Source organism: Paroedura picta, chromosome 1 (assembly GCF_049243985.1).
Source record: "Paroedura picta isolate Pp20150507F chromosome 1, Ppicta_v3.0, whole genome shotgun sequence".
Classification (NCBI taxonomy): Eukaryota; Metazoa; Chordata; class Lepidosauria; order Squamata; family Gekkonidae; genus Paroedura; species Paroedura picta.
This window is the reverse complement of record NC_135369.1, coordinates 12,693,872-12,822,987: the sequence shown is the minus strand read 5'-3', so window position 1 is coordinate 12,822,987 and position 129,116 is coordinate 12,693,872. Positions and strand designations below refer to the sequence as shown.

The following is a 129,116-nucleotide window of genomic DNA, read 5'->3' as shown; positions in this document are numbered from 1 at the left end:
GAAGACTCAAGCCTGGTAGCACCGAACAGACCAACAAGATTTTGGGGATACGAACTTTCGAGAGTCTGACCAAGGGAATTCAGCCTCTCGAAAGATCTTACCCCGAAAATCTTGTTGGTCTCTAAAGGGCTACAGGGCTCGAATCCATTGAGTCTGATTATGACTGATATTTTCGGGAAAAGACACCCACAGAGTTTTAGCCGCTAGGTCAGTGGTTCTCAACCTGGGGGTCGGGACCCCTTTAGGGGTCGAACAACCCTTTCACAGGGGTCGCGGCAAGGCAAGCAGCTTGGCCAGGGGGGCGCAATCCACACAACAGCCTTGCGGGGTAGATTGAGATAGAGCTTTCATCTGTCTGGAGCAGCAGAAAAGAGCAAAATTGGCATGGTTGGGCAAGAGACAGAACTGAACTGAGAAAGCCCGGAGAAAAACCAATTTATATACCATCATGAACAATGGATCTTCATACCATTGGTCAGTTTTGGTGTAATTTCTGTGAAAGAACACGAGCATAATTTTATGGTTAAGCCACAACATGAGGAACTGGATTAAAGGGTCGCGGCATTAGGAAGGTTGAGAATCACTGCGCTAAGTGTATTTATGTCAATCCGCCAGGTGGAAGGCACTCCCAGGAAATCAACGCAGGGCCGATAAAATGGAGCTCTTCCAACAGGCCTAAAAGAACATCCACCAAGAAAGGTTGGGCCTCCCTGCCGGGGGGTGGGTGGGAAAGAGAGTTGGAAGATCAGCTCCTTGCCAAAAAACACCTGTCTGGGAATTCTGGCATAGGTAGACATTCGCAATAATTGTCAACATTTTAACTTTGTACATTGCTTTTACTGCTGCACCCCACCCTGAGCTATGTGGAAGGGGAGTATAGAAACACTGCTGTTATTGTTATTATTATTATCATCATCATTATTATTATTATGAGTCCAAAGGCAGATTCCTGCAGGGAAATCACAGCGTTACACCCTTCTCCGTATGTCGAAATCCAAGGGTTTCGAAGGGCGTGACGCTGCTTAGAAGGAAAACGTTTTGTCTGCTAACTCCTCCTCCACCGGCAGCGTCTCAACTCACAAATATAGTAGTAGTCCCGTCCAGGCTGGAATTCGAAACCCAGCGAGAAGGGGGTGAACCGCTGGATCTTCTCCGAGAAGCGGACGGGTCCGTAGAGGGCGTAGGGGCGGTTGCACTCCCAACGTTTGAACGCTCCGGGGGTCTCATAGCAGCCCCCTCGCCGTCGACCATGAGGAGAGTGAAGGTCTCGGGACCACCGGAAGCCAAGGGCTGGTCGTAGTGCGGGCAGTAAATGTCCAGATAATCATTGATGGAGACTTGGACGGCATAGTCCTCATCGATGAATCTGCCATTGCAAAAAAAAACAGATGGGTCAAGATCGGATTTTATGTCCACAGAAGCAATATAGAATCATAGGATCATAGAGTTGGAAGGGACCTCCTGGGTCATCTAGTCCAACCCCCTGCACTATGCAGGATACCCACAACCCTATCGCTCATCCACTGTTACCTGCCACCCCCTTGAGCCTTCACAGAATCAGCCTCTCCGTCAGATGGCTATCCAGCCTCTGTTTAAAAATCTCCAAAGATGGAGAACCCACCACCTCCTGAGGAAGTCTGTTCCACTGAGGAACCACTCTAACTGTCAGGAACTTCTTCCGGATGTTTAGACGGAATTTCGTTTGAATTAATTTCATCCCATTGGTTCTGGTCCAACCCTCCGGGGCAAGAGAGAACAACTCTGCTCCATCCTCCATGTGGCAGCCTTTTAAATACTTGAAGATGGTTATCAGATCCCCTCAGTCGTCTCATCTCCAGGCTAAACAGACCAAGCTCCCCCCAACCTTTCTTCATACGTCTTGGTCTCCAAACCCCTCACCATCTTTGTTGCCTTCCTCTGGCCACACTCCAGTTTGTCTACATCCCTCTTCAACTGTGGGGCCCAAAACTGAACACAGGACTCCAAGTGAGGCCGAAACAGAGCCAAGTGCATAATGTGGTGGCAATTAAGAGCATTATATGCAGAATGTGGTGGCATTTAAGAGCAGAAATTAGTGTTCTCTGTATTCTCAAATTAAGAAAACCGTTCTGGTCAGGTTTCTAACATTGCCGTATTTCAAAGCCAGTGAAGAACAGGCCAGTATGGGGTAAGTGGACACAGGAAAAAAAGATCCTACATCAAGTAAGGAAGAGGGGAGCCAGGGAGGTAAGCTATGTTATGCCTGTGTTTTTGTGTCTCTGTTCATCTGTAGAATTCTGGAGGGGCTAAGTTTGATTCAAGGGCCTCAATCCCCTTTGACATCTTGCAAATACTTGGCCTTTGCATCTCTTCTCTGAGATGTTTCTCTTAGCGATACAGGGTCGTCACAACAACCCTGCAAGGGAAGCTGTATTGAGACAGCCTAAGTACTCCCAAGTTGCCCAGTAAGTTTCATAACCAAGTGGGCAATAGAAACCAAATCTCCTCAGTCAGTCACAATAACCAGTATACTTCCTCCCTCACCCGTCTCCTTTTGGGTGAATTCTTTTGTCAGTTAACCCTGCCTTTCCAAAGACAGAAGCACGCTTTTTTTGTGAACTGCAATTTAGAGCATGCTTCTCTTGGTACCATAAAACTGGAAGGAGGAAAGTGCAGAGATGATACTCGCACAGAGATGCAACAGGCAGCCTCCTCTGAAAGCACATAGCGTGGCTGCATTTCCGTAATCGGAATGGACCAGTCAAGCAAACTAACAGTGATTTCCCCCATGAAGGCTGATTGGCAAATGGAATGGCCAGGGCAGTGACTCACACAGAGATCCAACAGATAAAGCTCTCTGCGTGGGCGGGTCCCTTTGGGCTGGGAGCCTTTAATTGTTTCATTACCTCCTTTCTCACGGTGTGCTACCAGTTCTCTCACCGCGCACGAATGTGCCCAGCCCAGAGCTTGGAAATTATGGGTTTATCCCATTTAAAGCTCCTAATATTCTCGTCGGGCTCGCCGATATGCTTTCATAATCCCAATTCACTTTGAGGTTCTTTCTCGCCGACAGAAAGCCAGCCGGTACATCCCGGGCACAAGACATGAGCAAGCAACATCGGTCCGCACCAAACACAGGGGTCGGTTCCCAAGTCTCTTTCTTCAGCATTGTGCAAAATCCGAGTTTGGAAAGGTCTCTCTGCAGCACCCCCTGAATGTGACGGGGCCGGGGGAACGCAACGGGGCCTCCGCGGCTTCCCACCCGCAGCCCAGGCCCAGCTGCTCAGGGCCAGGAAACCAGTGGCCGTCAGCTCCGATTAATTCAAGTGGCTGGAAGCGAAAAGGGTCAGGGGGAGCCCCTGGGGTGATGGGCTGCCAGCCCAGCCTAAAGACAAAAGCCCTCACGCCTGAAGGCACCGCCTGGCCCCCCAAGGGGGGGTGATGCATCGGCTGGGAATGCGGCCACCAGCGACTGGGCATCCCAAAATCTGTCCACGAAGCACAACGAGCCCACCAGGGCTGGAGGGCAGAGTCCAGGGAGCTCACGAGCCAGGAAAGTGCCACCTTCCGTTCCCCGATGCAAGGAGAGTCTAGGGTTGCCTGCTCCGGGTTGCGAAATATTTGGAAATTTGGGGAGGAGGGGTGGGGTAGAGATGCCAGGCTCCGGGTGGGACCTGGAGGCTCCCTAGCATTACAACTCCTCTCCGGACGACAGAAATGAGTTCCCGTAAGGGAAATGGATGCTTTGGAAGGGGCTTGTATCCTACTGAGGTCCTTGCACACCCTGAGCTCCATCACCAAATATCCCCGGACCTGGAGCTGGAAGCCTAACCCCCTTCCTCTGACCTGGCAACCTCAGAATGGAATCGGAATCGCTCCAGACAAGGAAAACTGTGATGGCACAAATAAAGTCTGAACAGATAATTTCTCAGTCTCTAGAGCCGGGGTAGTCAAACTGTGGCCCTCCAGATGTCTGTGGACTACAATTCCCATGAGCTCCGGCCAGCATTCCCATGAGCCTCTGCCAGCATTGACTACCTCTGCTCTAGACCCTAATACAAACCCTAGTTCGGACGTGGCTAAATTGAGCCTCTCCAGATGTCCACGGACTACAATTCCCATGAGGCCCTGCTAGCACATTGAGGCTCATGGGAATTGTAGTCCATGGCCATCTGGAGAGCCACAGGTCAGCTACTCTTGCCCTAGTTGGTAGTCAGAAGGCCTCTTTGCCTGTAAAAACTCCAAGTCCAAAATGGCGCGGCCATCTGTTTGTCTTGTTTTTTCCTCCCTTGGGTGATTTTCCTTTACTTATATGGTTTTGCCCCCTTGATAACCATCGATGCTATGAACTTTAATGCAGATGTCTTGTGGCAACGGAGAAGATGATCGAAAGTTCAAGTCAAAATGAGATTGGGAAATTTAATTGAGCCATTTTCCCTTGTATGCTGTGCTATTAGAAGAAGAAGAAGAAGAAGAAGAGTTGGTTCTTATATGCCGCTTTTCTTTTATGCTGAGAGAGTGGGTGGGTGGGTGAGGCTGAGAGAGCCCTGAGATTACTGAAGAAGAAGAGTTGGTTCTTATATGCCGCTTTTCCCTACCCGAAGGAGGCTCAAAGCAGCTTACATTCACCTTCCTCTTCCTCTCCCCACAACAGACACCCTGTGAGGTGGGTGAGGCTGAGAGAGCCCTGATATCACTGCTCGGTCAGAACGGTTTTATCAGTGCCCCAAAGTCACCCAGCTGGCTGCAGATAGGGGAGTGCACACTTGAACCCGGCTTGCCAGATTAGAAGTCCGCAGTCCTAACCACTACACCAAACTGTGATCCTCTTTCTTTGAAACCCTAGAATGGAGTCTGGGGGTGGCAGGTTTGTGGAGGGAAGGTAGGTATAATTCCACAGAGCACGGCTGGCCAATCTCTGGCTCTCCAGTTGCCGATGGACTACAATTCCCACGAGCCCCTGCCAGCATGGGAATTGTAGTCTATAGACATCATGGACAATATGGCCACCCCTCCCACAAAGGTATAATGCCATACAATCCGCCCTCTGAAGCAGTCATTTTCTCCAGGGGAACTGATCTCTGTGCTCTGGGGATTGGGTGTGATTCTGGGAGATCTCCTGGGAGTTGGCAATGCTAGCCTTCACCTCAAGCTCTGTCCTGAAGTTCCAAGGGAACCACAGTGCCAAGATTCGAATCCACGGCTAGGAGCCTAAAGAGACTTAGCCTATGCAGGTATACTCTGTCCAAAGCGACAGATGACCGTTAAGGAGGCTGCTTAACTCCAATTGGACCAGGCAGATCATGTGATACCCCTCACAGGGGTGGGCAAACGGTGGCTCTCCCGAGGTCCACGGACTACAATTCCCATGAGCCCCTGCCAGCAGGGCCTCATGGGAATTGTAGTCCCTGGAGCTCGGGGGAGCCACCGTTTGCCCACCCCTGCACGTCCAGGTCAGGCTCAGTTACTGTTCAGTGTGACTGAGTGCCTTTTGCCAAAACTACAGTCCTTGATGTGATTTAGTGGTTAGTGCTGGCTTCGGATCAAAGAGAACCAGATTCGAATCCCCACCCTGCTATGGAAGCTTGCTGGGAAGTTTTGGGCCACTCACAGACTCTCAACCTAACCTGACCCCCGCAGGGCTGTTGTGAGGATAGAGCAGGGAAGAATTATGCTCTTGTTGGAGAGAAAAATGGGACAGAAGGGGAGTAAAGATGTCAGATCTGCTTTAGCAAATATTCTGTGGTATGCCCTTAACTCAAGAGGACCTCGATCTGACGCAATGGCCGTCCAGCCTAGTGACTTCCATACTGTGTCCCAGGGTAGACTAAGGATAGTCAACCTGTGGTCCTCCAGATGTTCATGGCCTACAATTCCCATGAGGCCCTGCCAGCGTTTGCTGGCAGGGACTCATGGGAATTGTAGGCCATGAACATCTGGAGGACCACAGGTTGACTACCCCTGCTCTAGACGCACCTTGACAAGAAGACCAGTACGGGCATGGGACTGGGGTCTGTGTGCTTGGGCAGGCAATTGTGAATGTCCTGCATTCTGCAGGAGAGTTGGACTAGATGACCTCAGAGGGCCCTTCCAACTCTACGATTCTAGGATTCTAGTGGAAAATTCCTTGAGACATAAAACGCTCTGCAATGGGAGCAAATGCCCACACCACAATCCTGTAAGAAGTGTGGTCAGGCGCGGTACGCAATAAGGCAATGCAAGAGTTAAGATTGCCAGCTAAGTTAAAGGAGACCAGGGAAAAAAGGGAAAGATTTGAAGAACAGCTAGTTTTCTGGACCAGGCTTTGTACTGCCCAAAGGAGTCTCAAAGCAGCTGACAATCGCCTTCCCTTCCTCTCCCCACAACAGAATCCCTGGGAGAAAGGTTAGGGCTCTGAGAGAACTGGGACTGGCTCAAGGTCACACAACTGGCTGCAGGTGGAGGAGCAGTGAGGAATCAAACCCGGTTCTCCAGATTAGAGGCTGATGCTCTTAACCACAACATCATGCTGGCTCCCAACATTTGGGGGAATGTTTGACAATAGGATACCCAGCAGGCCCAGGCGTGACACAAAGAGAGGGCAGGCTGCAAACAGCGCTCATCTGAGCAAACCACAACGCTGCCCTAAGTGGAGTTATACATGCTGAGTTCTCAGAACAGTGTAACGCTGCTTAAAACGTCGCTAGAAGAAGATGAGCTGGTTTTCATACCCTGCTTTTATCTACCCAAAGGAGTCTCAAAGACCATTTCCGTCCCTTCCTCTCCCCACAATAGGCACCCTGTGAGGGAGGTGGGGCTGAGAGAGCCCAGACTGGGTGGCTCTGAGAGAACAGCTCTAACAGAGCTGTGACTAGCTGGCTGCATATGGAGGAGCAGGGAATCCAACCCGGCTTGCCAGGTTAGAAGCCTCCAGTGTGAACCACAACACCAAGCTGGCTAGAAGCCACCCTGGCAGAATCATAGAATCATAGAGTTGGAAGGGGCCATACAGGCCATCTAGTCCAACCCCCTGCTCAACGCAGGATCATAGAATCATAGAGTTGGAAGGGGCCATACAGGCCATCTAGTCCAACCCCCTGCTCAACGCAGGATCATAGAATCATAGAGTTGGAAGGGGCCATACAGGCCATCTAGTCCAACCCCCTGCTCAACGCAGGAACAGCCCAAAGCATCCTAAAGCAAAGAGAAGGGGCCATTTCCTCCCACCAATGAGGGTGGCGTGGATACCGAGGGACGGGGAAGGCCAACTCTTTCCCTGATGCCATAATTCTCACCACCAAAAAGGCAGTTCCTCCCAAGGCCCTGGGGCATCAGCAGCTGCTGCCGACGCACAAGCCAAAGCTGGAGAGGCTTTTTCATCGGTTGGGCTGACTCAAGATTTACTGGTTGAATTTAGTCACTTGCACCAAGTAACGCACTTCGGATGCACTCGGCAACTGGATTTCCCTGTGAGAAATGGTAAAATGCCCTTGCAAACAGTCACTGAAGTGGAGTGAAACTTCAGTATTTAGCATTTGCGAAAGCACCAAGATATTCCTTTGCTGCTCACCGTTTCAAGACAGAGTCAAGCGGGTAGCTGTGTTGGTCTGAAGCAGCACAACGAAACGAAATCAGAGTCCAGCGGCACCTTTAAGACCAACAAAGATTTATTCAGGGTGTGAGCTTTCGAGTGCAAGCACTCTTCCTCAGACTGTCTGCACTCGAAAGCTCAAGCCTTGAATAAATCTCTGTTGGTCTTAAAGTGCCACTGGACGCGGGTTTTGTTTTGTTGAACCATTTCAAGGTTATTCAGACAACAACTGAAGCCTGGAACGCAGCAGGGAAAGATGGGAAAGAAGGAGTCTCAAAGCAGCTTACAAACAACTACCTTTCCTCCCCACAACAGACAGCCTGTGAGGCAGCTGAGGCTGAGAGAGCTCCCATAGAACTGGCCCTGGCCCAAGGTCATCCAGCTGCCGGCATGTGGAGCGGGGGGGGGGAATCGAACCTGGTTCTCCATATTAAAAGCCACTGCTCTTAAGCACAACACCAAGAGGCAGGAGAACGGATTGTATCAGGCTGGAGGTTAGGCTGGCTCATATCTCTGAACGCTTCCAGCTATGAGCAAGTCACCTCACAAGCAGAGAGCTAGCTGGACAGGGATCAGGCTTGGCACCAGAGATTCCCCCCAATGGAATAATGTTGAAAACCATTTTGAACAATCATTCCAAACTGGGACACCTCCCTCCCCCTGGTTCAAAGCAGAACAGTGTGGCAGATTGTCAAGGCAGGATAATAGATCGCATTGTTTCAAACCAGTCAGACAGCAGTACAGAAATCACATTCCTGAAATCCCCTCTGTGAAAGATCTCTTCAAAGCACAACTACAGCTTGGGACAGAAAGGGCTGGCTGGAAGGTTTCTTTAATGCGTTACATGCGTTAGAGAGCCAGCTTGGTGTAGTGGTTAGGAGTGCTGATTTCTAATCTGGGGAGCTGGGTTTGTTTCCCGCTCCTCCTTCACATGCAGCCAGCTGGGTGACCTTGGGCTGGTCACAGCACTGATAAAGCTGCTCTGACCAAGCAGTGATCTCAGGGCTCTCTCAGCCTCACCCACCTCACAGGGTGTCTGTTGTGGGGAGAGGAAAGGGAAGGCGATTGTAAGCCGCCTTGAGACTCCTTCTGGTAGAGAAAAGTGGCATATAAGAACCAACTCTTCTTCTTCTTCTTCAGTAACCTCAGGGCTCTCTCAGCCTCACCTCCCTCTCAGGGTGTCTGTTGTGGGGAGAGGAAAGGGAAGGCGATTGTAAGCCACTTTGAGCCTCCTTCAGGTAGAGAAAAGCGGCATATAAGAACCAACTGATGAGCCTCTTGTGGCGCAGAGTGGTAAGGCAGCCGTCTGACAGCTCTGCCCATGAGGCTGGGAGTTCAATCCCAGCAGCCGGCTCAAGGTTGACTCAGCCTTCCATCCTTCCGAGGTCGGTAAAATGAGTACCCAGCTTGCTGGGGGGTAAACGGTAATGACTGGGGAAGGCACTGGCAAACCACCCCATATTGAGTCTGTCATGAAAACGCTGGAGGGCGTCACCCCAAGGGTCAGACATGACTCGGTGCTTGCACGGGGGATACCTTTACCTTTACCTTAAGAACCAACTCTTCTTCAGTAATCTCAGGGCTCTCTCAGCCTCCCCTCCCTCACAGGGTGTCTGTTGTGGGGAGAGGAAAGGGAAGGCGATTGTAAGCCGCTTTGAGCCTCCTTCGGGTAGAGAAAAGAGGCATATAAGAACCAACTCTTCTTCTTCTTCTTCAGTAATCTCAGCACTCTCTCAGCCTCACCTCCCTCTCAGGGTGTCTGTTGTGGGGAGAGGAAAGGGAAGGCGATTGTAAGCCACTTTGAGCCTCCTTCAGGTAGAGAAAAGCGGCATATAAGAACCAACTGATGAGCCTCTTGTGGCGCAGAGTGGTAAGGCAGCCGTCTGACAGCTCTGCCCATGAGGCTGGGAGTTCAATCCCAGCAGCCGGCTCAAGGTTGACTCAGCCTTCCATCCTTCCGAGGTCGGTAAAATGAGTACCCAGCTTGCTGGGGGGTAAACGGTAATGACTGGGGAAGGCACTGGCAAACCACCCCATATTGAGTCTGTCATGAAAACGCTGGAGGGCGTCACCCCAAGGGTCAGACATGACTCGGTGCTTGCACGGGGGATACCTTTACCTTTACCTTAAGAACCAACTCTTCTTCAGTAATCTCAGGGCTCTCTCAGCCTCCCCTCCCTCACAGGGTGTCTGTTGTGGGGAGAGGAAAGGGAAGGCGATTGTAAGCCGCTTTGAGCCTCCTTCGGGTAGAGAAAAGAGGCATATAAGAACCAACTATTCTTCAAAAAAAAATTAGTAAATAATAACTGGACAGGATTGTTGTAGAAGATAGATCAAGATGGGTGGCTGAGTGTCCTCAGCAGTAGAAAAGGGCCAGAGTGCAGGAGCACCGGAAAGACTAGCCAAATTTGTAGAACAAAGTTAAGAGTCCAGGAGCACCTTTTAAGACCAACAAAGTTTTATTCACGGTATATAAGCTTTCAATTCCTCAGGCATAATGTCACTGTATCATGGTAACGGTGGTCCGTGGGCATCTGGAGAGCCACTGTTCTGGCCACCCCTGGTCTAGACGAGGCCTACCCCCATCCCAAGCAGTTACCTAAAGCAGAACTACAAACACAAACTCGTCCCAGGCCTTGGCACAGGTTTCAAAAACAGCCAAGCCGGGTGACCCTGTGCACAAGCAAAGCGCACAAAGGTGGCCCAGCGTCCCCGGGAATGCAAAAGGATCCTGTGGCCAATGTGGACTCTGACAGTGGCGGGAGGTTCCGGCATTTGCCTCCCGCCGTCTCTCAGGTGTGACGTCCCCAGAACTTGGGAAGACTAAGAGTTTCGGCAGCGGAAACCAGGAGAGGTCTGAAGCGGACGGTGAACCTCTGCTACTTTGTGGCTGCCGGGACCAACCGCCTCTGATATTTTACACAGCAGACCCGTACCTGTCCAGGTCCTTACTGCCATTGGGGACCCCAAAGGGAGAAGAAGAGGCAGCCAGGTGGCCTTCCATCCTGGCTGGAATTCCTTTACCGGCCTCTCATTTATTATATCAGATTTGCTGCCCGACGCTTTGTGGAGCAAGCCGTCGGCCGAGGAGCCAGGCAGAAAAAGAGACGCGCGATAAACAGATCATTAAATGATCTCTCTCTCTGCCAGCTGGGGATAACACTTTGCACAAAGAGGGCTCTGGCCCACGGCAGCTTCTGCCACAACAAATCTGTTCGCCCCCAAGGTGTCACCAGACTCTTGGCTGACTCGGAAGCGCACGGCGGGGTCCGCCCGCTGTCTGGAACCGGCGTCCGCGGCGCGAGAGGGAGGCGGCGGGAGGGAGCCGTTTCCCATCCTACGCGGAGAACCTGAAATTGGATCACGGCGCAGGAAGGAACACATGTGTCATCCTAAGTCACTTAGAAACGTCAAGACCCTCGGTAATGAAAACAGAGGATGGTCAGGATTCTCTCTTTTCAACGGCCCCGATCTGAGCGATGCATTTCTCCACTCCCTCCCCCCCCAAAAAATAGCTTACGCTCATCGCTCTGACCTTCAGAAAATTGAACTTCTGTTAGCAAATTCCAACGAAGGGGGTGACGCCAAGTATCAACCTTTGCTCTTGCACAGGCCGCAGCCTGCCGTAAATTTCTGCAAACGCACGCTATCGATTGTCATTCGGATTGATCTGTTTGGCAACGTTATTACATTTGACATTGGGGCTGGGTTCCCCTCCCCTTCCTTTCCCCCCTTCCTACAGGGACGGTTTTATTTTTATTTATGACTGCCATTTTGGGTTTGTAACAGGTTGGGTTTTACCATCCTGCCATAAAAGCGCACTCTGCTATGATGGCCTCCGACTGAAAACGATAAACGGTCCTGAATCGAATAAATCTCTGTCGGGAAACGCAGGAGTGCGAGAGTATTATGGTAGAAAGGGAGAAAAAAAAAATAAAGAGCTTGCCAATCATCCATCCCACGGCTCTTGAGTTGATTAGTCAAAACACGGGAACGGTGTTGTTTTGTCGAGCAATTGGGTAGAGGAGAATCGGTAGGCTTTTTGCTTTACCACCCCCATTAATAAAAGCAGATTTTTCCTATTCACCTATGGCGAATCATAATCAGTTCCAGACTGTTAATTCCTTTTTTGGATGCAAGCAGTGACCCCTTGGTGATGGAACAGCGTGATTTCTTTATTTACCCCTTGCTCTTCTCCCCAAAGGGGCTCATACCGTCATTTTCCCTCACCTCAATTTTATCCTCACAACAACCCTTCGAGGTAGGCTAGGCTGTAAGTGACTGGCTCAAGACCACGCAAGTGAGAGTTGGGCTTTGAACCATGGTCTCCCAAATCCTTGTCTGATCCTCTTAACTGCTAAACCACACCAGCTTAGGTCAGTACGCATGAGTAAGATGGTGAATTTTTTCTCCTGGGTTAATATTTTAGGTGGTTAGCCCTGGTTAGTATCTGGATGGGAGACCGTCAGGGCAAGAATCCTCAACCTGTGGTCCTCCAGATGTTCATGGACTATAATTCCCATGAGCCTCTGCCAGCAAATGCTGGCAGGGGCTCATGGGAATTGTAGTCCATGAACATCTGGAGGACCACAGGTTGACTACCCCTGCGTCAGGGAATTCCAGGACTGATTTGCAGAGGTGAGCAGAGGTTAGGCCCTTGCCTTGTAAAGCTGACGGTGGGGACAAAAGATGGGTGAGACTTTGTGGAGCCTTACACACACAATACCTTTGGTGGAATTATTTGTAAGACGCAGCAGTTAGGAAGGGGGGGAAAGAGAAAACAAAATTAAAAGGGGACAGGGATGCCTGGGACCGGCCTACCTACGGGACCACCTTTTCCCTTATATCTCCCAAAACGTGTTAAGAGCAGCAGGCCATAATCTGCTTAGGATCCCTGGCCCCAAATTGGCCTCGATGAGGGGCAGGATCTTTTGGGCCTTGGCCTCAGCTTACTGGAATGCTTTGCCAAAAGAGATCCTTAAGAAGAAGAGTTGGTTTCTATACTCTGCTTTTCACTACCGAAAGGAGTCTCAAAGCGGCTGACAATCACCTTTCCTTCTTCTCCCCACAACAGACACCCTGGGAGGCAGGTGGGGCTCAGAGAGCTCTGACAGAACTGCTCTGTGGGAACAGTAGTATCAGGACTGTGACGAGCCCAAGGTCACCCAGTTGGCTGCATGTGGAGGAGCAGAGAACCAAACCCAGCTCTCCAGATTAGAGGCCACCAATCTTAATCACTACACCCAAGTTGTTCTACCAGGCATACGGTTGGGACCCAGAGAGACCATCAAGATGTGCTGGCTTCGCTGCAGGGACCTGAGGAAGACCTGTTCCAAGAACTCCGAAATCCTCCCCCCTCCATTTGGTGTGTTAATTTGCTTGGGGGTAATTGAGACGACTGATTTTAGGATTTTATATACTGTATACCATCGTGTGGCACCTCGACCTGAGCTCCACAGGAAGAAGAAGAAGAGTTGGTTCTTATATGCTGCTTTCCTCTACCCGAAGGAGTCTCAAAGTGGCTTACAATCGCCTTCCCTTTCCTCTCCCCACAACAGACACCCTGTGAGGTGGGTGAGGCCGAGAGAGCCCTGAGATTCCTGCTCGGTCAGAACAGTTTTATCAGTGCTGTGGCGAGCCCAAGGTCACCCAGCTGGCTGCATGTGGAGGAGCGCAGAATCGAACCTGGCATGCCAGATTAGAAGTCTGCACTCCTAACCACTACACCAAACTGGCGGGGAATAATACAAAATCTTATCCTTTATTATTATTTAAAGAGTTCCGATCGGAATCCCTGCCGTTGGCTGCGTGGGAGGGAGAAGCGTATCCCCTGGCCAATGTAAAAACTTAGCTCGGTGCTAGGAGAACTGGGAGGCACCTGGATCCATACACGGATACTCTACGCTGGTTGCACAAAAACCGGCTTGAGCAGAAAGGCCGATGGCCGAGGCAGAGAGAGGCTGGGAGTCCTCAGGGGAAGGCCTGCTGTTTGCATCGCCCCAACCAGGAACGTGATTGCTGACCTATTTTGAAAGATCGATCCGATTAGCTCTCGCTTCCTGTCCTGAGGCGGAGGAAGGAATCAGGAGCCAATTTGGTGGCGACATGGAAGACTCACAGGGCGTCTCCCAACGAGTTGTCTTCCTACTGTAAGGTGGATGGGGAGGGATCTCAATGGGTTCAGAGCAATGGGGCAAAAGCAAGCAGGCGCTGAATGATTCCTCCTCAAGTAGGGCTTGCCAACTTCCAGGTGGTGGCTGGGGATCTCCTGGAATGAGAGCTCATTTCCAGATGACAGAAATGAGTTCCCCTGGAGGGAGGACCCCAGGACTCCATCGCCAAATCTGCAGGAATTGCCAGCCCTCACCTGCCATCACTATCCCAGGGGGTCCCCACCACTTGCTTGCTCTATTGAGATGTGGAAGAAACGTAAAAGGGGATGAGCCGGATCAAGGGAGGATCGGTCTATCTAAGGCTGCCAGCTGTAGTGACTTAAGGGAACCTCCACATTCAGAGGTGGTCAAACAACAGGAGAAGGCCTCAGTCTCTGTGCCGTTCCAGAGGGACTGGCTGGCCCCATGTGAGATGGGATGCTGGACTGGAGGGACCTCCCTGGTCTGACCCAGCAGGGCTCTCCTGTGTCCTTATGAGGGGAAGGCCTCGGCCTCCCTGCCCTGTGGCTGGCCCTGCAGAGGGACTGGCTGGCCCCTGGGTGAGGCAGGAGGCTGGACTGGAGGGACCCTCCCTGGCCCCTGGGTGGCCCCTGGGTGAGGCAGGAGGCTGGACTGGAGGGACCCTCCCTGGCCTGACCCAGCAGGGCTCTCCTGTGTCCTTATGAGGGGAAGGCCTCGGCCTCCCTGCCCTGTTGCTGGCCCTGCAGAGGGACCGGCTGGCCCCTGTGTGAGGCAGGAGGCTGGACTGGAGGGACCCTCCCTGGTCTGACCCAGCAGGGCTCTCCTGTGTCCTTATGAGGGGAAGGCCTCGGCCTCCCTGCCCTGTTGCTGGCCCTGCAGAGGGACTGGCTGGCCCCTGGGTGAGGCAGGAGGCTGGACTGGAGGGACCCTCCCTGGTCTGACCCAGCAGGGCTCTCCTGTGTCCTTGTGAGGGGAAGGCCTCGGCCTCCCTGCCCTGTTGCTGGCCCTGCAGAGGGACCGGCTGGCCCCTGTGTGAGGCAGGAGGCTGGACTGGATGGACCCTCCCTGGTCTGACTCAGCAGGGCTCTCCTGTGTCCTTATGAGGGGAAGGCCTCGGCCTCCCTGCCCTGCTGCTGGCCCTGCAGAGGGACTGGCTGGCCCCTGGGTGAGGCAGGAGGCTGGATTGGAGGGACCCTCCCTGGTCTGACCCAGCAGGGCTCTCCTGTGTCCTTATGAGGGGAAGGCCTCGGCCTCCCTGCCCTGTTGCGGGCCCTGCAGAGGGACTGGCTGGCCCCTGGGTGAGGCAGGAGGCTGGATTGGAGGGACCCTCCCTGGTCTGACCCAGCAGGGCTCTCCTGTGTCCTTATGAGGGGAAGGCCTCGACCTCCCTGCCCTGTGGCTGGCCCTGCAGAGGGACTGGCTGGCCCCTGTGTGAGGCAGGAGGCTGGACTGGAGGGACCCTCCCTGGTCTGACCCAGCAGGGCTCTCCTGTGTCCTTATGAGGGGAAGGCCTCGGCCTCCCTGCCCTGTGGCTGGCCCTGCAGAGGGACTGGCTGGCCCCTGTGTGAGGCAGGAGGCTGGACTGGAGGGACCCTCCCTGGTCTGACCCAGCAGGGCTCTCCTGTGTCCTTATGAGGGGAAGGCCTCGGCCTCCCTGCCCTGTGGCTGGCCCTGCAGAGGGACTGGCTGGCCCCTGGGTGAGGCAGGAGGCTGGACTGGATGGACCCTCACAAGTCTGATCCAAAAGAGCTCTTCTTCTGTTTTTGAATGCAACCAGGGACCCATTTTGATCTGGAAAACTGTCCCTAGAAATGGCTTATGCATCAGGTTGCCACCTCCAGGCTGAGAAATAACTGGAGATTTGAGAGTGTAGCTTGGGGATGGTGGGGGTTGGGGAGGTGTGGGATCCTGCACGAAGAAAAATATCAAAGTCCACTTCCCAAAGCAGCCATTTTCTCCGATGGGGGGGGGGATGTCTGTCACCTGGAGACCAGCTGCAATCCCAGGCAATCTCCAGCCAGCAGCTGTTGGTTGGCAACCCTGATTAGGCACCACTGCCCTGCCTAGCTCATTCAGTGCCACTTTGAGCAACCGAAAAAGGTTCAGGCGGCGCTTCTGGCATTTTCCCCGTCTCCTCCAGGTGAGCGAGACTCTTAAGCAAGCAGGGTCTGGAGAGGACAAACTTTACACAGTCAAATATTGATAGACCCGAGTGAGATTTGAAAGTCAACACGCCTTGTTTTGAAAAGATTAGCCAGCCGGGGAAAAGAAGAGCACCTACAGACATTCGAATCGGAGCAGGGGCAAATGAGCACGGCCACTTTCGGTCATCTGAACAGCTGCGAGCTGCTCTCCTTCGCCCTGCCTGGTCCGGTGTGTGTTTACTCCGGGCCTAACTGCGTGCTACATGTTCTCCAGGGACCTGGAGAGGCCAGGTAGAGAGGAACGTTCCAAGTTTCGTACTTCCCAACTGTGCGCAAGGCTGATTCGGACAATGATGTGCAGGGAGCCAGTTTGGTGCAGTGGTTAGGAGTGCGGACTTCTAATCTGGCAAGCCGGGTTTGATTCCCCGCTCCCTCGCATGCAGCCAGCTGGGTGACCTTGGGCTCGCCACAACACTGATAAAGCTGCTCCGACCAAGCAGGAATCTCAGGGCTCTCTCAGCCTCACCCACCCCACAGGGTGTCTGTTGTGGGGAGAGGAAAGGGAAAGCGATTGGAAGCCGCTTTGAGCCTCCTTCAGGTAGAGAAAAGCGGCATATAAGAACCAACTCTTCTTGGGAGGTGAGGCTGAGAGAGCTCTGATGTTACTGCTCTGTGAGAACAGCACTGTCAGGGCTGTGACAGGCCGCACGTGGATGAGCAGAAAATCAAACCCGGCTTGCCAGATCGGAAGTCGCTTCTCTTAACCATAACACCACGCTGGAAGGAAAGGGACCTCTGCGGAATATCACACAACAGAGTCTGCCTTTCAAAGGAACTGTTTTCTCAATGAGAACTGAGCTCCGTAGCCTGGATATAATTCCAGAGCTCCACGCCCTACTGCAGCCTTTCTTATCCTTTTTACTGTCGAGAAACCCCTGAAACATTCTTCAGGCTTCTAGAAACCCCAGAAGTCATGTCAGCAGGCCCCACCTCCCTGCCACGCCCTAGGAAGTCATTTTTATGACCGGGGCCCCTCCCCTTTCCGCCCCCTCCAGGTGTATTATTAGCCATTTTGGGGAGGGAGGTGTCAACCATATATGGTCATATTTCCTGATAATTTTTTAAAATTTGAAAAATATATTAAAAAATTAATCAGCTTGTACACAATCTATGAAAGAAGATGAGTTGGTTTTTATATGCCGCTTTTCTCTACCAGAAGGAGTCTCGAAATGCCTTTTCCCACAACAGATACCCTGTGAGAGAGTTGGGGCTGAGAGAGCTCTGACAGAACTGCTTTGTGAGAAGAGCTCTATGAGAACTGAGATGAGGACAAGATCGCCCAGCTGGCTGCATGTGGAGCGGCAGGGACTCAAACCCGGCTCACCAGACTAGAAGCTGCTGCTTTTAACCGCTACACCAAGCTGGTTCTTAACAACTACACCAAACCCTTCCAGGGCCGTCAAGAAATCCCAGGGTTTCTCGAAACCCCTGTTGAGAAAGCCTGCCCTACTGGGACAATTTCAAATTCAGAAAAGGCACAGGGGGACAGGTGCCAATCCCATGTCCTCAGGCACAGGTATGTTTATCTATGAAAGCATACATCTATGCAGCCTTTTCACCTGATCCGGGTCCCCCAGGCAAAACACGTGAAGACATTTCAGCAATTAAAAACAGTTCTTAAAATTAAAAAAGGATTCAGTCCCAAGTAATAAACACAACACTGCTAGAATCAGAGCCAGGGGCCTTATGTCGCCTATGCCAAACGAAAAGGATTGTTGGCATTCAGAGAGCCGTGACTTATTTTATTTACTGAACTTACTGTAGTGGTTAGGAGAAAAGACTTCTAATCTGGTGAGATGGGGTTGATTCCCTGCTCCCCCACATGCAGCCAGCTCGGTGACCTTGGGCTTGCCACAGCCCTGATAAAGCTGTTCTGACCGAGCAGGAATCTCAGGGCTCTCTCAGCCTCACCTCCCTCAAAGGGGGTCTGTTGTGGGGAGAGGAAAGGGAAGGCGAATTGTAAACCGCTTTGAGCCTCCTTCGGGTAGAGAAAAGCAGCATATAAGAACCGACTCTTGGTTCTTTTTCTTCGAAGTGGCCATTTTCTGCAGGGCATCTGAGCTCTCTCCTGGAAATCAGCTGCAACAGTGGGGGAATGTCCAGCTACCCCCAGGTGGCTAGCAGGCCTGCCCTGCACCCAGCCCAAGACGCAATCTGGCAGTGCTCGCTCACGGCCTCCCCCATCTCACTGGCGGCTTTAAAGAGAAAAACATATCCCTCCTCTGGGGGAGCAGGCAAGAGGCTTCTGCCAGCTGCTAGACATTAGAATGAGATTTACGGTTCTCTCAATTGACCTTGTTGGAGGACCTACAGTGACAGCACCAAAATGACGCAGAGGGGGTTTGTGGCACAATGAGAGGCTTGCCTTCGTCTGGGCAGAGGGTAGGGCTGCCAGCTCCAGGCCAAGAGATTCCTGGAGATTTGAGAGTGGAACCCGGGGAGGACAGGGACCTCTATGGCAGCGGTTTTTAACCTTTTCTTCGCCGGGACCCCAACTTTGGCACCAAAGCCCAGCGGGGACCCAGCTGGAGGAGCTGCCAGCTAGTGCTGCCAGCTAGTGCTGCAGAAAGCGCTTCCCCCAGCTGTGGCCATGGACCTCCCCCTCCCTGCAGGAGGTGACTGGAGGGGGGTGAGGGCCCTGTCTGGGGGAGGGGGCTTCTGCTGCCGCTGCCACCGCATCCACATTGCTCACTGAGACCCCAGAGGGGTACAGTGCCAGAGTCCACCTTCAAAGCTGCCATTTTCTCCATGGAAACTGATCTCTGTAGTCTGGAGAGGAGCTGTAATTCCGGGGGGATGCCCAGGCCCCCCCAGGAGGCTGGCATCCAACTTTGTGGGCACCCAAGTGGCATCCATGACTAACTCACAGGGGGCCAAACTGTGGTTCTCCCGATGTCCATGCATTACAATTCCCATGAGCCCCTGCCAGCAAGGCTCATGGGAATTGTAGTCCATGGACATCTGGAGAGCCACAGTTTGGCCACTTTTGTCCTAGAGCAGAGGTAGTCAACCTGTGGTCCTCCATATGTTCATGGACTACAATTCCCATGAACCTCTGCCAGCAAATGCTGGCAGGGGCTCATGGGAATTGTAATGCATGGACATCTGGAGGACCACAGGTTGACTACCCCTGTCCCAAAGCATACTTGACCAGCCATAGTAGGCACACCATCTACCTATCGGATTTTCATCCCTACAATCCTCCGCAGATGGGTGGATTGTAGGGATGGTGTATGGCAGGGGTAGTCAAACCGCGGCCCTCCAGATGTCCATGGACTACAATTCCCAGGAGCCCCTGCCAGCGAATGCTGGCAGGGGTTCCTGGTAATTGTAGTCCATGGGCATCTGGAGGGCCGCGGTTTGACTACCCCTGGTGTATGGTTTCCCCCTCCTCAACCAGAATCACAGAAACCCTGTCAGGAGGTTGGACTCAGCCAGGCCTTGCTATTTCCTCAGCGCTGAAGCCATTTTTCCTTCACAAGCACACCCTTCAGGCCTGCCTCATAAAAAAAAAATGTAAGGAGACTTTCACTCATGCTTTCTCACTGGAAATAATCAACCCTGAGCCACCTTTACTCCTGCTGAGGAAAACCTGCAGGTCTCCATAATCCCCCCCCCTCCAAGTGGTGGAAAAGGAGGATGAGGGGACTTTTTTCTTGTGATAAAATGGCAAAGATGGGAAGCTGGAAATCCAGGAGGTCCCCAAACTTGTTGGGCCTGTGAGCACTCTTGGAAATTGGTGGGTATCGCCACAAAATGGCTGCCATGAGACAGTGGGACCCACCATAGAATGGTTGCCACAGGGAGATGGGACCAATCATAAGTTGGTTGCCAAGGTGATGCCGCAAATCATCGGCAGACTCCAAGCCAAGCACGCTTCTGTGACACAGGCAATTATGTCCAAATGGCTGCCCCTCGCTGACCCAAAGGCGATCCCGCTTCTGTAGCACCTCCTGCCCCAATGAAGTGGAAGGAAGCCATTTTTATTTATTCATGCCCTGCTTTTCTCCCCAATCGGGACCAAAAGTGGGCTAAATCATTCTCCTCTAGTTTACCTTCACAACAACCGTCCTGTGAGGCGGGTTAGGCTGAGCGTGGATGACCACCCCAAGGTCACTCCACAGCAGAATGGGAGATTTGAATCCGGGCCTCTCAGATCACAGTCCAGCATTTTGCTTTGGGGAAGAGGTATCTTCAGCAAGAAGATTGTGGGGCACAGAAAGCTTTTCCATGGGCTTTAAGGCACCCATGGGGGGAATTGCTGGTTTTGGCGGAAATAGGCGGAACCCCATCTATCATTTGTCACCAATCATTAACCCATACTGCACGGATGACCAAACTGCGGCTCTCCAGATGTCCATGGCAGGGGCTCATGGGAATTGTAGTCCATGGACACCTGGAGAGCCACTATTTGGCCGCTGCTGCACACTGCCTCTCTAGCCCTTGCCTCTACTAGAAAACCAGCAGACCAAGAGAAAATGTATGGGCAGCACCCAGGTCAATCTACACCAGGGGTAGTCAAACTGCGGCCCTCCAGATGTCCATGGACTACAATTCCCATGAGCCCCTGCCAGCATTCTCTGGCAGGGGCTCATGTGAATTGTAGTCCATGGACATCTGGAGGGCCGCAGTTTGACTACCCCTGATCTACACGTTCCCCAAACTGCTGCCTTTGACAAACATTCAGGAACATCAACCGACTCAAAACACACGTGGTTGTTTGCATCAAAGTTATAACAAGCTTATTTTTGCCCTTCCTGCTCCTAAACAATTTGGCTTTGCTGTACCAAATACTCAATGTTCTGAGATCTCTGAAGGGCCACCCGTTTGCACAAAAACAAACCCCCTGCACTGAGAGAATCTGAGAAGGGCACAGGCACTGTCCGAAATCAGCTGGCCCGTTATTGGCAACAGAGCCTTCCATGCGGTGGCACCCCAGTTAAGCCACAGGTCCCTGATGAGACTGGCCTCCTGCCTACTTACTAGTCTCTTCAGGCACCAAGGAGAAAAGCTGTCCTTGTCTCCCAAGCTTCCGGAAGGACACAATTAATGAACCCATTCATGGCTTTAAAGCTTGTTCATGACTTTTATTGTTGGTTTAATCCAATCGATTTTTGTATCTCACATAGTTTTGCTTTCTTTTCTTTTTTTTTCCCTTTTCTTTGAACGCTGGCCCATCTTCAAGTCCGCTCCTGAAATGCAGGCTATTAATCTTTTAAACAAATATTTTTATCCCAAGGTTGCTTCATTTAAGAAGCCAGCTGGATCAGACCAAAAGATCAAATCTAGTCTAACAACTTGTTAATTGAAGTTCCGGGAAGTCCAAGTGAAAGTATATGAAGAGAGGAGCTCTCTCATGCTAGTACCCCAGAGGAAGGGATGTTCAAAGGTACACTGGGCTTGAAGATGGAGGTTCCATTTAGCTATCATGGCTATTCAATTAACCTTAACTCCTGTAAAGATTTAAACATTTGAAGGAAGGGAGAAAGAGAGCCACAATTTAGGTGCCAAAGTTCAGGACTCTCTATAATTGAGCCTTAGCTGCAGTCGCTTTCCCCAAACTCCCTGATAACTTGGGGCTAGTGGTAGCTGCTTTTCTGCACATGCTCAGAGGACAACATTCTTGAGCCTGCATTCCACCATGGGGCACTGACATCAAACTCTATCTAGAGCTGGGTTTTGGCCGGGAGCAAGAGCGCTTGATCATTAAAATGACTTGGGAAAGAGAAATGTTTTCAGCGATTTAAAAAAGAACACACAACCCCAACCCGCAATGACTCAACAGTGAAACAGCCGACACGATTAAGCCGAGCCGAGATTGCAGATTTTGCAAGACGGTACAAAGTCCAAAAGCAAATAAATAAAACGAAGGCTCTGTTTAAAGGGCTGTGAGAACTTCTTTTGCAAAAGAAGCACTCCCGTGGACCCAAATACTAGCGGCCCGGTGACCACCAGCGTCCTGGCTGCACATGGCCAGACAACCACCCAGAGTAAAGGCTGGTGTTTATGCGCTGTACCAGCAACACCAATGTGCCCGAGATGGGCGTCACGTCAAACAAGCAGACCATTCTCACAGGCGTTCCACCTCCCTCCTTCCGTGCTCTGTGATTGGTTGCTCCTAATTTCACACCAACCGCAGTTTCTGCCTGAACATAGCAAACCCTGGTTGGCACATCCCCTGCAGAATCAAAGGAGATTCCAACGGCCCAATTTCCAACCCTGGCTTGGGAAACAAAGCACACGGAGCTCAGAATGCCAGTCTGAGTGCTATGGAAAGGGAACATCGGTGTGAAAACAGAAGCTACCAGCTTGTTGTGGCCAATGGCGTGGCTAGTAGCTGTGAATTTCCTGCAATCTACAGGGGGTTGGACTGGATGACCCCAAGGGTCCCTTCCAAACCTATGATTCTATGTCTCTGGGCGCTGTACTTGGTGAGGGGCTTTGTCAAGCCCCAGTAGGTGGTGGAAGTAGTGAGCCCTGACCAGCCCATGTTCCTAACCCCTGCTCGATAGTCCACGGACACTGTGGACCTGGGCGCAGAAGCCTGCCTCCTGCCAGAAATCCCCCATGGCCTTCCCTCTGGCATGGGCCAGTGTTGGAAGGGGCTGATGGGAGTTGTAGTCCTCAGACAACTGGAGAGCTGTCCTGTTGCCTGTGCGTTTTTTTGAAGATAAGCGAAAGTCAGGGCTGGTTTGCCACTCCCTTCCTCTGCGTAGGGACCTTGAGCTTCCTTGTTGGTCTTCTATCCAAATGCTGACCAGGTTCTACCCTGCCTAGCTTCCAAGATCTGATGAGACCATGCTAGCCTGAATCACCCAGGTCATGGGATCTGCGGGAAGGGGGGTAATTTGGGGTTTCCTTTCCTACGTTTCAAACAGCGCTGGCTTCCAAATCTGCAGGTTTTTGTTGTGATTTGTAAGCACCCTCGAGTCACCAGGAAAGCCAGGACATAAACATTTCAATAAATGGAATTGAGAGAATAATATACCAAGGATATAAAAATAAATGGAGTTTTCTCGAGTTGAACTGAATGGGAGGTCGGGGCGGGAAAGAACTGGAACCGTGTTGAAGCTGCTTTTCAAATTACAGTTTTATGTCCTATATATTCAACAATATATGTTCCTTATTATATAGATAATTTTAGTACTATTATCAGTCATGGCTGCTTACGCATTTAGGACTGGGAGTCCTTTGTTCACTCCCTGCAAATTCCAGAGGAACCCGACTGCATGTGGCTGGGTGGGTTATTTCAACATTACTATTATTATTATTATATTTGGTTTGAAGTGAAATCCCATCTTTCATTTGTACCTCAAAAGCAGTTCGGAATACCTACACTGCAGACTACAGCCCCACAGTCCTGATCCCATGTATGCTTACTCAGAGGTAAGTTTCAGGTAGGTAGCAGTGTTAGAATCATAGAATCATAGAGTGGGAAGGGGCCACACAGGCTATCTAGTCCAACCCCCTGCTCAACGCAGGATCAGCCCAGAGCATCCTAAAGCATCCAAGAAAAGTGTGTCTCCAACCTTTGCTTGAAGACTGCCAGTGAGGGGGAGCTCACCACCTCCTTAGGCAGCCTATTCCACTGCTGAACTACTCTGACTGTGAAATTTTTCCCCTGATATCTAGCCTATATCGTTGTACTTGTAGTTTAAACCCATTACTGCGTGTCCTCTCCTCTGCAGCCAACGGAAACAGCATCCTGCCCTCCTCCAAGTGACAACCTTTCAAATCCTTAAAGAGGGCTATCATGTCCCCTCTCAACCTCCTTTTCTCCAGGCTGAACATTCCCAAGTCCCTCAACCTATCTTCATAGGGCTTGGTCCCTTGGCCCCAGATCATCTTCGTCGCTCTCCTCTGTACCCTTTCAATTTTATCTACGTCCTTCTTGAAGTGAGGCCTCCAGAACTGCACACAGGACTCCAGGTATGGTCTGACCAGTGCCGTATTCAATGGGACTAAGACATTGGTCTGAAGCAGAACAAGGCTTTGAGTCCGGTGGCACATTTAAGTATAATTCGGGGCAGAAGCATACACCCGAAAGTCAGCGCAGTTAACAGTGGCCTCTAGTCTGGAGAACTGGGTTTGACTCCCCACTCCTTCTCCACATGCAGCTGGCTGGAAGAGTTTCGGCCAGTCCCAGTTCTTTCAGAGCTCTCTCAGCCTCATCTACCTCATGGGGTCTGTTGTGGGGAGAGGAAAGGAAGGTGACTGTAAGCTGTTGAGACTCCTTCGGGTAGTGAAAGCAGGGTATAAAATCCAACTCTTTTTGTACCTAGAATTAAACTTTGTCGCTTTTAAAGGTGCCCCTCAACTCAGACCTTGTTCAGAAGCAACTGCTGCTGTATGCAGACAGGCTTAGGCCTAGAATTATAGCGTTGGAAGGGATCTCGTGGGTCATCTAGTCAGCGGCCCATCAACCCCCGGGACGTGGCCCGATACCAGGCCGTGAAAGCCTCAGCACCGGGCCAGTGGCAGCCATGCCTGCTTCTTCCCCCCTCCCACAGCGAGAAGCTCGCCAGAAGCTTGGTGAGCTTCTCACTGCGGGGTGGGGGGGGGAGGTAGGCGCAGCCGGCGGCATGCCAGCAGGCACAAACGCGCATGCGCGGAGCTGCTGCACACGCACGTTTGCACACCCGCCAGCGGGTGCAAACGCGCAAGCACGGTGGTGCACAAAGGCGCATGTGCGAAGCTGCCATGCGTGTTTGTTTGCACCCTGCCGGAATGTTAACGCGCATGTGCAGCAGCTCCCACACATGCGTGGTGGCGCCACCCTCTCCCTCCACCTCCGCAGGCGGTCCCCAGCCTTATAAAGGTTGGGGGCTGCTGATCTAGTCCAACCCCCTGCACTATGCAGGACACTCACAACCCTATCACTCATCCACTGTAACCTGCCACCCCCTTGAGCCTTCACAGAATCAGCCTCTCCGTCAGATGGCTCTCCAGCATCTGTTTAAACATTTCCAAAGATTATTTCCTAAGTATTACAAAGGTAAAGTAAAACACTGAAAGTAGGACTGAGTCTTTCCAAAGCAAAATTTAAAAACTACAAATGGAACATGGATAAATTAGCATGTCTTACTAAATTCATGTGCCGGGAGGGAAGGGGAGAGGAATCAGTTCTCTTTCCTCATTTTTGGATTAGTAAGAGCATGAGGAAAGCTCTGCTGGATCTAACGGAAGGGCCATTTAGGCCTGCATTCTGTTTGCAGCCAGATTTTATTTATTTATTTGATTAATATACCACCTTATCCAGTGAACCAGCTTATGTTATTTATAATCTGCCTTTCTCAATGCCGATTACACAGCGGAAGTCAAATACAAGCATCGAAACACGACATCCAGTAAACCATGCAATACGGTTCGGTAGTCTTTAGAAACGGGCATCCAATGGTATGCTTCCTCTGAACATGGAGGTTCCATTTTGCTATCAGGGTTAAAGGCTCTTCCAGTTAACTTCATCAATGGCTCCAGGACACTCACTTGGAAGGCTAATTTGCATTTTCTTCAGGGAAAACTATATCAGCAGTTATAATTTCAGCAGATTTCTAGGCCCCAACCCTATCCATACGGAAACATCAGTGAGAAACCACTTTCCCTTAAAACATTAGTTTTAGAGAGCCAGTTTGGTGTAGTGGTTAGGAGTGCGGACTTCTAATCTGGCATGCCGGGTTCGATTCTGCACTCCTCTACATGCAACCAGCTGGGTGACCTTCGGCTCACCACGGCACTGATAAAACTGTTCTGACCGAGCAGTGATATCAGGGCTCTCTCAGCCTCACCCACCCCACAGGATGTCTGTTGTGGGGCGAGGAAGGGAAGGTGAATGTAAGCCGCTTTGAGCCTCCTTCGGGGAGAGAAAAGTGGCATATAAGAACCAACTCTTCTTCTTCTTCTAGTTCTCCTCTACGTGCATCCAGCTGGATGACCTTGGTCCAGTCCCAGTTCCCTCACTCAGCCTCACCTACCTCAAAAGGTGCCCGTTGTGGGGAGAGGAAAGAAAGGCAGCTGTAGGCCGCTTTGAGACACATGAGGTCTGCTGGATGACCTTTAGCCAGTCCCAGTTCTCTCTGAGCTCTCTCAGCCCCACCTGACTCACAGGGTGTCTGTTGTGGGGAGGGGAAGGGGAGGCGATTGTAAGCCGCTTTGAGACTCCTTTGAGAAGCAAAAAAGCATGGTACAAAAAACTAGCTCTGTTTTCTTCTCCTCTTCATACAGGGAATATTTACATATAAGTGGAGGGGCCCTGAGTCACATAAGTCCCCACCTGCCACCTGAATAAGGATGCCAACCTCCAGGTGAGTCCTTGGGATTCCCCCAGAACGACAGTTCTTCTCCAGACGAGAGAGATCAGTTCTCCCAGTGAAAATGGCTGCTTGGGAGGGTAAACTCTGTGACAACATACTCCTGAGTTCTCTGTCCTCTCCAGGATTCACCCCCAAATCTCCCAGAGCTTCCCCGCCTGGACCTGGCAGCCCTCCCCCCTCATCCCCATGCCAATAGCCAGGAGGGCCTGGCAACCCAAACTCTGCAGAGAAAGCGAGAGGCCCAAAGGAAGTCGGAGCAAAGAGAGCTGACCGGCCTCTGCAGTCACAGCAGCCTGGCACGATGCAGAATTCCCTCGCCCGCCCAAGCCAGGCCCTCCTCCGAGGCTGCCACCCTTCCCTGGGATTTATAGCGCTCCTCGGGCCTCGCGCCAGCTCCCTCCGTGGCACTCCCCAAACATCGCTTGGCGAGGCCCAAGCGCCAGCAGACCCAACGGCTCCCACGCTGAGCGCAGCGAAAAAAAAACGAAAAAAAAACTAACTAAGCCGGAATTCTCCCCCCACCGCTTTCCCTTCAGCCTTCCCTCCCAGACTTGCACTAGCTTTTGCTCTCCCCACTGCTGCCCGGGTGGGCCCAGTTCAAGAGGAAAAGAGGCTAAGATTACAGAAACAAAGACAACAGATTAATCGGAATTCCAGATTCTCCCTCCCCCCCAACACATTCGCACACCTGGGGATCTCCCTCGACACAGTGCCACAAGGTTTGTGCCAACCCTCTGGGGGGTGGGGGTGTTATATACGCACAGGAGAGGGGTCATCAGAACTGAACTCCAGTTTTTCGCTGGACTCTGAGCAGGAGGAACGGAAAGAATAAAACAAATAAGTCAACTGCCTGGCGTGTTTTTAATCCATTCTGTTAATCTGGCACGTTTTTTTGGCCGCCTTGAACTGGGCCAGTCACGGCCTCCACCTTTGGACGAAATGAAAAACCTTGTCACCAGGCCAATCCAGGGCCAAAAATACGGTGGATCAATGTACTCTTCTTGCAAGGAGTTGAGCGCAACCTGCGTGTCTCTCCTACCCCGTTTTCCCCTCACAATAATCCTGCAAGGTAGACCAGGATGACCAAGAGCGCCTGTCTCCACGGTCTCTTAGTGAGTTTCACAAAGGAGCAGCAATTTACACTTGGGTCTCCCTGCTAGAGAGATGGAAGCCCGGAAGAAAACAGGCTTTTCCCATCTCTGGAAATTTTCCATCCCTTCTTCCAGGTTCTAGCCTGACTCCACTACCCTTAGCACCGGGTTTCAGCACCTATGCTGAGCTCAAGAGCTTTTGGAAGACAAACAGAAGTGCTCCTGAGCAGAGTTGGGAGTCCACCAGAACCTTTAAGACCAAACAAACTTTTAATCAGGGTATGAGCTTTCGTCAGACAAAGTGGGCATGCACACAAAAGCTCATACTTTGAATAAAACTGTGTTGGTGTTCAAGGTGATGTTGAGCTCCAACTACTGCTGCTTCAGACAGACACGATGACCCATACGAATTTACCTTACTAGACGTGCCCCTGTGCAAATCCAGCAGGAGAGCTCTGCTGGGTCAGACCAGGGAGGGTCCCTCCAGTCCAGCCTCCTGCCTCACCCAGGGGCCAGCCAGTCCCTCTGCAGGGCCAGCAACAGGGCAGGGAGGCCGAGGCCTTCCCCTCATAAGGACAAAGGAGAGCCCTGCTGGGTCAGACCAGGGAGGGTCCCTCCAGTCCAGCCTCCTGCCTCACCCAGGGGCCAGCCAGTCCCTCTGCAGGGCCAGCAACGGGGCAGGGAGGCCGAGGCCTTCCCCTCATAAGGACACAGGAGAGCCCTGCTGGGTCAGACCAGGGAGGGTCCCTCCAGTCCAGCCTCCTGCCTCACCCAGGGGCCAGCCAGTCCCTCTGCAGGGCCAGCAACAGGGCAGGGAGGCCGAGGCCTTCCCCTCATAAGGACACAGGAGAGCCCTGCTGGGTCAGACCAGGGAGGGTCCCTCCAGTCCAGCCTCCTGCCTCACCCAGGGGCCAGCCAGTCCCTCTGCAGGGCCAGCAACAGGGCAGGGAGGCCGAGGCCTTCCCCTCATAAGGACACAGGAGAGCCCTGCTGGGTGAGACCAGGGAGGGTCCCTCCAGTCCAGCCTCCTGCCTCACACAGGGGCCAGCCAGTCCCTCTGCAGGGCCAGCAACAGGGCAGGGAGGCCGAGGCCTTCCCCTCATAAGGACACAGGAGAGCCCTGCTGGGTCAGACCAGGGAGGGTCCCTCCAGTCCAGCCTCCTGCCTCACCCAGGGGCCAGCCAGTCCCTCTGCAGGGCCAGCAACAGGGCAGGGAGGCCGAGGCCTTCCCCTCATAAGGACACAGGAGAGCCCTGCTGGGTGAGACCAGGGAGGGTCCCTCCAGTCCAGCCTCCTGCCTCACACAGGGGCCAGCCAGTCCCTCTGCAGGGCCAGCAACAGGGCAGGGAGGCCGAGGCCTTCCCCTCATAAGAAGAGCCCTGCTGGGTTAGACCAGTGAAGGTCCATCTATAAAAATCCATAAATAAATCTGTTTTACTGTGCATCGGAGAGAATAAATTCCATATGGGTGGCTACATTATTCCGTCGCAGGATTCCACAGGTATCCAGCGGCATTTTAAAGACCAACAAAATGTATTCCATCATAAACTTTGGTGAGTCAACACCAAATGTATCCGATGCTTTGGCGAAGAGGCGTCGGAGGCCCGGAGGCCTGACTCACAAATCCCACCACCGGCAGAATAAATCCTGTTAGTCTTTCCAAATACCATGGGACTCCTGTTTAGTTATGCACCACGGAGTAGAGGAATGCTCTTTCAAAAAAGCAGGGGAGGGGGGGGGGTCACACAATGGATCCAGGATCAAATTCTCTGGTTCATGCCTCGCTGCTGCCGTCAGCTCGAAGCGAACGCCAGCCTACCTAATTCTTATATTTTAAAAAACGTTTCTATCCCGGACTTATCTCCTTGGAGTCAAGGCTGGGAACAATGCGACAAGGGAGCGTCAAGGCCATAAATAATAATCCAGTTAACAAAATTAAAACGGATGAAGGCACGTAATTTGCCCCTTTGAAAGCTCGCAAGATTAAAACACAAAAGAGTGATTTTATGCCCAGGATCAGCTAGCTCAAAGCCAAAGCTGTGAAGACAATTCATGCTCCGTGCAGCACCCATGGGAAAAGGACTGCCTTATATGCTTTCCTAAAAGTAGCTCTGGAAAGGAAACTCCTCAAAGCCTGGCAGGCCGGTCCAAAGGATCGGGCCCACCACCAAAAAGGCCCATGATCTCACTGGGGCCGGACAGCCAGTACATTGCGTAGGAAGCTGCCTTCACTTAGTTGCTAAATTATGGGGTTCATTGCCAGGGGATGCAATAATAGCCACAAGTGCAGAAGAGCTAGACTGCAACTTAGTAGTACCTTGGGAGCATCAGAAGAGCCCTGCTGGGTCAGACCAGGGAGGGTCCCTCCAGTCCAGCCTCCTGCCTCACCCAGGGGCCAGCCAGTCCCTCTGCAGGGCCAGCAACAGGGCAGGGAGGCCGAGGCCTTCCCCTCATAAGGACACGGGAGAGCCCTGCTGGGTCAGACCAGGGAGGGTCCCTCCAGTTGCCATTTCCAATTTGGGGATGGACCTAACTGGGGTATAATGCCATAGAGTCCCCCTTCAGAGCAACCATTTTATCCTGCTCTCTTGTGTAGAATGAAGATTTTTTAAAATATATAACCATTACAGTACATGTATGTTGGAATGCGTTCCACTGGAGAAAATGGCCGCTCAGAAGGGGGACTGTAGACCCCATTGAAGCCCCTCCCCTCCCCAAACCCCACCCCCTGCAGGCTCCGTCCCCAAAGTCTTCTTAGGGCTAATCCTGCGTTGAGCTGGGAGTCGGACTAGATGGCCTGTGTGGCCCCTTCCAACTCTATGATTCTATGATCCTGCGTTGAGCAGGGAGTCGGACTAGATGGCCTGTATGGCCCCTTCCAACTCTATGATTCTATGATCCTGCGCTGAGCAGGGAGTCGGACTAGATGGCCTGTATGGCCCCTTCCAACTCTATGATTCTATGATTCTATGTTTCCCCCCACCGTAGACTCTAGGATTGATCTAGCAGGGCTTTTCTTATGCCCAAACGACTTGACTGGGGCAAGAGACCATACTGGGGGTGCAGAAGACCACTGACTAGGAAGGGCCTCGCTTTGAAGGCTGGCCACCGGGACAGCAGGACGATTTGCGCACCGAACACCAGAAGTGCTCCCCAAGCACTGAGTATCCTTATGACATCATCCAGCAATTGACCCTTTGGAGAGGAATTAAGCACAGCGCTCCCAAAGGATTTGCTCCGAAACATGTGATGATCCCCACACGTTTCCAGCCAAACCAGTAGCAGCGGCTCAAGGGAAGGCCAAATTCATTCCTCCGAAACATGATCTGCCAGAGGAAGAATTCCATTTGGCCAGTAAGATTATCGCTTCCCGAAGCAGGAGAAAGGCATATATAATGTATATAAAAAAGCAACTTTCGATCCTAAAACTGTAAACCCTTGGCTGCTACATGGGCTAAGTTAAATCGTCAAGTTATTACCGGAGACAGCTGGGAGGAACGGCCAGCGGTGTACTATTTTGCTTTTTGTGTGTGTGTATCAGTGTCACAATCGGCACCCGACCACACACCCTTTTCCTCCTGCCGCCTGGAGAATCCATATTATGTCACCAACAAGCCTCGGCGTCCATAAATCTGCCCGTCTTTAAGTCGCCACACGACTCTGGTTTTTTTTTCTCCCAGAGACGGACAATCAGCCGCGCATAAATCAATGTTTATTTAGGCAGATGTCTCATTGTGTAATGGTGCCTTTCCTCGAGCATTACAGGCGCCTGCCTCCTTCTTTCTGACAAATGTGTATGTTGGGTTTAATTTCAACCGCACGCGTATGCAAACCGTCTGGAGCCTCTTGTGGCGCAGAGTGGTAAGGCAGCTGTCTGAAAGCTTTGCCCATGAGGCTGGGAGTTCAATCCCAGCAGCCGGCTCAAGGTTGACTCAGCCTTCCATCCTTCCGAGGTCGGTAAAATGAGTACCCAGCTTGCTGCTGGGGGGTAAACGGTAATGACTGGGGAAGGCACTGGCAAACCACCCCGTATTGAGTCTGCCATGAAAACGCTAGAGGGCGTCACCCCAAGGGTCAGACATGACTCGGTGCTTGCACAGGGGATACCTTTACCTTTACCTTTATGCAAACCGTCTAGAGTAAAAAACAAGCCTTGGTCACTGGGTTTTAATTACTCGTGCCTCTCCTCTAGCACAAGCACAGTTTTTAGGGTGGTGCCCTTCCAGAAGTGGACTAGGTGTTGCTTTGTGTCATGTCTTTGGTAGCGTGGACACCCACCCACACACACACACATACACACCCCTTCTGGGCTTTCCTGGTGCCAAAGAACTAGCACACCAGGAAACCTGGACCCAGGAAGCCCCCGTAAGGCTTCGGGACCCGGGCAGATTCTCATCCGGGCCAAGGGGACTCCTTAGTGCCCCATCATGACCCACATCTGCAGGCACAAGGGGTGGTGCGGGAGAGAGCAGGCATTGGCATGCCACCTTCCTGTGCCAGCGCTGCGGGCACAAGCCAGGGCATGGCTCTTTGGGAGCGTTTGTGGACGGGAAGGCCAAGGCAACCAGGCAGGGGAGGAAGGAGCCATGCCAAGCCCAGCCACCACGGGCAGGGGGGGGGTGCAGCCTAAATCGACGGGCAGCGCGATCTTGGTCCATCCCCGCAGGCCCAGGGCCGTGCCAAGCAAGCAGGGCCAAGGGGCGGCCTCAGAGGGCACGTCCCCCTCCCCAAAAAAGGCCCAGGCGCCCGGGTTTCCAGGGTGGATCGGGGAAGGGGGGCACCTGGGAAGGCCTCCAGACAAAGGAGATGCTGAGCGCGCAACATGGAGCCCGGCTGGGAAGAGGCAGAGGGGAAGGGGGGGAGGAGGGAAGGAGAGAGACGGAGGGGAAGGGGCGCCCCCCTTTACTCCCCCCACCCCAACCCGGCTGGTTTCCCCAGATCTTACCCGGGGGCCTCCTTCGGCGGCGGGGGCGGGGGAGGCGCGGGCGGGGGAGTGGCGACGCGATCCCAAAAGGGGTCCGCAGGAACAAAGAGCGAGCCCCGCGGCCGGGCCGTCCCAAAAAGCCGCGCGCCGAGATGCGAGGGGGATCCTTGGGGGGGCAGCGGGCGGGTGGGTGGCGGGGTGGGGGATCGCGGGGAGGTGGGGCGGCGGGTCGGGCCCCCCAGGGGCGCAGGGGCCTGGAGGTGGAGCGGGAACGCGCCTTCCCCGCAGGAGGGCAGAGGTTAGGCCAAGGAAGGCGCGCAGGAGGGCCCCGCCGCGAAGGATCCCGGAGAGATCCGCCCGCCCAGGGCAAGATCCCTGCTCCCCCCTTGCCTACCTGGCGTTGCTGGCGTTCCAGTAGACGCTGTGGCGGAGGCCGCGCACCTGCCTCCAGGCCAGGGCCCCCCAGAGCATCAGCAGCCCCCCGAGGAGAGCCCCGGCCGGGCGCATCGCTCCGCCGGCTCCCCCCGCACGAAGCCCCGCTCGGGCGCTCCCCACCCAGCCGCTGGCGAACTCGGGCCGGCCGGCCGCAGGGGGACCCGCCGAGGGGGAAAGTGGCCCGCCGGCCACGCCCCCGCCTCCAACTTTGGGCCAATCGGCGGCCGCCGCCGCGCCAAGAACTCCGAAAGTTCGGCCTTAACCCCTGCAGGCCCGCCCGCCCGGCCGCTCGCTCGCTCCGACGGCTCGTGCTTTCGGCGGCCCCGGGGGGCGGTCTGGGCGGGGGGCCAACTTCGCCTCCCGCCCCGGCTCCTGCGCCTTCCGTTCGCGACCACCCCGGAGCAAGGCTTGCGCTTCGATGCTCGGGACCCTTGCAGATGGGTTGGGGAAGCGGGGCATGGGGGTTTGGGCAGGATCCTTGGTCAGTTGGCAATCCCAACCGGGGGTCAGAGGAGGCGAAGGCCAATCCTTCCCCCTCCCCAAATTTCAGGGCTGACCCGTGAAGAAGCGCCTCGTGGAGCCTCCCTCCGGGGCAGTGCTGGGCCAGGCCTGATCCTGAGCACAACATATTGAAGCGTTTAGCGTGATTAATGTTTTGTTTCCCTTTTACGGGCCAAACCTCTGAGCAATAATAAAGTCCGGGTCCCCCCCCCCCCGCGCCCCACCCCACTTCCCTTCCTCCCCAGGAATGAATGTCGCTCTTGTTTCCCCTTCTTTGGCTCGCATTGAAGGCGAAGCCGCTCCTGTTTGTGGGGTGGGCTGCTCGTGGCTCTCTGGGGTCCTTTCTTTCTAGGGTTTCTTTTAAAAACCCGACCCTTTGCGGTCCACCGAGCTATTTTTGCATTTCCTGGTCCGGAGCTGTACGGAATAAGGCCCAGCTGCTGTCAGAACTGGGCCGGGCTGGAGGGAGGTAAGAACTTGTGAGAGTCTCCGGATTAGCCTTCCAAATTCCTTGGGATACATTTTGAAAGCCCTGCCCTTCTCTCGAGGAACGTCCCTGCTAGAGTTGCCGTTCTCCAGGGGAGGCCTGGAGATCGTCCGGAATGACCGCTAATCTCCAGGCTACAACTGGAGGAAATGGCAGTTTAAGATCTAGGCCAGGGGAGGCCAGGCTGTTGCTATCCAGATGTCAATGGGCTACAATTCCCATGTTTGGCTCCAGTTTGGCCACTCCTGCTCCAGGCCATCCTGCATCGTGCAGGGGGTTGGACTAGATGACCCTGGAGGCCCCTTCCAACTCTATGGTTCCATGATTCTACCTCTGCAGAGCTGCCTTTCTCCCCAAACTCCATCTTCACCATCTTCCATCCCCAAACTGCCAGGGAGTTCCCAAGATGGAAAGCAACCCTGTGAGGTAGACTAAGGAAGCGAACGTGAGTGGCACAGGGTTGCTGGTGTCCCCCGCCCCCAGCCACCTGGATGTGTCTAACAGGTTCGGGGGTTAGGATTGCCAGTTCCAGGTTGTGCAGCTCCTGGGGATTGGGAGATGGAGCCCGCAAAGGGCAGGGACTTCAGTGGGGAACAGTGCCACAGGGGGGTAAAGGTATCCCCTGTGCAAGCACCGGGTCATGTCTGACCCTTGGGGTGACGCCCTCTAGCGTTTTCATGGCAGACTCAATACGGGGTGGTTTGCCAGTGCTTTCCCCAGTTATTACCGTTTACCCCCCAACAAGCTGGGTCCTCATTTTACCGACCTCGGAAGGATGGAAGGCTGAGTCAACCTTGAGCCGGCTGCTGGGATCGAACTCCCAGCCTCATGGGCAGAGCTTTCAGACTGCATGTCTGCTGCCTTACCACTCTGCACCACAAGAGGCTCTTCCACAGGGGGGTACAGTGCCACAAAGCTGTCATTTCCTCCAGGGGAGCTGATCTCTATTGTCTGGAGATAATCTGACATTCCAGGGGATCCCCAGACCCTGCCTGGAGGCTGGCATCCCTACGAGATCTCCGATAGCTGGCTGTTTGATCCATTGCTCCTTGCAGATATGCCCCCCCCATTTCTGTTAGAAACATGCTGGAGCTTGAAAGGAAACAGGGAAGGGGGAGGGAATGCTAGGGTTTCACAGGCTGTTTGTTGTGGGAAGAGGAAAGGGAAAAGGTGTTTGTAAGCTGCTTTGGGGCTCCTTCAGGAAGTGAAAAGCAGAGGTGTAACAAAAAGAATAACCTGCTCTTATAGGAGGGTGGCCAACCTCCAGGTGGGACCTGGGGATCTCCTGCTTTTATCCTTGATCTCCGGAAGACAGACACCAGCTCCCTTGGAGATAATGGCTGTTTTGGAAGGGGGAAATCTCTCGCATGGTGCCCCACTGAGGCCCGTCCCCTCCCTAAACCCCACCCCTCCCTGGTTCCACCTGCAAAATCTCACAGCCCAGAGCTGGCAATTCTCCTGTGCTAAATGACTCAAGTCTAAACACACAGAAATCAATGAGCCGAGACTTGAGCAGCTCTATGTTGCCCATTTCCTGTGGATGACAGAGAATTAGAAACTTGTTTGCTTTATTGACGGACATGGAAGCGGAGTAGATCGGCGTTCTCCTCATCAGATCCCCAGAGAGAGATCCAGTGTCCCACATTCCTACAGGTTCAGCCAACTCACAGCTTGCATGACTCTCCGGCAGACGGTCCCTCTCACCGTTCCGGGCCCAAACCCTCGCCAAATTATGATAGAGGGAATCAGCTAAGCCTCAAGACGCCACAGGTCTCTTCTTCGGCTTTAGCTCTCCTGTAGAATGCAGCATGGTACCCCATTGAAATTTCTGGCCCTCTTGTGACAAGGCCAGGCCTTTCATTATGAATCACATTTTTATGGCTCTCCAGATGTCCATGGACTACAATTACCATGTGCCCCGAGCTGGCAGGGGCCCATGGTAATTGTAGTCCATGGACATCTGGAGAGCCACAGTTTGGCCACTCCTGCCCTAGGACAAAGTTTGAGTCCTGTGGCACCTTGATGACCAACGAAGTTCAATTCTGGGTACAAACTTTCATGTGCATGCACATTTCTTCAGATATCAGATACATGGAACTTAGAGACACAGGCTGTAAAACCGGGGGATTTCCCAGGTCCCACCTGGAGGCTGGCATCCCTACCAGCAAGGTACAAGGCCCTAGAATCCACCCTCCCAAGCAGCCATTTTCTCCAGGGGAACTGATCTCTGTCACCTAGAGATGAGCTGTAAAACCAGGGGCTTCCCCGGGTCCCACCTGGGGACTAGCATCTGTAAACACCACCTTCCCAATCTACTTTCTTCCTTCTGCCTTCTCCATTGTCCAACTTTCACACTGGTGCAATGGCTGGAATGATCTTGATCTTGGTACAGTGGCTTGAATTATCCTGATCTGGAATCACCAGGGTCACACCCTTCCTCTTAGGAAACTTTTCTTGCCCTTTCACGGCTGATCCTGCCATCTCTTGGGTGTCATCTCTCTTTTTGTTTGAGGATGGTTGCATTCAAAAGGGGGGGGAGGAATCAAACAAACAAATGGGGGCAGAGAAGCTTTTGCATAGCTATTTGCCACAATGGAGCCTCCATGGATGGAGCCAGTCTACCTCTAAAAGTTGGTTGCCGGCAGGGCAAAAAGCAAGGGTCCAGCCTGTGGGCACCCAGCATCACCACATTGGCTGCTGTGGGGAACGGACCGAAGGACCCAGCTGAGTTTATCTTCTGTGCTTAACAAATCTGACTGCCCTCGGATGGATCATTTTTTTGGAAACCAGCAGAAATTGGCTCATTTGTTCGGATGGCAAGCTACCGAGAGTAGGAGGAAGGCCGCAAAGCTCTGGGAGATGACGCGGGACTCATCCGGGTTGACAGCAGCAGAACATTCACATAAAGGAAAAATATCCCTCCCTCCCTCCCCTGCATTCTTAAATTTTATAATGATTGGGGCGGGGGGGGGGGAAGCTCAGTTCATCATCCCACTTTCAGGTCAGAGGCCTTTAACATTTTTATGACTTGATTTATACCCTGACTTTCACCCCTAAGGCTTCCGTTGTTTTCCTTTCCTACATTTGGCCTTCACAACTACCCTGGGAGGTAGGCTCGGTGGAGGGGGTGTGCCTGGCCCCCGTCCCTTGGTAAGATTCCATGGCATGATTCAAACTTGGCTCTTGCAGACTCTTCTTTGATACTCTTAATCGGTATAGCACACTGGCTTTCGAAATCCCAGCCTTGAAATCTGAACGCTCCGAAATCCAGGAGAGGAAACCTGGGTTTCAGATTCGGAGCACGCGTGCCCGGGTTAGATGGTGCTGACGCTGTTTTTGGCAGACCTGTGTATTTCGTTCTGACGGAACTCTCCTTTGAGCCTTCAAAGCTCAGCCACCACAAGAAAAATATGTACGATCCTGGATAAGAAGGACATCAGAAGAGCCCTGTGGGAAGAGACCAGTGGGGGTCCATCTAGGCCAGGGACCACCACGACACCAAGCTGGCTCTAACTCAGGGGTAGTCAACCTGTGGCCCTCCAGATGTCCATGGACTACAATCCCCATGAGCCCCTGCCAGCGAATGCTGGCAGGGGCTCATGGGAATTGTAGTCCATGGACATCTGGAGGACCACAGGTTGACTACCCCTGCTCTAACTGAACTCTGTAACTGAGAGACCAAATTCTAGATCGCAGGACACCCCCCCCAGAGACTGGCAACCCCGTCAAATCTATCCTCATAAGAACCCTGTGAGATAGGTCAGGCACAAAGGTCGGGAATGGCCCAAGTGACGTAGTGAAGTTCAAGGCCAAGCATGGTGTAGTGGTTAAGAACAACCGCTTCTAATCTGGCCAGCCAGGTTTGATTCCTGGCTCCTCTACATGCAGCCACCTTGGGCTTGTCACAGCCCTCATAATACTGTTCTCACAGTGAGAGCCAGTTTGGTGTGGTGGTTAGTAATGCGGACTTCTAATCTGGCATGCCAGGTTCGATTCTGCGCTCCCCCACATGCAGCCAGCTGGATGACCTTGGGCTAGTCACAGCACTGATAAAACTGTTCTGACCGAGCACTGATATCAGGGCTCTCTCAGCCTCACCCACCCCACATGGTGTCTGTTGAGGGGAGAGGAAAGGGAAAGCGACTGTAAGCCGCTTTGAGACTCCTTTGGGTAGAGAAAAGCGGCATATAATAACCAACTCTTCTTCTTCAGTAATATCAGGGCTCTCTCAGCCTCACCCACCCCACAGGGTGTCTGTTGAGGGGAGAGGAAAGGGAAGGCAACTGTAAGCCGCTTTGAGACTCCTTTGGGTAGAGAAAAGCGGCATATAAGAACCAACCCTTCTTCTTCAGTAATATCAGGGCTCTCTCAGCCTCACCCACCTCACAGGGGGTCTGTTGTGGGGAGAGGAAAGGGAAGGCGACTGTAAGCCGCTTTGAGCCTCCTTCGGGTAGAGAAAAGCGGCATATAAGAACCAACTCTTCTTCTTCTTCAGTAATATCAGGGCTCTCTCAGCCTCACCCACCTCACAGGGGGTCTGTTGTGGGGAGAGGAAAGGGAAGGCGACTGTAAGCCGCTTTGAGCCTCCTTCGGGTAGACAAAAGCGGCATATAAGAACCAACTCTTCTTCTTCTTCAGTAATCTCAGGGCTCTCTCAGCCTCACCCACCTCTCAGGGTGTCTGTTGTGGGGAGAGGAAAGGGAAGGCGACTGTAAGCCGCTTTGAGCCTCCTTCGGGTAGGGAAAAGCGGCATATAAGAACCAACTCTTCTTCTTCTTCTTCTTCTTCTTCTTCTTCTTCTTCTTCTTCTTCTTCTTCTTCTTCTTCTTCTTCTTCTTCTTCTTCTTCTTCTTCTTCTTCTTCTTCTCACACAGCAGTTCTGTCAGAGCTCTCTCAGCCCCACCTACCTCACAGTGTGACTGTGGTGGAGAGAAGAAGAGCGAAGTGATTTTAAGCCGCTTTGGGACTTCTTCGGGCAGCCCAAAGCAGGGTATAAAACCCAACTCTTCTTCTTCAAGGGGGGATCCGAACCCAGTTCCAAGCCTTGTCCAAAGTCCTAAGCAGGACGCCTTGTCAGCTCTCCTTGAGGGGGGGCAGGGCTCATTTTGGGCACCCCCTCCCATTTTCTCCTCAAAGCCCTGCCTAATCTTTGTGGCATCGATTACTCAGCAGCGTCAAAGGAAGAGCGCCCAGCCCACATCCCAGGACCATGAGCGTCACTTTGCACGGTCGAATTCTGCGCCTTGAAATCAGGCCAAGGCCTGGCGGTCCCCGGGTCAGATGAAACCCCAGATTGTTCGAGGGTGGAGGGAGAACGCTGTCGAAACAGGTCCGGTGGAAATCCAAATTAATTAAGACTGCATCCACAAAGGACTTGGACGCTGGGGAAGAAGCAGATCAAAGCGGAACGTAAAACTGGAATGGAGAGATTCCTGCGGAGAGTTCATGCTTTCCCAGCCCTCCCCGGCTGCACTGCGACGCACAATACTAAAGCAGACTCTCGCCAGAGGGAAATGCTTCTCTCGTGACAATTTCTTGACCCGGATAGAGCATCACTGGCACATGCACAGCATTATGCACGAAGAACGCACCAGATTTCTCTCTTGGATGTATTTATCGCATGGCATGTGTGTCGTTTGGCCGGGAAATCTGAGGATTGTCCATCAGCCAAGCAAGGGATGTTCGGAGGTGGTTTGCCATTTCCTTCCTCTGCAGAATGCTCCATCAAAATCTTTGGAGGTCTCCCAACCAAGTACTGGCCAGGGTTGGCCCTGTTTACCTGCTGAGATCGGACTTGCCTGGGGGATAGGTCAGGCCTAACGTCATCTTAGGTAAAGGGAAAGGTATCCCCTGTGCAAGCACCGGGTCATGTCTGACCCTTGGGGTGACACCCTCCAGCGTTTTCATGGCAGACTCAATACGGGGTGGTTTGCCAGTGCCTTCCCCAGTCATTACAGTTTTATCACCCAGCAGCAAGCTGGGTACTCGTTTTACCGACCTCGGAAGGATGGAAGGCTGAGTCAACCTTGAGCCGGCTGCTGGGATCGAACTCCCAGCCTCATGGTCAGAGCTTCAGGCAGCATGTCAGCTGCCTTACCACTCTGCGCCATCTTAGAACGCCAGTATTAGGTTGCCGGTTCAGGGCTGGGCTCATTCCAAAAGACCCGTCCCCCTTTTAAAATCCTTTTAGTCAGTCCACAAAAGCCCCCTTTCCCTGCAGTTCTGGGTTCCACTCCCCCACCCCTCTTCCTTACACAGACTCCTGCCTTTTTGGTGGTGGCCCCATTCGGCTGCTAATTCAGGGGCTGGCCAGTTTAACCTTCGCTACGGTGAAGACGAAACAATTTTCCTCTGAACACCAAGGCAGCAATGGAGGTGGGAGGGGTGTACAGTTGCCAGCCTCCAGATGCGAGCTGGAGGTCTCCTAGAATGACATTCGATCTCCAGACTGCAGGAGTAAGATCCCCTGGAGAAAACTGATGTTTTGGACTCAGCCCCTAAATCTCCAGATCTTTCCCAATGCAGTTGGCATCCCTTCTTTGGCTCTCTGTGCCCCTGCTGTGGGTCAGCTTGGGGGGGCTACCTGGCCGCCGGATGGAGGGACCTGTAAATCGATGCGGCAGGGATCTTCTTGTGTTCTTGTAAGATTTCATTCACTCTTTCAGGCTGTCACAAAAAATGAAAATAAAAAAAGGCAGCGGGGAGGGGGGGGAGCAGTCGGTCTAGCCAGGCCTTGGAAGGACGGTCTCAGCTGTCAGGGGCTGTCTGGGAAAGATTTGGGGGCTTTGCAGTGATGAAAAAGGTTACAAACTCAGTTAAGCGGAGGGAAGCCGGAATGAATGCCAATCCTTTTAGTGTCAAGAGGTGTTCTGCAATAGAATTGGGGGAGAACCCCGGTCGAATTTGTGGTTTCCCCCCCAAAATACTGCAGCACAAGTTGACAAAGTGCTTCTGGCTGCGGGTGAATCACTCTAGTTGCTCAGTGTGTTTCTCCGTGGTGTCAATTGGAGAAGTGGAACAGAAGGGCAGGATCCGGCCACAGGTCTGGCTCATCTGCACTCTTACCGCAACCGGAGAGATGCTGCCACTGAAGCCGGCTGAAAAAGACCCAGGAAGCATCAGTTCCTTTGTTGTTTTCTCCCATTGCAGCCGGCATTCTGAGGTAGACTGCCTCTAACGAGGGGCGCTCAAAGGTGTATAGGATTGGCAGCTCTGGGCCGGGAAAGCCCTGGTGATTTTGGGGTTGAGCCAGGGGAGGTGGGGTTTACAGGAGGGAAAGGACTTCAGGGGGGTATAATGCCTTAAAGTCCATTCTGCCAAAGTTGCCGTTTTCTCCCGGGGATCTAGAAATTAATGGTAATTCTGGGGACTCTCTGTTCCAGTAAAACCCATCCAAAAGTATAGCAGGCAGAGTGTCAGACTAGAATCTGGGAGACCCAGGTCCCAATTAGGAAGCCTGCCCGGTAACTATGGGCCAGTCCCACACTTTACGCCTCTCCCGCCTCGCAGGGCTGTTGTGAAGACAAAACAGGAGAACAACGGATGGCACTTTGGGTCCCCGTTTGGAAGTAATGCCAGGTCTAAAGGAAGGAAATACAGCAGATTGTTTGGCTCAGGGGGATGGGCAGAGGCCCTCTGCCCTCTGTCTCACTGGCTAACCCACCTCACAGGGTTGGCGTGAGTCAGGATGTGAACCAGTTTGCAATAACACACCGTCCGTCAGTAGAATCTCAGATTTCAAGATGCTTCCTCGCTGCCCGGCCTCAAGCAGCAGATATCTGTTTTCTGCACGACCGAGGAAAATTTGATATGTTACCGTTAACATTGAAGCTTTTCTCGGGGTCGATCGCATACAAAGAGTGTAAAACTGGTGTGGAAAATCCCTAAATGAAACCAATGGGAGTGCGTGAAACGAAAATACTCAGTGGCAGCACAACAAGATACGAGGAAGGGCAGGTCCCAAGACCTCTGTCAGGAGGAATTAGTGTGTGTGTGTGGGGGGGGGGAGCACCCCTGTGTACATCTCCTTGAGCTGACTGGAAACACAGCAGGCTGTAAGTGGGACCGACAGGCCAGGATTCGGGGGAGAAACTGAACCACAGTGGCTTGGCACACACAAGGTGCCAGGTTCAATCCCTGGCATCCCCAGGTGAAGGATCTTAATGAGAAGATAAGCCTGTCTCTGGTTGACATCCGAGGGCAGGGGTCCCCAACAGGGCACCTGCGGATACCTTTCCCTGTGCTGAAGTGGGTGGGGCCAGGTGTGACATTTGCCCAGCAAAACATCAGATTGGCCACTGGAGATTTGATTGGCTGTGTCGCTTGGGCAGCAGCTGCCCACAGTATGAGAATCTTCCTCATGAGACTTGAACGTAAACCGCGGCAGCCATTTTGTGGCTGGCTCGATCTCCTCCAGCGGCCATTTGGGGGCAGCCACATTGTGCCCGCCCCCCACCACGCAGCGTCAGAAGGCCTACGGTGCCCACGCGACAGATTAATAAACGTCAGGGGGCTCCTGCCCTCGGGAGCTGCTGCCAGTCGGAGCAGGCAATACAGAACTAGATGAGCCCAACTCAGCCGGCAGCAGCTGTGCATGCCTGAGGAGGGAAAGGAAGTTCCGCAGTGAGACATCCGCACAGCTCAGGCCAAGATGGAGGGGCGGTGGGTTCCAGGGAGGCAGGACAGAGCCCCACCTGTCCTCTGGGCATCCCAGGTCCGCTCGGAGTCTGAAAATGAAGTTATCACTGCTCCATGCAGGCCCGCCCACTGCACTCTTTCCCCTCGCCAATCCACCCCGGAGTCCAAGGCCCGCCTGGGTCCACCCCACCTTCCCCAGCCTGTTTGCACACGGAGGGCTCCTGTTGAGAGTCACGTACTTGAAGAAATTACAGGGTGCGAAGGCCAATAAACCCTGGATCCGCGTGGCCGGGCAGCACAAGGGAACCTTTGTTCTTACAGAGAGGGAGGGGGCAGGTGGGGGGGGCGTGGGAGATCCTTGGCAGCTCCTGCCAAGATGCGGGGCAAGGGGCAGAGGGGCGGAGGGCGGGCAGGGCTGGTGTCCTGCCGGGTGGATCAGCTGTGCCTCCGAATTGGAGCCCAGGTTGGGAGAAGATGGAGGAAGCACATCCCAATCGGGGGAGAATTCCTCCTCGTCCTTTGCTGCCTCTTTACTCCCTTCCCGGTTTAGCCCATGTTTCGCTCTAAAGAAGCTCAGCTGGGCTCACGGGAGTCGGGGGCTTATGGGGGTCGGCCAGGGTCAGTACTTGGACGGGAGGCCATCAAAGGAGGATCAGGTTGTTAGGCGAGGGCAGACTAACTCTGGGGCTCTCTGCCCTGCCCTGCCTGTCCCGGGGGTAGCCTGATTTCGGAAGCTAAGCGGGGTTAATCCTAGGATGGGAGGCCACCAAAGGAAGTCCGGGGTCGATGCACAGAGGCAGGAAACATGGCAAAGCACCTCAGCTCCTCCCTCGCCATGCTTGCCCTACAGCTGAGGTCACCGCGAGGCAGTTCATTTTGTGAACTGGGTGGGTTGTGAATGGGTGGGTGCTTGGCTCTTGTGGCCCTTTCTTGCATGCCCAGGGAAATGGCAATTGCCATTTTGGGGTCAGGAGGTGAATCTCCTCCAGGCCAGACTTGGGGTCCCTGTGGGTGGGCAGGTAGTTGTGAGTTTCCTGCATAGTGCAGGGGGTTGGACTAGATGACCCTGGAGGTCCCTTCCAACTCTGCGATTCTAGGATTCCCGTATTCAAGAAGACACTTGTGAGAAGATCGGTGTCGTGTGTTTCCAGATATCTGACGAAGGAGAAGGGCTTTCACTTGAAGGCTAATATCGTAAATAAAACTTGGTTGGTCTTTGGACACAGTTCTTCTTCTTTCTTCCCAGATGGGCACCTGACAGCCCTCTTCTCCGCCTGGGCCTGCCCTCCATTCCATCCTCTCAACAAACCTGCCAGGTAAGTTAGACTGAGGGGGACAGGGCTGGCCCAAAGTTGCCCAGAGAGCTGCAGCAGCAGAGCGAAGACTCAAACCTCGGTTTGCAAAAGACTGGGTCACTACTCAAATCACCAGTTCTGTTCTCCCAGGGAGGAATCCTGGGCTAAGAGATGATCTCACAGAAGCATCCAGTGAGAAGAGAAGATGATGACAAAGAGGAAGAAGAGCTGGGTTTTGTACCCTGCTTTTCATGACCCAAAGTAGTCCCAAAGCAGCATACAAACCCCTTTCCCTTACTCTCCCCACAACAGACACCCAGAGGTAGGTGGGTCTGAGAGAGCTCCAAGGGAACTGCTCTTGGCGAACAGCTCTTGGAGAACTGTGAGTGTCCCAAAGTCACTCCAGCTGGCTGCATGTGGAGGAGGAGTGAGGAATCAAACCCGGTCCTCCAGCTTAGAGTCTGCGGCTCTTTAGCCATTAGAAGAATTGGTTTTATACTCTGCTTTTCACTGCCAGAAGGAGTCACAAAGCGCCTTACAATTGTTTTCCCTTCCTCTTCCCACAACAGACACCCTGTGAGGTAGGCGGGGCCAAGAGAGCTCTAAGAGAACTGCTCTGTGAGAAGAGCTCTCAGAGAACTGTGATGGGCCCAGCTGGCTGCAGGTGAGGCCACCCAGTTATTCAAGACCCCACCCCCCTGAACTGCCACCCCCTCCTCCTTCTGACTCAAAACCCTGCTTTTCTGCCTCACCTGGGAACTTATTGCAAGCGCACACCCCCCCTCCCTGCCCTGCTGTTGTTCTCGCTGGAAGCAGAAGTCCTTGGAGTGTGAATCCCGGCTGTAAACTCTTATTGCCGAGTTTTATCGAAGGCCTTGGCTGAGAAGCCAAGAAGGCGTCTTGGGTTCTTTCCAAAGCTTGGAGGGGAAGCCCAGAGTGTTGGTGGTGGGTCCCTTGGACGGACCTTAAAGGGTTGCCAGCTCTGGGTTAGAAAATTCCAGGAGATTTAAGGGGCCGCAACGGGGAGGGTCAAGGAGGGGCGGGACCCCAGCAGGCTGCAGAGTTCACCCTCCAAAGCAGCCATGTTCTCCAAGAGGCCAGCTACAATTCTGGGGGAGCTCCAGGACTGAACTGGAGGTTGGCAACCCTAGCCCAGCTCCTGAAATGGCTTCAGTGAGGCAGGAAGGTTGGAGGGGGGGGAGGAACCTGACAGAGGGGGCCGTCTTAGGAGGCCAGCGATGCCCTGCGGGGCTGCAGCTGGAAGGAGCTGAGATGGGGGATTGCTGAAAGAGGCCCTTGTGTCTACTGAGATTAGCATCCAGAGGGGAGCGGGAATCCGAAATGGAATTCCAGGGGGCCGGGGGCAGGCTGGTTCCCTTATCTTCTGTCAAGCACGCCCTCCCCTCTTCAGGTCCTGTTTTTGGAAAGCTATGAAGAAGAAAAGTCGGTATTTATACCCCACTTTTCACTACCCGAAGGCGTCTCAAAGCGGCTTACAATCGCCTTCCTTTCCCCACAACAGGCACCCTGTGAGGCAGATGGGGCAGAGAGAGTCCTGAGAGAACTGGGACTGACCCAAGGTCATTCAGCAGGCCTTGCGTCTCAAAAGGGCTTATGAACACCTTTCCTTCCTCTCCCCACAACAGGTGCCCTGGGAGGGAGGTGAGGCTGAGTGAGCTCTGAGAGAACGGAGAAATAGCCCAAGGTCACGCAGCAGGCCTCGTGTCTCAAAGGGCCTTCCCTTCCTCTCCCCACAACCGGTACCCTTTGAGGTAGGTGAGGCTGAGTGAGAGAACTGTGACTGGTCAAAGCTCTCCCAGCCATCTGCACGTGGAGGAGGAGCGGGGAATCGAACCCAGTTCTCCATATTTGAGGCCACTGCTCTTAACCACGATACCAAACTGGCTCTCAGAGAGTAGGATCACACCACACAAGCTATCCGTCATCTTGGCTCTTTGTTTCTTCCCAAGAGTACATTTTCTGTTTCCTGTTTTAAACATTGTCCATTTTGCTATGCTGCTTGCAGTTCGGTTGTGTAGACCCAGCATACGTTATGCAAAATAAAATCCACACACACACACAAAAATGTGGAAAACAAAGAAAGGAGGCCACGGGGAGGAACGTGCCCATGAGTACCCATGGGCCAAGAGATCACCGCAACAATGAAGGAAGTCCAAAAACAAAGACAAAAATGACAACACGCAGAACCAAAACGGATCTAAAATGGCCGTCACAGCTCGTCCTGTGACAGGAACTGTTGATTCTCGCCTTAGGAGCAAGCACAAGGCAAAACTGCAAATTTTTGATTTCTTCAAAACTTTTGAACCCCCTCCCCCTGATTCACTGGATGTTTCCGGTATGGGGAGGGAGGGGGACTTTGAAACCCCCTTCACTGTGGGCAGAACAAGACAGTCCAACCGAAGATGTGAGTCGCGCACACAGCGCATTACACTTTCCTGACTTGGTCGCCATTCCTCAAAACCGGGGGTAGTCAAACTGCGGCCCTCCAGATGTCCATGGACTACAATTCCCATGAGCCCCTGCCAGCAAATGCTGGCAGGGGCTCATGGGAATTGTAGTCCGTGGACATCTGGAGGGCCACAGTTTGACTACCCCTGATCGAAACCCACTAGATGCTTTGTGCAAGTGCAGAAGAAGAAGAAGAAGAGTTGGTTCTTATATGCCGCTTTTCCCTACCCGTAGGAGTCTCAAAGCGGCTTACAGTCGCCTTCCCTTTCCTCTCCCCACAACAGACACCCTGTGAGGGAGGGGAGGCTGAGAGAGCCCTGATATCACTGCCCGGTCAGAACAGAAGTTGAAACACTCTGATCCACCCCCCAAAAAAAATAAATTCGGTGTCGTCGGCAAAGATTAATCTCTGCCTGAGTCCGCAGTCCCTTTCTTCCCTCTGTTTGAAGTCGGGGAAATTTTCAAATACGGTGCCTGAAACGCGATCGGTGGGAATTTCGCATCACTCTTTCAGGGAGTCGGCCGCGTTCTGCCGAGCCAAGCGTGTCACTTCAAAGTTGGGAGCCTGTTCATGCGGCTAACAGGAATTGTTCCAGTAAAGAACAGGATTTTCACCTATTGTATGATAGCTCTTGGACACAGCCTGGCAAAAAGATATTGTGCCTAATGCACAGTGGGAATGGTAACTCGTGCTGGGGTGCCACCTAGTGACTCCACGGAGGAATGCCCAGTCGTGGCTTTGGAGCGTGGAGGATTGACCTATCAAGAGGAATCAAGATATACAACGCGGGATCAGATATTGAGGATCTCTGCCCCAGCATCCCTCACAAAGACGAACGACAAGCTATCAGAACTGTTATCCCCAACGACGCGGAAGCACACCTGGCCACCAGCAATTGTTATCGATTTGGAGACGGCTTCCATCTTTCCTTCCGCCTCGAAGAGATGAAGCGGCCTTAATACCAAGTCAGCCCATCCGTCTTCCGGCTCAGCCTCTGAGTGGCAGCTGTTTATTTTAGGGGGAGCTCAGGCAGGGAAGGGGGTTTCCCGTTGCAGGGGTCTCTGGAGCTGGAGAAGCTGGGGATGTCACGTCGCTCTAGGAATTGCCGGAAAGTCCGTGGTTTTTACAAGAGAGTTTCTGGGAATTCCTAGAGTGATGAACCTGGGACCTTCCAGACACATCAACGCATACGGCCTCAGTGGTTAATTAACAGCAATAGCAGGCAATTAAGACCGTAAAATGGCCATAAGGAAAACAGGGTGGGTGGGGTAGATAAACAAATTAATCGAAGGCAACCTGAATTTTTAAGAAACGACCCCAAGACTGACCTACTTCACAGGGGTGTTGTGAAGATGAAACAAGGCAAGAATGATGTAAGGTGGGGTAGGAAGAAATTTTTGGGGTGTCCGTCTGCCCCTTTTGTTTCCCAAGGCCAGCCTATCTCAACTTTTTTACCGTCGAGAAACCCCTGAAACATTCTTCAGGCTTGGAGGAGCCTCAGAAGTGGCACAATGGTGAAGAATATGGTTGGGAAGCCGAGCTGCAGATAGGCCCACCCGGGGCCCCTTCCCACCCCCTCCAGGCCCATCATTGGCCATTTGGGGGCAACAGGTTGACATGGCCATATGTGGTCATCTCACCCAATAAATGTTAGACAAATTAAATATATAAAATTAACTCCCCCCCTTCCAGGGCGGTCATGAACCCCCGGGGTTAAGCAAGGGTGTCCTAGGGCTAGGGAAAAATGATCCTTTTTCTGCTGGTCCTTGGAATCTGTTTTTTTTTTCCCCTTTAACAAAAGGCTTAAGAAGAATAATTCTGATCCATTTCATATAAAGGTGGTTAAACAAGCAAATCCCTTTGCATTTATTGCTGGGATTCTTTTCTTTCATATTAGGTTGCAAGCCCTCCTGGAAACAGTTGAAGGCAGTAAGCAGGGTAAGAACTTGGCAAAACTAAAGGGAGCGTACCTGGCGTGATTACCCAGCATGCCAAGGGGCGGCAGGTACATCTCGGGCAAGGAAGAGCCCGTCGGACGGGTGGTTTCTTCATTGGTGGGAGGCAATGAAGAATTCTGCTCGACCTTCTGAAGCTCCCACCCCTCTAGTGACGGGAGCCAGGATCTGGCCGCGGCAACTTTCTGGCTCCCACCACACAACTATGGGCCGGGCGCGTAACCACAGACCAAAACACAAACCCAACTTATCCCTTTCATTAGGACCAACCAAAACAGCACAACAAGATTGTACACGCTCGTAGTTCTCCCGAACGCATCATTGGGAACAAAGAGTTCTGAAGAATTCCAGAGGCTTGTACGGGCTGTGCTGTTCAGGTCAAGAGCCAGCGTGGCGAGGTGGTGAAAATCTGGAGAACCAGGTTGGATTCCCAGGTCCTCCACATGAAGCCCACTGGGTGACCTTGAGCCAGTCCCAGTTCTCTCAGAGCTGTTCTCGCAAGCAGTTCTCTTAGGGCTCTCCCAGCCCCACCTATCTCACAGGGTGTCTGTTGCAGCGATAGGCAGGGAAGGGTGTTTGTAAGCCACTTTGGGACTCCGTCGGGTAGTGAAAAGTGGGAAATGAAAATCCAACTCCTCCTCCTCGGTGTGGTAGAGATTTTGTTTGGGGATTCTGCTAGAGATTCACACAGCGATCCACTTTTTGGGGTCTAATACCAGTAACCCACTGATTGCTTCATGTAGCTACGGACTTCCAAAGCACATTACATCCATCATTCTTCAAGGGCAGAGGCCGTGGCTCAGTGGCAGAGCATCTGCTTGGCATGTAGAAAGTCCCAGGTTCGATCCCCGGCATCTCCAACTGAAGGACCTGGGGATGTAAAAGACCTTTGCTGAGACCCTGGAGAGCTGCTGCCGGTCTGAGTAGACTATACTGAGGTTGATGGACTAGGCATCTAATTCACTATAAAGATGGGCCACAGCTCAGTGCTAGAGCTGTGCTCAGTGCTAGGCACCCAGAAGGTCCCAAGTTCAATCCCTGGAATCTCCAGCTTAAAGGACCAGGTAGGTGATGATGTGAAAGAGCCAGGACAGCCGCTACCTCGACAGACCAAGGATCTGATTCAGTATGAAGGGGCTTCTGGTATGTCCATGCCCCATCCACCCCCTCCCCTAGAAATCATCTGGGAGTCTCGCCCTGGAACACCCTTCTGTCTCCTTGAATAAGGAATTCCAGGGTGTATTGGTCACGCCCTTTGGGGACATTACCCAGCTGGCTGCATGACGCTGGGGTGGAGTGCAGGGAACTCCTGAATGTGCTCCCCAGCAGTCAGGCAGATACTAGACGGGTGAAGCTGACTGCTTATTGATCTTTTTCCAGTTCAGTTCTGTGATGTCAGGCCCAGGGGCAGGAAGAGGGTGTGTGTATGGGAAGAAAGATGGGCTGAATCTGCATGGAGCTTTTATTCCAATCCCAGGTCGATTCGGTTCCTGCTGTCTCCACTGAAAGCGATTTCCATTGTGACATTGGGCGATTAAAATTTTTCCTCTGCAACGAGCATGATTGATCCGGATTGACCTTACCTTTCCCCCGTGATATCCTGGAGTGGATATAACCCTTGATATTTGAAAAATCGGCATGAGAAAGAGTGCAGCTGTCTGCTTGTCCCGAACTTACTTGCTCCCGAATCTCCAATGCTATAGAAAAGCCCTGATTGGCCAGGGCATCAGTTCAAAGGCTTACTTGTTCCCAGGGGAAGCCCTAACATCTCTTAGCAGAAGCTCCAGGAGTCCTAACTTCTCTTTGCAAAGATTTGCCTCTTGGATTTATTACCCCTTCTCTGCTGTCTCCAGTCCTCTCCCCCCCACCCAAGAAAAAGGCTCCTGCTGTACTTGGCTCCCCCCCTTCTTCTGAGCTTCCCTAATCATGTGCAAAACACTGAAAAGATAAGAGTAATCCAGTCTGTTTTTATTGAAATGGCTGCAGATAATTAAGAAGAAAGCTGCCCTGGACTTTAGGGCAAACTCCTGTTTAGGATTGAAGCGTGCAGGGAACACCGGACGTGGAACTCGCACTCAGAACTCCCTAAGGACACACACCAGTGCACACATCCACTCTCTCTCTCACACACACCCACACACAGAGCTTTGTCGAGGGTTCTTGCCCCCCCTCCCTGTTCCTAGTGCAAAGACTTTTCCCTCTTCCCCGCGGCTCCTCGCTCCCAGCTCCTGAGACCACAGCAGGGTGGAGGCCCTCAGTTAAACAGCAGCAATTGGGCCGAGTCTGCGGCATGACTCCCTCGGCATTGCAGAAAGGCTGGCCTCAGTCCTTGGCGAGGCGGCCAATGGTCCTCTCTGGAGCCCTCCGCCAGAGCCAGGAGAGCAAGCACCGAGGATGAGCTGATGCCAGCATGCCCCGCGGCCCGTTCCGGCAGAAGTGGGACAGGCGAGTCCAAGCCAAGTCACATCCTCAGGGCTGCGGGGGCTGGCTCAGGCTTCTTGGACGTGTCCTGGGAGACCAGCTGACGTGGGGGGAGGTGGCGGTGGCGGCCTGCGAGAAGCAAAGAAAAGAGGAGACAGCGTTACCCAAGAAGGTGTACGTGCTGGGAATGGCCTGGGTCTCCCTTGCCTCGAGAGAAACCTAAAAAACGAAAGAACTGAGAAGGAGACACAACATCTGGACTCGCCGTGTCCTACCACAGAGGTCGCAACATGGTGCCCATGGGCACCAAAATAAAAAATAAATTATCTAATTAAATTTTTATACCCCACCCTTCCCGTGGAGCTCGGGGTGGGCAACGACATCATAATATAAGGTAAAGGTAAAGGTATCCCCTGTGCAAGCACCGAGTCATGTCTGACCCTTGGGGTGACGCCCTCTAGCGTTTTCATGGCAGACTCAATACGGGGTGGTTTGCCAGTGCCTTCCCCAGTCATTACCGTTTACCCCCCAGCAAGCTGGGTACTCATTTTACCGACCTCGGAAGGATGGAAAGCTGAGTCAGCCTTGAGCCGGCTGCTGGGATTGAACTCCCAGCCTCATGGGCAAAGCTTTCAGACGGCTGCCTTACCACTCTGCGTCACAAGAGGCTCAATAAAATCATGAAAACCCAAAGAAACAGCCATCTCAATTGCCCCCAAACAGATTCACACGGTGCCCATTAACACCCTTCTTGGTGTCCATCAGCTGGGCCAGGGTTCCCAACTGGTTGGGCAGATGAAACTCACCCAGTGTTGGCTTTACGTTCCCTCACTCTAGTTTCCCAGTGCAGTTTCCCATTTCCCCTCTTCTCCCCTGAACTTGGGCTTCCTATGGGTGTCTCGCTCCGCTTCTGAACGCAGCCGTTTTGTGGCTGGCTTTGCCTCCCCCAACAGCCATTTTGCAGTTGTTCCCACTGCTCTGTATCAGAACTCCAACTCAAAAAGGCTGGGAACCCCTGCTCTGCCCCCTCTTTAGTCTTCCTGCCCCACAGATCCTCAATTCACCAAGTTCTCTCACTTGCTCGCTCCTTCAGAATTGCATACGTACAATCCCTCTGTCTCAAGACACCTTAATCTATGGTGGCCTCTTACCAGTGCCCTGCTCACAGCAGGAGTCCCTGAGCTTATTTGCAGCAAGGGCTGCCTCAAAATGGCTGCCGCAGAAGGCGGAGACAAATGCTACGTGGTTTTACAGAAACAACAACCAAAACAAACCCACACAAGAACAATAAAAAGAAAGGACGGAAAACCCGAGGGAAGAGAGGGAGAAAGAGAGGGCAGAATAGAAAGAAGGGGAAATTTCTTTATTTAAATAAATTTATTTAAATTTATTTAAATGGAGCCACAGGCTGAGGAAGGAAAATACAGGGGTGTACGGGTCCTCCAGGCATCCCCACCCCAAAAAAGGCCTCATCAATAGGGTCACCAAGGCTCCACTGGGGATGGGGGCAGGGGTGGTGATTCCCTGCTATGCCCCCCTCCTATTTATGCATTTATTTCCCTGTAATTCTGGAGAATTAAGCAAATGCTGGCAGGGGCTCATGGGAATTGTAGTTCATGGACATCTGGAGGGCTGCAGTATGACTATCACAGCTGTCGATCATCTGTTATTCAGGTGTCCATTCCATATGACAGCTAGAGGTCATCTTTCTCCCCTTTTCTCGGTAAGACCGGTGCTACTTCAGAAAAAGGAAAACTTAAGTTCCTCCTGTGGCAAAGGACTTTCAGGCAGGTTGCTAAATTTTGTGCCTTTGCATACAGAGCACGCCCACAGAGAATTAGCGGCCAAAAATGGGATTCCATTATTGAAAACTAACTCTAATGCATTTATACTGTTTTCATACTTTTTATTTTTCTTAAACGTCATTAATAATCTATGCATGTAAATTATATTCGGCCTCAGTGCTGTCTTAAATAAATTCTCTTGATTTAGTCATTACATTTCTATGCCGCCCTCTCAGCAAGCCAGCTCGGGATGGTGTGCATCATTTTAACATAAAATATTTCATAATTAGTTAACATTTCTTTAAAAAAATTAGCATTTAAAATTAAATTGAAGCAGCAATTCAAGTTGGTGTTAGCCACAGTGCCGGCATCAACAGTCCCTGGTTGAGTCGCTGTCAGATCTCCTGTACCTAGACTACAGTCAAGGAGCAATTTTAATGTGTGTGTGTGGGGAGGGGTCCAGGAGATCATAGACTTGGGTCCTCTGGAGTCATCCAATCCAACTCCCTGCAGAATGCAAGAAATTCACAACTATGTCTCCTCCCACAGTGACCCCAATTCCATATCCAGATGATTCCCTCCCCCCCAAATAAAACCAGAATCCCTGGCCAGTCTGGTCTGGAAGACATTTGGTGATTGGCATTTCCCTGGGCATGCCAGAAAGGGCCATAAGAGCCAAGCACGGACACCGTCACTTCCTGCCCACCCACTCACAATCTGCCCAAATTCACAGGATCAGCATTTCTGTCAGATGACTCTCTAGCCTCTGCTTAAAAACTTCCAAAGAAGGAGAACCCACCAACTCCCACGAAAGCTGAGGAACTGCTCTAACGGTCAGGAACTTCTTCCGGATGCTTAGCCGAAAATCCTTTTGAATTAATTCCATCCCGCCAGTTCTGGTCCGACCCTTTGGGGTAATAGGAAACAACTCCGCTCCATCCTCTATGTGACAGCCCTTCAAGTACTTGAAGATAGAATCATAGATTTGGAAGGGGCCATACAGGCCATCTAGTCCAACCCCCTGCTCAACGCAGGATCAGCCCAAAGGATCCTAAAGCATCCAAGAAAAGTGCCTGAAGACTGCCAGTGAAGGGGAACTCACCACCTCCTTAGGCAGCCTATTCCACTGCTGAACTACTCTGACTGTCAGAATTTTTTTCCTGATATCTAGTCTATATCGTTGTAGTTTAAACCTATTACTGCACGTCCTTTCCTCTGCAGCCAACAGAAACAGCATCCTGCCCTCCTCCAAGTGACAACCTTTCAAATACTTAAAGAGGGCTATCATGTCCCCTCTCAACCTCCTTTTCTCCAGGCAGAACATTCCCAAGTCCCTCAACCTATTTTCACAGGGCTTGGTCCCTTGGCCCCAGATCATCCTCGGCGCTCTCCTCTGTACCCTTTCAATTTTATCTACGTCCTTCTTGAAGTGAGGCCTCCAGAACTGCACACAGAACTCCAGGTGTGGTCTGACCAGTGCCGTATACAATGGGACTATGACAACTTGTGATAGCCATCATATTACCTCCTAGTCATCTTCTAACAACAGATGTTGCAGCTTCACTGGCTCCAACCCAAAGCTTCTTCTCTGCCAGATTGAACTTCCACACTCCTGGCCTTGCATCCAGAACTAGATTACCGTAACATGTGCCACAGGGGGCTGCCCTTGAACCAAGCCAGAAGCCTGAGTTGGTAAACAAGTGGCGTTTTCAAGGCAAGAGACCTGCAGAGGTGGTTTGTCACTGCCTGCCTCTGTGTGGTGACTCTGGATTTCCTCTGGTGGTTTCGCATCGAAGTACAAACCACAGCTGACCCGGCTTAGCTTCCGAGTTACGGTGAGACCAGGCGAGACACGGTTGTAAATAACTTGTGTCCCTAATCGATAGATGACGTTCAAGACACTAAGAAAAACTGTGCTGTTCAGCCCCCTAAAGGACTGCGTTACAGAATTACAGTAATAAAAGGAACAAAATCCTTTTTTTCCTCTATTGCTGAAATGATCAATGGGAAAAAATACAGGTGGGAAGCAAAGTTCTAAGAAACTGACTATCAAGACGTAGACAAACAAAACCTGGCAATTTACTAAATTGTTCAAATCCCACAAAAATAGTCTGGTTCAAAAGACAGAGAACAAAAGCCCATTTTTGCACTTAAGCTGAAAAATGCCTTCTGGGTTTTGGAAGAGAAGGACGACTAGATACCGATATGCATTATTAAAAAATAAAGTTAGCAATCCTGGATGGTCAGGCTGTTCTTTAAATACGCTATGCAAGACCTGAGATTGTATCTTGTTTGGCTTCTTTATTCAACGACTTGATTGTGGTTTTTTACATTTAAAACTCCAAGTAAAAACACCCCCCACTACGCACTCTTCCAATTTGAGGTTGGGATGTTTGTGAACATTCCATGTCCTCCCAAGCACATCCATGCTAGAGGAATACCTGCTGGCGCTTTCGGCTATGCTTACTTTCCTCCTGTAAAAATGAAAAGTTCCTTCAAATCCGGCAAGAGAAATTCACGAGGCTGCCATCAATTGCTCAGGCCAAAATTGTTTTGTGTCTTGGGCTAGTCACAGCCCTGTTATAGTTGTTCCGACCTAGCAGTCCTGTCACAGCGCTCTCAGCCTCACCTACCTCACAGGGTTTCTATTGTGGGGAGAGAAAGAGAAGAAGAGTTGCTTCTTATATGCCCATCTTCCCCATCACTCTTCCCCATCACCTCCTGCCTGGTCCTTTTTCACTGGAGATGCCTGCGATCGAACTGGGGTCCTTCTCCATGCCAAGCAGAGGCTCTTCCACTGAGCCCCAGCCCCTACTGAGGCTAGATGCAGCTCTCCAGGAGCTCAGGGGGAGGTCTATCCCATTGCCTACAGCCTGGACTTTTCCAACTGGAGATGCCGGGAACTGGACTTGGGACCTTCTGGGTGCCCAGCTAAGTGAGCCACAGCCCCTCCCAACGTCAGCAGACCAACTAATGTCTTGACTTGGGGAATGGTGGGATTCATTCACTCATTCACTCATTCACATCAAAATCACAAGATGTCATAGTCCCATTGTATACGGCACAGGTCAGACCACACCTGGAGTACTGTGTGCAGTTCTGGAGGCCTCACTTCAAGAAGGACGTAGATAAAACTGAAAGGGTACAGAGGAGAGCGACGAAGATGATCTGGGGCCAAGGGACCAAGCCCTATGAGGATAGGTTGAGGGACTTGGGAATGTTCAGCCTGGAGAAAAGGAGGTTGAGAGGGGACATGACAGCCCTCTTTAAGTATTTGAAAGGTTGTCACTTGGAGGAGGGCAGGATGCTGTTCCCGTTGGCTGCAGAGGAAAGGACACGCAGTAATGGGTTTAAACTTCAAGTACAACGATATAGGCTAGATATCAAGAAAACATTTTCACAGTCAGAGTAGTTCAGCAGTGGAATAGGCTGCCTAAGGAGGTGGTGAGCTCCCCCTCACTGGCAGTCTTCAAGCAAAGGTTGGAGACACACTTTTCTTGGATGCTTTAGGATGCTTTGGGCTGATCCTGCGTTGAGCAGGGGGTGGTACTAGATGGCCTGTATGGCCCCTTCCAACTCTATGATTCTGTGATTCTATGATTCTATGATTCATTCATGCAATTTATATACTGCCCTGGTTGCCTCCCTCCTTGGAAGGATGCCTCCCAGGTCACCCTTAACAGCCCAGCGTCTCCATGAGATTTGTCCCATGTCAGCTGCTGTAGAGGAACCAGACAGGTAAGTAACGTGACTGACCGCGGCAGAGATCCAGGGGAGAAAAACTATTTCGCTCGGCTCCTGGGGGCTCCTGCTGCTTGGTGGCGCATGCATAAGCGTGCCTTTCCGTCTAGGATCCTAGCAGGGCGCAGTCAATCATCAACATTTATATGTAAATAATTGGCCGACGAAACAGAGATAATTTTAAGCCTATTTAGCTCGACGGTTCGGGCTCCTCGCCTCTCGTCAGCCGGCACGGCTGGGTTTCGTACCACGCTGGGTGCTGACGGCGGTACCTGTCAGAGACGTGCCAAGGGTTTCTGACGAGGGTCCAACGCACAGGTTAGGCATGGTGCTCCAACCCCTCCCATGCAGGCTCTTGTTGACTTAGGTGGGCCGTGCCAACAGAGGACCAGGATTTTTCTGTGGAGCGCCCTGCCATTATCCCTCCGGCGCTTCCTAGATTACATTTCAGGTGTTAAAAAACACCCAAATCTTGGGGTATTCAATTTGTGGGGGCAATCAGAGGGAGGGGGCCACCATTCCTCCACGCTCGCTGGCTCCTGAAGCTGGCAATCCTCTCTCTCCCCGAAGCAGATTTGTAGGGGATTTTGAGATCGCTCGTCTGTCGGTTTTATTCCTGCCGCTCAGGGAGCCAATTTGAGGCCAAACAGCTGGAGTTTTAAAAAGCCGAATAAATTGGGCCGCGTGGCGTTTCTTTGAGGCAAAACCTGCCGCCGCTTCCGACCCTGCCGCTTTGACCCGACAGACGGTCTCATCCGCTGCGAACTTATTGACGGCGTCTCGCTTTCTGCTTCTTTTGTTCTGAAAAGCTCGCTCGGTTTGCGTGGCCGGAACACAGCCCCTTTCTTTAAACGCTGTGATAAATCTGCGGGCACGTTTGATCTATTCAAATTGAGCACCTCGGCTGTGAGTTGGGACAGACTGTGGTGCAGTGGAAGAGCCGCTGCTTGGCATGCAGAAGGTCTCCGGTTCAATCCCCAACATCTCCAGTTAGATCAGGGGTAGTCAAACTGCAGCCCTCTAAATGTCCATGGACTACAATTCCCATGAGGATTGGAGGGCTGCAGTTTGGCTACTCCTGAGTTAGCTGGACCAAGCAGGAGGTAAGGGGAAAGACCTTCAAGCCTGAAGTCTTGGAGAGCCATGGACAGGGGAGTGGCTTAGTGGAAGAGCCTCTGCTTGGCATGCAGAAGGTCCCCGGTTCAATCCCTGGCATCTCCAGTTAGATGGACCAAGCAGGAGGTGAGGGGAAAGACCTTCAAGCCTGAGGTGCTGGAGAGCCATTTAGATGGACCAAGTCTGATGTGCTGGAGAGCCATGGAGAGGGGTGTGGCTCAGTGGAAGAGCCTCTGCTTGGCATGCAGAAGGTCCCTGGTTCAATCCCCAGCATCAACAGGCAGGAGGTGAGGGGAAAGACCTCTCACTGGGACCCTGGAGAGCAGCTCCTGGTCTGAGTAGGCAAGACTAAGTTGGATGGGCAGTTTCAGGCGTATGCTACAGCAACAATTTGAACAGACACACATAACCCAGAAATTTGCTTGTTTCTAGCCCCCAAAGATTGCACAGATTTCCCTTCCTTGGAAATCTGTAAACCGCTCTCGGAGTGGTATAAATAATTTGCTAAGAGGGGTGGGTCGAGTCTGGGATAGGAAACAGGAACCATTGGCCCTGAACTGACAGTTGGAGGGCCAATCGGACCTGGGACCTCATGCAGGCCAAGCAGACGCTCTTCTAATGAGCCACAGCCCTCCACTCGACAAGCATGTATGAAGCCGGCTTATCCTGCCACCCTGGAAAGAGCCACTGGCCTCAATCATAGACCTGGTGGAAGAACTCCGTTTTGCAGGCCCTGTGGAACACCGGAAGGGCCCGCAGCTCTCCCGGAAGCTCATTCCACCAGGTCAGGGCCTGTGTTGTTGTATTATGGATGGGATTTTATAGGGGTTTTTATTGGGGTTCTGTTGTGACTCACCTCTAGCCTAAGGGGAGAGGCGTGTAATAAATACAACAACTACAACAACAATAATAATAGAAAGGCCCTAGCCCTGGTTGAGGCCAGTCGTGCTTCCCTGGGGCCAGGAACGATGCTTCATATCTACCGGATTTGCTGAGCTGGAGATGCCAGGGACCGAACCTGGGACCTTCTGCAGGCCAAGCAGATGTTCTGCCACTGAGCCACCAACCCACCACTCCTCAGGGTTCAAGGAGCCCTATGTCTTTAGGTGGGTGAAACAAGCGGCAGCCCAAGACCCATCAGCCGGAGGTGCCCGGGACTGAACCTGGAAACTTCAGCAGGCAAAGCAGGGGCTCTGTAATTAAGCCACACCCCTCCTGAAGTAGGCCAGCCCCTATGCAACCCCCCTGGACTTTTGTCACACAGAAAAGTAACCATCAGGGTTCCCCCGAAGCTTCCTCACCCCATCCCCTCCCACTCACCTGGCTGGCAGCATCAGGACCTGAGGGTCGTATGTCGGCACGGCAGACAGCTCTGTCCGGGGTGGGTCGGAAGGGAGCGGTTTCCGGGGAGGCGGGGGCTTGGCCTGGCCAGGGGGCTGCGGGGGGAAGGGAGGAGGCGTGAGTCCCTTGGCAGCATCCGGTGGTCAGAAGCTATGCATCTCCAAGGTCCACCTGGAGACTCTCCCTCACACCTCTCTTCTCCTCTGGAAAGAGTTGCCAAAGCGCCCCCTCCCCCTCCCCACATCGCCAAACAGCACGACGGGCGTGCCCGTTACCTGCGCGGCTTTGGGAATAGGGTCAGCAGGCAGCGGGCGCGTGGGAGGCGCTGGCCTGTCCGTGGCCACAGCCTGAGCGAAAAGAGGAAGGGGAGAGCGGAAGAGAACACATGCTGGGGTACAGACCGTGGGCATAAGGGCAGGGGGGGGGTGTCCGGAAGCAATGAGGAGGGGCTGGTTTGCTGAGGTCTACCACCTGCTCAATCTAAGATTGGCCGTTACCCCACGGGAGGAAGGAAGGCTGGACGCCGAAGAAGAATAGTTGGTTATAATATCCCATTTTTGACTACTGATGGAGTCTCAAAGCGGCTTACAATTGCTTTCCTTTCCTCTCCCTACAACAGGCACCCTGTGGGGGAGGGGAGGCTGAGAGAGCTCAAGAGAGAACTGGGACTGGTCCAAGGGCGCCCAGCTGACTTCACGTTTCTTGAAGTGGCTTACAGTTGCCTTCCCTCCCTCTCCCCACAACAGACACCCTGTGAGGCAAGGGGGGCTGCGAGAGCTCTGAGAGAACTGCTGCGTGAGAACACCCCTGAGTCCAAGGTCACCCAGCTGGCTGCATATGGAGGAGAGATAGCTTGGTGTTGTAATTAAGAGTAGCAGGCTTTGGAGAACTGGGTTTGATTTGTCACTCCTGCTCCACGAAGCCAGCTGGGCACCCTTCGGCTAGTCACAGTCCTGCTAGAGCTGTTCTCACAGAGCAATTATCTCAGAGCACTCTCAGCTCCACCTCCCTCACAGGGGGTCTGTTGTGGGGAGAGGAAGGGAACGCAACTGCAGCTGCTTTGAGACTCCTTTGGGCAGGGAAAAGCGGGGTATAAAAACCAACTCTTCTCTCAAACCAGATTAGAGTCTGCCACTCTTTAACCTCTACACCAGAGGTAGTCAAACTGCAGCCCTCCAGACGTCCATGGACTACAATTCCCAGGAGCCCCCTGCCAGCGAATGCTGGCAGGGGGCTCCTGGGAATTGTAGTCCATGGACATCTGGAGGGCCGCAGTTTGACTACCCCTGCTCTACACCATGCTGGCTGTCGATTTAAATGGCGACGGGTTGGTGTGCAGCTTGGTGTGCATCTTTGAAGCTCAACAGCAGAGCTCCTGCTTGACGTCTGGAAGGTCCCTGGTTCAACCTGCTGCCCTCACTGGAACTCACAATAATCAGACAAAGACAGCTTTGCCGATCCAGAATAGGGTAGCGGAGGGGTCAGACTCTGGCCTCAAATATCTGATTCTATCGGGGTCAATCCTGCCTTGTGTTAAGATGGAGACCGCTGTGGAAGTCCAGGGTTAGGGTGACCCACCCCAAATGTCTCTTGGGTCAAAAGCCCCCAAGTCAGCGGCGGCTTGAGGGCCCTTCCCACCTCCACCTGTAGGGGGCAGCAGCCAGAAACTCTCTCTCGAGCCCCAGTCCGTGCTGGGAAGGAGCTCGCTGGTTTTCGGGGGACCATCCTGTCTGTAATTGTGACTACCTGCGCTGGGATGGGTCTTGGAACAAAATGCCCCTTAAACAGACTAATTGCACAGCAAGGCAGGAGGCAGAGTACTGGAGCACCACAAGTCAACTCTGCTAATATTGCTTGAACATTCCTTCCAGGACTGTACTAATTCCGAGCCTGGGACAGGGGGGGAGATGGGACCCCTAAGCTTCCCACCCTGTAAATCTACGCAGAGAATAAGGGGCATGCACAGGTGTTAAGGAGTCACAGCCACCCCTCCCCTCCCGCCCCCTCCCTCCCTCCCTCCCTCCGCTGGTTTGTTACCTGTTGACCCTTGGGGGTCGGGTCAGGAGGAAGCGGCTTAGACGGAGGATCGGGCCGTGCGTCGCCAAGGGGGGCGAGCTGCAGAAAGGGGGAAAGAAGGAGCCACAAGAAAAGAGAGAAAGAGAGAGAGAGAGAGACGGATGGGCAGAGGGAGTTAGACGCCTGGGGCATGCCTGGCTAGACGTGCAGGGTGGGAGGGTCGTGTGCATCCATGCAACGTGCATCGGGCAGGATACAGAGCAAGAGAGGAAACCGAGAAGCCCACCCGAGTTTCACGTTCGTACTGGGGTGATCCCACAGCCCTGGGTCAGGTTCACTGGCAGGGGGCACGAGGTACAATTCCTATGAGAGTCCCCTGAGTGCTCACTGCCAGGGAAGGAGAGAGGAAAGGGCTTCCAGATCAACGAAAGCATTTCTTGAGATTTAATACCCACTTCAAAGAAATGGGGCGGTCATAGTTAAGGTCCTCACAGGCAACGTTGCGGCGGCCAACCTCCGGCTTGTAGACGAAGACCGAAGAGAGACACGGCAAAGCGGCTGTGAAATGAAGCGCTCCCAATCCGATTTCTCTGATTTCAGAGGTCCTTTATTACTTGGGACCGACAGGGCTCTCCGCTTTCCTTTCCAGCTTATTGCCATTTTAATGCTTGAAACTCATTTGTAAGGTATGTACCAGCATCGCCTGGAGTTTGATGCGCCGGCATGGCTTTGATTGTGTATTGCAGGCATACTTTTTTATTGATTCAAGTGGATTGCCGTGTTGGTCTGAAGGAGCTCAGCAAAATTTGAGTCCATGGCACCTTTAAGTCCAATGGAGATTTATTCGTGGCGTGAGCTTTCGTGTGCAGGCAAGCCTTGAATAAATCTTCGTTGGACTTTAAAGTGCCAGTGGACGCACATTTTGTTGCACTTTTTATAGGTTTTCATGTCCGGTAATAAAGAGATATACCATATTTCTAGGGAAAGCTTTATTCATGGTAAATAAAAGGTAGGTGGTAGGTTGGGGGTGGGATTTGCATTTTTACTGATGCTTTAATGTTTGCTTTTGTATTTAGGAGCAAAGCTATTGATGAAATCTTTATGTTATGAAAACGTGGGTAACTGTGCACCACCTCACTCTAGTTGAGCTCCCATTTGAATAAGGAACCTTTGAAATAAAGAGAAACTGGATTTGAACAACCTTATTTCACAGCCGCTTTGCCGTTCCTTTCTTCGGCCTTCACTTCGCGGTTTGGGCTGGTCCTTGTGTTTAACCTCCAGGTCGGGCCTGGAGATCTCCTGGCTTTACAATTGATCTCTGGGTGATGGAGATCCATTCCCCCGGGGGAAGATGGCTACTCTATGGCATTATAACCCAGTTCATCCATTCCCCAAACCTTGCATTCCGCATCCAAAATTTCTAAGATTTTCCCCACCCGGAAAATTAGCAACTCAAATTTGGCAACCCAAAACGACAGTCAGCCCGCAGCGCATATTCTGCAGGTCCGAGAGCTCTGAACAACTGAAATTTGGCACCGCAAACCTCTTGAACTCTATGTGCTTGGCAACATATATTTGTTGCCAAGCACATAGTATGTTTCTAGCCCCTGTGATCTCAGGACAGCAAGAATGGTATGAGCCATATTTAGGAAAATCTCTGGAGGCCGGTCCAACTCCCGGTCGTTTTGTTTGGGTATTTAGAGCTTACTCTTCTCCCTTGCAAGGGGACCCAAAGCGGACCTCAGCAAGGGATCGTGTCCCACCGCAACCACATTCTCCAGGATCATCTAGCAATCGGTTATAACAGCAGGAGGTCTCCGGGTGTCACCTGGAAGTTGCCTGCTGATGATCCCCATCCCTAAAGAGGTGCTCCTTCTTAGCCATAGTTGGCTTAGCCATAGTTGACTTCTTAGCCTTGGCCTAGTGGAATGAACCGCTGGTAGAAATGCTGGGCCCTCACGGAGCTCCCGACGTTCCAAAGGGCCTGCAAAACAGTGCTATTCCAGCAGGCATTTGACTGAGGTCTACATTTGATTGAGGTCTAGGCCAAAACTCTTACTACCTCCACTCGGGGCTATTATGGGATGGGATGAGGAACCCCCCCCCCCCCCTTTCAAGCCAGGCACCCACGAATTACCTCTCAGTCAGTCTGTCTGTCTGTCTGGCTGGACTGTTTTTCTAATTCAATGGGAATTTGGTTTTAATTGCATTTTAGTGTTTTAACTGCTGTTGTTTTATACCTTGTATACTTTTTACTGTTGTGCACCGCCTGGGACTGTTTTTTGCAGAGGGGCGGTCTAGAAATCTCAATATAAAAAATCTCAAATACAAATACAAGTAAATAAGTTGGAGATGTGGGGGAGGACGGGGCCCTCTGTCCATGTTGGCCTTATGGGGTGGGGGGATCTAGAACAGGGAAACGGTGTGCATGGGCCCTTTGTCCCAGACCTCTCCTCCCACCACAGGAAGGGGCTGCTCCTTGCCATAAAAGGACACCATGTGACTATCAGATGTGTTTGCAGATGAAGATGGCATTTGGGTAAGATTCTAAAGAGGGAAACGGGCTTAAATGTTCAGGGCAGAATTTCGGTTCTCGGGGCATTTGAAGCGGGACAGCTCTGGCTTTCCAGGAGGCAGCAGAAGCTGCAGTGGCCTGCCCTAGACGCCAGAGGGTGCTGGTGAGCCTTGGTCCAGCCCCGACCCTGACATGAAAGACTTATTGCCAGCGTGGCCACGCCCACTCGATTTTACAGTCGACCTCTGCAGCCCCGTTGCAAGCAGATTCCCCTTATTCCAGATCCTCAGACGGCACCCGGTTTGAGACAAAGAAATTTCTTATGGAAGAGCTGGAAATTTTTACTGCTAAAAATTGAATCATTTTTGAGTTCTAATGGCAGAACAGACAGGGAAACGTGTCTCTTCTAATACGGTATTAGAAGGAGCATCCACGCTTGTGAGATGGGGAAGGCTTCTTCTCCGACAGTGTCAGAAGAGGCATGGCCTCCTATGAGAAAAGAAAAGGGTACACCTCTTCTAACATGGCATCTACTGCAACATTAGTGCATGGGGTAATTGTGGTCTAGAACAGTGGTCCCCAACCTGCGGTCCGCGGCCCGGTGCCGGGCCGTGAAGGCCAGGGCGCCGGTCCGCAGTTCCCGCCCCCCCCGCAGTAAAAAACTTCCCGGCCTGGGAAGCTTCTTACTGTGGGAGGGGGGGAGAGGGAATCAGGGCCATGTCGCGCATGTGCGCATGCGCAGCCGCGCATGCACGCTGCGCGGCCGGGGCAGTTGCCCTGCCGGTACCCAGCCGAAAAAACGTTGGGGACCACTGGTCTAGAAGGTGCCACTGGACTCAAACTTTGTTCTGGTGGGGGTGGGGAATAAACTTTTCTCCTTTAGAATGACTGTTTATTAAACAGAACAAAGTTTGAGTCCGGTGGTACCTGAAAGAAAAGTTTAATTCTGGGTATTCTCGCCTGAAACTCAACCCTTCCAAGATGGAGGTCCTGTGGCTCAGTAGAAGGGGGCAGGACCAGGAAGCACACCTCCCCTCCCTGGATGGGGTAGAGCGTGTTGCTGCACCCTCCCCCTATAAGTGGAGCACAGTCAAGGACAAGTCCAGGTTTCTGGCCTGCTGGACGCACCCGGATTGGGCCAGCCCCTAGAGTGCCCGCACTCAGCCAACCTCGCAGCCAGATGCTGTCTGGCCACCAAGGAACGTGCTCCCTTTGCCTCTGATTGACCTGGCCACCAGCAGCTGTGGCAGGCACCAGCTGCAGAGCTGTTGGCCAAGCTGCCAGCGGGGTTACCAGCTTGGCCACTGCGCACCAACCTAACCGGCTGTGAAGCCGTCACCCCAGCCGGCAGCAGGACAATCAGCTCGAGCGCCGCGCACAAGGCCAGCCAACTATGGAGCTGTCGGCCCAGATGCAAGAGGGAATGGCAGGTAGGGTGGCGGCGGAGCCCTCAGGGGGGGCCCAACGCTAACACCCGTTGCATTCATGGATGCAACGGGCTTTCAGACTAGTCTAATCAATCAACCAAGAGCCTCTTGTGGCGCAGAGTGGTAAGGCAGCGACATGCTGTCTGAATCTGTCTGCCCATGAGGTTGGGAGTTCAATCCCAGCAGCCGGCTCAAGGTTGACTCAGCCTTCCATCCTTCCGAGGTCGGTAAAATGAGTACCCAGCTTGCTGCTGGGGGGTAAACGGTAATGACTGGGGAAGGCACTGGCAAACCACCCCGTATTGAGTCTGCCGTGAAAACGCTGGAGGGCGTCACCCCAAGGGTCAGACATGACTCGGTGCTTGCACAGGGGATACCTTTACCTTTACCTAATCAATCAACCAATAAGCTTTCGTGGGCATGCTCACTTCGCACAAAACCTGAGAATGGGAAGCCAGCTTTGTTGGGCTTCAAGGTGCCCCCGGATTCCAACTTTGTTCTGTTGCTCCACCGCAGAAAGGCTAGATGTGGGAGTCCAGTAGCAGATACCGTCAAGATTTTCGGGATGTCAGGTGTGAGAGTCTAAACTCTCTTCCTCAGACCCCAATGGGAGCAGGTTTTTGGGGTGCCAACTTCCAGGGGACACCTGGAGACATGCTGCTGTTCTAATTAACCTCTGGATGACCAAGATCAGTCCCCCTGGAGAAGATGGGCTGCTTTGAAGAGGTGGAGAGGACACCATGGCGTTATCCCTTGCGGTGGTGGCAAAGCTTACCCCCGGCTTCCAGCTTGTATCTGACGAAGGGAGCGTGGACTCTCAAAAGCTCCTACTCCCCAAAAAAACGTTTGGTCTTGAAGACTCGAATCTCGCTTTTTCTCCCCCCTTCCAATGGGCAAACTTAATTAATTGATGAATAACTACATTGGCCTTCGAGCCAGAGTTCTTTAATCGGATATCAATTGTCCCCAAAACGCTCAAAATCAATTAAAGCCTCTCTTGTATATGCAGGGAGTGTGGCTCAAATCGATACTTAATAACCGGAGACTGCCAGCACACGCCAGGGATCCATCCCACAGAGAGCTTTAGTCTTCAAAAGATGAGACGTGGTGGGACTTAACCCTGCCTGGGACAGCTGCGATTGCCGAGGGCGGCAGAAACTCTGCACGTGCTCCAGATAACTCTTTTGTCTCAGGGTCAAGATTCTGAGGTTAGCCCTGAGAAAATCCTACACTTGATACTCAGGATCTCTCCACAGACATGGCCTATGCACCGTACATCCAGAATGTTTCTTGTGGCTTAAAATTTTGATCTGACAATCCCAGCAAGGAAAGCTTCCCCCCCGCCCACTTCGTTATTTAGAGCCAAAATTTCTTAGTGGACACTTCCTGAGGTGGGGCTGCCAGCGGACCAAGGAAAATCTTGTTCTGCTCTTGCGTATCCTAACAGTGCCTCAGCCTGTGAGTTACCAAACGGCTATATTTTTTGCAGCCAACGGCACAAAGATTGTGTCCCCAATTCAACTTTGTCGGTCTTGAAGGTGTCACTGGACTCAAACTTCGTTCTGTCACTTCAGACCAACACGGCTACCCGCCGGAATCCTAGACCAGTTCTGGTAGGCATAAAAGGCGACAAGGAGAGTTTAATCAACCTCATGCCATGGGCTAAATTTTGTTCCCCCCTCTCTCAATATAGCTTTCTCTGCCAGGCTCCTTTCTCCACTGGCCTCCCCTGGCAACAGCCTCAGGATGCACATCAAAGAGGGCCTCAGGAGCGAAGTCCCATGTCCCAGCAGCAAAAGCCACGCCCTTGGTGACCCATAGTAATAGTCCCTAATAGCCCCGCCTCCCTTCAGCAACATCAATGCACCGGACCACTCCCCTTCAGCCAGTCACAGCAACACCTCTAAGCCTCGCCCCATCACCAATAGCAACAACCTCAGGATACAAGCCCCGACCCAGGTCATGAAAGGAGAAGACATACATATATGCCCCTACTTATACATCACTCCAATAGCCATATGCATATACTTGCAGAAGTAAACAACTGTAATTCTTTTTATATACACACACAAACACATGGAAGAAAATAATTATAGAAAATGATGATGATCCAGTTGGCCCTTTGGTATATGGCGTAACCACATGACACGGTAGTGCTTGCTAGCTCCCAACTGCACTCCCCAGGCATGCAGAAAAACATGTCTTTGTAAACTAGCCAAAAGAAAAAGCACGCCCCCAGATACCAGAACTCCTGCTCTAAGCAGTTATTGGAGATTTTTTTAAAAGAACACAAAAAACCTTATGGCACTTCCAGGAAAAAACAGAATGTGATGCGGGGTAGTGCTAGGAATTGCCCAAAATTCTATGGGTTCACTACAGAGTTTCAAGCACTTCCTAGAGATCCCCTACCTCACTGCCAGTTGTTGTCTGGAAGTGACGTAGTGGCGCATATGATGTTGCTGCCCTCCCACATTCCTTTCCTTCTGCCAGAGAAGGACTGAGCATGCTCCAGGAGGGACAGGAAGGTGAGAGCCCATGAAAAGAAAGGAGGGAAGGAACCTATTCCAGCGCCTGAGATCCTTAAAAAGCCTACAGGGGAAGATTTGGGGCAAGGGAATTTCCAAATTGTCCCCCTGCCACAAATCCTCATGAACCCCCCCCCCACTTGTCATATCATAATTGTAATAAATGCTCTTAATAATTTGGTGTGTGCTGCTGGGGATTCAGGTCGGCAAATTCCCAATGTGAAGTAAATCTGGAAGCAAAACTGGGAGTGAAAATGGGAAAGAAGTCATTTAAGGCAGTGGTCCCCAACCTTTTTATCACCAGGGACCGGTCAACGCTTGACAATTTTACTGAGGCCCGGGGAGGGGGGGTAGTCTTTTGCCGAGGGATGTTGTCGTCGCCACCACCTGAGCTCCTGCTCCACTAGATCTTCTGCAAGCGCCCATGTCTTCCCGCCGCCTGCTTGGGGGTACTGCCAGCAGCAGCTGCACAGTGCCACACCAAGGGGGAGCCCCAGCCATGGCAGCCGCCAGAGAGCACCAGAGGTGAGCCGGCAGCAGAGTGGCAGGGCAGCTCCCGAGGCAGCAGCCGGGGAGGAGGATGAGGAGGAGCCGCTGCCCACTACTGACTGATCTACGGACCGATACCGGTCTTCGGACCAGGGGTTGAGGACCACTAATTTAAGGTAGTGGTCCGCAACCTTTCTAAGGCTGTGGACCGGCGGTGGTGGGGAGGGCGATCGTGCGGCCACGCATGCAGGTCCACGCATGCGCGTTTTGCCATGCGCGGCCACAAATGTGCATGTGCGGCACTTCTGTGCATGCGCGGCACTTCCGTGCATGCGCAAACTGCCGCACATGCACGTTTGCGGCCGCGCGTGGCACAAATGCGCATGTGCGGACCTGCTTCCTCCCCCCCAAAAAAACAAACCTTGACGGGCCACAAGCTAATCAGCTGCTTTTACGGCCAATTTGCTTGCGACCTGGGAAGTTTCTTACTGCGGGGGTGGGGGGTGGGGAGAGGGAGCCACGGCCCGGTGGTTGGGGACCACCGATTTACGGGACGTGTTGTTGATGATCTAGTCTCTTTGTGACCATCTCCATTTCTCAGAACTGCACACTCATCGTCGAAAAATAAATGTGTTTCGGGGGCAAAAGGGGACAGGATTTTTTATATTTGCATTTCTAAACTTTAAATGTTTATTCCTTCTGCGTTCGGGGAAACTGAAAATAATTGCCTCTAAACAACCTCTCCTAGTGCCGCTTCTGCCGTCAGGTCAGAGGCTGGACTGGGGAGGACGGGTGCTCTCCCACCCTCCACTCACCTTATTAGTTGGCATCAGCTGAAGTTCAGTGTTCTGTCTCCACTGGGGGGGTTGGGGCCGCTCCGGGGGGGCCCGGCTGTAGCTTCGGGGTTCCGGCTGGGTGATCCTGGCCCGGAAAAAAACAGGTCAAGGTGGCAACACCTATCATCGCAAAGAGGCCACTCAAGGTAGCCCATGCAGGATGACCTCTTCCCAAACACCAAAAAAAACCCCAACAACTTGTAAAAGCGGCTCCCTTATCAGTATGAATCTAACAGGACAACCTCCAACTGCAGAGCTGCCAAGAAAGCGGACAGAGGGCCTGGAAGTACGGAAGGGGCGATCACCGCCCTAAGCAACCCGCAGCCCTGCCAACCTCAGGTCAGAAAGGACAGAAATGGGACAAAGCTTGGCCGATTGGGCCTTCAAAGCCCAGCCCTATCCAAGTTTCCCAGTGTTCTCCAAGGCCTGCCTGGGACTCCGGATCAGGCCACAGGAAAACCAAATCACCAGTGACCAATTAGAAGCGTTTGCTGGCGAATGACCCACCTGGCCCCACCCACTTTCTAAAAACACTTGGGGGGGCACCATGGCCCTCACAAGCACCACGCTGGGGAACCTCTGGCACAGCCCATCCAACAGAACTTGCCAGAGTCAGTCAGAGCCCCGGTCCGTTTGGCTTGCCAGAGACCTGAGCACCTCTTTCCCGCTTGCCAGCTGTCAATGCTGTGAATCAACAGCCCCCCCACCCCACCCGCCGGCCGTACATGAGACGCCCCTGCCGAGAAGCAAGCCCTCCAAGAAGAGGGAACAGTTTATCCCCAAACGGCAAATTGCTCCGCCTTCTGTTCCGCAGCTCGTTCCAAATGCTTTGGAAGCGGAACAGATTGTGAGTTAAGATCAGAATACGTTCCAAGTGCACAGGCTCAGCATCTTGAAATCAAGACTCCCCCCCCCCTTCCCGCTTTGACCTGCAGCACGCGCAGCCTGACTCAACAGAAAGCAGATTCTGCCCAAGAGGGAGGAGGAGCGGAAGTGGACTTGCACAGGCGACAGACATGGTCCTGGATCGAACCACCCCCCTTAGCCCCAAAGATTGCAAAGAGGCCCCAGCACCCCCAAAAGAGGCCACCAACACCAAAAGCCATTGGACAAACACCGACGAGTTCTGGGGACATCTACGTTACCCTCTCTGTTCAGACGGGTGGAGGAATTGCACCCGAGACTCCACCTCCGCACTGCAGGGCAAGGGGAGTGGAGTTAGCATCGTGTGCCTGGGCGTGAGGGGAATAGTTCGAGGGCAGCACTGACTAGTTTTATTGGGGGTCTGCTCTGGCGAGGGAAGAAAAGCCTATTTTTATACCCTGCTTTGCCCTACCCAGAGGAGTCTCAAAGGCTTACAATTGTCTACCCGACCTCTCCCCACAATGGACTCCCTGTGAGGGAGGTGAGGCGAAGGGAGCTCTGGGAGAACTGTGACTGGCTCAAGGTCACCCAGCTGGCTTCACATAGAGGAGTGAGGAATCAAGCCTGGCTTCCCAGATTAGAAGCCGCTGCTCTTCGCCACTGCACTACGCTGGATCTCTAAAGAGCTGGGGTTTTGTATCCTGCTTTCTACTACCCAAAGGAGTCTCAAAGCAGCCTTCCCTTCCTCTCCCCAGAACAGACACCCTGTGAGGTGACATTGAGAAAGCTTTGAGGGAGGTGAGGCTGAGGGAGCTCTGGGAGAACTGTGACTGGCCCAAGGTCAACCAGTTGTGGAGGAATGGGGAATCCAACCCAGTTCTCCAGATTAGAGGCCGCTGATCTTCACCACAACACCAAGCAAGCTCTTGGGCTCACACTGAAGTTTTCACAGGGTGGGGAAATGGGGTGGGGTGGGGAGATAAAACTGGAGAGGCAGGGAAGCCAGAGATTCCCTTGCCTTGGAAGGTGGAAAGAGAGCTGAGGAGTCCCAGAGCACCCCCTGAGGACTCCGAGACCCCTGGATGGGAAGGTCATTCAAACCGCGGGGATGGAGGCAGCCATTTTGAAAGAGGGCACTGAGGGAGACCGGGGCAGAACGAAGACGGGGACCCAGCGCCCACCTTACCTGTACTGGCAGCTGGTGCCCTTGCCAAACTGACAAAGGCGCTTGTGCAGACCGACACGCTTGGCGCAATAGAGTCCGAGGATTAAAAGCAGGACAAGGAGGAGGCTGCTGAGGATCAGGGCCGTTGAGGTGGCGCTGCCTGCCGGGAAGGGAGGAAAGAAAAACAGACCGATGTTGTGTGGCTCAAGAGGGACAGAGTGCTCGTCCCCACCGCGATGCGCTAGGCGGTGCCTTCTCCGAGGGCGCGGGCTCTCCGCTCCTCCGTCCCCACCACAAAGTCGCATTGTTCCGAGCGTGAAGAATGTCTCGCCTCGGCGTGGGGGTCGTTGGCTTTCATCGGCGGTTCTGCTTTTTTACGGCCTGATTTTACAGTTTTCAAAATATGCTCAAGAGACAATTGTTTCTGCACGCCGCTTGGAAGAAAAACGTTCCTCTGAAAGGCGAGCAAATCGATTTTGCGGAGTAACGAACCAACCGCAGCCTGGAAAAACGTGGAAAGCGGCAGGCGGGGAAAGGAGCAATGCCCACAGGAATCGGCAGCTTGAAAAGGGGATTAGGCAGATTCAAGGAGGATAAGTCGATCAGTGGCTATTAGCCGTGGGGACTAGGGGAGCCTCCACATTCAGGAGCACTAAACCTCTGAATCCCGAAGCCGGGAGGCAGCATCAGGGGGAAACCTTGGCCTTCCTGCCCTGTTGCTGGCCCTCCAGAGGGACTGTCTGTGCGGCCTTCCCTTGGTTACTTCTGACTTCACCCACACTCTCAGCCACCTGCGTATCTTTTCCTCCATACAACACCACTTCTGTGACTGAATGACAAGCCTAAAGGCTAAGCAGATGAATGTGGAGGCCCCATAATTCTGTTGATCCAACTGAAATCCTTCAATATTGACAGATACACAAAAATATAGGTAAAAGGTAAAGGTATCCCCTGTGCAAGCACCAAGTCATGTCTGACCCTTGGGGTGACGCCCTCTAGCGTTTTCATGGCAGACTCAATACGGGGTGGTTTGCCAGTGCCTTCCCCAGTCATTACCGTTTACCCCCCAGCAAGCTGGATCCTCATTTGACCGATCTCGGAAGGATGGAAGGCTGAGTCAACCTTGAGCCGGCTGCTGGGATTGAACTCCCAACCTCATGGGCAAAGCTTTCAGGCGGCTGCCTTACCACTCTGCGCCACAAGAGGCTCTAAACAAAAATATATGTATACTTAAAATAGGTATTGGCCGTGATTGACCCTCTTTCAGCTTGCTGGGAGACTATTGCCCTAAAAAATAACTCAAACTCATGACGATAGGTTAGGATTGGTGGACGGGTTAGTCTGTCTGCAGCAGTAGAAAAGAGCCAACGTTCAGCAAGACCTTCAAGGCTAGTCCAATTGGTGGCAGGGGAGATGCTTTCAGGAGTCCTTGTTCACTTCTTCAGATACAGCTAGAATGCGAGTCAACCTGTCCTTCTATCACAAAGTCAATGGATTCCCGCTCTGTTCAGCTAAATATGGACCCTCGCATGATCAAGATGGGTGTCCAGGCTAGTCTGTCTGCAGCAGCAGAAAACAGCCGGTGTCCAGCAGCACTTTCAAGACCGACCAAATTCGTGGCAGAGGAGGAGTGTTTGTGAGTCGCACTGCTCACTTCTTCAGCTACCAAACCCAGGACAGTTTCCCCCACTCCTTGCTCAACATCTCCTCCAGCTCTCTCCCTCTGGGCCGTGACTCGGGGGTCTCAGAGCACCTGCTTTGCACGCCAAAGATCCCAGGCTTCATCCCCTAGGCTGCTGGGCAGGCCTCTGGTTCTGCCCAAGAGGGCAGCAGCCTCACCCACTCCACCTCTTCCTTTCCCCCAATTTACCTCGCTCCGTGGCAGGCGAGCCGCTGTCCGCGCTGCCTCCTCGCCCGCTGCTCCGGCAGTCCGGGGGTCCCCACCCGGGTTGGCAATGGCAATTGCCTTTGTTGTTACACACCTGGTGGAGAGAGGAGAAATGCAGGGTCTGTTCCTGGCCAGGACTGGCTCGGCCCCTCTTGGAGAGAAACGAATTCCAAAGCAAGCTTTGAATGTGTGCACCCAATACCCATGCGCACACACTGAAGGAGAGAGAAGCTCTATGACCATAGAAAGGGGGAGGGGACAACCCTAAGTGAGAAAAGTAACCAAAAAGGTTGGAAGAGGAAAAAGAAGAAGGAGGAGGAGGAGTTGGTTCTTACATGCCGCTTTTCTCTGCCCAAAGGAGTCTCCAAGTGGCTTACAGTCGCTTTCCCATTCCTCTCCCAACAGACACCCTGTGAGGTGGGTGAGGCTGAGAGAGCCCAGATATTCCTGCTCGGTCACATCAGCTTTTATCAGTGCTGTGTTGAGCCCAAGGTCACCCAGCTGGCTGCATGTGGGGGAGTGCAGAATTGAACCTGGCTCGCCAGATTAGAAGTCCACACTCCTAACCACTATACCAAGCTGGCTCTCACTAAACTACAGCTAAGCACCCAGTGCTAAAGTATAATATACAGTATATAATTTGATTATACATTAAAAAGTGCTAAAATATAATTCAAAAACACATCCCTGTGGTTCTGCATATATGTACCTAGGCCTAATTTAAAGACAAATGTTGCGTCTTAAGAATATTTATCACCACTTACTGCACTGGGGAACGTCTTCATATAAGATCCATACTGTATAGCAGGGGTAGTCAAACTGCGGCCCTCCAAATGTCTATGAACTACAATTCCCAGGAGTCCCTGCCAGCATTTGCTGGCAGGAGCTCCTGGGAATTGTAGTCCATGGACATCTGGAGGGCTGTACTCTGACTACCCCTGCTGTATAGGATGAGTTTTAGGTCCACTCCATATATGATGAATTTTACATATACATTGTTGTTTTATTTATGGAATGGTCCGTTTGAATGCCACTGAGATAAGCTTTTAGACTAAACACATTTGGTTCTTGTATATGGACATAATTTGTACATTTTAACCTGTATTTATGTGTGGTAAAGGTAAAGGTATCCCCTGTGCAAGCACCGAGTCATGTCTGATCCCTGGGGTGACGCCCTCTAGCGTTTTCATGGCAGACTCAAAACGGGGTGGTTTGCCAGTGCCTTCCCCAGTCATTACCGTTTACCCCCCAACAAGCTGGGTACTCATTTTACCGACCTCGGAAGGATGGAAGGCTGAGTCAACCTTGAGCCAGCTGATGGGATCGAACTCCCAGCCTCATGGGCAGAGCTTTCAGACTGTATGTCTGTTGCCTTACCACCCTGCGCCACAAGAGGCTCATATGTGTGGACATTTGTCTTTTTATATTAGGCCTAGGTACCTACAACTGGAACCATATGGAAGTGTTTTTAAATGGTATTTTAGCACCTTTGAATGGATAACTGAAAAACACTAGATTTTGTATACAGGAAGAGAGACTCCATTACAGAATGTCGCTTTTGGGCAATCTCCATTTCTTTGTCGTTGGCAACAGAACCCTGGGCCTAGCAGAACTGAGCCTGATCCAGCAAAAAGAGTTTTCTCTTCCCTTTGTTGTTAGGCAACCTCTTCCCACTTCTCCCCTTTGTTGCTCAGCGTCAAAAGAATGTTAGAAATGGCAAAGAAAGACTCAGGCCCTGGCCTAAGAAAAATGCTGAACTAAGTTACACTGCATTGTTTCCTACAACTGGACTAGATGACCCTTGTGGTCCCTTCCAGCTCTGTGCTTCTCACCGTTCAAAAGATGTCCAGTTATAAACTAGCACACCATGAGAAGCCCCAAATCTTTTGCCAGCTCGGTTAAGAGCCCTCCTTTCTGACACTTACCCCGTGTCCGTTGCAAAGGCAGACTGGAAACTTCAGTGCGGGGAGATCCTGGCAACGCTGATCAATGCAAAACTGTAAACACAGAAAGGGAGACTGATGTTAGAACAACTGTGCATGACTGAACAAGAACATGAAGAGTGTCCTGCAGGGGGCATCGGAGATGTGTACCTGTCGCAGAACATCCTGGTATTTTTCAAATTACAACAGCCAGACCTCAGTTTTCTGACCATGGGGGTACTGCTGAAATATTCATGGTACCAGGAAGTGATGTCAGCTGGCCACGCCGCTCTACTTCCCCCACCAAAAGTGCCTTGGCCAGCAAAGTTTTAAATGGCCGGGTCCCCTCCCCTTCACACCCGCCCAGGCCCATCACTAGCGACTTTGGGAGGGGGCAGGTCAACTTGCCCAAATAAAGGCAGAAATTCTTCAAAAAATTATTTTAAAGCATGTTTATTTTCTCTTTACTCTGAGCCGGAAATGGCAGGGGCAGGGTGGGAAGGCTCTCCCCAGCCGCCATATTGAATCCCCCCATGCCACGGTTCCACTGAAGGGCCTTCCCAGTAATGTACAGTACCATGGTTGGGAAGCCTTGAGTTAGACTAACAGCGAGGAATCTCTCTCCTTTCCTCTTTCTAAACAAAGTTTGTTTCTCTTCTTAATAAAACTATTTTGGGATAGATATCAGGCCGGGGAGGGAAGGGGTGGGATTTGACAGTCTGAGTAGTTCAGTAGTGGAATGGGCTGAGCCTAAGGAGGTGGTGAACTCTCCGTCACTGGCAGTCTTCAAGCAGTGGCTGATCGCGGATGCTCTAGTTCAGCCTTTCTCGACTTTTTAGCCGTCGAAAAACCCCTGAAACACTTTCAGGCTTCGAGAAGTGGTGCAATCATGCAGAATATGGTGGGGAAGCAGAGCTGTGGACATGCTCACCCGGGGCGTCTCCAAGCCCATCATTGGCCACTGGGGGGGCAGGTCAATATTGATTGATGTTTTAATGGGAATTTTAATGGGGTTAGTTGTTGTGCCCCGCCTCAAGCCTGTCGGGAACGGCGGGAAATAATAATAATAATAATAATAATAATAATAATAATAATAATAATAATAATAATAATAATAATAATAATAATAATAATATGATCATATGTGGTCAGATGACTGTCGGGAACCCGCTTGCTAACTGAAAAAACAGGGTGCCCCTTGAAGAAAACGTCACGCCAGGCCGGGTGGACGATACAACAGGAACAAGCTTTATTTCAGCAACGTGGAGTCCGCTGGTATGGAGTAAGAGCTTCCACCGAACTCCAGGTGGAAGCTCTCTTTTATACAAAACCCACCTCCTTTGGCTGTATTGCCCCACCCAGTACTTCCGGAGGGAACATGCTGATACAATCATGACTCATGCACATATGCGAGGTTTTCCGGGGTTCCCGATGGCCCATTTTCCTGGAACAAAGGGCCATCTCCGGGCCCTTGTCAAAAGGTGGAGGGGGACATTGAGGTTCTTTAGCGGCCATTGCCACCTCAACGATCGGGTGGGGCGCCCAGCTGCCGGCTTGCCTGTGATCACCATGCCCTACCTCCGTGATCGCGGGCGCCTCTGATGGCGGGGTTCGGTCTGGTTCCCAAGCCACCAAGGACCGAACCACGACATTCTGCCCCCCCAAAGGTCCATTCTCCAACCCCCCGGGACGGCCAGGATACCGCTTGTGGAAACGTTCAGTGAGTCGGGGCGCAAGGACGTCCGCTGCCCAGACCCATTCCCGGTCCCCCAAAGCGAAGTCCTTCCATTCCACGAGGTACTGCAACTTCCCCCTGTGGAGTCTAGAGTCCAGGATATCCGCCACCTCGTGGTGCTCCCCCCCCGGCAGGACCTCGGGCGCTGGCGGGGAAAACACGGGGTGCCAAACGTCACCGTCCGGAGTTTTTTTTAGAAGGCTCACGTGAAAGACGGGATGGATGTGCCGGAGGTTCTTGGGGAGCTTGAGCTTGACCGAAACTTCGTTGATCGGGGCCAAGACCTCGAAAGGCCCCAAAAACCGAGGGCCTAGCTTCTTGCTGGGCAAATTCAACCGGAGGTTCCGGGTGGAAAGGTAAACTCGATCCCCCGGTCGGATCTCCTCAGCTGGTCGTCTCTTCCGGTCGGCGTCCTCTTTCTGCGCTGCCTTGACTTTGTGGAGCTGCTCCTGCAGCGACTTCCAGCAGCTCCCGGCACGCTTCCCCCACTCGCGAAGGTCGGCCGATTCCCGGGCGGGGACCTCTCCAAGCTCCGGGAAGTGTCTCAGGTCTGTCCCGTAGACGACGGCAAAAGGCGACATCTCCGTGCTGCTGTGGTCTGCGTTGTTGTACGCGAACTCGGCCAGGGGGAGCAGGGGCACCCAGGTGTCTTGATGATAGGAACCGAAACACCGCAAGTACTGCTCCAGTACTTGATTAACCCGCTCGGTCTGCCCGTCCGTCTGGGGGTGGTAAGCGGAGCTCAGCCCTTGCTCGATGTCTAACAGGCGCAGGAAAGCTTGCCAAAACCGGGACACGAATTGTGAGCCCCGATCGGAAATCACCTTGTCCGGCAGCCCGTGCAGTCGGAACACGTGATCCAGGAACATCCGAGCCAACTGTGAAGCACTGGGGACACTGGCGCAAGGAATGAAGTGGGCCTGTTTGGAAAATAGATCTACCACCACCCAGATCACCGTTTTCCCCTTGCTGGGAGGCAAGTCTGTTATAAAGTCCATGGAGATCACTGACCACGGCCGGGTCGGGACCTCGAGCGGGTGCAGCAGCCCTTTCGGCTTGCCAACCCCCGGCTTGCAGGTCAGGCAGACAGGACAACCACTGACGTAAGCTTTTGTGTCCCGCCGCAGACTGGGCCACCAAAACCGCCGCCGGGCCAACTTCCAGGATTTTACGAAACCGAAGTGCCCGGCGGTCTTAGCATCGTGGCAGAGGCTGAGGGCTTCCCGTCGTAGCCCTTCCGGGACGTAGACAGCCTCCCCCCTCCGCCAGAGACCGGAGTCCAAAATCAAAGAGTCCCGGAGCTCAGCCAGCTCCTCGTCTGTCCCGTAGGCTGCCACTAGGCGGTCTCGGAGCGGGGCGGTCGCCGGGTCGGGCTCCCATTCCCCCCGGGCCCGACGCCTAGTGACGACCCCCCGTCCCAGTTGCTCCTCACCGAACACAGACCTGGTGCAGGGAGCGTACCCCTCCCCATGATGCGGCAGCCGGGAGAGGGCGTCCGCGAGGAAATTCTCTTTGCCGGGGATGTGACCCAGCTTGAAATTGTACCGCGAAAAGAACTCCGCCCACCTCATCTGCTTGGCGTTCAGGGATCGCGGTTGCCGGAGCGCCTCCAGATTCTTGTGATCTGTCCAGACCTCGAACGGCTCCTCTGTTTCCTCCAGCCAATGCCGCCATTCGGTGAGGGCGAACTTAATCGCAAACGCCTCCTTCTCCCAGGTAGACCAGTTCCGCTCCGTTTCGGCGAATTTTCGTGAGAGGTAGGCCGCCGGCCTCAGCTGTCCCGCCTGGTCTCGCTGCAGGAGAACCGCCCCGGCTGCTGCGTCGCTGGCGTCGACTTGTACCACCATCGGCTGGGTTGGGTCGACGTGCAGTAGCGTGGGCTCAGACGCGAAAGCTTGCTTGAGGGCCAGGAACGCTGCCTCCGATTTCTCATTCCAGCCGAGCGCTGCGCTGGGCCGCGTGGCGCGAGGACCTCTCCCCTTGGTACCTAGCAAGTCCGTGAGGGGAGCCACTACGGAGGAGTATCTGGGGATGAAGCCTCTAAAAAAATTAGCAAACCCCAGGAAGCTTTGTAGCTGTTTCCGGGTGCGGGGCCTTTCCCAGTCCAGCACCGCCTGCACCTTCTCGGGGTCCATAGCTATGCCCTGGGCTGAGATGCGGTAGCCCAAATAGTCCAGGGAGGGACGGTGGAATTCGCACTTAGCCAGCTTCACGTATAGGTGGTTTGCCAGCAGGCGCTTTAACACCTCCCTCACCAGGGTCACGTGCTCTTGGGGATCTTGGCTGTAGATCAGGACGTCATCCAAATAAACAACCACCCCCTGAAACAGAAGGTCCTGCAACACCTCATTAATTAGACTCATGAAAACCCCAGGTGCCCCGCTTAAACCGAACGGCATCACTTTAAATTCGAATTGTCCCAATTGACAGTTAAACGCCGTTTTCCACTCATCCCCCTCCCGGATGCGTACCCGGTAGTACGCCTCCCTTAGGTCCAGCTTAGTGAACAGAGTCCCTTTGCCCAGCCGGGCCAGCAAATCCGGGATCAGCGGGAGGGGGTAAGCGTTCCCCGCTGCGATGGCGTTGAGGCCCCGGTAGTCCTGGCACAGCCGTCGGGACCCATCCTTTTTCCGGACGAACAAGACTGGAGCTCCCATGGGACTGGAAGCGGGCCGGATGAAACCTCGGGCCAGATTTTTTTCCAAAAACTCCCGGAGGTCCTTGAGCTCACCCTCACTCATTTTGTAGATGCGCCCTTTGGGCAGTACCGCCCCCTCTGGGATGTTGATAGCGCAGTCCGTGCGGCGGTGTGGGGGTAGCTCGTCCGCTTCCCGCTCGCTGAAAACGGCTGCGAGGTCTCGGTACTCTGGCGGGACCTCGGGCTCTGGTTTCTCCTGCTGCGCCGCCGCCGCTCCCCTGGGACGCGCCGCCGTCCTCTTGTGGCTGGAATTCTCGCGGGGGACCCGATGCCGTGCACCCACCGTCAAGTCGAACTTCAGGGTCCCCGCCCGCCAGTCCACCACGGGGTTGTGTTCCTTCAGCCAATCCAGGCCCAACACCGCCCGATATCCCGCTACGGGGACCTGGATCAGCCACCGCAGCTCTTGGTGGTCCCCTATGTGGATGGCGATAGGACCCACCTCCTCCCCGAAAGGTCCCCCCTGAATCGGGCTGCCGTCCATCTGGACGAAAACCAGGGGAACCTTCCGAATGCGCTTCGGTAGCCCCAAAGCCCGGGCTATCTGGGGGTGGACCATGCTGTGGTCGCATCCAGAGTCCAAAAGAGCCTCCCCCACCCAACTTAGTCCGTTCTCCGGGTTCCGGAGCTCTAAAATTACCACGTTCGGAGGTCGCGCCTCATGCTGTAGGGGTTTTCCCTCGCACCGCGGGACCTGCTGCCCGGCGCCGTCTACAGCAGGTCCTGGCCGTTTCCCGTCGCCTGGACGCTTCCCGGTTCGTTGCGGAGGTCCTCCGCCCGGCGTGCCTGCTGGGGGCGTGTCGCACCTCCCCCCTGGGAGAGCCCGCGGTCCTCCCCCCCTTGCCGTTGGCACGCTGCTGCGAAATGTCCTGACCCCCCGCATTTCAGGCACAGTCCTTCCCGGCGTCTCCTTTCCCGCTCGGGGTTCGGGGGTCGTTTGGGGCGAGAGTTGTCGGGGCCCGGTCTTGGCGCCTCGGCTGACCCGCCTTTGGCCTCCCGGGGGGGTGCGGCGGCCCAACCCAGGCTGGCTTCCAGCTTGGCGACCACGAAACACCACCCCTCCAGTGTAGACAGATCTTCTTCCGTCCCCTTGATCACGGCCCATTCCCTGAGCTTCGGGTTAAGGCCCTCCCGGAAGTACTCGATTTGGGTCTCCTCGTTCCAGGAGAACACCTTGCCTGCTTCCCTCCGGAAAATGTCTATATAGTCCATAACCCCCCTAGTACCCTGTCGAAGTCCCTTGATCCGACTCTTTGCCTTGTCCTCAGCCTGGGGGTCCTGGAATCGTCGGCGGAGCGCGACCACGAAGTCCTGCAGGTCCTGAGTTGCCGGGTCGCCGCGCTCGGCCAACCCCAGGTACCACTGACCCGCCTTGCCCTGGAGACACGAGGCCACCCCCCAGACCAAGTCCTCGGAGTCCTCATACCGGTCTCCATATCTCCGGGCATGCGTCAGCGCGTGGAGGAGGAACTGCGGGAGGTCGTCCGGCGTCCCGTCGAAACGCGCCTTAAGCTCTGGGGGGGAACGTTTTGGAGAGTAGTCCGACCCCCTCCGGATCCGGGATTCTCGGCGTCCGCCGTCTCGTCCTGCTCCGCTCCACCGGCTACCAACTTGCCCAACGACGCCGTGCCGCTCCCTGCCTTGCACGTCGCTCCTGCGTTGGTCCGGCTCTCGCCGCCCCGTCGGCTCACCTGCTCCCCCGAGATCCTCTGCTGTCTCGCCTCTCCGCTGGCCGTCTCGCCTACTCGGGACTGAAAACTGCTCCGGGTCGGGGTCCGGGGCCCGCTCACCAGTGCCGGGCTCGTCCTCGTCGCTGGAGGCGTCCTCACTCGACGCGATCCCCTCCGCCGTTGTATTACCAGTCCCTCCGGGCCCGGCCCGAGCTTGCTCACGGGCTTCAGCTGCCTGCAAGCGCCTGGCCAAGTCCGCCATGGCCCGCCGCAGGTCCTCTAGGGATTCCTCAGGTCTTACCGGGCGAAGCGCCTGCCTCAGCTGGGTGTCCCAGGTTGGGGCCAACCCCCCAGACCTCGGCGCGCTCCCCGCCGTGCTTGGGAACCCCATGGCCCGGCGCCTTCCCTTGGCCGCCGCTGCCGAGGGTCTCGGGGTCCCGGACAGCTGGTCCTGGCCCCCCGATTTTCGGAGGAAATCTCCCGGGGACATTAAACCCATGTTCCCGGGGTTCGTGGGGGTCGAGACCGCCTCGTTGCTTGAAAACGCCATCTCTGGATCCGTCCCGATAAGCGCTCGGATGCGATGCCGACCCTGGAGTTCGGGGGGAAGCTCTTACGATGTCGGGAACCCGCTTGCTAACTGAAAAAACAGGGTGCCCCTTGAAGAAAACGTCACGCCAGGCCGGGTGGACGATACAACAGGAACAAGCTTTATTTCAGCAACGTGGAGTCCGCTGGTATGGAGTAAGAGCTTCCACCGAACTCCAGGTGGAAGCTCTCTTTTATACAAAACCCACCTCCTTTGGCTGTATTGCCCCACCCAGTACTTCCGGAGGGAACATGCTGATACAATCATGACTCATGCACATATGCGAGGTTTTCCGGGGTTCCCGATGGCCCATTTTCCTGGAACAAAGGGCCATCTCCGGGCCCTTGTCAAAAGGTGGAGGGGGACATTGAGGTTCTTTAGCGGCCATTGCCACCTCAACGATCGGGTGGGGCGCCCAGCTGCCGGCTTGCCTGTGATCACCATGCCCTACCTCCGTGATCGCGGGCGCCTCTGATGGCGGGGTTCGGTCTGGTTCCCAAGCCACCAAGGACCGAACCACGACAATGACCTGGTAAATATTTAACAAATTTGAAATAGTGATTTAAGTTATGAGAGCCAGTTTGGTGTAGTGGTTAGGAGTGCGGACTTCTAATCTGGCATGCCGGGTTCGATTCTGCGCTCCCCCACATGCAGCCGGCTGGGTGACCTTGGGCTCGCCACGGCACTGATAAAACTGTTCTGACCGAGCAGTGATATCAAGGCTCTCTCAGCCTCACCCACCCCACAGGGTGTCTGTTGTGGGGAGAGGAATGGGAAGGCGACTGTAAGCCGCTTTGAGCCTCCTTTGGGTAGGAAAAAGCGGCATATAAGAACCAACTCTTCTTCTTCTTAAAATTATTTAATTCCCAACCACTTGGGAAACCCTTTCAGGGCCATCAAGAAACCCCAGGGTTTCACAAAACCCTGGTTGAGGAAGCCTGCTCAAAGCTGATCCCGCATTGAGCAGGGGGTTGGACTAGAAGGCCTTTATGACTCTAGGATTCTATAATTCTTTCAAGCAGCCTGGTGCTCCGTCCTATTGCATATTTACACTCTGCCATCAATGGAGAGGGAAACGCCTGGCTGAGCCCCACGGGAGACACCGGGATGCTCTTTCTAACACTCCCCCTCTGACACAGCTCACCTTGTCCGGCCCGCAAGCCGTGCCCGGCAGCACCATGGCCAGGTCCAGAAGGTCATCCGCGGGAGACGGAGTGTTGTGCGGGCAGGCGGCCGACCCCCCTACCTTGTTTGGATTCGTAAGGTTGGCACTGCCCCCTTGGCACTGCAGCCGTCCACACTGGGCGTTCCTGCCAGGAAGGAGAGAAAGCCCGCATGTGTTCAAGCTTCAAGTCTTTAGTGGATTTTTAAATTTAAAAATCTGCATTCAATGGTTTTCTGTCTTATCATTTTCCTCACTTTCTTCATTGGACACAGGTCAGGTCTGTGGGAGAGCTGCTGCCAGTCAGAGTGGACGATGCTGACCTTGGGAGACCACGGTTCTGGCTCAGGACAAGGCCTGAGGAGAGGCCCATCTATCAGCCACCATGTGTGGTTGGGAACGCTGTCTGGGGCAGGGGTGCTCTGTCTCCTGGGGGCCTGGGGGACACACAGGACGAGGATTTCTGGACCCCGGGCCCCACTGGGGGACCTCCTGACCTTGTTGGATGGGATGGGACACTGAACTGATCCAACCTGGTTCCACTTAAGTGCTCTTATGTTCCTGGGGGAACAGTGGGACAATCTGTGGCATTCTGGCTCTACTGGTGGACCTCCTGACAGCTCCTGGGTTTTGGCCCACTGTGTGACACAGAGGGTTGGACTGGATGGACCACTGGCCTGATCCAACCTGGTTCCTCTTACATTCTTGGTGCTTGGGCTGGTGGGGGTCACAGTGGGAGGGCTTCTGGAATTCTGGCCCCGCTGGTGGACTTCCTGACAGCACCTGGGTTTGAGCCACTGAGTGACGTGGTGTGTTGGATTGGATGGGCCATGGGCCCGATCCAACCTGGCTCTTCTTATGTCCTTAAGGCCGCTTCCTGCGTTCACACCCAGCACACACGAATTCCCCCTCTGAGCTCTCTCCAGCACTAATCAAAACCACATGGCAGAATCCTTCTTGGACTCTACTACTTGAGATCACGGGTGAAGGGGGGCGTTTGTGAAGCCCCCCCCTACCCAGCACACACCGGCAGCAAGCAGGCAATCTCTGCACGAAGAAAACTAGCCCAGGGGGAAAGCAGGATCCAAAGCCAACCTTTGCATCCGGCGAGGAGAAGCTGGCCATGTATTAAGGAGGAGAAACTGTGTGGGGAAGGAGGAGAGATAAAAACCACAGAGAATAAATGGCCAGTAGTGGTAGAAAGGGCTGTCAAGTCACAGCTGTAGAGAGCCAGGAGGGCAGGGGTGGTCAAACTGTAGTTCTCCAGGTGTCCATGGACTACAATTCCCATGAGCCCCCTGCCAGTGCTGACAAGAGGTTGTGGGAATTATTTTCCAGGCAAGAAATTTCCAGCGGCCCGCTGTTGGCCCCCGCCTGCCTCAGCACAGGGACCTTCCTCGGGGGTCTCCCAGCCCAGTACTAACCAGCACCTTCCCTGCTTGGCTTCCGAAATCTGACAAGAGCAGTCTAGCCTGGCCCAGCAACATCTGGGCCACCATTAATTGTTAATTAGGCAGGCGTCTGGCAAAAATTGAAGAATGGTTTTATAATTAACCCATGCTTTTAACAGCCTCTTGTGGCGCAGGGTGGTAAGGCAGCAGAAATGCTGTTTGAAGCTGTCTGCCCATGAGGCTGGGAGTTCGATCCCAGCAGCCGGCTCAAGGTTGACTCAGCCTTCCATCCTTCTGAGGTCGGTAAAATGAGGGGGAATCCTTTCGCAACCACTGTCATCGGCGCAGACCAAGCTGGGACGTCACAATGCTCATTTTTATAGCACGTCTAGGAAGGGCCTCTTGTGGCACAGAGTGATAAGCAGCAGAAATGGTGTCTGAAGCTGTCTGTCCATGAGGCTGGGAGTTCGATCCCAGCAGCCGGCTCAAGGTTGACTCAGACTTCCATCCTTCCGAAGTCGGTAAAATGAGTACCCAGCTTGCTGGGGGGGTAAACAGTCATGACTGGGGAAGGCACTGGCAAACCACCCCGTATTGAGTCTGCCATGAAAACGCTAGAGGGCGTCACCCCAAGGGTCAGACATGACCCGGTGCTTGCACAGGGGATACCTTTATTATTGTGTTTTACTGCTTGATGAGGACCCGCCCACACTAAGCCTCATGGGTTAGAAAAATAGTTTATTATTATTATTATTATTATTATTATTATTATTATTAGTCAAATAATCAACTGTAACACACAAGCACATCAACTTGAAAGGCAGAAGTGCTTGTGGTCTAATTGAGAGAGAGAACACAAAGAACGTGCCCCATTTCTGAATACCAGCGTGGTGTCGGGTTTGAGTCCTCCCTCCTCCTCCACCTGTAGCCAGCCGGGTGATCTTGGGCCAGTCACAGTTCTTCCTGAGCTCTCTCCGCCCCACCTACCTCGCAGGGTGCCTGATGTGGGGAGAGGAAGGGTAGGCCACTGTAAAACCGTTTTGGGGAGGTGAAAGTGGGGGTACAAAGAAAGCCAGTCCTTCTTCTCCTTCTACGTTTGCCCTCCACAGTCTGCCCTTCCTCAAGGTAAAGGTATCCCCTGTGCAAGCACCGGGTCATGTCTGACCCTTGGGGTGACGCCCTCTAGCGTTTTCATGGCAGACTCAATACGGGGTGGTTTGCCAGTGCCTTCCCCAGTTATGACGTTTACCCCCCCCCCCCCAGCAAGCTGGGCACTCATTTTACCGACCTCGGAAGGATGGAAGTCTGAGTCAACCTTGAGCCGGCTGCTGGGATCGAACTCCCAGCCTCATGGACAGACAGCTTCAGACACCATTTCTGCTGCTTATCACTCTGCGCCACAAGAGGCCCTTCCTAGACGTGCTATAAAAATGAGCCTTGTGACGTCCCAGCTCAGTCTGCGCCGATGACAGTGGTTGCGAAAGGATTCCCCCCTCCCACCGGAAAGCTCTATTTTCATCCTAACAGCTACTAATCAGATCACGATGGCTGGATCTCTCTTTCAGACAAAAACAGCACATTATCTAAATATCCTCTTCTACATAAACATATCATTTAGATTGCGGAGAAGCGACGAGGTTTAAATTATCCGCATATTCCTCGTGTATGTTTTGAGGATTTTTCAAATAAAACAAAAGAACAAAAGCACAACCGTTTTGGATAAGTGCACGCTCTGTTTAGACAACGACAAATGACTCTCTGTCATTATGAGGATGAGGGCAGAAAACTAGGGTTGCCACCCTCCAGGTGGGAAGCCAAGACATACAAAATGGAATAGACAGTGTATCGCGGTTGTACAAAAGGGAGAAACAATCCACTGTGTGAAGACAACACAAGAATTTGTGCAATAGGTCGAAAAGCTTTATTCAGCGCTTGGAAAGCACAAACAAAACAGTAATACTACAAAGGCATTAAGAAGTTATAGGAACGCCACGGGAAATTCCAAATCCAAACAAGGAACCGGTAAATCCTGCGTTTCGCTCATGAACTCGTCCTCAGAGGAACCCCGGAAAAAACTTTACTGCACCAGTGCCCAGAGGACTCTAGATAACATTCCTATTCTAATGAGATTCTTCATTGTTTAATTGCAGAGTAACAACTCCTAAACATATGAAAGACTGTCTTTGCTATTGTTTGTTTGCGCTTTCCAAGAATTGGATCCAGCTTTTCTCTGTATTGTACAAACCTTCAGGGGCGCCTGGAGAGCAGCTGGAACGATGGCTGATCTCTGAACAACAGAGACTAGTTCCCTTGGAGCAGGGGTGGCCAAAATGTGGCTCTCCAGATGTCCATGGACTACAATTCCCATGAGCCCCTGGGGTAGGTGCATTTTCTGCACTGGCTAAGAGTGCAGTCTTTTAATTGGGGGTGGGATTTAAACCTTTACAATGTGAGGTTGTGTTTTTTTGACATGTCAGATTTTTCTGCAAACCTGGGGGTCCCCCACAAGCCTGCAGGAAAGTCTCTTGAGCATTAGCGTGGCCCCAATCTGCAGATTTAGATATCTGCAGATAGGGACAAGACTTGAGAAACAAATGCATGAATAAACACTCTGCTAATGCTGGTCCATGATCATAAGGAATTGATCTAGCCACAGGGTAAGTGCTTGATTTCGACTGCCACCATCCCACCCCTAGCTCTCTCTGCCTGTAAGGAAGGAGGACTTCAATGTTCTTCACCATGGGGCCTTGTTTGGAATACTGTGTACAGTTCTGGTCACGGTATCTCATAAGGGACACTGCAGAGCTGGGAAAAAGGACAGAGGAGGGTGACCAAGATGATTAGCAGGTTGGTGAGATGGCTAGCAGGGGGGGTTGGACGTGGCACAGGACAGCAGTTTATAAATTGGACAAAATAATTTTGTCTCCCTTTCCCGAAGGACTAGAACTCGAGGCAATTCAATGAAACTGATGGGCAGTAGGTTGAGGACAGACAAAAAGGAAAGGCTACTTTACACAGAAAGTGACTAAAATGTGGAATTCGTAGTGATGGCAGCAGGAATAAACAGCTTTAAAAGGGAACTAGATTCATGGAGGATAATTCAATGGCTACTAGCCATGGTGATTTGAGAGGAACCACTACATTTAAAGGCATTAAAACGCTGAATTCCAGAATGAGGAGGAAACATCAGGGAAAGCCTCAGTCTCTCTGCCCCGCTGTTAGCCATTCTGAGGAACTGGCTGGCCCCTGTGTGAGGCAGGAGGCTGGACTGGAGGGACCCTCCCTGGTCTGACCCAGCAGGGCTCTCCTGTGTCCTTATGAGGGGAAGGCCTCAGCCTCCCTGCCCTGTTGCAGGCCCTGCAGAGGGACTGGCTGGCCCCTGAGTGAGGCAGGAGGCTGGACTGGAGGGACCCTCCCTGGTCTGACCCAGCAGGGCTCTCCTGTGTCCTTATGAGGGGAAGGTCTCGGCCTCCCTGCCCTGTTGCTGGCCATGCAGAGGGACTGGCTGGCCCCTGTGTGAGGCAGGAGGCTGGACTAGAGGGACCCTCCCTGGTCTGACCCAGCAGGGCTCTCCTGTGCCCTTACGAGGGGAAGGCCTCGGCCTCCCTGCCCTGTTGCTGGCCATGCAGAGGGACTGGCTGGCCGGTGGGTGAGGCAGGAGGCTGGACTGGAGGGACCCTCCCTGGTCTGACCCAGCAGGGCTCTCTTATGTCCTTATGAGGGGAAGGCCTCAGCCTCTCTGCCCTGTTGCTGGCCCTGCAGAGGGATTGGCTGGCCCCTGTGTGAGGCAGGAGGCTGGACTGGAGGGACCCTCCCTGGTCTGACCCAGCAGGGCTCTCCTGTGTCCTTACGAGGGGAAGGCCTCGGCCTCCCTGCCCTGTTGCTGGCCATGCAGAGGGACTGGCTGGCCCCTGGGTGAGGCAGGAGGCTGGACTGGAGGGACCCTCCCTGGTCTGACCCAGCAGGGCTCTCCTGTGTCCTTATGAGGGGAAGGCCTCGGCCTCCCTGCCCTGTGGCTGGCCCTGCAGAGGGACTGGCTGGCCCCTGGGTGAGGCAGGAGGCTGGACTGGAGGGACCCTCCCTGGTCTGACCCAGCAGGGCTCTCCTGTGTCCTTATGAGGGGAAGGCCTCGGCCTCCCTGCCCTGTGGCTGGCCCTGCAGAGGAACTGGCTGGCCCCTGTGTGAGGCAGGAGGCTGGACTGGAGGGACCCTCCCTGGTCTGACCCAGCAGGGCTCTCCTGTGTCCTTACGAGGGGAAGGCCTCGGCCTCCCTGCCCTGTTGCTGGCCCTGCAGAGGGACTGGCTGGCCCCTGGGTGAGGCAGGAGGCTGGACTGGATAGACCCTTCCTGGTCTGACCCAGCAGGGCTCTTCTGATGTTCAGAACTCCCTGACTTGGTGGGGCTGCCCTAAGAAACTGTATCTCTTTGGCTCTGACAGATGCTTCTGTTTGTGTGTGTGGGGGGGGGGGATGGCACTCACCTCTGGGCACAAGGAACATAGGAACCATTGGGAAGCTGCCCACAGTGGCCCTCCAGATCCCCCCTGCTGTTCAGAGAAGCCATGCATGCGTCGGAGACAGGGACCGAACCTGCCGAGAGAGACACAGGAGGTCAGGACACATTGGTGGAAAACCAGGCAAAAAGGTGAAGCAGATGCTGGCCTTCCCAAATCTACTGTGGCACCACTCCCTTACTCTCTATGAACCCCCTTCGACATCCACTCACCTGGACCCCAAAGTTCCTGGCACTGACCCATGTAGGTGGGGCAGGCCCCTCCGTAGCAAATGGCTCCGCCTTCCGCGCAGGGCGTCCCGTCCTGCTTGTGGACGTTGGTGGGGCAGCGCGGGGAAGTGCCGTCACAGAATTCAGGAAGGTCGCATTCATTCTGTGTGCTGCGGCAGACAAAACCAGCCCCTCGCAGCTGGAAAGGGGCAGATGGGAGGGGAAAGCTGCTGTCAAGGGGAACAGGCGGCAAAGGTGAGACAGTGTGGTGCAGTGGCTAGGACAGCCCATTTCAACCTTTTGACCATGGATAAGTCCCTGAAATCTTTTCCAGGAGCCCTGCTTCAGCTGGCCACGCCTCCCAGCTGTCCCGGAGGAGAACTGAGGTGCACTCGAAAGCTCATGCCTTGAATAAATCTTGTTGTCGTTGTTGTTAAGTGCGAAGTCGTGTCCGACCCATCGCGACCCCCTGGACAATGATCCTCCAGGCCTTCCTGTCCTCTACCATTCCCCAGAGTCCATTTAAGCTCCCGCCGACTGCTTCAGTGACTCCATCCAGCCACCTCATTCTCTGTCGTCCCCTTCTTCTTTTGCCCTCAATCGCTCCCAGCATTAGGCTCTTCTCCAGGGAGTCCTTCCTTCTCATGAGGTGGCCAAAGTATTTGAGCTTCATCTTCAGGATCTGGCCTTCTAAGGAGCAGTCAGGGCTGATCTCCTCTAGGACTGACCGGTTTGTTCGCCTTGCAGTCCAAGGGACTCGCAAGAGTTTTCTCCAGCATAATAAATCTTAGTTGGTCTTAAAGCTGCTACTGGACTCTGATTTTATTGTGCTACTTCAGACCGACACGGCTACCCATTTGAATCTATCCCTATGGGCAAGCCTAATTAATGAGATATTTTTTAACTCGTGAAGCATCGCATTTCCGTAAAGCAGCCCTCTGATGCCCACCCTCCTACTTCCACCACCCTTCGCTCATTAGTACTGGGACAGTATAAGCAGGGGTGGCCGAACTGCGGCTCTCCAGCTATCTATGGACTACAATTCCCACGAGCCCCTGCAGTGAATGATGCTGGCTGAGGCTCATGGTAACTGTAGTCCATGGACAGCTGAAGAGCTATAGTTTGGCCACCCCTGGCATACAGGGGTCACCTGGCAATAAAGGTAATGACCAGGTACTCATGGGCTGGATAAGAGCCCTGGAAGAGCCACTTCTGGCTTGCAGGCTGTATGCTTGACATCTTTGGCAAAGCTTTGCTCCTCCTGTGCTGTGTAGAGTTACCTTGCATTCATGGCAGCAGGCCCCCCCAGTGGCGCACTGAGCTCCGGCCATCAGTTGGCACTCAGTTGCGTTGCAACATGGATCTGCACACTCCTGAAGGAAAAGGGAGAAAGAGAGAGATTCCCGTTCCTTAAAAACTCCAGCCAGAAGGTTAGGCTGCTTCAGATCCTCACTCGACCCCAGGTGGAAAAGATACCAGGTTGCGATAAAATGAGCAAAGGGGTAGCAGGCTCCCACCTAGCATAAATAGGCATATCCAACCCTTTGAGCATCACTTCCTTATGCATTTTGCCTGTTGAGCGCTTCACTCCTGTGTTGGCTGGGGCAAACTGTCTGCTTGTCCCATGTGCAAATAACCCCGGTGTTTCCCTCAAGGAACCCTTGCTCCTTGGGTTCGGGGGGGGGGGGCTCAAGAGAGTAAGCATGCACTTCACAGCCAGGGCTGGCCATTGCCTGGGGACAGTGGGACAGGATAGGCAGCAGTAGTCAAATTGGCCCCTTGTAGCAGAAGGAGGTCTGCCATGACTCAAAACAACAGAACGTAAGAACATAAGAGAAGCTCTGTTGGAGCAGGCCAGTGGCCCATCCAGCCCAGCACTCTGCATCACACAGAGGCCAAACCCCAGGGGCCATCAGGAGGTCCACCAGCACGGCCAGATCTCCAGAAGCTCTCCCAATCCTGCCCCCCAGGTACCAAGAACATAGAGCATTCCTGCCCCAGCCCTGAGAACCTAAAAGAAATCATGCTGGATCAGGCCAATGGCCCATCTGGTCCAACACTCTGTGTCACACAGTGGCCAAACCCAAGGGGCCATCAACAGAGCCAGAACTCCAGTAGCCCACCCCCCACAGTGATTCCCCCCGCCCCAAGCACCAAGAAGACAGAGCATACCAGCCCCAGACAGAATCTTCCATCCCTACCTTGTGGTTAAGAGCCACTGAGGGACCTTTGTTCCTCATTCATTCATTCATTCATTCATTCATTCATTCATTCATTCATTCATTCATTCATTCATTCATTCATTCATTCATTCATTCATTCATTCATTCATTCATTCCTCGCCTCTCCCCGGAGGCCTGAGACGAGTTACAGACATATAAAACCCCAATAAAAACATACAATAAAACACATCATACATAAATCCCCAGACAACAGAACAAGATGTGGTAAAAACTCAGGTCATATCTACTCTACCCCTTGGTAACCCACTCGAGGGGGAGGGAGGACAGAGGGTACCAGATGGACTTTGCTACTGCCACTGTAAGGGGGGGCAGATCTTCCATGCGGCCCGGCCTCACCCCCCGACCTGGCAGAAGAGCTCCGTTTTGCAGGCCCTGTGGAACACAGAGCTCCCGCAAGGCCCCCAGCTCCTCCGGGAGCTCATCTCACCAGGTTGGGGCCAGGACCGAAAAGGCCCTGGTCCTGGTCGAGGCCAGGCGCGCTTCTCTGCGGCCGGGGATGACCAATAAGTTTGTATCCGCAGCGCGTAAGGCTTATCCAATGCCCTCTTGAAGCTTTCTATGCTTATAGCTGCCCCGCAAGTTTCCTCCCCAGACAAAAACCGTTAAAACGCTGACAGCTTGGATCACGCTGCCCTCCCCTCTGCATCCTGCTTCAAACAGGAGCTGCACCAACAACGACCTTTACTGACCCATGCGCACCACATCGGTGTGCAGCCAAAGACACACAAGGAAAGGGAAGGGAGAGGTTTCGGCCTACCTCCCGGAGACCGCAGTCGCAGCCTTCCCCCGCTTCCACAAGGCGGTTCCCACAGCGGGGCTTGGTGAGGCGAGTTGGCTCGGGCACGTCCCGGAGACACCACACCCGGCTGCTCCGGAGGATCTCTTGGAGCTGCTGGTGGCTGCAATGGCTAAAACTCAGTCCAGGCATCAACCTGGAGAAGAGCAGAGAGGGATTCAGAGCTCAGGTGCCTCCCCGTCCTCAGGATTCGAACCTAGCACACGCAGATGCACTCACCCTGGTGGCTCCATGATGCAGCTGCGGCCAGGGGGAAGGTTGGGGCTGGACCCGTCACACCCGCAACCGGCACCGTCATGGCTGAGGCCCAGGTTGTGGCCTAGCTGATGGGAGAGGGTGGAGGCCATGACCAGCGGGCTGACAGAGTGGTCCTGAAAGGGGCAAGAACAGGAATCAGAGAATCATAGAATCATAGAGTTGGAAGGGGTCCTGCAGGCCATCTAGTCCAACCCCCTGCCCAACGCAGGATTAGCCCTAAGCATCCTAAAGCATCCAAGAAAAGTGTGTATCCAACTTTTGCTTGAAGACTGCCAAGTGAGGGGGAGCAGAAGGAAGAAAACAACCCCTTTCCATTAGCTAGAGTGCAGGCAGGATTAAAGAACTAGAGTTCTGTTTAAAAGAGTGATTGCACAATTTTTTGGTCACCATCTTGGGAGAGGCATTCCCAATGTCTCTCTCTTCGAGGAGGGAATGCCTCTTCTTACAGGATGTCCCGGCTTATGCCTGTCTTGAAGAATGCATCGTGTAAGAGGAGGAATTTAGTAGCTGGCTCTACTAAGATGCAATTAGGATGCATGCATGTGTCCCAGCAGACATTATCTTAGGAAGAGGTATTCCCCGTGCACCTCAGAAGGGAGTGCCTCTGCTAAAATGACATCACGGTGCATGACTGGAAACCGGTTCAAGCACCATGCTCCCATGAGCCACTCTCTTCCAGTTTGGTGTAGTGGTTAGGAGTGCAGACTTCTAATCAGGCATGCCAGGTTCGATTCTGCGCTCCCCCACATGCAGCCAACTGGGTGACCTTGGGCTTGCCACGGCACTGATAAAACTGTTCTGACTGAGCAGTGATATCAGTGCTCTCTCAGCCTCACCCACCCCACAGGGTGTCTGTTGTGGGGAGAGGAATGGGAAGGCGACTGTAAGCCGCTTTGAGCCTCCTTCGGGTAGGAAAAAGCGAAATATAAGAACCAACTCTTCTTCTTCTTCTTCTTCTTCTTCTTCCCTTCCAAAACAGAAACAGCTGGGATGTACCTGAAGGTCATTGAGTCCTCCCCCCTGCACAGTGCAGAAAATTCAGTGACCTTTCCCAGTGACCTTTGCCCTATGTGTAGAGCATGCTTTCTCAACCAGAGTTTCTTGACAGCTCTTGAAGGGTTTTCCAAATGGGTGGGAGTTAATTTTAATATATTTTTTAATTTGTTTAAACATTTATCTGGTGACATGACCATATATTATCATTCCAACCTGCCCACACCCCCAAAATGGCCAAAGAGGGGCCTGGAGGGGTGGGAAGGAAAGGGGAGGGTCCTAGGGTGGGCATGTCCACAGCTCTGCTTCCCAGCTATATTCTGTACCATCGTGCCCCTTCTGGGGTTTCTCAAAGCCTGAGGAATGCTTCAGGGGTTTTGCGATGGTAAAAAAATTGAGAAAGGCTGGCCTAGAGGAAGGCTGAAAACCTCCAAGATCCCTGGGCTGACCTAGCCTGGAAGAAGATATCTTCCTGAATCCAAAGTGGCGATCGGCATATAGGGGGGGAATGTTTCTTCTAAGACTGACTATTGGTAGTTTATACCTCTTATGTTAAAACACTAGGGCCATTTAAGAAAACTGGGAACATCATTTTTATATTAAAAAACAAAACAAAAAAAAGTCAGGTCAGTTAACTGTTTATAACCATTGCCTTCTCATCTTAATGCCTTTTATTTAGACTTTTATTATATCCCACTTAACTCCCCAGGGGAAATGCAAAGCAGTTACCCTCACAACAACCTTGTGCAATAAGTTCGTTTAAGAGCGTGTGACTGGTCCAAATTCATCCAGCAAGCTTTCATGGCAGAAAGGGGATTGGAACTCGCATCTCCCAGATCTTAGTGCAACACGCTAACTGCCACATCATGACGGCTCTCGTTGTTTTCACCGAATAAGCTTTCCAACAACCGTCTAAGGCAGGCCAGTGTTGCTGCCGGAGGGCGCCACTCAAAAGCGAGATCCAAATCAGCCATGGATGGATTTTTGGACATGACACGGCGCCGATTCCCTGGGAAGCAGCGAGCGTGCATACTCACCATGCTGAGGCCCCCCGAGCGCCCGGAGCAGATGGAAGCATGAGTGGACACCCCTGTTGTACCACCAATTAATGGGGAACCCCTGAGAAGATAAAAGAGAAAGAGTGAATGAGAGGGACTGGCACTAAAACAGACCAGGAAAAGAAAAATTAGATTCAAGCCCAGGTGCAACTTCGAGATCAATGCGTGGGGGGGGGGGGGAGTAGTATAAGGTTTCAAGAGTCAAAGTTCCCTTCGTCAAATACGAGATGGAATGGAGATCTCAGTCCTCATTAGGGATGGGCACAAACCAGGAAAATGTGGTTTGGTTCGTGGTTTGCCTACCCGACGCAGAGCAATATTTTTCAGGCTAATCCTGCAGTCCCTTTAGAATCATAGAATCATAGAGTTGGAAGGGGCCATACAGGCCATCTAGTCCAACCCCCTGCTCAACGCAGGATCAGCCCAAAGCATCCTAAAGCATCCAAGAAAAGTGTGTCTCCAACCTTTGCTTGAAGACTGCCAGTGACTTTAAAGGGACCGCAATCCCCTTAAAGGGACTGTCCCATCCATCAACCACCACAAACTACTTAAAAATTACTGGAAGTTCATGAAAGTATACTCGTCATGAACTTCCATTTGCAAACCACTAACAGATATATCTCTTATATGCACATGAGAATGCACTCAGGCTAAGAGGGTAGAACTTTAAGGGTAGAATTTTGGAAATTAAATATTTTGCACAGAGGGCTCCTAGAGAGATCTACCTGGAGACGTTTTATACAAACAGAAGCCTCTTTGAATTCTTTTTACCACCTTATATTGCAACATTACATTAGTGCATTTTAATATCAGACCCCTGAGGAAGGCCCAGAGAGGGGCTGAACCGCGTTTGGTCCTTTGTATTAGGGTCAATTTATCCATGTGTCAATACATAGTGATCTGTGCATTAATGTATGATTAATACTGATGCTTTTAAAATTGTAAACACATACATGAATAGTGAGAAATATTTGTATTTTCACATTTAGCATATTCTGCTGCTCAACCTCTAAGGTTCCCAGCTTAATATACAAAGGTTGGGTTCTTTTGTTCCCTCTTTTCTTGTCCACTGTATTAATTGGCAATTACACAGAATATGATGTATAATGATTTTAATATCTTCAGAGGTAGGACACGGCACGTAGGGAACACACGTCAGCATGGAGAGAGTCCCATCTTGGAACTCAGAAGCTGAGCTGAACAATAAAAATAATGTAAAACTTGTTGGTTGTTTATTATGGTGCACAATTAAAAACAGAATAAAAACTTCTTAAAAACTATACCGAACTAACAGCACATAGAACCACGGACCAAACGCGTTTCGACCCTTCCGGGTCTTCCTCAGTGGTCAAGATTATAATAATACACTCTATATAGAAATATAGAACTCTCTATAATGTATAGGTAGGACACGGCACGTAGGGAACACACGTCAGCATTGAGAGAGTCCCGTCTTGCCATGACCTACCTCTAAAGATACCAGTCACAGGCCACAGGCCATCAGGGATTAAAACTGTCAGGGCATGGCCAGAAAACCCACAATCAATTCAGACCACCGCTGGCTTCAGACATGCAGGACCCCACCTGGCTCTTTTCAGTCAGCCCCTCCCCCTGTCCCCTTACGTGATAAGCTGAGCGCTGTCATGTGGGACCTCAGGGAGGAGTGCCTGCTGCCTCCAGCGCAGAAAACGCTCCAGCACAGCGTGAGGACGCCCTTCCATCGACACCCGATCTCGGTCGTTCCAGACTTCAGAGTGCACGAGCGCCACCCGCAGCCCCAAGGGACGGTAAAACTGTGCAGGGTCGATTTAAAGGGAAAAAGAGAGAGAGGTCAGGCTTAGAAAGGGTTAAGCAGTGGAATGAGGTCATTTCAGCCAAGGAAACACAAGAGAGAAATCCTTTTTGGAGAATCCTTGCTCTAAACCAGCCTTCTGTCAACCTTTTGACTATGGAGGTACTGCTGAAGTATCTTCCAGGTGTCATAAACCCCCATTCATGCCCGTTAGTTTCGTTTCCTTTGAGCTGGCAAGGTCAGGGGTTGTAAACCTGTAAATCTGTCCTCGGGCTCCAAGCCTCCCTTCTTTTCGCAGTGGGAGTTGTCCGCTGTTGATGTATCAATCTCACTCTAAGTGTCCTTGCTTAGACAGCCTAGTCTCAACAAAGCTGTAACAGTATAGATTAGATTCCTGGCCATCTGGCATCCTGTGAACTCCGGCACCTTTGCTCTCCCGCCAAAATGCCTTAGTGCCCCTCCCTTATGGAGAGGACTATATATCTGCCTTGTATTGCCTATTGCTCTTTGTTATTATCAAGATCTTTGCTTAGGAAGATCTTGGCTTGCTCTAGCATTCTGTGGACTCTGTTTAATAAAGCTCTCTTTGGATTTCAACTGATTGTTGGATCTCGGATGTGTCTTTATTACGGACTCTGCAGGCTTGGCTCAGCCTGGTTCCTGACACCAGGCTGAGAGGTACCCGGAAGTGATGTCAACTGGCCATGTTCCGCCCCCAAAAAAGAGGAGCCTTGGCCAACAAAGGTTTAAAGGGCAGGGGTCCCTCCACTTCAGACCCCCTCCAGGCCCATCATGGCCACCCTACAGCGTGGCCCTAAGCTGCGGCCTGACCGCAAAAAGCGCCCCCCATCCAAAAACAAACAAAGTGATCAACAACAGAACTTTATCAACGGGCTAATCAGTGCAACTGTCTGTCCGCGCCACCAAAAACTGCAAAACTGGCTACGTACCCCATCCATATAGCTGGCGATCTCCAGCATCCGTATCTGGATTTGGTCAAGATTGAAATACAGCTTGAACTGAAATGAGAAAATTGCACTGACGTCGTTTCAGACACAGAGAGAAAGACAAGAGAAAAAGACTTCCTCAGCCCCAGCTGTGCCCTTCGGGATTTCTTGGCCAATGTGGTGTTGAGGTTAAGAGCGGGGGCCTCTAATCTGAAGAACTGGCTTTGATTCCCCACTCCTCCACCATATGCAGCCAGCTGGGTGACCTTGGGCCGGGGTCTCAGTTCTCTCCGAGCTCTCATGGGGTGTCTGTTGTGGGCAGAGGACGGGAAGGAGATTGTAAACAGCTTTGAGACTCCTTTGGGTAGTGAAAAACAAGAGTCTGTTTAACCAGCTCTTCTTTTTAATTTACCCAAGAAAATCCCTGCAGGATCCGACCTGAGCTCAGGTAGAATCTTCTGGAATAGCCACAAGGGAAAAAATCTTATTTGCTCTTTGACCGCTAGGTACTGGCATTCGTGCCCCTGAACATGAAGGTCCTCATGGACCCTCAAAAGATAATAGCTATGGAGAAAGCTCTATGGATGCTTTAAGCACAGGGGGCTCCCCAAGCACCAAGAACACAAGAGAAGGCATGTTGAATCAGGCCAATGGCCCACCCAGTCCAACATTCTGTGTCACACAGTGACCAAAACCTAGGAGTCATCAGGAGGTCCACCAGTGGAGCCATGGTACCTGCTTGGTGGCAGCTGTCACCGCAGCACAAGGATCTTTACTGTGTGACTGAAGATAAGCTGAGGCAACCATCTTGTGGCAGCCATTCTGAAAGGTGCCTGCAGGTTAAAAAGGTTAGGAATCACGGGTATAGCAACTAAAGTGTTGGGCTAAGACAGGGAAAGCTGCAGGTTCAAGTCCCCAGTTTCCCATGAAAACTCACAGGGTGACCTTGGCCTAGTCACATACCCTAGGAAGAGCATTTGAGCCACTAAAACGCTGCAACCACATGCAGAGCCACAGAAAGCTCACACAATGTTCAGAGAGGAGGAGAACATCTGGGATTTTGTACTCCACTTTTTTTTTGATCTGAAGGAGTCTCAATTGCCTTCCCTTCCTCTCCCCACAACAGACGCCCTGTGAAGTAGGTGGGGCTGAGAGAGCTCTGAGAGAACTGAAACTGGCCCAAGGTCACCCCGTGGGCCACATGTGTCTCAAAGCAGCCTCAAAGCCTTCCTGTGAGACAGATGGTGCCGAGAGAGCTGTTGAGAGAACTGGGACTGGCCCCAGTTCACCTAGCTGGCTGCATGTGGAGGAGGAGTAGGGAATCAAACCCGGTTCTCCAGATTATAGGTCACCATTCTTAATCATGACAACAAGCTGCCAGTCTAATATACTTTAGATGCCTTCCATGGAAACTCCAAAGCCAGAGGGGGGATATATAGCAAGGACGTGGGTAGGGAGCCACCAGGGCCTCTCACCTCAGCACGGTCGGCCACCATCACCAGTTCCACGTATCGGTGTTCAGGTTCCGCCTGCCGCTTACCCTGGGAGAGGGGAGAAAACGTTTCGTTGGACGCCACAGAAGATCTCTTAGAATCATAGAATCATAGAGTTGGAAGGGGCCATACAGGCCATCTAGTCCAACCCCCTGCTCAACGCAGGATCAGCCCTAAGCATCCTAAAGCATCCTATTTGTGCCCGACAGTCTTTGACCAAGCAGAAGCGCCAAAATGCCCAGGAAGCATCTAGACCAGTTCTCAACCTGGGGGTCGGGACCCCTTTGGGAGTCAAACGACCCCTTCAAAGGGGTCATGGCAGGGCAAGCAGCTTGGCCAGGGGAGGCGCCATCTACACAACAGCCTTGCGGGGTAGATTGAGATAGAGCGTTCGTCTGTCTTGGAGCAGCAGAAAAGAGCGAGATGGGCATGGTGGGACAAGAGGCAGAACTGAACTGAGAAACCCCGGGAGAAAACCAATTTAAATACAATCATAAACATTGGATCTTCACATCATTGGTGAGTTTTGGTGTAATTTCTGTGAAAGAACACTTGCATAATTTTATGGTTGGGAGTCACCACAACATGAGGAACTGTATTAAAGGGTCACGGCATTATGAAGGTTGAGAACCACTGATCTACACTAGATTAGCGATCCCCAACCTGTGGGCTGCGGACCACATGTGGTCCGTCAACTAATTGGAGGTGGGCCGCGAAGGATGCCTTCTCCCCCCCCCCGGCCCTTTACTTCATCCCCCCCGGCCCTTTACAACACACTCTGGGTGTCATTGTCTCCCATCACTCCCAGATGGGACTATTTCGTTGCAGAGAAACAAGCTCAGGGTTCCCATTGATTTGTCATTGTCATGAGTTAAAATTTCCATGAAAATAAAATGTTCCTCATGTTCATTGTTGTGGCGTGTCTGTATCTTATTTTGAAGGGGTGTTTAAACATTACCATAGTGATCAGAGAGCGTTAGGGCAGTGGTTGAGAGTAGAGGAGTAAACTACCCCCCCCACCGGGCCTCAGTAAAATTGTCAAGCGTTGAGTGGTCCCCGGTAATAAAAAGGTTGGGGACCACTGCACTAGATGACGGCATTGTGCTCTCTGTGGGGCAGCCCTTGAAGACTGTCCAGAAGGCTGAGTGGAATGGGGAGCAAGGGCCACAGAATTCTAGTCTTGAACTAGAGGTATCATGCTGTAGAAGCTGGGGGCGAGGATCAAAAACGTTGCCATGCATACCCTACGTAGCAGAGGTTGCTCCGGCTGTGGATGAAGCTGTCCATGGGACAGAGAAATTGGCCTACATTCTCCCGGGCCGTGTTTGACCGCACGAAGTCTGTAGGCTCTGTGATGTGTCGCATTCCCCCTGGCGTGAGACTCAAGGCTGTAGCTTTGGCCCCTTGACAGGAACAGGAGACCACTGGAAAAGGAAGTCACATTAGAGAACATAAGAAGAAGCCATGTTGGATCAGGCCAGCGGCCCATCCAGTCTGACACTGTGTCACACAGTGGCCAAAACTCAGGAGCCAACATGGGGCCCACCATAAAGGCCGGAATTCCAGAAGCCCTCCCACGGTTGCCTTCCCTCAGACATAAGAACATAAGAGAAATCATGTTGGACCAGGCCATTGGCCCATCCAGTCCAACCCTCTGGGTCACACAGTGGCCAAAACCCAGGGGCCATCAGGAGGTCCACCAGAAGGGCCAGAACTCCAGAAGCCCTCCCACTATGGCCCTCCAAGCAACAAGAACCTAAGAGAAGCCATATTGGACCAGGCCAATGGCCCACCCAGCCCAACCCTCTGGGTCACGTGGCCAAAACCCAGGGGCCATCAGGAGGTCCACCAGCAGGGCCAGAACTCCAGAAGCCCTCCCACTATGGCCCTCCAAGCAACAAGAACCTAAGAGAAGCCATGTTGGATCAGGCCAGGTGGCCCATCCAGTCCAACCCTCTGTGTCACACAGTGGCCAAGATCCAGGGGCCATCAGGAGGTCCACCAAAAGGGCCAGAACTCCAGAAGCCCTCCCACTATGGCCCTCCAAGCAACAAGAACCTAAGAGAAGCCATGCTGGACCAGGCCAATGGCCCATCCAGTCCAACCCTCTGTGTCACACAGTGGCCAAGATCCAGGGGCCATCAGGAGGTCCACCTGCAGGGCCAGAATTCTGGAAGCCCTTCCCCTGTGGCTCCCAAGCACCAAGAACACAGAGCTAAATAATGCCATTGTGACCCACTTCCGCAAGTGTCTGCTGCCATTTCACACAGTAAAAGCGCCCCGTGCTCTTTCCGCTCTCGCCTCCCCGGCTGCCAACTGCCAACTGCTCTTTCCAACTGTCACTCCCAACATTCCCTCAGTTCTCATTGGCCACTCGCAGAGAGGGGCAGAACCTAACCTGTCCATCACAGTGAGCAAGGCCTGACTGGCATTCTTAAGCTAGAGGCCGAGTTATCACAGAATCACAGAGTTGGAAGGGGCCATACAGGCCATCTAGTCCAACCCCCTGCTCAACGCAGGATCAGCCCTAAGCATCCTAAAGCATCCAAGAAAAGTGTGCATCCAACCTTTGCTTGAAGACTGCCAGTGAGGGGGAGCTCACCACCTCCTTAGGCAGCCTATTCCACTGCTGAACTAGAATCATAGAATCATAGAGTTGGAAGGGGCCATACAGGCCATCTAGTCCAACCCCCTGCTCAACGCAGGATCATAGAATCATAGAGTTGGAAGGGGCCACACAGGCCATATAGTCCAACCCCCTGCTCAACGCAGGATCAGCCCTAAGCATCCTAAAGCATCCAAGAAAAGTGTGTCTCCAACCTTTGCTTGAAGACTGCCAGTGAGGGGGAGCTCACCACCTCCCTAGGCAGCCTATTCCACTGCTGAACTACTCTGACTGTGAAATTTTTTTTCCTGAAGGCAGCCAGTGTGGTGCAACAATTAGAGTGGCAGAGGGCAGAACAGGGAGAACCAAATTCTCACTCTTGTCGTGAAAGTGTGCTGGGAGCCTAGGCTACCTCACAGAGAGCCAGCATGGTAGAGTGGTTAAGAGGGGCAGCCTCTAATCTGGAGAGCCCGCTTTGATTCCCCGCTCCCCCTCATGCAGCCAGATGGGTGACCTTGAGCCAGTCACAGCCCTGTTGGAGCTGTTCTCACAGAGCTGTTCTGTCAGAGCTCTCTCAGCCCCACCTACCTCACAGGGTATTGGTTATGGGGGGGAAGAGAAAGGGTAGAGAAGGAGAGGGAAGAGTCAGTTTTCTGTACCTTGCTGTTCACTACCCAAAGGAGTCTCAAAACAGCTAACAATCGCCTTCCCTTCCTTTCTCCAAGACAGATACCCTGGTGAGGTAGTTGGGGCTGAGAGAGCTCTGACAGAACTGCTCTGTGAGAAAAGCTCTAATGGGATTGTGGCTGGTCCAAGGTCACCCAAGCTGGCTGCATGTGGAGGAGCAGGGAATCACACCCGGTTCTCCGGATTAGATGCCGCTCTTAACCACCACACCACGCTGGATTAGGGGATTGTGAGCCACTTTGAGACTCCTCCAGATAGCAAAAAAAACAAAAAAAAAACAAAGGGGGGGGGGTACAAAACTCCAGCTCTTCCCTGGAGGACAATGGAGGAGAGGAGAATAATGGAAGCCTATTTGGTCCCTGTCAAAGACCAAAGTGGCATATAAATTAAAGTGCTGGCATACTGGCAAGGCTGGAGACGCCCCAGCTCAAATCCCCAATCTTCCCCTGGAGTTTTCTGGACAAACTAGGGTCAATCTGTTTTCTTAGGCTAAGCTACCCTGCAGGGGGGTTGTGACGAGAGAAAACCAGAGGCGGGGAGAATTTCTACCTGAAAAAGCAACAAATATGTGACTCAGCAACAATACTTCATGGAGGGGACTGGAATTCTGGTGCCTTTACTGGGGGCAGCGAACTGCAAAATGCAGTAAACTGATTCCTTGAGGGTCGTCGCACTAATATAACATTTCGATCATTGTCTCGAAGCCCCCACCGTTCTTTCCTCCTCCCCTCTTTGTCCTGGCTCCCCGTTCTTACCTTAGACCTGAGCAAATGCAGACATTGGCCCACGAGTCGAGAAATCCCTGGACACTACCCCGATAACAGCAATTCCCCTGCAACAGAGAGGAGGAGGAGGTATAAACCACAGTCCCTGTCCCTGCCTCCAAAATGTGCATGCACAGGTTGAGGCATGTCTGAGACGCCCAATGAAATAATTTTAGAAGCACGCCGAAGGAAGAAAAATCGGGGTGGCAGGAAAGTTATGCTATACCTAGATGAGGAAGACTAAGGAATTTTGGAGCACTGTAGCTTGGGGAGGTGAATTAGATACACATAAGATCAGAGCCTCTTGTGGCGCAGAGTGGTAAGGCAGCAGACATGCAGCCTGAAAGCTCTGCCCATGAGGTTGGGAGTTCGATCCCAGCAGCTGGCTCAAGGTCGACTCAGCCTTCCATCCTTCCGAGGTCGGTAAAATGAGTACCCAGCTTGCTGGGGGGTAAACGGTAATGACTGGGGAAGGCACTGGCAAACCACCCCGTATTGAGTCTGCCATGAAAACGCTGGAGGGCGTCACCCCAAGGGTCAGACATGACTCGGTGCTTGCACAGGGGATACCTTTACCTTTAAGATCAACCAAGTGCACTCTGTTACCAGCCCCATGGCCTACCCCACTCTGCTCCGTTCTCTTTCCCTCCCCCTTTTCTTTTTAACTCAGTTGCTGGCCCCCATGGACTTGGGGCTGTCGGTAAAAATGGAATGGCAGAGTAAGATTTTAGATTATTTTATCATTTGCACAATTGACGGCCATGGACTACGTATGCATGTTTTAATATGATTATCTTTGCGAACGGCCCTGAGCCTGTTGTCCGGAAGGACAGTATATATGCCTAATAAATTAAAAAGTATATTTAATTCTCAATGTTCTCCCCCTCCTGGGCATGCTTAAGATAACTTAAAAAAAATCATTTCTGGAACAGAACGATTGAGACCGATTAGCTACGATGGCCCGACGAATCCTCCATGTTCAGAGGCAGTCTACCTCTAATTATCAGATCAGAAACCCTATAACAAGCTTTCTCAACCAGGGTTCCATGAAACCCTGGGGTTTCCTGACGGCCCCGGATGAGTGAATGGGTAGAATTAGTTAAATTTTAATATGTATTTTTTAAATTTGTCAAACATTTATCAGGTGATATGAACATATATGGTCATGTTGACCCTTCCCCCCTCCTAAAAGGGGAGGGGGAGGGGAGGGGCCCCAGGTGGGCGTGTCCACAGCTCTGCTTCCCAACCTTATTCTGCACCATCATGTCACTTCTGGGGTTTCTTGAAGCCTGAAGAACATTTCAGGGGTTTCTCAATGGTAAAAGAAGTCGAGAACAGCTGCCCTATAGAAAAAACCATGAAGAATCCCTAGAGAGAAAAGGGTTGGGGGGGGCAGCCCGGACTCTAGTCATTCAGGCCTCCATCTAATTGGGTTTAGGTCTGTGCCTGATAAAGGAAGCGCTGACTCTCGAAAGTTGATATCCTGAGTGTCTCGTTGGCCTCGGGGGAGCAACAGGACTCGAAATTAAATATTTAGGATATTTTCGTGCCGCCTCTTCAGAGCCCTGCTGGAAGGGGCTCGGGATTTTAAAAAGAACCAACCCTAGGGCTCCAACAAGCACAAGAGGAAAATTCCATTCCCAGGAAACGCAGCCAACGCGGAGGACGGAAGATAATAGCAGGTACTGAGAGAGCCCATTTTCCCTAATTGCTCCAAAGTGCCTTCGAAAGTGCCCGACTCCTTTTATTTATTCAGACAATGCACAAGTGGCTCTTCGGTGCAATCATCAACAGGAGGAACAAGGCCCACAGGGCGGACGGGAAACGCTGCCCCCTCCACGTCCATCATGCCATCTGCCAAAAGAAGGCTGCGGGCATCCCATGGCTCCAACCAGAAGGAAGTTGGCGGACAAAGGGGCCTTCGTGTTACAGCTTATGGCCGTGGTTCTCAGCCTGGGGGTCTGGACCCCTTTGGGGGTCGAATGACCCTTCCACAGGGGTCTCGGCAGGGCAAGCAGCTTGGCAGCGGAGGGCTCTGCCCCCGTTGCCGCTCCTCCTGCAGGCGACCGCACTCAGTTGCCAGGTGCTCCAGCAGTGCCTTCAGCACTGTCTCCCGCCAGGTGCTTCAGGTGGCGGCACAGCTCAGCGGGACAAGAGGCAGAACTGAACTGAGAAACCCTGGGGAAAAAAACCAATTTATATACAATCATGAACAATGGATCTCCATGCCATTGGTCAGTTTGGGTTTTAATTTCGGTGAAAGAACATTGGCATGATTTTATGGTTGGGGGTCACCTCAACATGAGGAACTGTATTAAAGGGTCGCGGCATTAGGAAGGTGGAGAACCACTGGGTTATGGAGACCCTCCCACCTGAGATTTCCAGCACACAAGATGAAAAAAGGTGGTTTGCCACTGCCTGCCCTCTCCGGAGCCACCCTGGGCACCCTGGCAGCCTCCCATCCGAGGACTGACCACGGCCCATTCTGCACCCACTGGATAATGCACTTTCAGTGTGCTTCTCCAGCTGGATTTTCCTGTGCAGAACGGGAAAATCTGCTTTTAAAGTGCATTGAAAGTGTATTATCTAATGTGTGCGGTATGGGTCCAGGACTCATTCCACAAATGTTGGATGAGGCACCTCCAATGCAATTAGAAGCAGATTTTCCTGTTTCACCCGGGGAAAATCCAGGTGCAGAAGCACGCTGAACGCGCATGGTCCAACGGGTGTCGAATAAGCCTGAGGCTAGCTAGCTTAGAATCAGTGTGCGGAAACAGAGCCCTTCCCCAAAGGGCCTAGTCACTGGAACTGCAGTGTCACTGGGCAAGGACCGCTAACATAACTGATGATGCAGCTGTCCAAAGATTCTCAGGACTTGAGATCTGACAGAGCGGGGAGAAACATTTGAGAACCAGCGTGGTGCAGCAGTTAAGAGATTAGAGTCTGGGAGACCTGGCTTCAAAAACCGATCTTGGTGACACCTAGCCTACCTCGCAGGGCTGTAAAGTTTCAGGGATTCTACGAAGATGAAGAGAAGGCTATAAGCCACCCTTGCTGTCTACCATTATGTTAATAAATAAACAAACTGGGAAGAAGATACTCCTTCAAATAACCGGGCCCTAAAGCAGAAGTAGTCAAACTGCGGCCCTGCAGATGTCCATGGACTACAATTCCCATGAGCCCCTGCCAGCAAATGCTGGGAATTGTAGTCCATGGACATCTGCAGGGCCGCAGTTTGACTACCCCTGCCCTAAAGCGTTTTCTAATCTAATTTCAGCAGATATTCACAGTAAGGTAAGGAAGTTAGAATTGTCCCATACAGTCTCACCCCCTCTGTTCCTGCCCGGGAACTCAAATCACAGGGAGAAACCCACCTGACTGTCCCATCAATCAAAGATGCTCTTTTAGTGGGAACAAGAGATGGGGCCTTTCCAGTGGTAGCCCCACAGATATGGAAACACCTTCCCAGGAAGGTGTCCCCGGCCTCACACTTCCAAACCTTAAGAGGCAGCTGGAGACTTTTATTTAGGGCTGCATTTAAATTAAAGCAGTTCAGAACGGCGATTTGAAATTTTGGCTTGAAATTTTAAAAAGGTTGCTATGTACTTTATTTTGCAATGGATGGCTGTGAAAGTTCGACATTAAGGAAGGCCGAGTGTCAAAGAATTGAGGCTTTTGAACTCTGTTGCTGGAGAAGACTCTTGCGAGTCCCTTGGACTGCAAGGCGAACAAACCGGTCAGTCCTAGAGGAGATCAGCCCTGACTGCTCTTTAGAAGGCCAGATCCTGAAGATGAAACTCAAATACTTTGGCCACCTCATGAGAAGGAAGGACTTCCTGGAGAAGAGCCTAATGCTGCGAGCGATGGAGGGCAAAAGAAGAGGGGGACGACAGAGAATGAGGCGGCTGGATGGAGTCACTAGAGCAGTAAGTGCAAACTTAAATGGACACCGGGGAATGGTAGAGGACATGAAGGGCTGGAGGATCATTGTCCATGGGGTCGCAATGGGTCGGACATGACTTTGCACCTAACAACAACAACAATGTACTTTATTAGTGGTTGTGGGTGTGGGTGTGTCTACATTCGGGTCTACCCAAACCGAAGATACACCCCAAAAATACTTTATCAATATTTTTCCGATGTATTTCAGCCTCCTGAATGTATCTGTTTTCCCCACGAGAAATATCAGGAGAGAGGGAACTGCACACCCCTAATTGTAAGCTGCGCTGAGGTCTCCTGGAAGCCAGCTGGCGAATCAATATTTTAAACAAATGCATTTTGTAAAGGAAAATTCGACTCCAGGAAGATAATATTCAAGGGCGCATTTTGCCCATCCAGAGGGGCACTTTGGGCCCAACCCAGCGGTGTCCGCAAGCAGGGCCGTGTCCTAGCTGGCGCGAACAGAGAACAGAACCTCCCGTTCAAGGTCGCCATGGGGAGGCGCTGGGCAACCACCCGGAAACACAAAGGCCTACCTCTGGGCTGGTCTGGTGAATCACCTTGGTTCCATTGGGAAGATAATATGCCAGTCCTTGGGCACCTGCCAGCAGCTCCCTGTCAGAGAAGATATAATCAGCCAGGAGGGCGTGTCTGCTCAGAAAAGGTCACCTTGATCAGGTGGCAGTCGTAGAAAAGGGGAGGGGTGGGTGGCGGAAAGGGCCACTGAGTCCCAGCCACTTATGGTGGCCCCACTGGAGCTTCCAATGCAAGAGACATTCAGGGGGGGCTTGCCATTGCCTGCCTCTGCTTAGTGACCCTGCATAGTGGCCTCCCGTCCAAGTACTGACCCGGTTAGCTTTCAAGAGCTGATGAGATCAAAGAACCCTGCTGGGTCAGACCAGTCCAGCCTCCTGCCTCACCCAGGGGCCAGCCAGTTCCTCTGGAGAGTCAACAATAGGGACTGGCTGGCCCCTGTGTGAGGCAGGAGGCTGGACTGGAGGGACCCTCCCTGGTCTGACCCAGCAGGGCTCTCCTGTGTCCTTATGAGGGGAAGGCCTCGGCCTCCCTGCCCTGTTGCTGGACCTGAAGAGGGACTGGCTGGCCCCTGTGTGAGGCAGGAGGCTGGACTGGATGGACCCTCCCTGGTCTGACCCAGCAGGGCTCTCCTGTGTCCTTATGAAGGGAAGGCCTTGGCCTCCCTGCCCTGTTGCTGGCCCTGCAGAGGGACTGACTGGCCCCTGTGTGAGGCAGGAGGGTGGACTGGAGGGACCCTCCCTGGTCTGACCCAGCAGGGCTCTCCTGATGTTCTTGTGAGGGGAAGGCCTCAGCCTCCCTGCCCTGTTGTTGGCCTTCCACAGGAACTGCCTGGTCACTGTGAGTCAAGATCCTGGACTAGATGGACCACTGCTCTGATCCAGCAGGGCTCTTCTGATGTTCTTATCCTTGGGAATCATAGTAATGACTAGTCATGTAGCCATCTCTCTTCTCACGATCTCTGCAATTCTCCACCTCCTGAACATCCAACTCTGGGGAACTAATTATTGCTGATCCCACAGCTCAGAGAATTAACACAATGGATCCTCCAAGTTAAGGGAGAGATGAATCACAGAGTTGGAAGGGACTTCCCAGGGTCATCTAGCCCAACCCCCTGCACAATGTAGAAACTCATAACTACCTGCCCACCCACAGTGACCCCAATTTCATGCCCAAGTGAGCCCTCCACCAAAAATCTCCAGAATCCAGCCTGGCCTGGAAGAAATTCACCTACCATCCCACAGTGGCAATCAGCAATTCCCTGGGTATGCAAGGAAGGGCCCCAAGAGACAAACACTGGCACATCCCTTCCTGCCCACCCACTCACCATCTGCCTAAGTTCATAGAATCAGCATTTCTGTCAAATGACTATCCAGCCTCTGCTTAAAAACTTCCATGAAAGGAGAACCGAACACCTCCTCAGGAAGCCTGTTCCACTGAGGAACCGTTCTAAATGTCAGGGACTTCTTCCGGATGTTTAGCCAAAAATTCTTTTGAATTACTTTCAACCCACTGGTTCTGGTCCGACCCTCTGGGGTAACAGAAAACAATTCTGCCCCATCTTCTATATGACAGCCCTTCATGTATTTGAAGAGGGCTAACATCTCCCCTCTCAGTTGCCTTCTCTCCAGGCTAAATAGACCAAGCTCCCCCAACCTTTCCTCATACAACTTGGTCTCCAGTGGTTGGCGAGGAAGCATCTTGCCCTAACTCTCCATTTCCCAGTTGCTGGACCAACATTAGAACCAGAACGCTGGGCAAGATGGATCCCAGTCCAATACTGAATTTTTATTTCTATGTGGTGCAGTGTGGTAAGCGGCAGAAATGCTGTCTGAAGCTGTCTGCCCATGAGGCTGGGAGTTCGATCCCAGCAGCTGGCTCAAGGTTGACTCAGCCTTCCATCCTTCCGAGGTCGGTAAAACGAGTACCCAGCTTGCTGGGGGGTAAACGGTAATGACTGGGGAAGGCACTGGCAAACCACCCCGTATTGAGTCTGCCATGAAAACGCTGGAGGGCGTCACCCCAAGGGTCAGACATGACTCGGTGCTTGCACAGGGAATACCTTTACCTTTATGCGTCTCTACCCCCCCCCCCACACACACACACAATGCTCACAGCTATGAGCACCTACCCCTCAATGCTTATATATAAACCCCCATGGTTCAGAGACAACCCACCACTAGAAGCGTGCATGCACACACCAGCTTGCACCCATAATAAATCTTCATTGGTCTTAAAGGTGGGCCTGGACTCCAAGTTACTCCTAGTCCATCCCTAAAGAACACTTGAAGAATGCTAATAAGGAACAGAGAGCAGCTGGCTTCTGGCTTCCCAGAGGCACACAGACAAAACAGGATGCTAGAAAAGAGGGCGCTTTGGGTCTGATCTGGCAGAACTCTTCCATCAAGCCCCCCACCCAGCCACCCACACCGCCGTTTCTACGAGCCCCACTTCCGACTCACCAATTCCGTTCCAGATCCACCAGAAAACGACCTCCGTCAACCTCCAGGGCAATCTGCAGGCGAGCCGGGAACCCCTTCTGCCCCTGACAGTGAGAGATAACAGCAGTATTAATTTCCATTCTTCGTGCTCCGCCTTTCCCACAGGGACTCCAGGTGGGCTGCCCAGCTTGAGTCAATACAATCGACAGGATGGGCCATTCAAGAAACAAGGAAATAGGATTTGGGTGGACGACTCAAGCAGAAAATCTAGCATTTGTTCTCGCAGAGCAGTTCTGTCAAGGCTCTCTCAGTCTCACCTCCCTCGCAGGGTGTCTGTTGTGGGGGGGAGGAAGGGAAGGTGATTGTAAGCTGCTCTGAGATTTCTTCGGGCAGTGAAAAGCGGGGTATAAAAACCAACTCTCCTTCTAGAAGAAAGAACAGAACTGAAGCGAAGCAGATCAAGGTATGTAGGCACGCTTCAGTTTATAGCCAAAGTTGAATTGTTGGTGTTATTTATTATATTTATATACCGCCCTCCCTGAAGTCTCAGTGTGCTTTACATCAAACAGGAACAATACAAATCACTCAGTTTATAATAATACGACAATAACAAGGACACACTAGGAAAGGTCCCCCTGGCCCCAAACTTTGTTTTATGTATCCGAAGAAGTGGGCCGCATCCAGTTAAACCTTGACTAAAACTTTGTGGGTCTTAATGATGCCCCTGGACCCCAACCCTTGTTCTCTTGCTTCAGACCAATACGGCGACCCACCCGAATCTGAAGCTTTGGCAACAACACAAAACCATGCAGGACTATAGACGAGGATCCGACTTCCAGCAAGCTATGTGAAATAGCACGGATCAAGGTCCCCGACAATCTGTCCGAGTACCTTTGTGACTCATTTTGCCCAGAGCTACCCTTCTGCCCGCCTAGAAAACCCCACTTAGAATCAATCCATTTGGCAGATTGCAGAAAGCCAGCAGGGTGGGAGCCTCCGGCAGGCCATGCCACAAAGTAGGGGGCCACCCCAGAGAAGGCCCACATGAGGGTGCTCATCAGTTTTGCCCCTTTGCAGCCTGGCATCTGCCAGAAGGACATCACAGGGATTTTCGAAGTCGTGTCCCTTTCTTAAACCGATTCGGAAGCCCACAACGGTTTGGGAGGGGACATCCAAAGACCCCCATGCACGACCCCAGATGAGCAGACACGTGTGACTTTGGGTCGGGCTGCGCCAGAACGCATGCCACGCAGTAGGGTCACCTTGAGGGCAGGGCAGGGCTCTTTCACCCCCTTGCTGGCAGGAAAAGCCTCTCCCCAATGAGCTCATAGCCCTGCGGGTGCAAAGCGGTTGCCCGGAGGTGTCTGCTTCTCGCCCACCCCCCTCTCCACCCCACCCGGGGTTTCCTGCCCAGAAGTAATAGAAGGAAATGCCTGGGAGACTCCTACATCCGTGGGCTGGGCACCCGGCGGGTAAAGGCATGGGAGCCAGAGGAAATGAGCTCATCCAAGCCGGCTTGTCTCGAGGTTATGGCCGAGCGGCTGAGCGGCTCCCCTCTCCGAGAGTCTCGGTTTCTCTTGGCAGGTCCTGTTTCTTTCAAATATTAATGCCTCCCCAGCTCTCCACCAATCGATCCGCATGGGGGATATTTCACCTTCCCATCCATGAGAAAAGAATTCAGAAGAATTCTTGTATACTGTTTTTACTCTGTAACCCGCCCTGAGCCAGCTTTGCCAAGAGTGGCGGGTAATAAGTTCAATAATAATAATAATAATAATAATAATAATAATAATAATAATAATAATAATAATAATAATAGCAGCAGCAGCAGCAGCAGCAGCAGCAGCTGGTTTTTGTACCCCACTTTTTACTCCCCGAAGGAGTGTCAAAGCAACTTACAAACACCTTTCCCTTCCTCTCCCCATGACATATATCCTGTGGGGTAGGTGGGGCTGAGAGAGGTCTGACAGAACTGCTATGTGAGAACAGCTCTGAGAGAACTCAGACTGGCTCAAGGTCACACAGCTGACTGCAGGTGGAGGAGTGGAGAATCAAACCCGGTTCTCCAGATTAGACTCTTAACCACAACACCAAGCTGGATCTCTCAAGAGATTTATTTTGTATCCCGATTTTTACTACCCAAAGGAGTCTCAAAACGGCTTATAATCGTCTTCCCTTCCTCTCCCCATAACAGACCCTGTGTGGCAGGTGGGGCTGAGGGAGCCCTGAGAGAACCGTGACTGGCCCAAGTTCTCCAGATTAGAAACCGCCACTCTAAACCATGACATCATGCTGGGTCAAAGCGATCAGAGTCATGAACACATGGAATTCCCTGCTGCAGGAAGTGGTGGTGGCTACAAGCATACGCAGCTCCAAGAGGGGACTGGATAAACGTACAGAGAAAAAGTGCATCAGCAGCTATGAGCCACAAGGTGTAGAGAGAATAGAAGAAGAAGAAGAGTTGGTTCTTATATGCCGCTTTTCCCTACCCGAAGGAGGCTCAAAGCGGCTTACAGTCGCCTTCCCTTTCCTCTCCCCACAACAGACACCCTGTGGGGTGGGTGAGGCTGAGAGAGCCCTGAGATTACTGAAGAAGAAGAACTGGTTCTTATATGCCGCTTTTCCCTACCCGAAGGAGGCTCAAAGCGGCTTACAGTCGCCTTCCCTTTCCTCTCCCCCCAACAGACACCCTGTGGGGTGGGTGAGGCTGAGAGAGCCCTGATATCACTGCTCGGTCAAAACAGTTTTATCAGTGCCGTGGTGAGCCCAAGGCCACCCAGCTGGCTGCATGTGGGGGAGCGCAGAATTGAACCTGGCATGCCAGATTAGAAGTCCGCACTCCTAACCACTACACCAAACTGGCTCTCAATACTGTGTCTGGTGCAGTGATGCTTTGTATTCTTGGTGCTTGGGGGGCAACTGGGGGAGGGCTACTGGAGTTCTGGCCCCACTGGTGGACCTCCTGATGACACCTGGGTTTTGGCTACTGAATGACACAGAGTATTGGTCTGGATGGGCCACTAGCTTGATACAACATGGGCAAGGGCCTAGAAGCCTTTCTGGCCTGTGCTGGCAAGGGCCTAGATTGTGCCCTCACCCGATTGGCTAGAACTGCTGTCTGTCCTGGTGAGGGGCCAATTGGAAGGCGCTTCATGCCTTCTGATTCGCCCCTCACCTGGACTGGCCCCGCCCACTGTCCGCCCACTTAGCCCTTAGCCAAATATGAATACAGCAAAAACTGTATAAAGAGAGGGCAGGCTTTCTCAACCAGGGTTGAGGGCCCTGGAAGGGCTTCCTGAATGGGTGGAAGTTAATTTGGGGTATATTTTTAACATTTGTTAAACATTTATCAGGAGATATGGCCATATATGATCTTGTCAACCCTCTCCCAAGTGGCCAGTGATGGGCCTGGAGAGGGTGAGAAGGGGCAGCCCCCTCGGGTGGGCATGTACACAACTGTGCGTCCCAACCATATTCTACACGATCACACCACCTCTGGGGTTTCTTGAAGCCTGGGGATGTTTCAGTGGTTTCTCAATGCTTGGTGTAGTAGTTAGGAGTGTGGACTTCTAATCTGGCATGCCAGGTTCGATTCTGGGCTCCCCCACATGCAGCCAGCTGGGTGACCTTGGGCTCTCCACGGCACTGATAAAACTGTTCTGACTGAGCAGTGATATCAGGGCTCTCTCAGCCTCACCCACCCCACAGGGTGTCTGTTGTGGGGAGAGGAATGGGAAGGAGACTGTAAGCCGCTTTGAGCCTCCTTCGGGCAGGGAAAAGTGGCATCTAAGAACCAACTCTTCTTCTTCAGTAATCTCAGGGCTCTCTCAGCCTCCCCTCCCTCACAGGGTGTCTGTGGTGGGGAGAGGAAGGGAAGGCGACTGTAAGCCGCTTTGAGACTCCTTTGGATAGAGAAAAGCAGCATATAAGAACCAACTCTTCTTCTAAAAAAGTTGAGTATGGCTGTTATAGGGTCAGGGATTGAAATAAGGACCTTTGGCACACAACGCAAGCCCTCTACTACCGAGCCACGAGTTCGACCACGAATCAGCAGGGGGAAGAACAGCGGAGTCCTCAGCAGACATGTGATAGCTCAGGAGGAGGAGCAGGTAGTGGGTCTTACCAGCGCAGCGTCCTCCAACCTGAGGGTCCGGTCACCCTGAAGGATCTTCGGTATGACGGGCCACTGACAGGTCAGGTCGTCCCACAGCTGCTGGGCCCTGCTGCCTGCAAGCAAACACAAGCAAAAGAGGTGTCATCAGCTCAGTCCTATTCACCAGCTTTCTGTATGGCTGTGTTCAAATCAGGCCTGGGAAAAGTCGACAGAAGGTGAAAATCCTGCACAAAGAAAGCCTTAAATCCGACACCCAAATCAGTCATGCAAGCCAAACAAATCTGTATAGGGATCCAAAAGGCTAGCAACTTGGGTATTATTACGCTAGGGTGGGGTTCCTTCCTTTTTTTAATGCATACATGGAATTTGGCACTAAGGACACAATTTGGTGTGAATAAGTAAGTTCCGAAACCCTGATGACTCCTAAACGTGCCCCAACGGGGGAGAGGTGGTTAAGAAACCAAATGACCATAGATCTCTCTAGTTCTTTAAGGGCTAGAATGGGGGTAGTCAAACTGCAGCCCTCCATGGACTACAATTCCCATGAGCCCCTGCCAGCGAACGCTGGCAGAGGCTCATGAGAATTGTAGTCCATGGAGGGCCGCAGTTTAACTACCCCTGGGCTAGAATGTTCCAGGCTTTGCTGGTCACTGGGCTCTCGCACCTGTGTTAGATTTCCCAATCTTGACTGCGTACGGCTTTTTCTCTGCGAGGCTTCTGATTGGCTGTGCAGATTTTTAAAAACACTGTTTTGGCAGCAGCGGCCAACATGACACAACAAATACCAACTTGTTGGTGATCCCTGGCCCCAGAAAGCAATTTATCGGGCCTCAACCAGTACCTTTCCAGGCTTTTGCCTGATGGAATGAGTTGCCACTGAAGATCCAAGCCCTGACGGCTGAGCCTAGAAATACTGTGGGCCTCCCTCCGTGTTTCCCCCACCCTCTACAGGAGACGTTCCCTGTTCAGGGGACTTGTTACCACCATAACTACTGAGTTTGCCAGTTAAATTGTGGCGGCGACAGAATCTCTTGTATTTTATTATGTTTTTATAGTTCCAAAGTGTATACAAATGTTGCAAACCACCTCAAGCCCGTCTATAAACTGAACTATAAGCAGACACATTTTTACTGTGTGACAAAAGTCAAGCTCCCACAGTCACTTTGGGGCTAGCTCTGCCTCTTGTGGCAGCCATTTTGAAGCGGCCATTTTGTGGCTCCGCCTACCATGCCGTACGGGGTGTGTCCCATAGCCAGGAGAGCTGAGGGTTGCCTGGCAGCCAGGCAAGGGATGCTCAGAGGTGGTTTGCCATCAGTATTGTCTACTCAGACTGTCAGCAGCCCTTCAGGTTTTCAGGCAAAGAAGAAGAAGAGTTGGTTCTTATATGCCACTTTTCTCTACCCAAAGGAGTCTCAAAGCAGCTTCCAATCACCTTCCCTTTCCTCTCCCCACAACAGACCCCCTGTGGGGTGGGTGAGGCTGAGAGAGCCCTGATATCACTGCCCGGTCAGAACAGTTTTATCAGTGCCGTGGAGAGCCCAAGGTCACCCAGCTGGCTGCATGTGGGGGAGCCCAGAATCTAACCCGGCATGCCAGATTAGAAGTCCGCACTCCTAACCACTACACCAAACTGGCTCTCACATCACCTACTACCTGGTCCTTTCAAATGGAAATGCCCAGGATTTAACTTGGGGCCTTCTGCATGCCAAGCAGATGCTCTACCATTGAGCCACAGCAGATTCCTGAGGCAGCTTTGTGATGTTATTAAAGAACGGCGGCTTCTAATCTGGAGAGCTGGGTTTGATTCCCTGATCCTCCACGTGCGGGCGGCTGGATGACCTTGGGCTAGTAATAGTCCAGTTAGGGCAGTTCTCATAGAGCAGTCTTGTCAGAGCTCGCTCAGCCTCAACTCCCAACTCTTCTTCTTCTTCAGTAATCTCAGGGCTCTCTCAGCCTCACTTCCCTCACAGGGTGTCTGTTGTGGGGAGAGGAAAGGGAGGGCGAATGTAAGCCCCTTTGAGACTCCTTTGGGTAGTAAAAAGTGGTGTATCAAAGCCAGCTCCTCCTCTTCTTCTATATTGTTTTGGTCCCTAGTGAAACTCAGCTTTTACCAGAAGAGTCAAGCTTATCCTGGTACTTGATCTGGCAGAGGGTGGGATGTTTGTTTCTTGTCTTGCACCCCCAAATCCATTGCCATAGGCCCCCACACCCGTTCCAGCCTCCTATTGTGGTGCTGAAGGAGAGGCCCGTAAAGTCGCAGCCCACTCATGGCAATCCATTCAGGGTTTTGCAGCAAGAGATGTTCAGGGGTCGTTGGCCACTTCTCCATCACAGGGTGTCTGTTGTGGGGAGAGGAAAGGGAAGGTGAATGGAAGCCGCTTTGAGACTCCTTCGGGTAGGGAAAAGCGGCATATAAGAACCAACTCTTCTTCTTCTTCAGCGATATCAGGGTTCTCTCAGCCTCACCTCCCTCGCAGGGTGTCTGTTGTGGGGAGAGGAAAGGGAAGGCGACTGTAAGCCGCTTTGAGACTCCTTTGGGTAGAGAAAAGTGGCATATAAGAACCAACTCTTCTTCAGTAATATCAGGTAAGCACTACACCAAGTCAGGAAGACTACGGTGAGGACAGATACTGCAAAGAGGAAGAGGGGGCAACTTCCAAGCATCCCCCACAGCACTCAGTCCAAGCACACCTTTGCAGGGCTGAGGAGAAGAATTGAGCCACTCTGTGTGTTTGTAGCAGACATAGGCAGTAATAATGGGGGCTGACTGGCTAGCGCCTGTGCCACCACAAACCCAAAGAGAGTCAGACTCAGACACACACTATCTCTAGAGCAGTTAGGCAACTGCTTTCAAACACATTTTTAAAAGAGTGCTGAAAACTTATCCCAGCCTTAGAAATGTTTTACAAACAAACAAGGAAACGTGCAGTGCTTTCAGCAGGCCGAAAAGGCAGGTAGCCTATCTGGATCAGGGAAGAAGATTAACTGATAGCTGAGCCACTCTCAGCCGTCATTTCAATTGTGGAGCCAGGAAGAATCTAATCCGCTTATCTTAATGCCTGTAGGCACCCCAGGTACAAATCCCTTTCTTGGCTGAGAATTCATCTTTCTGCAGGAACGGCAGAAGACTGTGGAGTCAGACCAAAGGTCCATCTAGATCCGGAGGCACCCAGCTTTCCTGAGCGGCCAATTGAAAGGCCCGCCAGAAACCCAGCCATGGAAAAGGCTGTGGTGGTTTAGTAGAATAGCCTTCCGCTGTTTAGTAGAACGGCCTGTTCTAGGTTCAATCCCTGGTCTCTCCAGTTAAAGAAAGAACCAGAAACTAGGTGATGTAAAAGAATTCAGTGTCTCATCATGAGAGCCTCTGCTTGGCACGCAGAAGGTCCCAGGTTCAAGCCCCAGCATCTCCAGCTACAAGGATCAGATAGTTGGTGATGTGAAAGACCTCTGCCTGAGACCCTGGAGAGCTGCTACCAGTCAGAGCAGACAATATTGACCTTGATAGACCAACAATATGATAAGGTCTCCCAGTGTTTCGGGGTGGAGCGATGACTCATGGAATCACAGAATTGGAAGGGATATCCAGGATCATCTAGAAGAAGAAGCAGCAGAGTTGGTTCTTATATGCTGCTTTTCTCTACCCGAATAAGTCTCAAAGCGGCTTACAATCGCCTTCCCTTCCTCTCCCCACAACAGACACCCTGTGAGGGAGGTGAGGCTGAGAGAGCCCTCAGATTACTACTTGCTCAGAACAGTTTTATCAGTGCCGTGGCGAGCCCAAGGTCACCCAGCTGGCTGCATGTAGGGGAGCGGGGAATCGAACCCGGCATGCCAGATTAGAAGTCCGCACTCCTAACCACTACACCAAACTGTCTCTCCATCAAACTAGCCCAACCCCCTGCAGATTGCAGGAGATTCACAGCGACTCAATGGCAGAGCTTCTTGGCGCGCTGAAGGTCCTGGGTTCAAACCCCAGCAGCTCCAGTTAGAAGTAATGGGTTGTTGGAATTGCCCTGAGACCTTGGAGAGCACCTGCCAGCCTGAGTCGACAATACTGACCTCGATGGGCCTAGGGTCTGATCTGATATAGACAACACAAAGAAGATACACAGTACCAATAGCCAGACCTAAATACAAGCTACAAAATGGTGTGTGGAATAGACCGTACAATAAAGCATTCTAAAGAATGCACTCAACATTGACTGCAGTACATTTTCAAATACTCTTTTCATTTGCATCTGGCTTGTAATTTAATAATACCCGTATGACACTGATAACCTGCTCGGAACACTTTTGCAGCTAAATCATTAGAGAGGTTCTGAATGTCGGAGATAATACTGAAATTGAATGCTATATAAGAAATGGGTCGAGAGGAATATATAGTATGTAGCTATCTGAAGAAGCGGTATTAAATCAGCTCATAACTGGCATACTTGTCACGCTGCAATACTCTGAGAACTGAAATGATCCATTCACAAACTGGGTAGGAACGAGACGACTGCACCTGAATCAATTTTGAGATTTTTCTGCAGAATACTTTATAGTGCAGCCTGCTCCGTAATCCAATCTGGTATAAGGCCGCTCCATGAGTTCATGCATACAGGCATTATTAGGAAAAGGACTGAGAATAAAGCAGCCAATATTGTACAGATCTATGGTGCGGACGGATCTGGAATACTGTGTACCGTTCTGGTCACTGTTATCTCAGAAAGCAGAGCCAGACAAAGTACAGAGGAGGGTGGCCAAGATGATGAAGGGGTTGGAGCCCCTTCCCTCGGAGGACAGGCTGAAGAGCCGGGGAATTTTCAGTCCTAGAAAGACACTGGGGAGGGGCCGATGGGACATATGACAGAGGTTTATGGGGTGGAGAGAATGGGCAAAGAGAACTCTCGTCTCTCACCAAAGCCTAGAACTCAAGAGTATTCAACGAAGCTTATGGGCAGTAGGTGCCGGATGGAAAAAAGGAAATGCCACTTTACCCAGGGACAGAGAATGTTGTTCCAGCCAAAGGTGTATGCAGCTTTAAAGGGAAAATCAGACAGATTAATGGAGGACAAGTCTATCATTGGTTACTGACCAAGGTGGCTAAGGGGAATCTCCACATTCAGAGGCACTAAGCCTCTGAATCCCAGAGCCAGAAGGCAACTTCAGGGGTAGGCCTCGGCCTCTCTGCCCTGTTGCTGGCCCTGCAGAGGGAGTGGAGTACAGGATGTTGGACGAAAAGGGCCTTTGGGTTAATTCAGAAAAGTTCTTGGAAGATGCCACTTGTTCTGACTTTTCAGGTGAGGCAAGAAGGCAGGCGGGGCGGGAGTGCCTTTTTTGGCACATGCCGAGTTCTGGCTTTCATGCGTGGATGGCTGCTGAGTACGAGGGGCGAGGGGAAAATCCCAATTATTCCAGACCAATGTATTTCAAGTTTCAACCATCAGTTAACATCGGGGAGCCTCCCTGTTCAGATGCAGTCTACCCTGGAGCGCCGCTTCACAGGAAGGCCACCCACTGAAGAAGGCCCGTTGTCTTCACGCCCCATCTGTGGATTTCCTCTCTGGTCTGACCCTGCAGCTTCGGCACCCAACTGGAAGCGCATTCCACTGTACATTCGTTTTCCAGGCAGTGAAGAAAGGACTTCCCTCTTTTGTGGCTTTCCGCTGAAGATCAGCAAGGGCACAGGGCCCTGATGGAACTAACCCTTCAAAGGCTCAGCAGCTTAAACGCCAGGGCCCTTTTCGACCTTGGAAGGACAGGGGACAGCTTGGCACGCAGAACTTTGCCCTCACAGGTGGGCATGAACGTCTGGGAAACCGTGAGAGCAAAGCGCTTTCCTGCGTAAAATTCAGACTCTCCCTTCTTGGGCCGCAACAGCTTTGAGGCAACTCCAAGAGAGGAAGCAATCCAAGTATAGAAACATGTCAAGGGGGGTCTGCGGCCTGTGATACGAGGTAATTGCCATCCTCAGAAGACAGTTGACAGCCACGCTAGGCTGTTCTACACAAAAACCACATCTCAGCCAAGAAGGAGCGTTTGGGGTTTTGTATCCCGCTTTTTACTACACAAAAGGGGTCTCAAAGCGGCTTACAAACACCTTTCCCCACAGCAGGCGTCCTACGAGGTAGGTGGGGCTGAGGAAGCTCTGAGAGAACTGAGACTCGCCCAAGATCACTCATCTGGCTGCATGGGGAGTGGGGTATCAAAGCTAGCTCTCCAGATTATAGACCGCTGCTCTTAACCACGACACCAAGCTAGCTGCCGAAACCAAGCTGGCCCGAGGGCTAAATTATACACAAAACTGGACTGTGGAAATCAGAGTTGGTTTTATATCACACTTTTCTCTACCAGAAGGAGTCTCAAAGCAGCTTACAATTGCCTTCCCTTGCCAGTTTGGTGTAGTGGTTAGGAGTGCGGACTTCTAATATGGCATGCCAGGTTCGATTCTGCGCTCCACCACATGCAACCAGCTGGGTGACCTTGGGCTCAACACAGCTCTGATAAAGCTGTTCTGACGGAGCAGTGATATCAGGGCTCTCTCAGCCTCACCCACCCCACAGGGTGTCTGTTGTGGGGAGAGGAAAAGGAAGGCGACTGTAAGCCACTTTGAGCCTCCTTCGGGTAGGGAAAAGCGGCATATAAGAACCAACTCTTCTTCTTCTTCTCTCCCCACAACAGACACCCTGTGAGGTCGGTGGAGCTGAGAGAGCTCTGACAGGACTGCTCTGTTAGAACTCGCCCAAGGTCACCCAACTAGCCATATGTGAAGGAGTGGGGAATCAAACCCGGCTTGCCAGATTAGAAGCTGCTGGTCTTTACTAAACTACACTGCCAACTTATGGCGACCCCGCCCAGTTTTCAAGACAAGAGGTGTCCAGAGGTGGTTTTCCATTTCCAGCCACTGTGTAGCAACCCCGGACTTCCTTTGTGGTCTCCCATCCAAGGACTAAGCAGGCCCAGCCCAACTTAGCTTCCAAAAGCTGTAGAGCAGGAGTAGTCAAACTGCAGCCCTCCAGATGTCCATGGACTACAATTCCCAGGCTCCTGGGAATTGTAGTCCATGGACATCTGGAGGGCCGCAGTTTGACTACAACTGCTGTAGAGATTGGACTAAACTGGGCGGTCCAGATCAGGGCAAGAGATCAGCAGAGGAGGTTTGCCATTGCCTGCCCTCCATCAATTCGAACTGGCTGGTGCTCCGTGGCCCTCGAGACGTTCGTTTGGCCTCAACCAGGGCCAGGGTCTTTTTGGTCCTGGCCCCCACCTGGTGGAATGAGCGCCCAGAAGAACTGCAGGACCTTCAGGAGATTTCACAGTTCTACAAACTCTTCCTCCAGGCATTTGGTTAGAGCCAATGAATTACTGAATCGCCTCAAACTGCCCCCTCCCTACAAGAGCCCACGAGAGCCCTCCCCTTGGAATAAAAGGAATGTAAACATCTGCAAGTAAGCTTATACCAGCGGCTGTGAAATCCTACACACTTTATGATTGTAAAGCATTTTAAGTGTTTCGTGTTACAATGTGATTCTTATGTATTGCAAACCACCAAGGGCAGTAATAAACATCTGAACATAAATAGCCAATCAATCCAAGGGAACAAGCCCAAGGGACCAAGCCCTATGAAGACTTGGGAATGTTCAGCCTGGAGAAAAGGAGGTGGAGAGGGGACATGATAGCCCTCTTTGAGTATCTGAAAGGTTGTCACTTGGAGGAGGGCAGGATGCTGTTTCCTTTGGCTGCAGAGGAGAGGACACGCAGTAATGGGTTTAAACTTCAAGTACAACGATATAGGCTAGATATCAGGAAAAAAATGTTCACAGTCAGAGTAGTTCAGCAGTGGAATAGGCTGCCTAAGGAGGTGGTGAGCTCCCCCTCACCGGCAGTCTTCAAGCAAAGGTTGGATACACACTTTTCTTGGATGCTTTAGGATGTTTTGGGCTGATCCTGAGTTAAGCAGGGGGTTGGACTAGATGGCCTATTTGGCCCCTTCCAACTCTATGATTCTAATCAGTCAATCAATCAATACCAGCTGTGGGTTGCCAACAAACTAGCTGATTTATGGAGACCACAAGGAGTTTGGAAGGCCACAGCTGATCAGAGGGGGTTGACCACTGCCTGCCTGTGTGCCAGGACCCTGGACTCCCTCTGTGGTCTCCCATCCAAGTCCTGCTTTTGAGATCTCACAAGGCTGGACCTTCGAAGTCAGGGCTTGGACATTTAGCTCAGCAAAACCAACAGCCACTCGGATTTTTTTTTTTAAGTCTTAGAGGTGCCTCTGACCGGTTTTGTTTTACCGCTATGGACATGGTCTCTGAAGAAGGGGTACATGGACATGAAAGCTCATACCTTGAATAAAACTTTGTTGGTCTTAAAGGTGCCCCTGGACCCTAAGTTTGTTCCGCTGCTATGGACTGGACACAGCTATCTGATTAGACCTACAATTGGATGGGAATGCCCATAATCATAGAAGCACAGAGTTGGAAGGGACCTCCTGGGTCATCTAGTCCAACCCCCTGCACTATGCAGGACACTCACATCCCAATCGCTCATCCACTGTCACCTGCCACCCCCTTAAGCCTTCACAGAATCAGCCTCTCTGTCAGATGGCTCTCCAGCCTCTGTTTAAAATTCTCCAAAGATGGAGAACCCACCACCTCCCGAGGAAGCCTGTTCCACTGAGAAACCACTCTGACTGTCAGGAACATCTTCCGGATGTTTAGGCAGAATTTCCTTTGCATTAATTTCATCCCATTCGTTCTGGTCCGTCCCTCTGGGGCAAGAGAGAACAACTCTGCTCCATCCTCTATATGGCAGCCTTTGAAATACTTGAAGATGGTTAAGGGGAAAATGTTTGCAAAGACATTTTGGGTCATGGCCACACCTGCGTACACACCCACAGACAGGTGCATTCTTTAAAAAGCTGCAAAACTGCCTCCCAAGGCCCCTTTCTCCTGTTTCCGAGGCAGAGGACTGTAGTCAGACCCCCTGGCTCACCTTCTGCAAGCCTTCCTGCCTTCTCCCAGTCTGGGGATAGATCCCAAATGTCGGAGGCCATGCGAGGGAGAGAAAGAGGGTTATCACCCATACATTATGCTGCAAAAGATCTGGATTTAACAGCACGCATCCCATGCTCAGGAAAGCTGCCTTATACTGAACTGGACTGTTGGCTCATCAAGGTCAGTATTGTCTGCTCTGACTGGCAGCAGCTCCTCAGGGCCCTTGACCTCACCTTCTGCCCTGTCCTGTTTAACTTGGAGATGTCGGGGATTGAACCTGGGACCTTCTGCATGCCAAGCAGTTGCCCGGCCACTGAGCTGCAGCTCCTCCCCAAAGACAACACATGATGAAGCAGACACAACAAATTGGCCCCTTGGTCCACCAAAATCCCTCTTACCTACTCAGGCTGGCCACATCTCTCCAGGGTCTCAGGTGAGAGGTCCCTCCCATCATCTACTGCCTGGTTCTTTATAATTGGAGATGCCAAGGACTGAACCTGGGACCTTCTGCATGCCAAACAGAGGCTCTACCAACAAGCCCCAAGCCTTACTGAGACAGGCTGCAGTTCACCAGGGCATCAGGTGAGGTCTTTCGCATCACCTCCTACCTGCTTCTTTTAACAATTAGTTTTATTCTGTTTTTTAATGATTTAATGCAGGGGTAGTCAACCTGTGGTCCTCCAGATGTCCGTGGACTACAATTCCCGTGAGAATTCATGGGAACTGTAGTCCATGGACATCTGAAGGACCACAGGCTGACTTGTTGTTGTTAGGTGCGAAGTCGTGTCCGACCCATCACGACCTCCTGGATAATGATCCTCCAGGCCTTCCTGTCCTCTACCCTTCCCTGGAGTCCATTTAAGTTTGCACCGACTGCTTCAGAGACTCCATCCAGCCACCTCATTCTCTGTCGTCCCCTTCTTCTTTTGCCCTCGATCGCTCCCAGCATTAGGCTCTTCTCCAGGGAGTCCTTCCTTCTCATGAGGGGGCCAAAGTATTTGAGTTGACTACAAGTTGACTACCCCTGATTTAATGTATTTATTTTAATTTTTGTTCTATTTTGTATGCCATTTTGTATGTTTTTATCCTAGTGCAATCCACCCTGAGTCTCACAAGATAGGGTGAAAAATTATAAAACAACAAGAGAAGCTGGGGATTGAATCGGGCACCTTTTCCATGCCAAGCAACTGCCCTACCCCTGAGCCACAGGCCCCAAGCCTAACAGTACCTAGGAGATCTCGATTACATCTTCCCCTGTTGTGAACTGAACTAGGATTCCATCAGGGCCGTGTTGCTGGCAGAGTCATCTTTTCCCGGCTCCACTGGGCGGGGCCGAAAATTTGGCCCCAGTCCTAAATGGCTGCTCTCAAGAGGAATGAGCGCATTTCTCAAACACTCATTGGCAGCATTCACACGTGACGCTACCCGCCGGGCACACGCCGGAGGAGTCGGCAATCTCACGCTTCAAGGGGACCGAACTCCCTGTCAAGATTCCTGGCTTCTGATTGGCCGGTGGAAATTCAGGGATTAATGTCTTGGGGGGGGGGACAATATGGCGATGGTGTTTGTCAACAACGCCCCCCCATCCAGAACCCCCCCTCAGAATGGTTAGGTATATGCTTTCTGCAAAACCAAATGCACTCTGCACATGCTCAGCAGCACACCCGCCTCTTCTGACATCATACACTCGAGAGTTACGCCCTGGCATGGGAAACCAGCCCACCTTGGCCCCGAATCAAGTTTTGTGTTGCCTCGGGAATGCTAACTTAGGAGTCCGCATGAACACCCGCATCAGACAGTGTGGTCTGTCGGGGTCGGCGTTGCCCACTCAGGCCGGCAGCGGCTCCACGGGGAAAGAGTTCTTTTCCATCACCGACCGCCTGGTCCAAGCAGGACAGAACCCCGGTCCCTTCCCCAAATTCTGTACGGGAGCCCGGTGTAGCGGGTCACAGTCACGGACTAGGTCGCGAGTTCGCATTCTACCCACGGCCACGAGCATCCCTGGGCGACGAGCCTACCTCACAGGGCGCTCGTGGAGGCGGAACGGCGGCAGGGCGAACCCACCGGCGCGCAAATTCCCAAACCGAGCGGCGGACGCGAAGACGACGCGCGTCCCTTTCGGGACAGGGCGCGGGGGACTCACCCGGGGCTCCGCGGACCCTGCGGCGCTCGTCCTTCCCGGCCGGGTGGCCGGAGGCGAAGCAAGCCAGGAGCACGCCGAGCCCCCAAAGCAGCCGCATGCCGCCGCCGGAGGACGACGACGAGGAGGAGGAGGAGATGCGGAAGGCGCTGCGCCTTGGCGCGCCGCCGGCTCCGGAGAGGGGGCCGCCGCGTCCGCGTCCGCGTCCGCGTCCTTGCCGGGGAGTCCGCTGGGCAGAGCTCCCGAGCGCGGAGCCGCCTGGCGCCGAAGCAGCAGCAGCAGCCCCGGCTAAATCCCTCCCCCGCGCCCGGGCCAGGAGGCGGCCCCAGCTCCAGCCCCAGCCCGGCCCCGCCGCCTCCTCCGCCCGCCTCGCATTGCAGCGGCCGCTCCCGACCCGCCCGCCCGGGAACCGAGGGGAACTTCCTGCCCGGCCGCCCTTGCAGGCTCCGCCCGGCCGAGCCGTGCCAAAGCCCGGCCCGAGGAGGAGGAGGCGAGGCCGCCGCCGATCCCGGCCCGGGGAAAGACGCCGCCCAGCCGGAGAGAAGCGGAGCCAAATCGGAGTGGCTTCCGACAGGCCCTGCCCTGCGCCAGGGGAGCTCTGTGCGGGGAGCGAGGCCCGGCCTCTTGGCTGGCCCCCAAAGTGCGGGGAGGGGGGCCGTGGCCAGGATGCCCCAAGGGCGCGCCGCCTTCGTTACCTGCTCCGGTTCGGGGCTCGGATCGGCCCCGCCTTCCCCCTTCAGCACCTGCCGTTTGCAGATGGGCGGCCCACAGTCCGTATCACGCGTGGCCAACCTGGAAGCAGCCCTGCGGGCAGGGGCTCATGGTAATTGTAGTCTGTGGACAGCTGGGGAGCCGCAGTTTGCCCCCCCCCCCCGCCAGGACTGTAACGAGGTTGAAATTGCCCCCTGAGGGCATCATCCAGGTAGGGATGCCAGCCTCCCGTTGGGACCTGGGGATCTTCCGGGTTGGTCTCCAGAGGAGAGATCCTGTCCCTTGGAGAAAATGGCTGCTTGGGAGGGGGGACTCTATGGCTTTCTACTTCACCAACTTAGATTCCTCCCTGCTCCAAGTCCTGCTCACTCCCGGCTTTGCCCCGAAAGTCTCCAGTTATATCCCAAACCAGAACTGGCAACCCTAAGGCAGGAAAAGTTGCCACCTTAGAGGTCTGGGAGAAGTGAACCCCTTGATTGGAGGACCTCGGATTCCCCTGGTGACGCTGATCAGGGGCACAGTGTCGTTCTAGGAGGACTAGCTTTGTGGCCATTGTTTTATGTGTTTACTGAATGTCTCCCCCCCCCACCCAGTGGCTTAGATGTTCTCCCCTCTTCCATTTGACCCTCACAACGACCCTGCAAGGTAGGTTACGCTGAGAATGAGTAACTGGGCCCAGATCTCCCAGTGAGCTTCCATGGCAGACTGGGGATTCGAATCTGGGGTTTCCTAGTTTGATGTTTTAACCACTACACTGAGTCGTCCAGTCCGGTCCAGTGTGAAAATTAAATTTTTGCTTTTCCAGAAGAATGGGCAGTAGTATTCCCTGGCATCGTGGTTATTACATCACGATAATCAAAGTTTTAAATCGTTAATGTGTTAATTAATTAAATCACAGGCATTAAGTCATCGCCACTGAGCCAACTGGGAAGGACAGGCTATAAAAATAATTATTTATTATATAAAGTCTGGAATTGCTTGCAATTTGGCCGTTCTTTGCACCTGTATGGCTGGAGGCATCCTTTAAATCAGGGGTAGTCAACCTGTGGTCCTCCAGATGTCCATGGACTACAATTCCCATGAGCCCCTGCCAGCTTTTGCTGGCAGGGGTTCATGGGAATTGTAGTCCACGAACATCTGGAGGACCACAGATTGACTACCCCTGCTTTAAGTGACTGGCATCAGCTAGATTGGATTGCCAGACGTCAAGGAAATGATTACCTGGGTCCACAGGCAGAAACCAAAGCTGCACAAAGACATCTAAATAATAAGTCTCAGCTCAAAAGTCTCACAATCCTGTGTAGTATTTAAAGAGTGGCAGACTCTAAACTGGAGAACTGGGTTTGATTCTTCACTCTTCCACAAAGGGCCAACTGGATGACCCTGGCCTACTTCCAGTTCTCTTAGAGCTTTTTTCAGTTAAACTCTGGATCAAGTTGAAGGTATAAGGCCATTTACTGTCTGGGGCCTGTGTATCCGGGAGACCTCCTTTCTATTTATACTCCCCTCCACGGAGAGGACTCTGCTTTGCAAGCACCAATCAGCTGTTGGTCCCTGGCACCAAGGAGGTACATCAGGGCTCAACCAGGGCCAGGATATATTCCATCCTGGCCCGCACCGGGTGAAATTAGCTCCTGGAACACATCCGGCCTTGACGGAAGTGGCACAGTTCCACAGGGCCTCTAAGACAGAGTTCTTCTGCTGGGCTTTTAGGTTTCTACTAGGAAGATGCCCCCCGATTACATACTGGTTCCGGAAGAACCATTAAAAAAATTGAGACTGCTGACATCACTAGCTGGTACAAAATATTCAGTACCCAAATCATTAGCTGCTACAAAACAATTTGAATTGCTATTCACTGAATTAATGAACTGGTTTAACGGGTTTACGTGATTTTATGCAAATGAGATGTTGTGCACCACCCTGACCCAGTCGGCTGGGAGGGCGTTCTGGAACTTAAGTGGAGCTGTTCTCTTAGAGCTCTCTCAGCTCCACCTCCCTCACAAGGGCAGAATCTGCACTTACTTTCTTTATTCCATTGTCAATCCTGTTGAATTCAGATCGCTTTGAACTCGATTCTTCCTCTCCCCCCCCTGCCCATTGAAACAGGAAAGTCTTCTGCATGTGGTTAGGGAGGCTCAGAAGGGGGGGGGGAGCCAAGCCTCTTTCTTTCTTTTCTTGAAGGGGGTGGGGGGAGAGGAGCCAAGCAGGGAGCCTCTTTCTTTTCTTGGAGGGGTGGGGGAGAGGATCGAAAAAGGCAGAGGAGGGAGGAAAAATCCAGGACCGACAGAAGTTGAGAGAAATTAGGGGCTTCTCCTTTAAGGCAAGCGTGTCACATGACCAGGTGTAGCCTATCAGAGGTTCTCTACCACGGAGCTTTCTTTCCCAATGGATATTGAGCATTAAAAGCACACTAAGATATCGCACAATAAAGGTAGGGTCACTCCGGGTCAATCCTTGCTGCAGAAGGAAAATTTAAATAGCCCAAAATCCAAACGGAATTCACATTCTGCATAGAGGGCAGGGACTGAATCGACCTGGGGTTGGAATAAAAGCTCCGTGCAGTTTACACCAAGGTATCTGCTGTGGGGAGAGGAAGAGAAAGGTGTTTGAAAGCCGCTTTAGGACTCCTTCGGGCAGCGAAAAGCAGGGGTATGAAAAAACTCAGCTCTTCTTTTTCAAAAACCATTTTTAGTGACATGCGGAGCTGGCATCTAGTTATGTGGGGAAACAGCTGTAAAAAGAGCAAACATTTAAATTCACTCAAGAGGCATTCGGATAGCCCCCCTGCTTCAGTGGAACTAGCAGATAATCAAACAGGAATGCTCAAGCATTACTAGTCTACACACATTGAAACCAGCCGGTGTAGAACGCAGCCATTCTGCAAAGGAGAGCGGTCCATGTTGTGAGTTTGTGACAAATTCTATTCTGAATTCAGTGGAATTTTAAAAACGCAAGGTCCGTGCTAGGAATGATAAGGAAAGGGAATTAAAATGAAACAGCCAATATTATCATGCCCCTTTAAAGATCTGCAGCGTCTTTGGTAGGACTGTATCTCCAAAATGACATTGCATAGTTGGACAAAGTGCAGAGTAAGATGACCAAGACGCTGCAGGGCTGGAGCCCCTTCCCTCGGGGGACAGGCTGAAGCGTTATAGAACCATAGAATCACAGAGTTGGAAGGGGCCATAGAGGCCATCTAGTCCAACACCCTGCTCAACGCAGGATCAGCCCTAACCATCCTAAAGCATCCAAGGAAAGTGTGTATCCAACCTTTGCTTGAAGACGGCCAGTGAGGGGAAGCTCACCACCTCCTTAGGCAGCCTATTCCACTGCTGAACTACTCTGACTGTGAACATTTTTTTCCTGATATCTAGCCTATATGGTTGTAGTTTAAACTCATTACTGTGCGTCCTTTCCTCTGCAGCCAATGGGAACAGCATCCTGCCCTCCTCCAAGTGACAACCTTTCAAATACTTAAAGAGGGCTATCATGTCCCCTCTCAGCCTCCTTTTCTCCAGGCTGAACATTCCCAAGTCCCTCAGCCTATCTTCATAGGGCTTGGTCCCATGGGGCTTTTGGGGCTTTTCATTTAGGAAAGAGACAATTGTGGAGGGGGACATGATATAGATTTATAAAATTGTGCTTGTGAACAAAGAAAACTTTTTTCTCTTTCTCCTCAAATACTAGAACCCAAGGACATCCAATTAACCTGATGGGCAGTGTATTCAGGACGGACAAAGGAAATGCATCATTACACAACAAGTGATTAGAATGTGGAATTCACTGCAGGATGATGGAGTGACAGTTTTAAAAGGGGATTAGGCTGAGAGGTCATTTAGGGGCTACTAGCCAGTCCCTAAAGGGAACCTCCACGTTCAGTGGTAGTCAACCTTTGAGTCCCAGTGCCAGGAAGCAATATCTGGGGAAGGTCTGACCCTCTCTGCCCGGTTGTGGCCCTCCAGGTGAAGAGGCTGGCCCCTGGGTGAGGCAGGAGGCTGGACTGGAGGGACCCTCCCTGGTGTGACCCAGCAGGGCTCTCCTGTGTCCTTATGAGGGGAAGGCCTCGGCCTCCCTGCCCTGTTGCTGGCCCTGCAGAGGAACTGGCTGGCCCCTGGGTGAGGCAGGAGGCTGGACTGGAGGGACCCTCCCTGGTCTGACCCAGCAGGGCTCTCCTGTGTCCTTATGAGGGGAAGGCCTCGGCCTCCCTGCCCTGTTGCTGGCCCTGCAGAGGGACTGGCTGGCTCCTGAGTGAGGCAGGAGGCTGGACTGGAGGGACCCTCCCTGGTCTGACCCAGCAGGGCTCTCCTGTGTCCTTATGAGGGGAAGGCCTCGGCCTCCCTGCCCTGTTGGTGGCCCTACAGAGGGACTGGCTGGCCCCTGTGTGAGGCAGGAGGCTGGACTGGAGGGACCCTCTCGGGTCTGACCCAGCAGGGCTCTCCTGATGTCCTTATGAGGAGAAGGCCTCGGCCTCCCTGCCCTGTTGGTGGCCCTGCAGAGGGACTGGCTGGCCCCTGGGTGAGGCAGGAGGCTGGACTGGAGGGACTCTCCCAGGTCTGACCCAGCAGGGCTCTCCTGTGTCCTTATGAGGGGAAGGCCTCGGCCTCCCTG

The 129,116-nt window shown here is 52.5% G+C and overlaps 2 protein-coding genes and 1 long non-coding RNA gene across 9 annotated transcripts in view; all 3 read right to left on the bottom strand.

The window, feature by feature from the left end:
* Positions 1-32,806, bottom strand: part of EFNA4 (ephrin A4) — a 46,692-nt gene extending 13,886 nt beyond the window's left edge. Inside the window, 3 exon segments of the mRNA XM_077322074.1 lie at positions 1,081-1,236; positions 1,239-1,366; positions 32,607-32,806. Of these exon segments, the coding sequence (XP_077178189.1) occupies positions 1,081-1,236; positions 1,239-1,366; positions 32,607-32,719 (397 nt within the window). The 5' untranslated portion in view covers positions 32,720-32,806.
* Positions 32,807-49,939: 17,133 nt separating this feature from the next.
* Positions 49,940-124,048, bottom strand: ADAM15 (ADAM metallopeptidase domain 15). Of its 7 annotated transcripts, XM_077322087.1 has the most exons (25): positions 123,798-124,048; positions 112,683-112,786; positions 108,581-108,663; positions 106,121-106,199; positions 101,637-101,713; positions 98,833-99,013; positions 97,572-97,637; positions 96,100-96,168; positions 94,981-95,150; positions 93,337-93,418; positions 91,268-91,419; positions 91,010-91,184; positions 89,290-89,382; positions 88,013-88,208; positions 87,768-87,876; positions 81,879-82,044; positions 74,046-74,117; positions 72,103-72,214; positions 70,254-70,392; positions 69,349-69,399; positions 68,183-68,288; positions 60,433-60,510; positions 58,671-58,742; positions 58,375-58,490; positions 49,940-50,542 (listed from the first exon to the last, which is right to left on the bottom strand). In XM_077322087.1, exons 1-25 carry the CDS (start codon positions 123,892-123,894, stop codon positions 50,482-50,484), a joined length of 2,706 nt encoding a protein of 901 aa, XP_077178202.1. In that variant the 5' UTR covers positions 123,895-124,048; the 3' UTR covers positions 49,940-50,481. The 7 variants fall into 7 exon arrangements, with proteins under 7 accessions (XP_077178202.1, XP_077178221.1, XP_077178211.1 ...); XM_077322106.1 differs by lacking the exon at positions 58,671-58,742; XM_077322096.1 differs by lacking the exon at positions 69,349-69,399 and having other exon boundaries at positions 123,798-124,047.
* Positions 62,847-68,171, bottom strand: LOC143830154 (uncharacterized). The gene is made up of 2 exons (XR_013228366.1): positions 64,743-68,171; positions 62,847-64,438 (listed from the first exon to the last, which is right to left on the bottom strand). It is a non-coding gene; the product is annotated as an uncharacterized LOC143830154 (long non-coding RNA).
* Positions 124,049-129,116: the final 5,068 nt, after the last annotated feature.

Excerpts from the sequence above, each read along its gene's own strand:
- ADAM15 (XM_077322087.1), bottom strand. The coding sequence starts at position 123,894 with ATGCGGCTGCTTTGGGGGCTCGGCGTGCTCCTGGCTTGCTTCGCCTCC. Across the intron at positions 89,383-91,009 it reads GCGACTGCGGTCTCCGGGAG|GAGTGTGCAGATCCATGTTG; the intron begins GTAGGCCGAAAC and ends CTTTTCCTTCAG. Across the intron at positions 50,543-58,374 it reads GTCCTGATGCTGCCAGCCAG|GCCGCCACCGCCACCTCCCC; the intron begins GTGAGTGGGAGG and ends TGCTTCTCGCAG.